Source organism: Phaethon aethereus (assembly GCF_964289735.1).
Source record: "Phaethon aethereus genome assembly, chromosome: 8".
NCBI classification, from domain to species: domain Eukaryota; kingdom Metazoa; phylum Chordata; class Aves; order Phaethontiformes; family Phaethontidae; genus Phaethon; species Phaethon aethereus.
In genome coordinates, this window is record NC_138584.1 from 11,892,579 (window position 1) to 12,014,462 (window position 121,884).

General features: G+C 40.4%; 3 protein-coding genes across 3 annotated transcripts; 2 read left to right on the plus strand and 1 right to left on the minus strand.

The window, feature by feature from the left end:
- Positions 1-6,654: 6,654 nt before the first annotated feature.
- Positions 6,655-15,748, plus strand: HENMT1 (HEN methyltransferase 1; the record flags this gene model as incomplete). Its single annotated transcript, XM_082003143.1, has 6 exons — positions 6,655-6,771; positions 8,335-8,447; positions 9,536-9,670; positions 10,061-10,243; positions 13,252-13,429; positions 15,347-15,748. The coding sequence occupies 6 exons, from the start codon at positions 6,655-6,657 to the stop codon at positions 15,746-15,748; spliced, it is 1,128 nt and encodes a 375-aa protein (XP_081859269.1).
- Positions 15,749-23,066: 7,318 nt separating this feature from the next.
- EEIG2 (EEIG family member 2) lies at positions 23,067-49,906 on the minus strand. Its single transcript, XM_082002778.1, has 11 exons — positions 49,755-49,906; positions 34,284-34,404; positions 33,648-33,677; positions 33,022-33,138; positions 31,809-31,855; positions 27,965-28,071; positions 26,909-27,004; positions 26,153-26,339; positions 25,471-25,598; positions 25,000-25,069; positions 23,067-23,404 (listed from the first exon to the last, which is right to left on the minus strand). The coding sequence occupies exons 1-11, from the start codon at positions 49,901-49,903 to the stop codon at positions 23,362-23,364; spliced, it is 1,095 nt and encodes a 364-aa protein (XP_081858904.1). The 5' UTR covers positions 49,904-49,906; the 3' UTR covers positions 23,067-23,361.
- An 8,104-nt stretch (positions 49,907-58,010) lies between these two features.
- Positions 58,011-79,805, plus strand: SLC25A24 (solute carrier family 25 member 24; the record flags this gene model as incomplete). The annotated part of the gene is made up of 10 exons (XM_082003053.1): positions 58,011-58,196; positions 68,836-68,962; positions 69,477-69,564; positions 70,068-70,179; positions 72,805-72,963; positions 73,287-73,439; positions 74,612-74,719; positions 77,023-77,190; positions 78,312-78,462; positions 79,128-79,805. 10 exons carry the CDS (start codon positions 58,011-58,013, stop codon positions 79,304-79,306), a joined length of 1,431 nt encoding a protein of 476 aa, XP_081859179.1. The 3' UTR covers positions 79,307-79,805.
- Between the last annotated feature and the right edge of the window lie 42,079 nt (positions 79,806-121,884).

A 121,884-nucleotide genomic window follows, 5' to 3' on the forward strand; every position in this document is an offset into this window, starting at 1 on the left:
GACAGAAAGGGAAGAGGAGGTGTCATCCCCTCCCTCCCGTTTCGGCGCTTTCCTGCGGCCCGGCTGCGCGGTTCTTCCTCTTTGCCAGCCGCCTCACGGCCACTCACCTCTCTCGCTTACTGAGACGCCGAACGTCACGTTGTCCCTCGCGCGAGGCTCACCTCAGCCGCGGTGTTGCCCCGAGCTGGGCGGCGCCTCACAGCCAGGCCGCGGCGAGGTACGGGCCGGGGAAAGCGCGGGGACGGGCGGCAGCTGCTGTCACCGTAACGCGAGGCGCTGCGCCAGCGTCTCGGCCAACTTAGAAGCTGGTCCCACCGGTCACCCGTGCTGTTGGTAACGAGGCCAGAGCACGGCAGGAGCAGGGTAGCGAGCACCGGCAGCCTGCTGCTGCCTCCGCACTACCGGACGAGCTAAGAAATAACAGCAGAGTTGCGCAGTGTGCAGGAGTCCCGGGCGAAGAAGCGTGCATCGATGGCTGCGGGGCCAACATCAAAGCCTGTCCACTTGAAACTAAGGCTGGTTATGAAGCCTGCTCCTCTGACCGGGGCCTGGCAACGGCCCAGCAGCTTCTGAGACTCTTGTCACACCGCAGAAAAACAACAGCTACTCCCTGCTGCTGAATTCAAGCTGAACGACTCTTTCTGAAATTAGTAATACTGCATATAGGCTCGGAACAATCAGAATTAGGTTAATGCATCTGCAAGCCAGGACAAAACAGCTTGGATTTAAGAAAGTAACTGTCTACACTTAAATGCTAACAGGAAACGGTGAAAAGATAAAATCTTCAAGTTTTGCCTGAAATACATCCGATGCATGAATTGAACTTGAATTTTCCAGGTTATATTTAGCTTGTTATTCAAAGCTTTACAGCAGGTTTTGAATTACATGCCTTTTTGCAAAAGCAAAAAAACCTAGTTATGTACTTCAGTGTCAAGCTTTAACCTGAAGCACAAAAGGGAGACTGAGTGCATGATTTAGAAGAATTGCCAAGAGATTCTAAACATCAAATGACTGTGCAAGCAAATAACTGAAAGTCCACCAAAATGACTGAAAAGTGGGCACAGTGGAACACAATACATTCAGTTGTATGTATGGAGAAGGGCTCTACATTACTCGGTGCGTCAGGAAGCAGGTGCAGGGAGAAGTTGGTATGGAAGCATCCATGGAAACAGCTTCTCTACATGTCTGCTATTTAAAGCTAATTTAGATTTTTAATTTAAAAACTAGGAGATAAATACTGCTGGAAGTAACTTTAGAATATCTTCACTACACATTGAAATCCTGAGAAACAGTAATTCATCTTCATTACTCTGGCCCTTTAACATACCTTAGAGCTTGTACTGTATTAGAAAAGCATTCTTATCAGGGCCCTCACAGTTAACAGTTTCTCTAAACTGCCTGTTCTGCTATCTAGGCTTTTCACTACCCCTTTCTAGGAATAACTTTACCAGCCTCCTCTTCCCATCTTGGCTTATTTCCAAAGATGTTCACAAAACCTTCATTACTTATCACAGGACTCTACTGTCTTCATGCAGTAAATATCCATTTAACAGTCATATGAAGTTAAAGAACTAATCACAAAATTAATTCTCAGGAAATGTCATTACCACAGTGAAGTAATCTTACTTTGGAGACAGTTAGCTAGAGCAGTAACTTTTCTTTGAAGATGGGGGGGGGATTGTTGTTGTTTAGGGTATCCTTGATTCTTTGAGCACCTTCTTAATATTTCTTGTATAATCACTTCAAGACAGCCTGTATTTCTGTTATATCACCCAAATTGTGTTTTCATGCATTTATCTTTTCCTGTTGGAATAGTTAGTCAATAGGTTCCAAACTTCAGTGTTTTTGCTCTGCATAAAATAACATTTTTGTACTTTTTATGCAGTCCCAATTTGTTGGTGATGCTGAAACGCTTGGTAGAGATGCAACCTATAAATCCATTTGGTCTAATGCCCTCAGGCTTCCCAGCTCATCTTTATATAGAATAGAGCCAGAGGGGGGAAAAAAAAAAAATCAACCAGGAGGTGATTTTCACTTGCAAAGTGCAAGGAACAATATGTAATTGTAAAAGAAGTAAGGTTGTGGTGACCTGTATGTACAAGCCTAGCTTCAACTCTCATTCACACAGATTAATTCTGAATTTTCTCAAACAGGCCTAATCTGTTAGTTGAAGCTGAGGAGAAAGATACTAGTGCTTAGTCACTAAACAACCGCTGAATCTGGTTTGAGAAGAATGGTTGTTAGCTCTTGAATTATAGATTAAGCAGTACTGCTGCATGTATTTTCTTGTCTAATATCAGTGTGGACTAGTGTCTTCTGGCAGTAATGCTGCATTAGATTTGTTTTGCTATCACATGTAATTATATGCGCTGCAATTTTGAAAGGAAAGTACAGGAATTGTATACAGTTGTCTTTCCTATCCCAATTACTGAAGCATAAAATAAGTTTGAGCAGTTTAGGATTTCTTGATTCATGACTATCTACTGTGAGATGCTTTTATTTCAGTACAGTCATAAAATTTGTTGCTTTTTGTATGGTACAAAAGTAACATGCTTCTCTAAAAATAACCTGCTTAATTTGTGGGCATATTGAACTGAATACAATTTGAATATTCAGTTTGAAATTACAGATTGTAATGTGAAAAATACCTTTGAAGTGAAGTTTCTGAGGAACCTCATTGACTTGGACCTTCTTTGGGCAGGGTGTTGCACTAGATAACCTCTAAAGGTTTCTTCCAACATAAATTATTCTATGATTCCTTGAGACAGTTAAGAAGATGTACTACTGCATAAGGGGAAAAAACACCCCAAAGCTTTAGACAGACTAAATCAAAGGAATTTTTTTTTTCAATGAGAGAATAATACAAAAACATTTATTTTATGTAATGAAAAATAATCAGAAGAATTTTTCCAAAAATTTTTCTAGCAAGAAAAAGATCAGACATCCTGGAGTCAAAGCCAACTATCCAGCTTTAAACTGATAATAGCGCTCTCCAACTCTTTCATGCTGACAATCTTCAAAAGATTGGATCTCCAATGCAATTTCACCACCTAATATGGAATAATCAAAAAAGATATTTCTGTGATTATATTGTTTGATAATGGAGAATTAAGCATCTGATAACACTGAAGGGTTCACAGTGGTACATTTTGGGGTGAAGTCTTACAAACTATTAGGAAATAGTGTGAATTCACAATGTGTTATGAATTTACTTTTACTGTAACTTTACTACTGTTCTTCCTTACACTTTTTTTCTCTTAAGAATATCATACTGAATTATGAGTAGAATTTTACAGGATACCAGAATCTATAGCATTTTAAGCCAGGAAGTGAAAGACTTCTATAAATAAAGTTTACAATTTCTCTCTGGGGTAAAAAAAATACTATGCACAGTTTATAGATTGTCTAATTAAGAGAGAGGTACTACATGATAGTTCAACGTTAAATAATGACTCAACAGCCAAAAAGAGCAACCGAGTAGTAAAACAAAGAGCCTCTAACCTCTTTTTTTTCCCCTCTTGGACAAGCTATTCATACCCTTATTTCAATTACTTCTCTTCCTTGCTTCTCATTGACATGTAGCATATTTCCTTTTATAAAAAGCAAAAACCTAATTAAAAAGTAAAAATTTACTAGACTAGTCAAAGGAATTTAATAGGAATTATTCCCTACACAAACATAGTTTCTGTGCATGGCCAAATTGGGTTATGCATGTCTTTAAATCTTGTTGGGGGAAAAAAATCCTACAAAAATAATTGACCAGGTGTTATATATACTTTAAAATAAATTTCCTATGTAAGTAAAGATTGGTAATATTACAACATTTATTTAAAACCTCTTCTCAATCCAAACTCCAATTGAAATAGCAACTCTCAGGCTGCCTTACTCACACTGTTGTTAGCACTTCAGCTGCTATAATGGGAGAAAACAATTGTGAAGTTGTACAGACAGCTCTGTATTTCTACTACTCATAAACCAAAATGAATGTAAGGACGAGCTAGTTGCTATTGTATTCCATAAACCTGAAAAACAAAGAAGCTCAAACAGAATGGAACTATCGCAATAATTTGAAATATCTGAAAAATGTCTGGGTTGCCAGTTTCTTAGCTGTTGAGTAAACAACATAGCTCATCAGCTGTTCACTACGTATGCCCGGTTTAGGCCACATCCTGCAAGGCTTAAAACGTTAGCCAAGACTCAAGTTTAAGCCATCACAGGCAGATAGCAACACATAAATTTCTAGTATTTTATGAAAACTAAAACAAAAAGCATTGAACTGTGGTCTGATTTAGATAACAAATCTCGTCTACCCTTACTGCCACCAGAATCCTCCTTCCTTCTTTTAGGTCCCAGGCGTACAACATACACTACCCTTTTTATATAGCAGCCCCACCCTGTGATTAGCGAAACAGTTCACCTACTTGTGAACAGAAAAAGTAACAGGAAATTCGGAGCCATGTTTTCCTTTCTACTTTCACCGTGCATCCAAACAGCTGCCTGCTCTTTGAGAGACAAGTCTTGCCCCAGTATGGAAAATTCTTAATGAAACCCTGCAAAAGACATCGATTTTCTTTGCCTGCAGTCTGTACCTCACTCAGTCTGGCAGAGCTCTTTCACTGCATGTCACGACCAGGGCAATACTGTAAGGTTCCCTTACGGAGGGTAACGAACACGCCTGCAGGCACAGGAGCTGTACTAAGTCACGCAGAAACTAAACGCAGCACAGGGAGTAGTGGGATTTCTGTTTTTTAATGTAAAAATTAGGAACCACCCCCCGCCAATCACCTTTTAATTACACAGAGAGCGGCTGGTGCAGGCAGAGAGAAATACAACAGGTGGAGTCTTGGGTGTTCATGTGATGCTAATTTATTCCCTTGCATTAAGGAGGATTAGAGGACATTCACCCCGCATTAAAAGATGTAAATAACCGTTTTGCCGCGAGGAGCCTCATCTCGGGGTGGAGCGGCCGTCAGCTGCTGCTGGGTGGCAGCTTCCCAGCGACGCCGAAGCGTCGAGGCTTCCCGCTCGACGGGGCAGAGTTAGCTCCGACATCCGTACGCAGGACTGGGAAAGGAGAGTGACAGGCGGCCCCTTTCCCTCAGGCGGAGGCGGGAAGCCTGCCGGGGGGCGCCCCGGGATGGGTCCGGGCTGGCGCGCGGCAACTTCCGCCTGAGGCGGTGGCGGCGGGGCCGCCGCGCGCGTTTCGCGCCGCTGCGGGCGCTCGCGGTGCTGCACGCCAGGGGAGGCGGTTGCTTGCGGCGAGGCGGGAGGTCAGCGTTAGGGAGAGAAGATGGAGGGGGGAGTCCGGGGGAAAGGGCAGGGGCGTGAGGAAGTGGCTGTTGAGGGGCCGCGGGCGGCCGCCGCTCCGCCATACCCCTCGCGGGCCCGGCGGAGAGCGAGGAGCAGTGCCTGGGAGAGAGCTGGTGCTGGTACAGGGCCGGGCCGACGCCGCGGGGCTGAGGAGGCGAGGGCAGCCGCAGGCTGCCTGGTACTGAGCCAGGGGACGGCTGGGGTGCAGCCTGCGGGCCGGGAGTGTGTGAGGATGAGGAGGAGCTGGGGGCTGGCTCCTCAGCCGGTGAGTGGTGAGGGGAGTTCAACAGGCTCACTTTGCTCCTGAGGAGGCGAATGACAGGCCTGAACACCGAGCCGAGCCTGTTCTCTGGTTTTGTACATCTCTATATATTAATATATGTTTATACTTATGTTTAAAAGACCCTATGGGGTGGTCAAGTCGCCAGCAGGCTCGGCCAAGCTGCTTAGGTTGTGTTGGACTTGCTAGTGAGCCCTGGGCTGCAGTTGCCGCCGGGGAGGATGGCTCTGGAAAGCCATGTGCCTGCGGGACCACCTTCCTTCACTTATGTGATTCCCATGGTGTTCATTCATCATTCATTAGGGCCTCAATTTAGGTTTAATGGGTCTATTTCTTGTTAAATATTTATGTGTGATAAAATGTAGTTTTTAATAAAAGGTGGGAGAGTTGGAAATACAGTAATGGTTATGACTAGTGCTATGTTGAATTATGTTAGATTACTTATAAAATGCAGGCACGAATAACAAGGTTTAGCTCTTAGTAAATCTAAAACTCGGGCACAGCAGAACCTTTCTTCTTCCACAACAGTAATTCTGATATTTGCTAGTTGCTACATTGTAGAAATTGTATTCAGCCATAAATACACAGATCTAGATATAAAATCATCTGAATTGTAAGAGAAAACGAATGATAGATGCAAGACAAGATGGCAGCTGCCTGAGTGAGAAATTATTTATTTTTCTGCATTTGCCAGAAGAGCTAAGGAAGATTAAATATGTTGCAGTCGTGTAAACACTATGTAGGTGTGCTGGATGGAGACTGACAAATTCTGAAACTTGCTTTTTAATGATTGTAGATGATTTATAATTGTTTATAAATTGTTTACATCTTTGTTTACATTGTTTATATTGTTTACATCATTATATGTGGAGGGAGCAGCTAGAGCCTAATTTTGCTAATTCCTATGTTTCTATCGTTCTGTGAATAGAACTGGGAGCAGGCCTACCTTGGCTTAATTGTGAATTGAACACCACTGAAAATGGCAGACTCTGTAATTTTATATGTTACAAAGTACTGCAGAAAATAAGAGTTAACTTTTTTTATTGTAGCATTAGCAAAATATTATGGATAAGAACTTCCAAGAAGAACAGTTTACAGGAATTATTAAATTTACACCTCCTTTGTATGAACAACGCTACCAGTTCATTAAAGATTTGGTGGGGAAGTACAAACCTAAGAAGGTTGGTATATTTTATCTTTTTATATCATAAATTTGAAAAAAACTATCATTGGGTGTCTCAGGAAGACATGAAAAGCATAGGTAACCTGCTGACCTAATTACGAAACAACAGTAGTTGAGGAGCTATTGTTAAAACTGAATTGCCTTAGCAGACACTTCATGATCATGTTTTGTTTTTCAGGGGTGCATATAGTTAATTTTAATTGGTGGGAAGAGGGGAAATTCTAAACAAGAAAAATGCCTTAGCCTGTGTTGGAGAGTGTGTGGCATTCTGGTTTTACATTCTGGTTTTAATTTAATGCTGAGGATTTTGGCTCAGGTGGCTTTCATCATAGTTAGGTTTTGCTTTCCAGAGCTATTAGTTCCTTATATGGTATCAGGTTTACCTCATCATTCACATGGATCTTCTCCGATGAGAAGTGGCATTAGAAGGGTGGGAGTAAGGCTTACTCCTCCACTTCCTTAAGGTCTTGTCACCTCCTCCTGTTTCCTCCTGCCCCACCCCCAATATACCAGGGTTCTTGTTTCCATAGTCGTCTTGAACAGTTCAATTATTTAAGTAATGGTGTGTAGTGTTTGCTCTTTTCTAATATGTCCTCCCCCCAGCACGTCCTTCCAACATGTAAAAAGTTGAGAAATACCTCTGTGTTTAACTCTGAAGCTGATGTTAATGTCTCATGAGCATGCAGTAAATTGTTGAGAAATGCAACTGCAGTGTGCTCAAGTAATCTTACTTCTAGTAGCTAATAAAAATCTAATCCAGCCTATGTTGTCATGGCACTATAATCTGCTGTTAAATAGAACGTATTCAGGAGTGTTGCATCTGTGTTTAAAGGTTTTAATTTTCTGATTTAAGATGTGAAGTGTGTGTGTGTGTAAACTTTCTGTTTACCCACAGGGTAAAGGTAAGTTGAATAGAAACAATTCAGGATTTTCACCCCGAGTACTGAGCAGTGTGCTTCAACCTTGACTTAGTCTGAGAAAGAATGGTGGGGTTTAGTTTGTGTACTGAACTACCTCTTAAGCTTGCAGGAAAGAGTATCTATTGTATATTTGTGGTCTGAATGTCCACAGCCTTCCCCACTTAAACATTACACTGAACCTGTAAACTTGTTTTATGCAGATCCTTTACTGCTAACCTGGCTGCTGATGGGCCTATTCTCAGAGTTTTGGATGGAGAGTAGGCCAGTGAAAAGCAGCGGTGAATGTGAAAATTGCTACAGCTTTAATACTTCAAAATCATACCTTACAGTTATTTGAGGGAATATGCCTTCATGTGGAAGACATTCTCCAGAGCCAGTGGGATGTTCTATGTGTACTTGTTTATAGCTGTAATAACAAAAGGTTAATCCATTTAAAACATCTTGTAGGATCTTTGTATGCATTTTTAAAAAAGGATTTTCAAATCCAAGTCTATCCTGCGTGCAACTGTAGGTTTTAGTTATGACTGTGAAATGTTTTATTTTATCATTAAAATGTTACTTTGACATAAATTGAATTTTTATTTTATGAAAAATTCTGAAATTATTTGGCATTTACACATTATTTAATATCTAATTTACAGGTGGCAGATTTAGGATGTGGTGACTGTACGCTTCTCTGGATGCTGAAATTCTGCAGTTGCATTGAAGTGTTAGCTGGACTAGATATCTGTGCAAGTGTAATGAAAGAGAAAATGTAAGCTCTGGCATTGTATTAATTTAAGGTTTGTGTTAGGCTTCACCTAGTGGCATGTTACATCTTGTCTTGTAAAAGATTTCAAAATGAAGGTAAATGCAGAAATACAAGCTTGGCAAATGAATATCTATCCATTGTTGTTAATGAGTTACGTTGCAGTTGTGTCTCGGGACTAATGAGCTATAGATGCCCCTAACATCACCTAATATAGCAAAGGTGCAAGTCATGGAATGGCCCTGAAGGTCTGTATGTCTGAGAAATACACTGTAAAGGTACTAATACATTGTATTAGTAGTATCTCTTTATGCTTGTACATGACATTACTGTGGTATGCAAATCTGATCTTTTTGAAATGTGCATGTAACTCTCTTTTAGTCACCATGGCGGGGACGTCATTCTTATTAATCTTATTAAAATGGGAAGGCTAGCTCAATATTTTATGTCTGTCTTAGAAGGCTCTAAAATGTGAAGTTTGTACGATCTTTGAAGCATGGGTCAGACTGGTGAGGAACACCAAAGTTTCTCTCTCGGAAACTGATTAATATGATTTCAATGAATATGTAGGATCTAGATGCTGATGTTATCACTTGCTTTTAAGAATGAAGAAAAGTAGCCTTATGTTATATTTGATGTTTTTTGTGTGTTTTGTCTGATGCAGTATTTTAGAATGAAACTTGCACATATATTTTAGTCTCAGTCTGTTTTAATTGCAAAAAATAGGTTAATATGTTTGCCTAATAACTTCCCCAAAAACCCTGTAAAGCATGTCTAAGCCAGACTTACTGCATGTCTAAAGTTGAGCTACTATCAGAATTTACAGGCAGCTTTCCAAGTGGCTTGAGCATATAGTGGAAACTTTTGTAAACATGAAGGACAACTTCTGGACTAACTCCTCTGCTCTTTCTGTCCTATTGTAGGTAGTCATAAAAAGTATTTGTATTAGAAATTATTTTTTATCCCTGTAAAACAGTTAACCTGTTTGAGATTTATGAGGTATCTTTGTAGGGTGTTAACTAGTTCAGTTACATGCACAATTTATCTTGTCCTAAGGTCCTTTCTATGACATCATGTTTTTAATACTTTTGTAGGCATAGATTGTCTCCTCTTCCTGGTGATTATTTGCAACCAGCTCAAAGATCCCTCACTGTCACCCTGCATCATGGCTCAGTTGCCCATAAAGATCCTTGCATGCTTGGTTTTGACTTGGTAACATGTATTGAACTGTGAGTATTAGGCCAACATACTACATTTTTCTAAGTTCATTAGGGTTCAGTTTGGAATTTTGGCTGTACTCTAAACAGACTTGATCAAACCTTTCAAGCAGAATAGTGTCTTCTAACTTGTGTTCGAATTAACCATACTAAGAAGTTTGAGTGGTGCTAGCTTATAGTGGAAAAAGGATATTGATGAAAATGCACGAGGAAATTCTCTCAGACAAAAATGTCGAAGCTGCCACTCGGCCACCAGTGCTGGTGCTACTATTGCACGACTAGGCTTAAAATTACAAGGTACAGATACAGGTGGGTTTGTTTTTGTTGTTTTTTTTTTACTGGTTGTTAAGAAGATTAAAATACAGTAGGGTGTTCTTAAAGACATAAACTTATTCTTTACAGAATAGAGCACTTGGAGGAATCGGAACTAAAGAAGTTTCCTGAAGTGGTGTTTGGTTTCATGGCTCCAAGCACAGTTGTGATCAGTACTCCAAATTCTGAATTTAACCCTTTGCTTCCAGGAGTGACATTATTCAGGCATCCAGATCACAAATTTGAATGGAACAGAGTGCAATTTCAAAGCTGGTAAGTTTACTGAGCATTGCATGCAGCTAGCTTTGAGGGCTCAGTAATGTGAGAAAAGAATAGCTATACATATTCAGAATTGTTTATGTATGTGGTTTGGTGTCAGTGGCATTTCACACCTGATTTGGTGAAATATTTCTTTGTCATTATGAATAGTTAGGCATGCTTTGTGGGTTTTGCATTTTATGATGGTTAAGTTGGCTTGCTTTTACTGTAACTGCTCTGCAAACAAGAAAGGCCGGAAGGAGGATCCTGGGAACTACAGGCCTGTCAGCCTGACCTCAGGGAAGATTATGGAGCGGTTGGTCTTGAGAGTGCTCACAGGGCATCTGCAGGACAACCAAGGGATCAGGCCCAGCCAGCATGGGTTCAATGAAAGGCAGGTCCTGCTTGACCAACCTGATCTCCTTCTATGACCAGGTGACCCGCCTAGTGGATGAAGGAAAGGCTGTGGACGTTGTCTACCTGGGCTTTAGTAAAGCCTTTGACAGCGTCTCCCACAGCATTCTCCTGGAGAAACTGGCGGCTTGTGGCTTGGACAGGTTTACTCTTCGCTGGGTGAGGAACTGGCTGGATGGCCGAGCCCAGAGAGTTGTGGTGAACGGTGTTAAATCCGGCTGGCGGCCGGTCACAAGCGATGTTCCCCAGGGCTTGGTTTTGGGGCCGGTCTTGTTCAATACCTTTATAGATGATCTGGATGAGGGGATCGAGTGCTCCCTCAGTAAGTCTGCAGATGACACCAAGTTGGGTGGGTGTGTTGATCTGCTGGAGGGTAGGAGGGTTCTGCAGAGGGATCTGGACAGGCTGGATCGATGGGCAGAGGTCAACTGTATGAGGTTTAATAAGGCCAAGTGCAGGGTCCTGCACTTGGGTCAGAACAACCCCATGCAACTCTACAGGCTTGGGGAGGAGTGGCTGGAGAGCTGCCCAGTGGAAAGGGACCTGGGGGTGCTGGTTAACAGCCGGCTGAATATGAGCCAGCAGTGTGCCCAGGTGGCCAAGAAGGCCTACAGCATCCCGGCCTGTATCAGGAATAGTGTGGCCAGCAGGAGTAGGGAAGTGATCGTGCCGCTGTACTCGGCACTGGTGAGGCCGCAGCTTGAATCCTGTGTTCAGTTTTGGGCACCCCACTACAAGAAGGATGTTGAGGTGCTGGAGTGTGTCCAGAGAAGGGCAACGAAGCTGGTGAGGGGGCTGGAGCTCAGAAGCGGCTGAGAGAACTGGGTTTTTTTAGTCTGGAGAAGAGGAGGCTGAGGGGAGACCTTATCGCTCTCTACAACTACCTGAAAGGGGGTTGTGGCGATGTGGGTGTTGGCCTCTTCTCCCAAGTAACTAGTGATAGGATGAGAGGAAATGGCCTCAGGTTGCGCCAGGGGAGGTTTAGATTGGATATTAGGAAAAATTTCTTCACCGAGAGGGTGGTCAGGCATTGGAACAGGCTGCCCAGGGAGGTGGTGGAGTTGCCATCTCTGGAAGTTTTTAAAAAACGTGTGGATGTGGCACTTCAGGACATGGTTTAGGGGACATGGTGGCGCTGGATTAATGGTTGGACTTGATGATCTTGAAGGTCCTTTCCAACCTAGTGATTCTGTGATTTAAAACTTTTCTTTTTATTATTATTACAGTTAATGCATTTGAAGTGTAAGGTGTTCATTAACCTTTTCGCATAATACTACTCTGCTATAGAAATGCTTCATAAAAACCCAAGACATGTGCTCACTATGTATGGTGTATAATCAAAGCACTCAATCCAGACATTTCTGTAAGAGTATGCAAGCAGACTTACGAAATAATCACAGTAGCAGAGCATGCTGAATAAAGTTAAGGACAGTGTAGTGGATCATGGCACAATGAAAGATTTCATGCAAAACGTATGTCCATGACAGAGTTGCGTGAGATGTATCTTACTCTAGTATCAGTAGATGTAGTAAAATCTACAAAATAAAGAGGGAGTGGGGTATATATCCTGTGATAACATTCAACTGTCAAGCAGTTGTGGAAGAAAATATATGGTACAGTAAAGGATGCCATACCTCTATAGCCAACTCTTGGTCAGAAATTGTATCTTGGAAAATTTGCCCCTCAAATTAGGTTGTTTCTGCCATAGACTCTAAAGTATGCAGTGATTTTTTTTTTTTTAGTATATGGTTTTGCAAAGCTTGAAGCACATATTTTCCCCTAAATAATGATACTAAACCTGCCTGCATTATTAGCAAAAGGTGAATACATTAGAGACCATTTATATGACTTAAAGTAAATTTAGGCTCTGCTCTTGGATATACGTGAATTAAAAATATTGATATGACTGAAGGAGTGCTTTCTTTTGAGCTGTAAACATGAGAAAGTCTTCATGTTTGTGTTGTGAAATGCAAGTATTGCAATATTCTCTAAAATACATTATATTAATTTAGTTTACTGCTTTTTCATGGAGAATGACGCAGGCAGGTAGTGCCATTTTAGTTCACTGCCCCATCACTTTTTTCACACTGGCTGATGTACTGCACTGCAAGATTGGTTTTCATTTAGATGTCATGTACATTGTTGTAACCTTGATTAGGTAGACTTTACTCTTTATATATCTACAAAAACCCCTCGCTTTTCTCTTTTTTTCTTCTATTAACTGGTCTCTTGTGGTTTTGCAATATGTATGGTTTTTATGGGTTCTTCTGAAATAATTTTGTCCTCTAAAATTGGTAGTTTTTAGCTCAACTTCAGTATATTTGAGACAGTAAGCAACTGTGAACATGCATATTCAATGCAGATATTTTAGAAATAACAGTAACATTTGGTTGCCTAAATTACTGATACTAAATGATTCAGACTAAGGTAGGCATATAATTACAGCTCTGATTTGGCAAATTTTGACAGTGCTTATCTTCAGGCATGTGGGTATTATTAGAAAAATTCAAGCATTCACAGGCTCAGGGTCTTGTTTCTGTTGCAGAATGCATCTTGATCACATTAAACAATGAATATTTAGTATGATTGGAATAATTTGTCTTTCTTAGGGCTCTAGAAACTGCTAGACGCTATGGTTACTCAGTGGAATTTACTGGCGTAGGGCACCCACCAACAGGAATGGAGAATGTTGGGTTTTGTACCCAAATAGGTGTGTTTGTTAGAAAATATCCTCAAACCAGTGAATCTGCTCAGTCTGAGAAACCCACTGAAGCAGTTTACAAAACAGTAAGTATTATGTTCTTCCATTAGGAGGATGAATAGAGTAAAATTTTCTATGACCTGCCTGTGACGGTGTTCTTGCTATGGTGTTCTACTACTATTGAATCTTAGCTCTGATTAACACACCATCAGATCAGAAGAGTCTAAGTCAGTGATTTGTGTTTCTAATTGTGTGAAGGCCTTTAACTTTTAGGTTATTTGCTAAATAGCAGTATAGATAACCATTGTTATTTTAACATCCTGTTATCCTTAGAGTGAAAATTCTCCTTTCCACCGGGTGTACTGTGACACTATTTTTAATTGTTCCTCTAATTGTTAATTTTTTCATCATGTGGTTGTTGGTACTGACACAGATTTTTTTTTTCCCCAGATACATAAAAAATAAAAAGCATTTCTAACAGTGTATGTTTTGAAGAACTGCATAGTCTTGTCATACATGTTATCACAAGGAAGGAATTTCACAGAAATCGGGTTGACAAGAACTGTTTTGTGTGGTTTGCCTTACTCATTAGGCTTTGATGTTACACCCTAATCTCAGTGTTTCCAGGTAGCCCGTTCTGGTTTTTGCAGAGGCATGGGATCTTGCCAAGCACCCCATTCTCTGGTGACGCACATCAAACCTTTTTTGGTTTTTAGCATTAAACGCCTTTCACTTCAGATAGCATCAGATAAGTTTTTTGTAAAATACTCTACTGTGTGTTGCTCATGTCACACCAACAAAGCCTAATGCATCTAAGTGCCATGTGGTATAAATCAAAGGACATTTTTTTTCAGAGATAACATGAATTAATAATGCAAAAAGAGAAATATATTGGGGGGGGTTATTTCCATCTCGTAACACCTTAAATTATTTGTTTCAGTAAGCATATTCTAGTATTTCACTTCTTTGTTGAAAGATATATATGTATCTTCAAGTGACTTGTGACCTGAAGTGAATTGTGAAGTGACATCATAGGAATGTCTTTTGTAGTTTCCAAGCTATAAAGACATTCTATACATTTGAAATTTCACCTGTCATCTACTGCCCTTAATAGAATTGTGAAGTGTTCTTTAATGCTCAACAAATTTGGAAATAGGTCCAGGTGACTGACATGTACTAGAAATTGCTTTCGTTATCTTCTGTTACAGGGTCAATATGGAGGGAGTTTTGACATCAGTATCCTTTGAGTTTAAACAAGAACGTTGTATCTCATGTATTTCGTACCAAACCTGGATTATCAAATTAATTTTTATTTTATTATGTAACTAATTTACATAAATAAACAAACACTTCAAGATCTAATCAGAAAGTAAGAAGAAATAGTTGTAGACTCTGGAAATTCAGTGGTAGTGTGTTGGGATAAAGCACTTCCTAGTAAACTAGTAGGAATGAAATTGCCTGCCTAGTTTTCTTAAGTGCCTTGGAGTATAGCTCAGCGTAGAATATATTACAAGTTCACAGATTTTGATGCCACAGTTTATTTTTTAGTATTCTCTGCATCTTGGGGAGCATATTTAATGCTTTACTCTGAAAACAGAATGAAAGACATAGCTGCAGTCCTGGTTTCCAGGTGACAGTTCAGAAGTAGTTTATGTAGCTGTGGAACTGTCATCAGAGCCTCATCATGAGTTATGTGGAAAGTAAGAAAATGATTAAAAAGAATTAAAGAATTGCAGGGCTTCACCTTGCCTGAACTACAAGTATAGCTTGCAGATATAAGCCTGATTTTTTTTAAGTTCTGTTAACTTTTCTAATTGCCATTGTAGTTGTAATACATAAAATCAAGTCTAGTTTTTCTGTTATCTGAATGTTTCAAGTAAAAAACGAAACAGGATTGAATAAAAAAAAAGTTGACATTTTAGAAGCTCTTTTTGACAAGTAAATGTTAAAATTTGAGCCTATGATAATGACAAACATTTTATGTGTTTTTATATGTTCTAAAGGTCTTCAAAGCAGTGTATCCAAGTCTTAAAGATGAGAAGTACCTGCAGAATGCAGTGGTCAGTGAAGTTATTTTCACAGCACAAATCATTAAGCAAAGTCTGCTGGACCGTTTAATGTCAGAACATAAGGAGTATAATGATGATCCTACTGAGAGAAAAACTACATTCCAACCTTTAATGAACTGTTTTTCAGAAGATCTTGGAAAACTGGTTGTTGAAAAAAGCATGGAAGCATTTGTCGATGGAGATGTGGTTTATATACCTCTTAAAACAATCTTTTCTTTTCCCAAAGTGAATCAACTTTGTGGTACTTTTGAGAAGTTATGCAAGCTTATTGCTGGCAAGGTCATACTGAGCAGTGATGGTTCTGCTGTGATGCTCAATACTGAACATGAAAATTAAGAGAATTGTATCACAGATTTCTCGTATAAAGCTCAGTTAAGGTAATGAAAGTACTTTTTTAGTAGCTGTCAGATGGTGTGTTCTGTATGCTAACTAGAATGACAAAATATTTTCTAAACTTTCCAGTATTTATCCATCAGCACCTCTCTCATTTAGTGAAGATGAGTGCTTCTGACAAATATTGCAGTAATCTGTAGGGTTTTGAAGTAGAGTGTCAAAGGCTAAAAGGAAATAATTAATTCCTGTGAAGAAAAATTTTAAGTATTTCTGTTTGTTTTCTATTACCATGTTGTAATGACTAGATTCTTATTGCTAATATTTTGTTAGCTCCAAGGACAGCTGATGAGAACACAGAACTATGTTGTTGTGCTGAATAATATGTCAGCCATGGGTTTAGGGCAAGTTTTTTCTTAATAGAATAAAATTCATAGCAGCTTTTTTCAAGATGAGCACATACCCAGCCTTCATGAAAACCAAATATTATTCCAGATAAATTGGAATACGCCACAAACTTTTATAGCTCGGTAAATTCAGTACTGGGGAAGAGTGCCATGATGTTGGACGTAAGGTAGGAAAAAAAAAAGTAGATTTAGCCCTATCATTTTATCCAGTTTCTTAATAACTGCTACTTGGGAAATAACTTGCATCCTGTAAGTTTTCAGAAGCTGAATTTAATTTGAAGCTGGTGTCTTTGACTATTCTGTTGTTGGGAAGAAAAAAAAAAATTAAAAAACCTGTCATTGTGCATGCTAACCTGGCCCTGGTGTACCTGAAAAAAATTTCCTGTGTTTTCACGTGCAGCTGTTGTCCAAGAAGTCTTGATGACACATTCAGCAGCAATGAAAAGCAGAAGTGTTATAGATAGTAGAGCTTACTTGCTTGGCCCAGATGACTTTTTCTTAAGTAGAGCTGAATTGTATGTATAAATGCACAGTAAGTAAGTGTTAAACAGTGGACTTGTGCATCCTTCAAAATTTCTGCTTTCATAACTGGCTTGTTCATACGGGATTAATGAAGCAACACACTGCAGTTCTCTAGGTTTCTTTGCATACCCAGATTTTTTTAACCAATAGTTTTAATATCGCAGATGAGCATTTCTTAAAAGTATGGAGGTGGTCAATTAAAAGGCTTCATTTTTTGTACGTTTCACAATGTCATTGGCAGGTTTGAATGAGCTGGTATTATCAGAACTGACTTCAAGTTTGTGAAACATGAAAGTTTCATAACTTTCAGAAAATAAAAACTGTGTGTAAGGGCTGACTGTTTCTTAAAGAAGATACTGCATTCTACTTTCTAAATTTTTTTAATTCACTTGATTTTATTAAGGTGAAGGATAAGACGTAAAGGGAGAAGGCAGCTGTAATTCTCTGAATTCAGAAATGGTACAGAATCTATAACAGGTTGAGATTCAGGGAAAGAAGAATGATCTGCAGTGCTGTGTCATACTGAATGATTAAAGAATGCTTACTTAATAAGCTTTTGTCTTGTGGGAGATATTTTTCCTATAACAAATAGACATGGATTATGAAAATTTAATGTAACACAGTATTTATAATTACTTTTAAGAATTAATTGAATTAAAATTCATCTTTAAGATATTCAGACTGGTTTCACTTTTCCTGACAATGTGATATGAATTTGCCAAAGTTGGTATGTTAAAATATATGTAAAATTCAAAATCAGTAAATATTCTTTGGACACTAATAAGCATCTCTGATAGCAGCATTGGTTTGTCATTAGAAAATATCTCTGCAGTTTACTCAGTTTACTATAGTTAGAAGATTTTTTGACCACAGAACTTCCTGTGTTATTTCTTCTTGAAACATTGTATCTTTAGTGCACTTTATAGTGTGATCACTTTAAATTGCGGAAAAGGGAGGAGAAGGAGGACTTGTCAGATTTGGAATGGTATTTGCCTTGAATTTTTTATTCAGGCAGCATCAATTACAGGAATGTTTTGTGAACAGGCAGGACTGCGTATGAATACGTGCTTGCTTTTCCTTAAAACATTATACCTCTAAGGCTTTGTAGCTATATTTGGAAAACTGCTTATATGAATATTTGGTGGACTGATGCAAAAGGGCCTAAACAGTAATCCAATTTTTAAGGGGTTCATGGATCTTCTCCACCTTCTTTGTAACAGGGTTTAGTTTTTAATGATAACTAGGGCAAATATAAATTCTTACTTTCTTGTTTATGCCATTCCTGGGGAAAATCTGAAGTCCAACTACAGATGTTTGGCCCTACCTGTTCACAGTGTTCCTTAGTATACATATGTGTACTGAAACTGAAGAAGCTTATTACCTATTATATACAAAAGTGCTGTTTATTTAGAATATATACATTGTAATTGAGACTGCTAGCTCTTAGTAAAATAAGCTACAGTATTTTGTGTGCCAACTTTCCAGGCTTCTACCGGCTTAATTAAAATTTATTTAAGATTTTCTTTAAAGTGCTGAAGTAACTGTCTTTTCAGGAGCAGTTAAACCCTCTCACAGGATTCACTGTGCACAGCTCTTCATTATCAGGTTGGTCTTTCGATTAAACTCTCATGCATATTTGTGAATAAACACAGTATTTATTGTGTCCCACTTGAACTTGCAGCTTGCAACTGACCAAGGTCAATTCTCATGTCTCAAACCAGGGTGCTGAAAGGAAGTTTATGAAGATGAAATGTGTTAGACTGCATGTGGCACTATCACTGACCAGGAGATGGCACACACATCTCAAATCAGCCTTAGGTTGTTCAAAACTGTAAAATCCAAATAAAGTAGATTTAAAAAACAACAACACAGCCCAACAAAAAAACCACCCCACCACAAAACGAAAAAACCAGTGCAGAATCCTGAATATAAGGGAAATAACTTGCTCAATAGCTATCAAGTTACTAGGGATTGATTATGATCAGAATAGTTGAACAGAACATTTTCTGATCAGTGTTTTAATTTAATAATAAAGTGAGGAAGTGGTATAAATAACTTCTAAAAATATCCCCTCACTTATTTTAATAAATAAAAACCAACTGCCTAATTGTGAGAGCTGGAGGAGTTGTCTGTCTTCCCAGAGATTTCTCAAACAAACAGGTCTCAGCTAATAAACTTTTGATGTGTTTCAGTCCTGTGGCCCATAGGTTTCCATGGTATTAGGCCCTATTCTATGCTTGTTATCATTATGTTGCTAAATGAGGTTTGGATCACTCAGTTACAGCTGGATTCTGTGTAATTCATAATGGTTAGTTGTTGGGACTTTTGTTTTTCTACTTAAACTGAGTAGAAGAAAACATAGGAAGGAGCTTCTGAAGTGACAGAAAAATTCTTCATTCACAAAACAAACACATTTTAATGCAGTCCTGTATGCAAGCAGTTCACTGGGAACGTCCCCAAAATAAAACACACTGACAGTAGCATATACTCAAATGAGGGTACTGGGGAAACATTAGTAACTCGTAAGCGAAGGCAATTCAAAAAAACCCCAAAAAACTAGTGCCCCCTTTACATGTTTATGAAAAATTTCAGTTGTGATCAGAAGGGCAGTACATACAACTCTGAACTTAGGCAAAGCTTTGCTAGCTTGTGATTAGAGATTTTCCCAAAGAAAAAAAAACAGTTACTTAATATTTTCTAGTTTTTAACAAGGAAGCACCAAAATGAAAATAAACCTGTCCCACAGAAATCAAATTTATTGAGATGTGTTTGCTTTTCCCCTTCTTGGCAGATGCTGCTGTGAGGCCAGACAGGGAATTGAATAAATGAACCTATTACAGAAACTTGTAGTGGTGCAACAGATGGGAAGAAGAGAGCAGGCAAGAATGAGCACCTGGGTGGGGAGAAGGTAGAACTACTTACTATGCCCCAAGAATTATAGAAAGTAATATTTTCCCCATGGTAGTCTTTGTGGTGTTTTCCCATGTCAGGAGGTCCATAAAATTCATTTAGGTGTTCAATGACAGCATTCAAAGTTCTAGTACTTTATATACTCTGCTTTCTTTTTTCCTGTAGCAGTACAGGAAAATCTTTTCCCATACTACAATAATGGTTTTGCCTTGGTATATTACATATGCGTATGCAACAGTGGTGCATAGCCTTATTTTCATTCATAAGATGTTTTCCTTCCAGATTAAAAAAAAAAGTGTCTAAATGACATGTTTTCCTTGTGATGTGTACATCATTAAATAGCGTGAAAACACAGAAGCAGAAAAAACAAAGCATTTAAAAAAAAAAATCCCCTAGTGATTATATTTGCACCTGCTGCTATTCAGTAAGGCAACTAATATCTATGAACGTTTTATGTATATATATGTATACCTCATATTTCTGAGAGAATTCTCCACTGTGAGGTCCTTAACTGGAGGATTTGTTTGCTGGTGAGATTGCCTCTTATTCTATAAGGAAACTGTTGATTCGTAAAACCAGAAGAGAGAAAACAACCCACAAAAGAAATTCTAGGATATTCTGCTGAAATTTTTGAAAAAGTTTCTTCCTTTTTGAATTGAAAGACAGCTGAGGCTAGAGTTGATTATACATGATACAGTTACTTCTCTTAATCCTTACTATACAATTAACTGATTACTGAACTGATTTGAGTGCCAAATAGTTTGTACTATGATTAGCTGCAATTCTCACCAATCTAGATTTTTTAACGTAAGAACAGATGTTTACTGCAGTATGAAAAAGTATGGTTATTTTGAATGCTTTGATGAGAAAAGAAATACATACCACAAATAGTTTTGTTAAAAAAATAAGAAGGTAATTTACAAAGTTACCCAAACTGTATGAAAAGCTTAAGCAGTAGTAAGTCGTTACATTCAACTAAGGAGGATTAATTTTGTCATTTGCAAAATTACATACACTGCCCTAACTTTCCCCATATACTGCTAGTTGTGGAGTCTGCTTAATAATTAACCTACCAATATACCTCACACTAAAACTGATCTTAATTTGTGTGAGACTGACACACTACTTTTTCTCTCCAGGAGGCAGATCAATAATTATGTACTAGTAATAGTGCCATTGAATACTTTGTGGACTGGAGATTAAGTTTAAAAAGCTGCAAAGGTAAAGTTTGAAAAGCAGTAGAGAAACTGAAATGGAAACAAACTTCCAGTTAAGTTTGTAATTTTTGCATTTAAAAAAAGACATAATTGTTAGAAACATTCCAAGCTGAAGACATGAGTTTATTGAATGTCTGAGACATTTGCGTTTAAATACAGTTAAAAAAAAAACCCAAACCAACACATCCTGAACAGTTTTTAGTATATGAGAGTCTCCAATATTCTTAAAACACAGTTTATAAAAAAGAAAATACTGCATCTAAATATGAAGGTTATGTTCCACTTAAAATATGCACACTTAGAGAATCACTTTATAAAGTGTTGTAACTCAAAGTGAGAACAATAAATTACTAGAATACAGTTTTATTAGAAGCTTGATTTCCATGTAAACTTCCCTCCTCTTTAAAAGATCTGCTCAGGCAAGAAACTAATTGGTTTCTCGTAAACAAAATATCTAATCTATAGCAGTTAGCTGTGTCTTTTAACATAGAATACAAATTTGGGCTATGGAAATTCCCTTAAGAATTACATAAGTAGCTGTACAATGTTTTTTAAAAGTCTGTTTTCCTCAAACTGTGCCTATTTTTTTTCTAGTAAACTTAAGTAAACTACCATCTAACTACTGATGGTTTTAATAGATTTGTCAACAAGTGTAGCAGTGTTAAGAGTACTGAAAGCAACTTAACTTATTCAAATTTCATGCAACTTTTGGCTTGCACTAGGATTTTTTTGGTACAAATTAGTTATATAACAGGAAAGGAAACTATCATGCTCTGAGAGATAGTTGTATACTAGCAGTTGTGTAGTTTTTGTTTAAAATTCCTGTGGAGGACAGAAATGGATAATACCACTCTTCTATTAACAGCAGCTAAAATCTTTGTATTAATTCTTTTACCCATTAAAAAACTTCAAAGAGATTATAATTAACAGTAGGAAATAAGTATTTAAGTACCATAACTGAGAAATAGCTCAAATTAATGATTTTCAATAACAGTACTCAAGCTTTAAAACACAGACAAAAATTACTTTAACTCTACTATGGATTTATGGAAAACAAAGCCTGCTTTTCCTAATTTAACCTATTAAATATGTCCTACTTATACTTTAATAAAAGGATGTCAGACATCACTGAGCAGAATGTGAAGCATTCAGAGCTTTGAAAAATGGCCACACTATTTGTATTTTCATTTAATCCAAACCTTACTGATAAACAATACAACTAATCATAACAAAATTAAGGTCATTTGCAGTTATCAATTAAATACAGCAGAGCCAAGGCTGAATTAGAACTGTGTCACTTAACACATCCCTTTAAAAATGGATTCTATGGATTCTTTCATAATTCTCAATGAAAATTTTAAGAGACCTTTCTTGCCTGTCAGGCAAATCACTATTTGTGCGACTTCAAATACAGTACATTGACCTTAATGTAACAGTGGATAGATAGTGAAGGAAGAAGTGTTCAGCAAATCAGCTGCACAGTAAGACTTTCAGTGTGCAGAGTACATGTACAATAAAGTGCTTAACGAGATAATAGTATAGATGTTTAGCTAGTTTTAAAGCTTAAATTGCTTAGTAAATAGTTTAATGTCCCTGTACCTCCCCAATCCCACAAGGCACATTCAAAACACAAGCAAAGCACTAACTAGCTGTGAAAGATTAAGCTACAATAAAAAATTCTAAGTGGTAGTAAACTACTGACTAGGTTTGTAAACAGTACCATCCCATTGAATCTCCAGGTTCATGCATTATTGAAGCAAGTGTCTGTGGAAGCAGCTTTTGAACTCCAGATTTAACAGTCAAGCCCACTTTCTTGATAATACACTACTCTGCCGTAGTATTTTGATGTGGAATCCCACTTCTTTTGTTACTTGCACAGAAACAGATGTCACATTTGATGCACTTAAGCCTCTAGACTTCATTTACCGTTAACACAATTGATTACTGACTGGTTTAGATCTATTTAGTATTTTTTTTTTATGTATGTGAAATTCACCTCTACTGTTCAAGCTTACAATGCAGTTATGCTAAGTACTCTTGAGAGAATGTTTTGGTTATGTTGAAACATAGCTGGGCTGTTTTGTGGAGGCCTTAATTTTGACTTGATAGAAGTAATTAGCTTCTGTAGGAATAAAATAGCAGGTAGGATCAAATTGAGTAATTAATTTCTTCAGGTTCATTTAAGACCAACTTTTAGAAGCTTCTTCAGGAAAGAAGCTACGAACAAAGTACAGCACCAGAAGTGATCTCCTGTATAAAATACTGAAATGGGACTCAATCACACTTCCAAAACTGTTTCTCTCAACTCAAAAAGCAAGTAATTCCACTAACATCAGGTAGAGCTTACAAAAACAGTCGAAGTGCTCACACAAGCTATACATAGCAGAACATTGCCTTCATACCACAGAAGATGAAGCTCTATGAGCAAGAGGCATTCCATTACTTTTCAAAAAAAAGATCACATTGAGTTCATTTTGGCTTTCACAACTCTTGCAACAGAGCAAACAAAACCAGAAGTATCAGCGCCAGAGCTCCAAGTTGTCTTCTTGTTTGGCATTCTAGTCTAACGTTTTATCACCACCTGCTCATATGCTCCAGATCCTACTCTGAAAGAATGTTTGAAACAAGTAAGTTCATTCAACTTAGCTGGAAGCTAAACAGCAAGTATCACAGATCAGTAAGTTTACTATTTAACCTGCCCAACCAATCCCACTCCTGGGGAGAGAAAAAAAAAACCAAAAACAACTGAACAGCTAGTACCAGAACAGCTAACTGTGAAGGGTAGAAAACATGCATGATTACCATGCCACCGAGTAACCTACAGTTTAATGCATTGAAGTGTTTTGTGTTATGCTACAGTCAAAATGAAGGATGATAAATAATGTTACTGAAAAATAAGTTACTGTTGGACTTCTCTATGTTTCCTTAAAGGGTATCTTTTGGGTTCCTCTCCTACCCCAGCTATATTGTATGCAGGTAATACTTTTTATATACATTTGTACATAAATAGATAAATGTCTCAAAAAAAAAAAAAACAGTAAGTGATACTATTCTTCTGTTAAGATAGAAGGAAAATGTCTTCCAGTCTTTTGTTCACACTGAATTGTAAATGCACAGTTACAAAACTCTCACCCCCAACGTGACAGAGCATAGTCTGGTATTTTACATGGCAAATGGCAGTACTCTGTCAAAAATTAGCTCTGCCTTAGTGTAGTATTCTGCCTGGACAGTTCTGGCAACTGAATTAGGACAGATCTCTATATACTACTGCAGTATGCTCTGTAACCATACACGTTATCCTAGATAGAAATTAGTGTGCCCAGTTTGCAAACAAATCAATTAATTATCTTTTAACCATAGTATTGCTTGCGTGTGTAAAATGAATTTTTTTTTTAACTTTCAGCATGTTATCAGCTGCGTTATACCTAATTCCAGAAGTACTTACTGAAATACTGAAACTATGCTAATTTCGTGAAATAAAAATCTTAAAAGAGTTACCCTAGACTGCAGAATCATGGTATTACAGCATACTCTTAGCTGGTTTTAATGTTTTCTCATCTGACAAGACTAATACATTCAGGTCAAGTCATACATGAGAGTATTTGAAGAGTGTTTAGAGAAGAAAATATCTCTCCCTGGTTTATAAAACAACTATAAGAAGATAATATGAAGCAGATTATCAAAGGAGAGAGTTTAGGGTTACAAATAGTTGAAAGATGAACAAGCCATTGAAACAGGAATAGTGTAGCTTATAGAAACAGAAGCAGCTGTGAGAAAAACTGAAGAAAATCAGGTTTGTTATCGAGAAGACATAGAAGTTTGATGCTGTAAAGGTGGATGTGTAAAACACTTAAGACTTCCTTTGAGCTCCATAGAGTAATGCAGTAATTCTGTAGAGCTGAGATTTCAAACTGGTGCCTGTTTCCTGTCCATACTGAAACACTGCTCATATCTGAAAACTTTGGAACTGAGGCTCGTCAGAACCTCCAAAAGTTCTAATTCTTACGCTTGACACATCAGTTTTATTTTGGAACTAACATACATGTTTTGTTTTAAAACCTGATGATTTACTACTTTTGATGCCTTTAAATGGTACAGAATAGAAAGATACAAAGATCAAGAATGTGTATACATAATAATTGCTGTATAAGATGCATTTTTGTTTAGTATTACCTATGGATTAGTTGTTCAGGCTACATACCTGTTAGGTAGATGATGGCTTCCAAAAGAAGTGCTTCCACCAGGGCCCACAAATAATCTTAAACCTTCTTCTAAAAAGCAAGGGAATTAACATGTTAGTTTCCTTTAATGTTGCCCTAGCTAAAGCTAAGCCATTTTAAATCACACCAGTTCTGTAACTGATACTTTCAGGTGCAGATGGTTTTAAGAAATCAAGAACCAAACTTCACATACTACAGGTTGGAGGAACTGCCTTCCTTGTAGATTTGCCCCTGCTCTTTTCTTTTCATGCTTAAAGTAATTCTCTGGGAAAGTTACTGAGTCATGCAAGGGTCTTTTCAACTTCTGAGAGACAGGATGAAGCAGAAAATTTAGTGATCCATATGCACAGACCTTATGATTACAAGCAAGAGGGACTATGAAGAGGGTGGGTTTTTCCTAAGGCCTGTAATGTGCATCAATTTTCCCTGAGCTTCCTTATTTATCTCCATACCTTCTGCACTTGAGTCTAAACTGAAGTCTTGACTCTGGAGTATTTTTTCAACTATATCATCAGCATCAACTCTGGTAGCATCAACCCTCTTCAGCTGTGACTCCACAGAGTCTTGCTTTACAGGATGTCTGCAAAAATAAATATATTCAGAATCATAGACTAGTGTAGGTTGGAAAGGACCTTTCAAGGTCATCTAGTCCAAACCCCCTGCAATAAGCAGGGACATCTTCAACTAGACCAGGTTGCTCAGAGCCCCGTCCAACCTGACCTGGAATGTTTCCAGGGATGGGGCATCTACCACCTCTCTGGGCAACCTGTGCCAAGGTTTCACCACCCTCAGTGTGACAAATTGCTTCCTTGTATCTAGTCGAAATCTACCCTCTTTTAGTTTAAAAACCGTTGCCCCTTGTCCTATCGCAATATGTCCTGCTAAGAAGTCTGTCCACATCTTTCATATAAGTCCCCTTTAAGTACTGGAAGGCTGCAATAAAGTTTCCCCAGAGCCTTCTCCAGGCTGAACAACCCCAACTCTCCCAGCCTGTCTTCACAGGAGAGGTGTTCCATCCCTCTGATCATTTTTGTGACCTGCTCCAACAGGTCCATGTCTTTCCTGTGCTCTTAGAAGTGATAAAGTGAATTATGGTTTACTTCTGCTAGATAACGCTTTCAAAGTTAAGTATACCTGCAGAGTTTTTCTGATGGTGCATCCTTAACAGATGTATCAATATTAGTTTCAGTTATTTTTGGCTCAGTCTCTTCACATGGCTCTAGAATGCTTCCAATTCCTGTTGAGGTACTACCCACTGAGGTGTTTCTTCTGTGGCAGAGTTCAGACAGACTGGATGATCTAGAGTGACATGTGCTATATCCTGTTCGGAAAGTGTAGGAGAGGTAGGTTAGGTATGTATGTTGTTGACAGCCAGGGTCATTACCTGTATTTTACCGTCCTGAAAGCAGATTTTGTGTTTTGTCATCTTTTAAAGAGACTTCAAAAGCCTTATGAATGTATGGGCATACACCAGCTAGGCAATTTACTTTGGGTTTTGTGTTCTAGCACATGCTGCTTTCTTTTTGTTCTAAATAACTCTCGCTTCCTAACAAATAGAATGACTTAGTGTCATTACTCCCCCTTCAGCTTTTAGAACTAAGTCTCCATTTGTAAGTTATTTGTTTTTACACATGGAAGAGGTAAAAATCTCATTCAGATATGTTAACTGGAAGGAGCTAAGGGAAAAAGCTGTCTCACATCTGAACAGATAATTCATTGTGCTTTAAAAAGGAAAAAAAAGTTACCCTCCCCACACCTGAAACTCCCAGGAAAAAGTTTTCAACTTCAAACCATTTTTTTAAAACATATTAAGTATACTCATTTTCTACAGTCTAAAACTGTGAAAGTAAATAAACCCCAACAATTCATAACAAAATTGTTAACAGCTACCTGACAGTTTTGACTGCTGACTTGCATAGCTTGATGTTCTGGAATGTCCACATGCACCAAGTTCATCTGGGACTGAAGCACTCTTTGACGAGGCATCTGCAACATGTGCAAGTCAGATACTGTTGCTAAAGCCATCTTTGTTATTTGTTATCTTGATTAGACTCAAATGTCAGATTTCCCAAAGGGATTAGGGATTTGACACTGGTTTTCTACAAACCCTTTGAAGATTCAAGTGCTGCAAAAATACCATGTATGTTGAAGAATATGCATTCCTTTAAAAAAAATACTAATAATATGTTTCTGTCTGAGTAAAAGAGAGAGTACCATTGGGTTAGAAAGATTTGTATGAAATGTAGTTTTAGATTTGTCTACACTGTAGACATTAGAGAGATCACCATGCTTTCCATATACTCTAGAGGAATGGTGTGCTAGATGTTTTCTGGCTGATAAAGTAACTGTGGCTAAGACAACTTAAGCTGTGTTTAGGGTGAAAATTAATAAGCTATGTAAGAGCCTGAAGCATGTAAAAAACCCAAACAAAACCAAAAAACAACCCATCAAAACCCCCTAAATTTCAACCTGTAACAATGTGTTTTAATAGTTGTTTGTTTTCTAATAGTCTAAATTTCAGAGTAACTACTTCAACTTTAAACAATACTTAGAACTTTTACCACTCAAAGTTTACTCAGTTATGCATATCCCTGTGATTCATAAGTTGAAAATCAAGGGCCACATTAAATGTCCAGTCAAAATACAAATCCAAAGGAAATCAAGAAATGTGTCACACTGAAAATGAAAGATTTTAAATGTTAAAAAGAAGGCAGGCTATCAATCCCATTTCTGTTCTTTCTCTCCATTAAATAAAGTGTTACAAAAGTGGAAAAAAGAGCGATTCCACTGATCTTCTCTACGGGAGTGTGTCTCACCAAATAACCAAAGGTCCCTTTGTGGGCCAATTGTCAGCATCCCTTTAAGATTTGAAACATTTTGTACAACTCCTTGAAGCTATGAAGTCAGTTATAAAAGAACTGAGAGATTAAAAGCATTATTTTATACCTGCTATACCCAGATGTACTACTTTAAAGTTTTCTCCACCTTTCCTGTCTTCATGCAAAGATTCTGATTCTCCAGCAATTGCTATAGACATTGCTGTGGAAGGAGGCCTGTAAGAAAAAGGGGGTTAAGATTTGCTGTACTTTTGCTGTAATCCCTCCAAACTGATCAGCACAGATTTTTATTTTCAAGTAAATGGGCATAATTCGTACTGTACTTCAAGTTAATAGGCTTGTAACTTTTCTCTGAAAACATGCTGCCTAGCCGTCTGTTAAAAACTAAGAAAAAAAAAAAGAAAGCTTTTGCTATTGAGCTTCAGATTATTTTACAGAATCCATCTGCTCAGCCCTCAGTCCTTCAGGCTTCTGGGGATGCTTGGAAAGGCATTTTCTTTTTTTAATGGTTGGTGGAGTGATACGTTTTTATTTTTAAGTTCTTGATTATTTTTACTTAAGTGTATGAATCACAGGATGATTTACGTGCTAAGAACGTATATAATGCAATACTTCATGGAATACATGACAATGGTAAGTTAAAGAACACAAAAACAAACCCTCACAACAACAGTTGGCCTACTTGGCTTGTGCACTGTGATGTACTCCTGGCTTTGTTTCATCTCTCTTACAGTACATGAGGAGATTCCGGGCTGATAACCCTCCCACTCCTAACAAAGGGGCCTATGTTACCACCTCCATGTATTCCCCTCTGAATTCTGCCTCCTACAAATTAAAAAAAGCATCATTTATGACATAATTTAAATTTGGTTCAATATTAAAACAGTTTTTAATAAAGCTTAAATGCTTATTTCAGTTTATACCAAGACTGAAAGAGATATTTTATTAAAATGAATAAACCTCTAAGTCTGTGTTTTGCTAGTGCAAAAGAAACTAATTAGAAAATGACAAAGTGAAAGTAATCTTTGCAAGCAAATACAACTAAAATACATGTCAGGATATTACCTACAGGTTTTTTAATGCTTTGTTATTTTTGATGTTGGGAACAGACTGTTGGTCTGCATACAAATGGGTATTTGTTGATATTTTTAGATTTGACATATTCAATAAATTAGTTACTGTCTTTATGTACGGTAACATATTCTCTCTTACGTTACATTTGAAAGTAAAGAGAGAAAGAGAAAAAGCCCTTCTGGAACTATAATGCTTCTGTGACTTAACTGCCTAACATACTTTTGAAAGCAAGAACTGAATGCTTTCAGGGATGTCACCCAGATCAAACATCAAGCCTTTTAGGCGTCTTTATAAAATATGTAGCTAATTCCAGATTGTGAAAATGTTTTAAGGTTTATTTTTCCTTGTATGAAGAACATCTGGATTAGAGAAATTTTTTGTTCTGTTTGTGTTGAAAGTTTATGTTCCAGGAAATGGTTATATCATCAGTTTGGAAGAAAATGCCAAGTCTGAATAATTTCAGATAGAGATTTTTCCCTAGGGAGCCAGAAGACTATTTAGGTACTAATTTCAACTACTGGGGTACCAGTGAGTAAAGAACAGAAATACATTATTTTATTAGTATACAAGACTAATGATTGGTTAGTTGCCTTTGAGAAACTGTTTATCAGTATCAGTGATGTATTTGTTAATAGGTCTGACTCAAAGTAAATCAAGAGGTGCTAAATAACTAGGGATACAGAAAAGCTTTGCCCAATCAAACAAATTCAGATAATACCCTCTTACTTATTTAGTAAGCATGAGATGAGATTTCACAGTGTTCTGTTGTTCTTATTGAAGGTTAGAAGAAGAGAGGAGAAAGGGCCTTTAGTGGTGCAAGGGGACATTGAAGAGTTCCTGCAGTGAATCATCTGAGCTACAATGGTGCAGGCAACATTCTCCGGTCTCCTCAGAAATAATGGTAAGGGTACAGCCACAGCAGTAGTGCACAAAGTCTCTAGTTGCTACAGAAAACACTTCTCGATTGTACTAATAAAACCTACAAATTATGAGTTACTGCATACTTGCACCTCAGACTGAGTTAGGAGATCATGCTACTTTTCTTGGAGCTACAGCCTTATTTCACTTTAAATACAATCTTTTTTACTTAAGGAAGACTTCAGTATATGTTTACTGCTACAGATTAAGCCTGTATGAAATTATTAACCCTCTTCATTGGATTATTCACAGGGACATTGATTGGTTACATTAATCTGATAAAAGATGAGTTTCTATTCAGTTTATGAGAGTATTTTGAATAAAAAAAAACTAATATGGACTGAAGTAGAAGTGTTTTACTGTAGCAGTTTGTAAGCAAGCACTATAGCTGTACAACGGAAGAGATCTTTGATTCAATATATGAAAATACAAATGAAAGTTGAGAACCTACAGAAGAAGTTGAGATTGACATAACAAGGGTGAAGCTCGCAATTTTTTCCAGATTGTTTTCCTTAAGCTCGTTTTTTCTTTTCCAGTTATATGTAATACTTGGAACTCTGCCTTAGATTGTTTTTTAAAAAGCGAACATGAGAACAAGCATGTTGTCTCAGACCAAAGGTCTGTCTAGCCTTGCAGCCTGTTCTGTCAGCAGCAAAGAACAGATGCTAAGAGAATGGGGTACACATAGTAATGTATCTCCTGAATATTCTTCCAGCATCTCCTCATCTGTAGCTTAGGTATTTCTTAAGCCTCATAAGACGTTTTATATTTAATAGCCCTCAACATCTTGTGACAAGTAAAATACAACTACATTGCTTTAAACCTGATCTGGACAAAATTGCCATCTACTGTCATGTAGAGTTAGAAAAGATTGACATTAAACTGAAAAGCACATACACTTTGAACAATACAGTCTACCAACATTCTAAATTACAGAAAAGCAGTGGCATTAAGAGTCTTGGCAAGTATTGAGGAATTTTCCACACTGCATTCATAGAAGCAGATTCTATACATATGTCTAAGCCTATCCTTAAAATGAATGGCATTTAGGTTATTATATAATACATTTTATAATATGAACGACATGTGAGAGTTCTTCACTTCCCACTGATCATGATAATTAAGTCATTGTTAGCAAGATCGTGATTTTCTCTGGAAGTAGGAAGCTTGCCAACTGCACTGTTTCAGTTTAGTTATCCACTAAGCTTCGGTGCCTCATAATAAAATGGCTTGTTAGTCTAGACAGAAGGCAGCAATTTCATATTACTCATGACTACATTTTTCCTTAGCGTGCATGATTTTCCTCTCCTGTGTTTAGTTATGGAAGCTAATGTACTCTAGCAAAACTATTGCATTTCCTCAACTACAGATTACGGACAATGAGGCCAAAGGATCCTGAATATAAAGCAGTGTGTTTTCCTAGCTGCTTCTCCCCTCAGATGTTACCTCTTGCATCTTTTACTAAGTTGCATAATGTCTTTGCTAACTAAATATCTCTAAGTGCTTTCTCTTGTACTAAGTCATATCACACTTCTGGTTTCTTTTTAAATAAATCCTTTAAAATCATCTGAGACTTGTGAATAACAGGTGTAACAGCACATTTTCCAAACACAAGTATTAGTCAGATCACCCCATACCAAGTATATTTATATAGGCTTGCTGCAGGAACAGCTTCCCTTAAGTGTTTCTTTTATTTTTATTTTTTAATTAGAGATTTACAGGCTAGTATTCTTTGCTTGAAACTATACTAACTATTTAACAGCAAGGAGAACTATGATACTTCTGCTGTTATTTTTACTATGTTAGCCATTATTCAGCCACCATGCCATTTTTTGGTGCCTTTTTTTTTTTAATATTGTTGCTAGATTGGAGAGATTTATAAACGCAAATTAGAAATGTAATTCTAAACACGGAATGTATGACCAAAACACTATCCCACACAGATTTTTTATAAAACTTACGTTTTAAAGCATGGGTCTCCAGACATTAGCTGCATGTTGATCAAAACCTACACGTTAAGAAAACAAAACCCACTATAAGAAAAAAACCTGAAGTTATACCTGCCACAAATTTAAATTTACATTTAAGTAAAATAAAATGGTGTCATCACATAGACAAATAAATATATTTATGCGAAAAGCTACATATTTGTTTGTGGTACACATGCAAAAAACAGAAAATAGCATTTAAAGCAACATAGTTGCCCATACAAGATTCTGCAAAAGATACCTAGATCAAAAAGAATCTGAGAAATAGTTATGATGGCTTCAAGGGTAAAATGAAGAGACAGGAAATCCAAAAGATTAATGAGCAAACAGAATATTGTTTAAAATAGTGGGTGCTGAAATATGTTCTTTGCTGAGAGTGTTTAGCAAACTGCTAACATCAGAGATAAAGTAAAACCACAAAAGGTAAATAATGCCATAGGATAACAATGCATTGAGAAGGCTTGTTAGCTGGGTCAAAGCCATCAATTAAAAGCTTTCTAGAAAAAGTTTATGACTGTCTTAAAGAAATCGGAAAGCGCATGTTTAAACTGTATACATGATAGTATGAGAAATTAGTCCTAGGGTCTTGGTAAGGAAAGAATTTTTTTTTAAATTTACTTGTAACATTCTGTATGTAATTATTTTCAGGCTAATGCAGCTTATTCAATGTTTTAAACTCTCTGGACTAATGGGAGAGAACAGCAGGGTGGGTTTCTTCCAGCAATGCTCACCAATTGTTACATTGATTACTATCAAATAGAAAAGGGAAAGTTCCAGGACTCATGGAGGTGTTGAAGCTGGCTTATACATAAATAAGCCAATTAAGAGATTCACTCTTAGAAAAGCTGCACAGGAAGTTGCCCAGTCTTAATGATATAATTGGTACATTTATATGAACGTATTAACTTTTTCATCATGCTTCCCTATTCCATTTTTCAATTCTTGTTAGAATACCTTTTGAAAGCTTTTCTTTTACAGCTATCCAGCTCCATTTCAAAGAGTAGGACAAATTCTATTTTTGACTACATGGATTTTAATGATTCTGTCTAAACAATGCTGATGGTTTTACTTTAGTTTTCGTTCTAGAAAGAGGTTCAGCAAATATGTTTTAAATTGCATTAAGTGCTTAATAATACCACTTATTCTCTGCTTTCTTAGTTTAAGTGTGATAAAGGAAACAAATTACTTTGAGAATGGAGTTATCCTGTCTTGTATTTTTGGTATCATAACCTTCCAGTAAACAGCGACGAGTGGTATTTCCCGATCCAGCAAACTCTGCTAGATTTAGATCTGCAAATCCCAGCTGTTAAGAGAAAATGACAAAGTTGGTAGTAAGCATATTACTAAATGAAAGTACTTGCTACATGCACAGTATTGAGTGCCACTCTACAGCAGTTTCTCTCAAATATAAATAAGAGGATGGCCATTAAAGGGAGCGGCGCTGGCAAAAAGCAGAAAACAAACTTGGAGTGCCAAATTCTGCATAGCTCTATTTTCAGTTAATTTAAGTCTCAAGAGAAAAAAGAACAAGGAGACTTTTCTTTATTTTTAAAAGTAAACACATGCAGAAGAGTTTGCTTTTATCAACCCTTTCAACATACTAAATTGAAAGAAAAAACCATCCTGGTGGTATAATATTATTATATACTTATTAAACACACTGATTGAGAGTTCCAACACTACTGTGTCACTATACTGCACATAATGAAATCATGGATATTAGAGTACTATTCTGCAATTACTTTAAAAGGGCATAAAATGACAAGAGAGAAAAGCTAATCTGTAGGTAAAGTTAGATACATCTCAATTTACCTTTGCATATGCCCTTCCTCCTTTTAACTCCTAGAAAAAAAGAAGAAAAGACATGCCATTAAGCCATTAAAGATATTGACTGGGGTTTTTTTGTTTGGTTTGTTTTTCTAGAAAAGCAAGTACTTATCTTCGCTTTAAAATACCACAACACACATTTGCTAGGCTGTACGGTTGTCATTTAGAACTTCGTATTAGTAATGTCCTCGTTGCAGGCCAGCTGGAGACTGTCATCTTGCGGAGGTGGGGAAGGGTGAGTGCCTGATGCCGACCAGCATTTGGCTCGTGCAAAGTCTAGCCCCAAAGGTAGGAAGTGCTGCATGCAAAATTCTGGTACTTAGCACAGTTCAATGCTTCTAAGTTCACTGCTGCTTGCTAGAAGTATCTATCAAGGGCTAGCTTTATAAAGACTAATGAGCGATTCCTTTTATGTGCTGCTGGCATAAGTGTTCTTTTCAATGAGAATGTAAAAAAACATGAATTAGTCAAACTAAAGTAATTAATAAGATTAATATGAAATTTTGGCTAGAATACCTAACATGGTTGCAGCTAAAATTTGCTTTATAAAGTTTATCAGACATTTAAAAATTAAACCAAACAAGTGAAGAAAGAGCAGAGGAGGGAAAAAGAGCTACTTACCTTCCGTACAGACACCCTGCAAATGCAAGCATCCAGAATCCCTGTTGTGGCACTGGCACTGATTTTACACATAAATAAGAACTTTTTCTTCCAGCGGACACAGTTTGCCTGTACTACCTCCCTGCAAATAGAGGACATATGCTTAGTACCAGTTGCATACACATTCAGGACCATAAAATGCAGTAGGACAGCTCCAGAACAAACACTGGTTCCACTGATTGTAGAGTGGTCACTTCATGCAAAATCTGATCCATGGGGTGAATAATCATCCTTCATTCTTCCCTTTGTACGTGAAGACTAGTAACAGTTTCAAACCTTGAACACAATATTAGACCTACAGAAAAATGCAACAGCCATGTGTTGCATTTGCATCTCATGCACTTGCAACAGCAAGTGAATGAGACCGTGATTTCTCCAGGTTGCCTCAGGAGAGTGAAGTCTTCCTGAACATTAGCTCCCAGGCATTGTCTTCCAAGCTGCTGAGCTTTCGAATGTGCTCAAGGTACTGTCTTTGACAAGTATTTTTTCAATACAGAGAAAGGGAGTATCATACAAGCAGAACTAGATGAATTTGAGGCCTGGAAAAGTACAACGGAGATGAAGTACAATAACCAGATACAAAGTAATGCACTTGAGGCAATCAAGAATTTCAGCTATATACTGGGAGCTTGCCATTTAAGAGCAAAATAAGACGACTAATATCTGAACAGATTTGTTCACTGCAGGAGGATTACAACCTGAAAATGCTGCAGCTGAAAAAAAGGCAAAATGTAGGATGCTTTCAGCTATATTAATGTTATTATATAACCAAATAACTTTAAGTCAAATGAAAAGTGGTTAGGACCAAAATAAGGCATAATCAAACACCCATTTAAAACTGAAAATTACGAGGTCTCAAACCACTGAGCAAATTTCTACAACAGCCTTCAAAAAAGAGAAGTAGGAGAAAAAAAATCTTACTGTATCTAAAGACAAGGCTGGCCAATTTGTGAATAACAGGGGACGTAAGGACTGGTGATTCTGAGGGATCTGCCTCGATGATAAAAAGCTCTTTTCTAGTCCCATGTTTCTAAACTCAGAACTTGGAACCATGGAGAAACTGTGCTAATTTCTTCTACCGCTCTAATCATTCAAGTACAGTCTTCACATATTAAAGCAGTATTTTTCCTTTTCTTTCTCTTCCATTTTTCTAATACATACATTTCTATGTTTTATATTAAATTCTTACAGCAGCTTATTATTGAAGATCCAGTCTGACATCTTTAACAGAGATAGAATTCTACGGTTCCATGTAAGCCGGAGTCAGAGTTTATTACCTGTGGAGAAATGATGAATCACAAGGCTGACGCAAAAGCTCCGATTTGCTGTGCCGGTGAGATTGCCAGCTACAACGCTCACTGGCACCATGATTTCCTAAGGTAGGAGTACACTAGCGTGCCTAAAATGAGTCAGTTCAATGACCACAACAGACTAACGGATTCTGATGATACAACACTGAGTCATATTCAAGCATGTGACCCAAAAGGAACAGGCTCTGTACACCACGAGCTACCTACCTTTTATCCATTATGTTTTATATTGTAATCTTTCCTGTGCTTTGTGGGGAAAAAAAAAAAATCCCACACTGCCAGTATGAGTTATTTAAATCCAAAATAGAACCTGAATTCGAAAAAGGAAAATCACTAATAGTTACATTCTAAGGGAAACAGACTCAGGCAAGGAGTCATCAAGTAAAATACAACCTCAAAGGGATATTTGATAACTGCTAACATTTGTTACACTTAGAAGGCCTAGGAATAACTTGTAGCACTTACGTGATAGTTGCTCAACTCTCAGGTAAAGCAAATAGTCAACTAGATGCACACTATGCAAGTGCATGAGTATCTGGGCCTGCATATTTGCAGGTTTCATACACCATGCTTAAAGATAATGCAACTTCTGAGAACACACTTTTTCTGCAGATCACAGCGGTCCAGTAACTTAGAAATTAAATCTCCATAATTGTTTTAAGTTGTTTTTTTTTTCTAAGTAATATTTTGAGCTTACCCAAAAAGCAAAAAAATAAAAGACCCACTTCTCTTAAAAACATCACCACATCAAAATCAGTTTCACCTTTTTCATGAGCTGTCTAGCTACAAATTTTTGCTTCAAAAAAAGAAGGGATATTTATGTCGCTATCTTAAGTCATTAAATTCACTGATACTTCTGTCAACAGTTTTATCAGGATAGATGGAGAATGCTAGATGCTGTTATGAAACGATACTGATGTCCTCTTGTGAGCACCAGAAGCAACAGGCCTGCCTTGATACCGAAAGACAATAGACTTGCTCACACCCTCAACCCTGCTGGTAGTTACCCTAATTTGCAGGAGCTTGATAGACGAAAAAGGCTGAGTGGGAAGGTGAACTTGAATGCAGATTAACTAAGTGATATGGTTGGTCAAGATTTTCTTTTACTAAAAACATCACATTTTGGCACACTGGTAGTATTCCTCCCCAAAAAATCCAGAGACGCACAAAAAATCCCAGAATCAAATTTATGTATAGTTTCAGCACAGCGTAAGGATCTCAGTTTTAATACACCACTATAACTAAAAAACCGCTGCATGAAGAGGATAATTAAAAATGCTGTCAGCTAAACAAAGCAATTGTTGTAGCTGGCTGTCTGTTTTACTGGAATTTAAAGAGTTACTGAAATTAAATCTTACCAGAAATATCTAATCAATACTAAAATGCATGCAATTATATAAACCTTTATTAAGTTTCAAAAAGCAAGAACTCTTAACAATCCTTTGAGTTAAGCTCTATCTTTAGTCTCAGATCAAGGCATATCAGCTATGGCCATGAATCCACAGGGAGCCTGCATTTGCACACTACTATGCATCCAATAATATCTGCAAAACAATCCATTCTCAACTGTCCTTTTGGAAACTAGAAGCAATGTAGATTTTCTGCTATTCATTATCAAGTTATAAAACAATGCTTCAAGACTGAAAGTGTTCTCTTGACATCCATAAAGGTCAGAAAATCCCTTCTCATAGCATCTGCTCATCATACAAGTAGGACAATTGCCATCAGCCTTACCACCCTTCCCTTATCACCCCAGATATCATTGGGACTACCAGTAACAGAATCACTTCTCCTCCTATTCATTGTTTCACTAAGTTCTTGTGGTGTTTTTACATTTACATGTGGTGTTTTTTAGCATTTCCAGTTATTAACAATACTTTTTCCTACAAATAATGCCTTTGATTTTCTGGATGTTTCTGTAAACTCATAAGGTCAAAATAATGTACCGAAATCTTTGTACAGCTCAGTAGTATGGTTCAGGTTATGTTTCTGCTTTTCAGAACAGCTTTCCACCTCTACAGCAAACTACAGTCAAAGCAGCTTTATATTGTACAGTTATATAGTGTTCCAGATATCACTAACATTATAGTAAAAGATAATTTAGTGAACATTAACTGTAATATTTTTGCTTGTAAATACAAGATATATGTAAGTAACATCTGCTTGAGAAATGTAAGTGTCCTTAAAACTTTTAAGGATTTTGAATTTATTTCAACATGCCAATACTACTATATGTATATCATTGTTCAAGTAAGGAAGATCGCACAAACACACTGCTTTTGGAAGACTCAATCCACTCATATCACAGGCCAGGATTTATTCAGGCAAATAATTTAATTAACATTAAATAGGATAAGCAGGTTTTTAAGTTCTCTTACAAACAAGAAAGTAAAAGTTAACAGTGAAAATGCCTCAGTTATAGATACCAATGCTCTAATTATTGTAAAAATAAAATCAAGTAAAACCAGGAATACCCCTCCCTCCTCATAAGGACATCAAAAAAGTATCATTAGTTTCTTTCACTGACGCATTGTTTTAAAAAACAAGATATTGGAAACATTTGTACACAGTCTACAAAAACAGCCCAACCAAGTGCCCCCACCCCTCACCAAACAGTTCTTCTCATTCCATTATATAAAGAAAAAATTGACATATTTTATTGAAGGTATTTTTTGTGTGAAGAAAAGCACCAGCAAGTTATTCCCCTTGTGCTGAAAAAAACAAGGCAAATCAGAACATTTCACTTTAAAGAATAATATCTACGTTTCTGAGATTTTTCGTTCAAGTGCAAGGCCTTTAGAAAATACACAGTTATATTGATTGGTTACTATGGAAATGAACCCAGATAACTTCTTGGCAGCTGTGCCTGTGCTGCAGCGCAAGCTGGAGAAAGCTTTCCGTTATGAGTCAGTTTCCTATGAGCCTCACAGTCACTTTACCACATGCAAAGCAAAAACAGTTGTTTTATGAATCAAAATATATGCTAGTACTAAGATGCATTCAAATCTGTACTAGGTTGTAGTGCTTTGGTATAACTTAACGAATGCTGTCAGTAAGACCTAGCCAAGAATGAATTGAATAGACAGATATTTTAAAATAAATTCATTCCAAAGTATAGTTTAAGTTTCCATCATTTTAACAAATTAAGTGTTTTTTCTTTAGAGGGACATTTTCACATTGACTAAATTTCAAATGCCAGATTTCAGCTGTATGTCTTTTTCTATATGTATTTTATGTACTGTACACAATTGCAGCTTAGAATGATGAATAAAAATCTTCTCTTCTGATCCACAAAAGAGAAAATCAACAAGAAAACCAACACAAAAGAAACAACAAATTCTAATCTAATCAACTCCTCATCATTTTTTAAGAAGCGATGGACTCTTTTTTTTTAATGAAGGTAATTATGACCAGCAGATTGTTTGTTCATTTCCACATGGATAAAGGATATGAATACTGGCTTGTTTCAGCAAATAGCCACAATTGCAAAAATAAGTCACTCTTAAGGACCTTAAGTGTCATGAGAAAAATTCCTACTTGCCAAGTGGAAAAGCTTTGGCAGGAGAGGCTTAGAAATAAAGAAGCCAGAACTCCTTGTGGGCATTTACCAAAATACTGTGTTCCATTAATTAGAAAATTGCTTATTCAAGTTTTTATCTGAATTATACTAGACAGCCAATTATAACATTTAGCCATATGTGGATGATTATGTTGAATGTATTGTTTTTCTAGTACAATTATTTTAGAATCATTGGTCACTGAGGAAACAAAAAATTGGGAGCATTTGTTTTCAGTTTTAAGATGCCATTCAGTCTTTATATTAGACTACTTTCCAACTACTTCTAGAAATACTTTTGGAATCAATTGGGTGAGTATAGAATCATAGAATTGTTTAGGTTGCAAAAGACCTTTAAGATCAAGTCCAACCGTTAATCTAGCACTGCCAAATCCACCACTAAACCATGCCCCTAAGCACCACATCTACACGTCTTTTAAATACCTCCAGGGATGGTGACTCAGCCACTTCCCTGGATGGCCTGTTCCAATGCTTGACAACCCTTTCGGTGAAGAAATTGTTCCTAATATCCAGTCTAAAATTCCCCTGGTGCAACTTGAGGCCATTCTCTCTTGTCCTATTGCTTGTTACTTGGGAGAAGAGACTGACGCCCACTCGCTACAACCTCCTTTCAGGTAGTTGTGGAGAGCAATAAGGTCTCCCTGCAGCCTCCTTTTCTCCAGGCTAAACAACCCCAGTTCCCTCAGCTGCTCCTCATAAGACTTTCTCTAGACCCTTCACCAGCTTCATTGCCCTTCTCTGGACACGCTCCAGCAACTCAGCATCTTTCTTGTAGTGAGGGGCCCAAAACTGAACACAGTATTCAAGGTGGGGCCTCACCAGTGCTGAGTACAGGGGGACGATCACTTCCCTACTCCTGCTGGCCACACTATTTCCGATACCGGCCAGGAAGCTGTAGGCCTTCTTGGCCACCTGGGCTCACTGCTGGCTCATATTCAGCCAGCTGTCAGCCAGCACCCCCAGGTCCTTTTCCGCCGGGCAGCTTTCCAGCCACTCTTTGCCAAGCCTGTAGTATGCTGCTTTATGTCAAGGAAAGGGGTGTTTGCTTAGGAAACTTAGAGCTTTTGTACAGAACATGAATTACCTAAAACCTCACTATAAATACCTTGAAAAGTAGCTTTTTCACTCCATGAGGTAGATGGGAATATTAAAAAATAATAATTATAACAATAAAGCTGGTAGATCCACTTTTGCTTTGGACTTCTAAGAATTGTTCAGGCTGGGTTCTTAGAGTCCAAAGTACAGTGAATAAAATACCTTTAGAAGAGTTATCTCTGAGTGACTGCAACTTTTCCAATATTGCCTAAGTTTTGCTTGCTTCTTTTAAGGGAAAATATATCATGTTGATCAGAGAGCCAGAGAGAAGTGAGGCTGCTGCAGCTCCACTTCCCAGATCCAACCAGTAGCAAGGCTGAAGATGTATTCCCGGTAAGCACCCATGCACAGATCACAGACACACAGAGCACTCGGAGAGACAGCCAGCACTAACAGCCTCATCCCACTCCCCTCTCTGGCTGAACAGGACACAGGTCTGCTAGCATGACCCACATATATATATATGGCGCTCAGGCTACACCACCTACCTGACAGCTAGTCCAGGTTGATTCCTGATAACATTTACACAGTCACACACCTGCATTTGGTCCAGATGCTGGCACCACAGGCACACGGGTCTCCAACTCCTGGTCTCACCCCAGTAGCAGGCACTTGATTTCACTCATCTGGTCTCTCTGGTTGCTGGCACACAGGAACACAAGTGCTCTAGCACACAATCCCAGGCCAGTTGCTAGCACCAAGACTCTCTCTCACTCCAGTTGCTAGCACAACGGACACGCAGTCCCTGTGACCCACAGTCCCACTCCTGTGGCTAGTACTTAAGTCCACTCACTCGGGTCTCTCCTGTTGCTAGAACCACAGACACTCGGGCCCTCTGATGCAGACTCTTGACTCCAGTTACTGGCACTCAGACACACCCCCCCTCACTGAACAGAGAGCCCTTCGCCCAAGAAGGAGTTAGAGAGTAGTTTAATATGAATATATAATAGACTGCACTGATTAGAAACAGGGCATGCATGCCCAGACAAATGTACCAAACAGCAAGCTATTTATACCTAATTGGCCCTTTTATCTCCTTACCTCTCCATTTTTCCCACACTTGTTCTTCCCCAAGTCACCTAAATTCATCCCTTCCTCCACCTTTAGTTCCTCCTGTAAACATCCAATAATAAGCTTCTTCCCCTGCATCCCATAATGTGTCTCACAGTGCTATGCAGCAACTCAAGCACCTTTTGGACTTAGTGTTAGCTCAACATGATGGCTTTCCTGCCTGGACAATGGGGCTGAGGCTCTCCTGGGACAGCCCTGGGAGGGGCCCAGACAGGGTGTCCCCTTGTCCAAGTCCATAATTTCTGTTCCGCACCTGCCTCTGTGTCCCTGGGCTTGTGTAGATGGGCCTTTGATGGGCTGATGGCTCCTGTGACAAGCCTGAGCAAGGTATTATTTTAGCTCCCCCACCCTCCCCTGCCTTCATTTCCTGCACTCGTTTATGGGTGCACGTATGGACTTTCATCATGTACCCTAATAGCTTCCTGTGATCAGCCCTTGGCTGAATAAACTCCATACAGTTCTGTCCTTCTGATACAAATACAGTGTTTAGTAAATTGGAGTAACACAGTTATTTTTAGTGTAGGAAATAGTCTTTTCAAATGGGAACAACATCCCATTTGCATATATATTTTATATATATGTGTGTGGGTATGTATATATGTAAAAAAACAATCATCTGTCTTCTGCAGAATGCCAGAGCACCTAACAAAGAATGCAATGTCACGATCCCACCTCACAGAGTCAGGAATTAAGGCATTAGCCTGTAATCTACTAGTTTATCAGCCAGACTTTCAGTGCCCTCGGTGTTTCATGTATTTTTCAGTAAGATTTGACCTTTCCTAGGCTATTTTTAGCATTAGGAAGGTATTGTTGGATATGGAATTCTCATTTATACTACGGAACACATAATGGTTTGGCATGCAAGAAAAGAATACCCTCTTGCACCAATACCTACTTCCATTTCAAATTTGTGCAGTCTCACAGTTGAGGGGAAGATATAGGTACCCATGCAACAGGCTCCCAGAGCAACTGAGTGGCTGTCTTACCAGTCCACTTTCAAGCAAAACATTGTGGACTACTATTCAGTCTCCCAAGAGCTGCCAAGTGGCTTGGTATTTATAAAGCGTTAAGATCCTCAGAAGAAAATTACTCTTGCTACACAGAAGTGTAGTCTTCTTGTTTGGTTTCGATCCACACAACTGAAGTGTCAAACAATATGGTTTACTCACATCTTTTAATATCTCTACTGTACACACAAACAAATATAAACTAGATCACCCAACAAAGAGATCCTTCACTTCCAAATTAAACTAAAATCCTTACTGCTAAGTTGACCATGGAAGTAAAACCAAACACAAATAGAGAAATATGACATTAACACAGGTATTTTAAAGCAAATAAAAAGAGATCTAGCACCAACACCAGTACCAGTTTTATTCAAATGTATTCTATGCATTTAATATACATAACTTAATACATGTAACATACATTGCTGCCCATCCATGTACCAGTTCCAACCTCATCATCTTTAAAGAACGTTGAGCTACAAAGGAGAAAAAAAAAATTCAATATAACTTTTCAAATACAAAGCTATACTTTAAATTAAGTTGTTTGATAACCAGAATGCTAAATTTAGTCCTCTTATAGAAAGATGCATCTCTTGAAGTTAGAGCTCTAGAGTGTGATCTCCAAAGTATACACTATAGTAATAAACTTATGCAAAGCCTCAATTTATTTCTTATATTCAGGAAGAAACACAGTTTACTTTTCCTTTAATAATCTGTGTTTCCTCCATGCCTGAGTTATGACTCAGAAGATACATTCTCTCCAACAAAAACTTTTTTTTTCCTAAGCATTGCTAAAAAACCTAAACAAAACCAGTCATTTACAAACAGAGCTTCAACATTTCACAAATTTCAGCACTAAGCAAACCAGCAAACAGCTGTGTCTGCAGGAAGAGCTCCACTTGTTTACAGTGCACAACTCCCCAGTTAATTTGCTGTTAGTACATGCAAAACTTCCACAGAGCAATCATTTTCTATTCCACATGTTTTTACTCATAATAAACAGCTTAAATCTTTAACTAGCAACATTTCATGTCAAGTATTTCTTATAAAAATCATCACATGGAAATAGAGCTGCTTTGAAATACCTTCACTTACGAAAAACTGCTGGTTACAGGCAAATGCAGACACCTAAAAGGGAATTAGCATTGTGAAGGGCAAACTGCATTAGGAAGACTGTAGCCAGCAGTGCAAAGGAAGTCATCGTTCCCCTCTGTTGAACATTTGTGAGGCTGTATCTGCAGCAATGCATCTGGTTTTGGGGCCCTGTCGGTAGAAGTGAGACGCTGATAAACTGAAGGAAGTCCAGGGGCTGTGAGATGAGGGTCTGGAGTCAGGGATGGAGGAGAGTGAAGCACCTGGTGCAGGAGAAGTTGGGAACATGGGATTTTTACAGTCTGAAGGAGGTGAAGGAAGCTTTAATTGCTATCTTCAGCCATCTCTATTGAGTTAGAGGGAAGATGGTGGCAGACATTCCTTAGTGGGGGGCAGAGAAAGGAAAAGAGTCAGTAATAAGGGAAATTGCAATAAAATAAGGGACTAAGTGGTGAAGCAGAGGGGCAGGTTGTCTACAAAGACTGGAATCCCCCTTCTTACACATTTTCTAAAGTTGACAGGACAAAGCTCTGAGCTTCCTGATCTAATTGAAGTTGGTCTTGCTTTGAGCAAGAAGTTGGACTACATGATCTCTAGCACTCCCCTCCACCCTCAATTATTCCATGAACAGAAATAATCCTTAAAATATGAAAGCAATCAGGTGCTACAGTGTTTGCAAATGACAGGTTTATGACAGCAAAATACTGTGCTCCATGCACTGTGCTGGGGTCAGGGTGGGAGGAAAAAAACCCAACAGCATCACCAGCTCTTTTAAACCACGGTGCCTATTCTCCTGCACAAGCCAGACACATTAAGCACAAAAGCTTTTCCCCTCACCCCCTCCTCTTTAACAGATGCCTGTCATGCATCTCTTCTCAGGAACTTTTTCCTGAAAAGCTAGCTGTTGCTGTATCTCTTACCAGTAGTTACAGTAACAAAAATCCCACAAGAATGAGCTCTTTTCCTGTCTGCAATAACCAGTTACATCCCATGCAAAATACAGTCTGTACAAACATTTTCTTATCTCCTGCTGTAGCCAAAAAATGACTCTCTTCAGATCTGATTTCCTTTACTATTTTGATTAAATCTTTGACTTTCCTCCAGTCTACTTCAGAGATTTGATTTCTTCATCCCTCTTACTTCCACACCGTTACTCTTCCATCTTTATACATGTACTCTCCCATTAATATATTAGCCTTAGTTTCTTCCCCTTCAGCCCTGTCCAGAATATCCATACCAATCCTTGTACATCGTATTACCTTTCTCAAGCATATTCTCTACATCTGTTGACTAAACCCATTTTATTGTAACTATTAATGAAAGGCCAAAGAAGTACAAAGAAACTACATTTAAAAAAATAAAAAAGGTTATAATTCTGAAGTGTAGAGAACTTCCCCTTCTTACCTCTTCCTCTCTGCAGAGAAGGACAGGGACTGGAAGCCGCTCAACCAACAGTCTCTTCACAACTGACAAAACACTAAGTGGACATTTTGGAATCTGAAAAGAGGAGCTACAAAATTGCAAGCCACGATTTTTATCCCACTGCCAATTTGCCTCACAGCACTTGAAAAATCAGGTTACAGCTGAAAAGCTATTAGAAGTAGCATTATCCATTACCAACTCTGAAGACTGTCAACAGGATTCATACATCATGTAGGAAGATTAGAGTGATAGGGTCAGTAATTCCACGTGGCGGGTATGTTTTTCTAAAAAATACTTTTGTTTAAATACAGAAAGCTAGTTAAGCTCTGTTACTGTCAGGAGAAGTTTTCCCTTTCAAGTGCAATAGCGGTGACAGGGAAAACAATGGTTAAAAAGCAAGAGTCCAGTGAGGCAGAAAATGTACTTGCTGGAGTCACAAAAACCAGATGTAGTTTTAGGCAGTCAAGAAGGAGGTAGCCAAGCATAACTAGAAGTACTTCTTATCTGGAAGATAAGAAATCAGTTTCTACAGAAGACAATTACATACTCTAGCCTGTATCTATTAGGAATAAGAACAAGTAATGCAAGATCTCTGAGACTGCCTGTCAGGGCTCAGGAGTGTGCTGTACATAAAAAAACTTCCCTGGAATCTCTTGGAGAATAAAATGTTTTGGTGAAAAAGTTATATTTCTCAGCTGCCCCTAAGCTCTATCTGTCACACAGATACCAATCATAATCAGCTGCTTAGTTTGAATGTTGTTTTGTAAAAGAATGAATTAGCAATCTAAAGTGTGAGAAATCAGATCTCAAAGGCGGGGAGGAATACAACCAAACTGTCGTAAGAACGCATCAACCAAGAAGCCCTTTCCTTGAGTGGGGTACGGGTGGAAATCAAGCTAAAAATGTAACTACTAGGCTTACAGCTACTGCAGCCTAAGTGTATACAATACAGTGTTGAAAATACACCCTCAAGAAATAAGATCCTTTACTTTCCAAAACTTCTTTGATTTCCTCATATCTCATCTGTTGCTGCTGGTTGAGCAACAACTCACCCTATGAGCAGTTATCTATTCTAGGGGCCCATCAATTATTTCTGCAGCCTATTAAAATAAGGGCAGTTGCACACAGCCTATACTTTCAACATATTTATATCTGCATTACACACAATCGCAGTATCATTAAGGTTGGAAAAGACCTTTAAGATCGTCAAGTCCAACCATCAACCCAACACCACCGTGCCCACTAAACCATGTCCTGAAGTGCCATGTCTAACTAGCCTTGAATCAATATGCTTATTGTAAAGATCCAGAAGTCATATTAGAAAGCAATTTCAAAAAGAGGAGGGCAGGAATTAACACTGTATGGCTGATTGGCAGTTTACTAAACCAAAACCAAACAAAACCTTTCTCCCCGCAACTTCTTTCAAGGTTTTCCATATTGTAGAGTCAAAGCTTATAACCCATTCATTCTCCCTAGAATTCCAGAGTCCTGTTCTTGCACACACACTCAAACATTCCACCCCCACAGGTTCAAGCACTGCTACTACTTGGCTGTTCAATGTCCTTTGATCAAAATATTATTTGATAGTACCAGATTACTTTAAAAAGTTGAATATTTTGTCAGGTAATTAAGCATTTAGCATTATAATACAGAATTTTCTTTTCCTACAGTAAATATTCACAAACACACATAGGCAAGTTTCGAACAGAAATTTTCAAATTGGAGTTCTAAAAGACTACATACAGACACAAAAAACCACAGTGACATGTAAACAATTAATATGGCTGCCATTTATACACAAACCAGATCTCTATGTACTGCACTATAGTACACACTGTGTACTGCACTACACAAGCTGGTTTTATCTGGTCACAGAATTTCTGTATGCTTCAGGCACATATCTGTGTCAGACAGAAAAGTAGTTGGACTCTGACAAATCTCCAGTAACATAGACCATGTCTTTATAACATATTTCTTACATATCTCTTTCTCAGTGAAGATCTGAGAAGTGAAAAAAATATGTTTTTCAGCAGCTTGAACTTCTATCTGTCTTCTTTTCATCCCGCTTCAGCGTTCAGAGCGATGATGTAGGTGTATCACATTGCTTGCAGGATCAGGCCTTTAATCATTCATACAGCATGATCCACCCAGGGCTTTAGAGACCACCACTTCACAACTCGCTACACATAGGCCTTTATTCAAATGCTGCCAGCCTGTGTTTTTATGACATTTCTTTCTCAATGAGTAAACGTCAGAAAGAAAATGCCAATAATGTTAGGCTGGCTTGAAGCCTGTTGATATGGCTGCCTTTTTTTTTTTTTCTTTTTTCTCAAGGTGAGAGGCAGCAGGTATTGGTTTGTATCAGTACCAACTTGAGAACTTAATTCTCAGTGACCTCACCTCAAAAAATTATACTTTACTAGACCTCAGTCTAGTTTAGTAATAAAAATAGAGGCTATTAAGAAGACATGGTCAGTTTTTTCCATGTATTATACAATATTTGAAATGAGTTTGTATATTACTTTCTGAAACACAATGGAGTTTTTTTAATTTCTTTTATAACACTACAAAGATCACTACTTTTCAGGATACAACTGCCAGCTCACACTGAAACTCATAAATGCATGCAACTAGAAGAAGATGGCCGTTAAAAAAAAGTTTGCAACTGACAAGTTTTGAAATGCTGCCATTCTTATGTTAACTTAATTTCTTCCTTATTTATTCAGACCTTTGCTGAATCACCACCGTGAAAAACTGTCTGTTAATTCTTAAGTCAAGAGCAAAGGCACTCCCTAAATTGGTGTTGAAGGATTACTGCAGAGGAATTCTTTACCTTCCTACCAGCATACCTCAGTCCAGCAGGAATGGACCAGTTACGTTATCACAGGGGCTTTGATATACCAGCCTGTATTTCACTGCTGTTCTTATTTTTTAAGCCATTCCCCCAGAAAAAGAAGATGGAAGAATTTCAAAGCTTCTTTGACTCCAACACAATACTTTGACACAATTTTCTACATCGTCACACTTCCTACGTACACATACTACTGCACAAGCATATTTCACACTAATACACTATTCATATTCATAAAGATATGCATGTATGCTTTCAAGATTTTAACTTCAGCATCGTAAACAGGCAAGGCAAAAAAGGCTAAGATCACAATAATGTATCAAAAACATCAGTTCAGCTGAAATCAACTCCTTTAAAATAGAGATGCTGTCCAGCAGGTGTATGTCAGCCTGTGAAAATGACTTCAAGGCAGTAAGGGATCCATTAGGACAGCAATGGCACATTAGTGCCTAAAATCATGATTATCGTCATCATCTATTACTCATGAAGAAGCCACTCACAAGAAAAACATTGAAGAAAAAAGAGAGACATGAAATGAGAACAGAACACTGATGTGTTGAAGACCCTCCAACCATACAGAAGAAAAATTCATCGTCGATTATACATGCTAGTATAATGGCATGGTTAGAGAAGGAGGTTTTAGGCCAAAGTTCCATTTTATGCTCTGTATTCTTGATTAATTCTAGTTACAGAATCAAAAGCAGATAATTTAGCATGCACTGTAAGAGCAGTATTTTAATAAGAAAATAACTGAGTAATCATAGATTTGTTACTGATTTCTGTCTGCTCCCAGAATGCTACGAGACATTTTTCAGTAAATCTTTTTCGTAATAACACTAAAGTAATACAATAATGCACACAACATGAACGAGTGTAATGAGAGGGTAGTCTCCTCCTCCCCAGACCTGAAGCCACGGCACACCCTTACTATTGACAAGGTTCTGCCTCTGCCTGGTACGTGGAAAAAATTAACTCATTTGCACTGTTTACCCATTGCCACCATCACAGCAGGTGGCAGCTCTATCGCTGAGGCACAAAAGACGAAAGGAAAAAGAAAAAAAAAAAAAAAGAAAAAGAAGAAAGGCCCCTGTCCACTGCTGCACTTGCACTGCAGCATTCAGCGTGAGCACAGTCAGTAACGCACACGACCTGAATACCTGCAGGAGAGGAGAGAAGGCTTCTCCACGAAACTGTTCAGGTTAACTCTCTGTGTAGATACTCACGGAACGAAACGCAGCGAGCCGGTGTCCAACAGGAGAAAACCCGAAGGTCGCACAACTCACATTCGCAGGGAACAGCTCTGACTCCAGACTTGGTGCCAAGAAATGCCTTCCCTCCCGTTACCCATACGATCAACACGCTTTATAGCGCGAGGCGTTACGGCACAAGCGAATGGTTTCTCTAGGACAGCCCTCGCCCACCCTTGGATTCACCTCCCCTGCCACTCGGCGCTGAAGAGCCTCAGTATTCATTCTGAAGTGTGGCGACTTCAAGCAGCGAGCAGCCACGCGGACGAGGCGCCTAGGAGCGCTCCCGCATCTCTCGGGCCGCCGATGAAGCGGGGGGCGCAGGCGGGACGGCAGGACCGCCAGCCCGCCCGGCGGCGAGCCGCGCCACGGGCGCCTTGGACCTCCGTGCCCGCTCCCCTTCCCTTCCCGAGGGGAAAGACGAGCTGCACGCCCGTCGGCGCCGGTCCCGGCTGGGGACTGGAGCTGCCCGCAGCCTCGGGGCGCCCGCTCGCTCGCTCGTTCCCTCCCTCTCCCGGGCCCCGACCCCCGCCCGCCCGGCCGCCGCTGCGCCGCGGGAGCCGTCTGAGCGCCAGCCCGGCGCCGCCGAGGGGGCCTGAGCAGTGGGCGGAGGGGCTGCGGAGGCGGCCGGCCGCCCTGGCCCTCGGCGGGGCCGCGAACACGAGCGGAGCCCGTCGGAAGGCGGCGGCGGCGCCGGGGCTGCCCCCAGGGGAGCGGGCGCCCGACAGCCGCTCGGCTCTCCAGCCCCGGAGGCACCTACCGGGAGGACTCCCCGCTGAAGCTGCCCCCGTCCAGCAGCCGCACCTTGCAGAAGAGGATGCCGTTGACGAAGGGCACGGAGGAGAGCTCGTCCAGCTCCAGCTCCACGCGGAACTTGAACTTCTTCTTCTTCATCATGATGAAAGCCATGGGCCGAGGGCTCCCCGGCGGCCGCCCCCAAGGCAGCTCCCCTCCGCGTCGCCCGCTACGCTCCGCTCCCATGCCCGGAGCAGGGGCGGCACGGCCGGGCCGGAGCGCTGGCCGCTTCCAGCTCAGCCCCCGGCGGCCAGCGCTTACATGGCAGCCGGCGCCTCCCTTTCAAACCCGCCCGCCTCCGCCCCGCCCGCGGCCGGCGGCGGCTGCCAGCCCCGGCCGTGCACAGGCGTGGGCGCCGGCGTGTCATCTCACGAAGGAGTTGGCCGGTGCCGTTGCCGGGTCGTCCGATAACGGGAGCTTGGGGCGGCGCTGCCCCGCGCCGCGGGTGTCCGGAGGAGGGCGGCGGCCCCGGTGGAGCGGAGCCGGTCCGTCCCCGCGGCAGCTCCCCCGCGTCCCAGGGCCCCCTGTCCGGCTGACATCACACCTGCCAAAGGCGTCGTTGTAAAGAGCGTTAACAGAACAAAACATCGCTTAGACGTCGAAATTGCAATTCTGCACTTATGTTCCTTCTCCTGTAATTCAAACCAGATGCTCATAGTCTTGTAGAGCGGGAGGAATGTACACATTTGTGTTTACATTTAAGAACAGTTGTGTGGCACAGATGATCATGGCAGCATGCGCTCAACACTCTTTTGTAAAAAGTATAGTTCAACGCCAGGTCGTGCTCTCCAGGGAACAGCTTCACCTCGAAAACCCATTCCAGGAGACTAAAAGATAAAGCAAGCTCCGAGCAACCTCCATCAGCAGACCAGGTTCCTCTCGGCAGAGCGTTGCATAAGAAAACCCTGCCACATAGTGTGTCTTCCCACAGCTGAGCATTTATGCACATGATAATAAAAAGAATTTGTAAGATTATGCCATATGATGCTGAGCCCCTGAAATCCTGTGGCAGCTTCTGAAAGTACTGCTGCCCCACATTCAGGATAATTAGGTAAAAAAATATTTTTAATGGAATACATACCTGATGAATATGGACATCACAAATGATGTGTGTGGCTAAGTACACCAAAATGTCAACAACTGTCCCGTAGGATAATCCTAGGAAAAAAGAAAAAGCAGTAAAGAGTGAAAAAGCATAAATACAGAGCGCCTAGAAGAGAAATGCTCTTGCTTTTTCTGTCCTACAACATCCAGGGTATAAAAAAGTATTTATATACAGAGTTTTCCAGTAAAAAGAACTATGAGGGTAGTTCTGACTCCATTACCAGCTTTATGTCCCTAACAAAAACTTCCCTCCAAAACTCCCAAATGTCAAGTAATCACTGGCTCTGAAAAGCCTGCTTAACTAGAGTAAAAATGGTATGAAGACATCTTCGGGAGGAGGTGGCATTTGGCCTTGACCTAGGAATTCCCCCCTTGAGAACACTTCTTCAGTCTTCTCTCTCTAGTAGACTGCAACAGCCTACTATAATGTCATACAAAGCCATTCTTTGGGTACTGTATTCATCAGCTGTCTGTTAAAAGAAATGGAAGGTGAAAGATTTTCAGTGCCCAGAGAGGGTGAGTTAGTATTTGGTTGGTATCAAGTTGTACCAAGATGTCCCTTTCTTTCAAGGCTAAAAAAAACATTGCAGAGTTTTGTTAAAAAGAGGTATTTCAGCTTGTTGGAAGAGATTACTTTACATAGCTAGTATATTAAGAGCTAGGAAGAAAAATTAGGTTGCATACCCAATGAATTATATGATTATATGTTAGAAGCTTGATAAATATAATTGGTCCAACTACTATACAATACCTTAAAGAAAATCTGAACTAATTTACTCCTGATTAGAGAAGCAGATCAACAACCTTTATAGATTATTGAAGTCTATAGATTAGTACATGCTTATTGATTAGCCCTCAACACAAACAGGGCCCCCATATTATTGAACTTCTCAGGAAGTTGTAAGCGTTTATATGCTGAGTGCAGCAACAGGCTGTGACAGCCCTGACCAGCCTCACCTGTGTCCTCACCCACACCCTGCCCAGGAGACCCATTTAAGCTCAGCTCTGAGCTGTTGGTTTGTGTTGAGCCCTATACAGCTCTGTCTGTTTGGGTGGTGTTATGGTGTGGTCCTATCTGTGCTTTGTTGCAGACCCTAACCTGCAGGCTGGCTTTTTGGCTTGGTTTCAGACCTATCTTTCCATTGTAGGTGTGTCTGTCTGTAGCTGCTGAACTGGACTGGCCCTGAGCTGTGCTGCCTGCATGGCCTTGGGCCTGGCTGCTGTGGATGCCCACTCTCCTTCCCCAGGTACTGCAGGGTGGGCCTTGCCCGGTGAGGTCCCTGCCCTCTGCTCTGTCTTACTGTGCTGGGCTTCCTCTCTGGGGGAGGGAACTGGCCCTTGCTGTGCCCTGCCATCCTGAGGTGATAACTGCTGAAACAAAGGAAGGGGGGGATTGCACAATGACTTTAGGAGCTTTGAGTCAAAGGCACTCCTTATCTGAAAAAGCCCAACTCTAGTTAGGGGCTATATTTACATTCTGAAACTGGTGACTTGAAAAAGTCTTCTGTATTGGTATAACCTTCATGATCAGAAAGAGTCAAAGTCAAAAGTGTCAGAAGTATAGACTTCTAAGTATATTTAGAATCTTTAATCAAAAGATTTTCAAAATAGCAGAGGAGTCTTTCAAAAAAGGATAAATACTGTGGATAATGCAACAATCCTGTGTTGTCATTGATTTAAAGCTTCTGCAAGTTTAAAGCACTGGTGTTTTATTTTAGGACAAATTCATAAATATTTAAAGAAATTGGATGTTACTCAAGCAGGTACAAAACCCCAAAGATTCAAGAAAAATCATTGTTTTTCAAAATACCACAGTTATACTGGGATAAAACAAATAACTCAAAAGCTGTTTGCTCTCCTGAAAAAATAAGATTTCAGTCACGAAGTTGCAGGAGCAATAGGGAACTTTATCGGCAGGTGATTCCATGGACAGGTGAAGCCCAGGCCTCTGGGATTTTTAAATCCTCCAGAGCACCAGTGTATGTATCATCATTGGAGATGATACTAATGTGACCTGTGTTCATTCACTCAGCCTATTTGTTTTCTGCAGCACCATTTTCCTGCTAGGCACTTCTGTTTCTGACCTGCAGCTCTTTTTCAAAGTTTTTCTAATGCTACAACTCTTGGGAAATGTTCCCTGGGTTTGGCTTTAGATGGATTACTGCTCTCGATCTGACAAGCTCTGGGCTACAATCTGTACCCAGATCAGTACTTCCAGCAGCAGTCAGTTCTAAGCACTTCATCTTGGTCACAAAAGATTCGTTTGGATGCCTGAAACTAAATTAAACTAAAAAGTGAGCTCAGTGGGAGCTAAATGCAATGTGGGTAAGTAAACTCTATAATCATGACACTTCTCATGCTGCTTTAAGAAACACATGGTGACGTCTCAGACCTCCAAATATGTTTGTACGTGTTTAGTACAAGTCCGCATGAGCAGTCTCTCTGATCACTGCCTTCATGTGGCACGGTTATTTAAAGCTGTGCTGTAGGTAAAGCTCAGGTAACAGCCCCCATCCTATGAGGTTCTCTGTGTCCTCCAAAATGGTGATGTGTGACAAAAAACCTCAGAATACAGCTGAAGCATACCCAGCTTAACCTCCGTTGCCAATACTACATCATGATTTCTTAATTTGTAAATAATATTTATCTGTATTTACAGCACCAATCTTTCTGAATTAAGACATAATACCTTTTTCACACTAAACTAGTCCAATGCTGTGTGATAGAAAAGACAAGCACCAGTAAAGAAAAATATGTGAAAAATAATAAAATAATCTGAAGTTACCATAGCTTGTTATTATATGATAGTAAGATTCCAAAATATGTTTGTTTTGAAGAATTATTTTATAATGATAGTTTAAAACTGAGATAATTACAATGGATAATTGGATGGAGATTAAATGGATTACAATGGATGGAGATAATACAATGGAGCAAGGATTTATTTTACACTAAAACTAAAGCAACTTGAAGTTTGCCTGTTGCCTTTTAAATATTTATGGCTTTTGTGCTGTTTAATTATATCTTTCTGTGTGTGTCCTGAATATTGCTCCTTCAGGTGACAAAATTTCTGGCCGTACTTGACAGACAATTTTTTAACTCTGTAGCAGAACTGGATTTGATCTCATCATTTAAAAATCACTCAACTTCATTGCAGTCCCTGGAGTTAAGCCAGAAATTACTTTTGTTTCATGCAGTGGACTATTTTCATAAATTTAAAATTATTATGAAGTGTTTCCTTGCTCACATAAAAAGAGCTACAGTATTCAGAGCAGACACTGAATCATGCAATTCAGCTGAGTTATCTTTTAGTCTATTAATAAAATATATCAAGATGTCTTCTAGCCTCTGAGGTTTTGTGATATTTATAGCACTTCCTCTTACTGAGTAGTATTGATGTAATTTAAACATTTGTTGTACATCTATTGATATAGATACTAATTAAAAGCTGTTGTTTTAGTAAGTTAAATGGATGTATTTTTCTATGTTCTTGATGTTCTGATACTAATTGTGTTGATATCAGAAAGCCTTATAATACTAAAAACAAATAATAGAAATGTTACAGAATACAAAAATAATCTCATTTTAGATGCGTATCTTGGGCAAAGATATTTCTTGACTCAAATGTCCTTTGTGGTTATGCATTTCCTTCAAGCAAGGTAAAAATTGAAGTGTGAAATTATGGACTGCTCAAAACTCCTTTTAACAAACAATACTCTATAAATGATACCACTGCAAAACCTCTCATAAAGACCATCTGTAGAAGAAATTATCGTTTTGGTAGTGGTAGCTTCCAAATAATAGGAAAGCCTTATTTTCTTGTTAGAGATGTAAATGAGGAAGAGCTCTGGAATTGTGTTTGTGGTTGCTGTCTCCCATGTCACTGCAGTAGGTCACTGACTAGTATCTATATCCTTCAACACGGGCAATGGCTTCCTCACAGACATGTATCTAATAGCTTATCTACCAACACTTGTACAATGTCTGAGACTCTTACCTAGTTTTCTTACAGGTATCAGCCAGCCATACTAAAGTCAAAGCATTTAAACCTTCCATATAGCTCTGTGCTCCTTACTCTGTTTTCAGGGAGACCAGTGCAAAATCTGGAATCACTCGATGAAAAATTAGTTTTGCTGTTGCGTCACATCATGGAGGAACAGTTGGAGCAATGAAATACAACCCGTACTTCCAACCTTCTGTCATGCACGTGAGTCAAAGCAGAATCTATTTGCAAATATGAATTGTCTAACCATCAAGCTCTATTATCTGTTTTCTGTTGCCTACTTCTCCTACACAGCTCCTAACATGCAGGATGCACTTATGAAATCCAAACCTGCCAAAACTAGCTCTTCCTTGTTGCTTCAGGAAGAATAAGTGCATCTTTTCCTCTTCTACCTTGAATTTCAGACTATTGATGCTAACTTTTCACAAATGTTAATGACAACTACCAAGTCTTTAGTAAAAAAGTCGGTATTCCACTGAAGTTCTCTTCTCGTCTCAATCTTTTATTTATGCCACTTACGTCAATCATCCCCCATCACAGACTACTTTCAACCCACATTGCAGGTAAATTATAGCAGATACTCAATCCGTCCACAAACTTACATGTATTGCCACTAAAGTAATACTTATATTTAATTGATAAAAAATATTTTAAGTGTGTGTATGTATAATATATACATATTCACTCTGAAGTGGTTACCACAATGTGGTGTCTGTCATGCTGCTAGGAAAAATATTAACACTTAATGCCTGCAGGTTCCTGCTTGCATATAGCTTTATTGATGATGTGGAAATGGTTAGCTGATGTCGAACGTCTAAATGCCATTAGCGCAGAATATAGGGTAAAATTGCCTGAGATCAGCTTAAGTGTATGCTTCAGGTATTTGGTGTTAATTTTTAAATAGTTTTAGTTTATACATGGTATTAATATGAAAGTACAGTGTTTACTATGATACTAATCGTATAAGAAAATAACTGTACTTCATCAAGACCTCATATAATGACAATGCTGGGTATTAGAAACCCAGGGATGTGCAATGGGAATTTAAGGTAGCACTGTTTCATTCCCACCTCTGTCATATTTCTATGTATTCTATTCAATAACTAGTACAGATAGTTATTACTTGCATGCTCTGATTAGTGATAAAAAGGAATGTTGCCCTTACATCTTTCTCTAATAAAGCACAGTAAGGATGATGGTATGAGTAGAAAACCAGAATTAAAGGCCATACTACTTAGCAGTATTACATCACTGGGATACAGTGACCTCAGCAACGTTCACTTTCCATATTCCGGAAAGGAGAAAAATGTATTCCGACTGCCTATTGCAATAAACAATGTTAGGTGTACTCCCAAAGTAAGATGTTTACTTTTGGACCTGTCTTATTTAACATACTTACCAGTTAGTTGGAGTACAGTCTCATCAAGTTCCCAGAGGATCTCAAACTGTGGGGGACCACCTGGTGTGCTCAAGTTCAGGGCTGCCATTCAGAGAGGCTGGAGGAGTGGGGTAACAGGCACCTTATGAAATATAACAAGGGCAAGTGTAAAGTACCACACATAGGAAGGACCAGCCCCTTGCAAGGATACAGGCCAGGGAGCAGTTCTGTTGAGAAGGACCTGGGGGTCTTGGCAAAGAGCAAACAGCATGGGCCAGCAGCATCCTGGGCTGTATTAACAGGAGCATGGTGAACAGATGGAGAGAAGTGATTATCCTCTTCTACTCTGTACAAGCTGGACTGTATTTAGATATTCCACTCCAGTTCTGGACTCCCCAATACCTCAAAGACATGGACAAACTGGAGAGTTCAGCAGAGGACCACCAAGATGTCTTGGGGGCTGGAGCTCTTGCTCTGTAGGGAAGGGCTGAGGAAATGGAACCTGCTTAGCTGGGAGAAGAGAAGGCTTTGTGGGGACCTAGAAGGAGGCCTCCACCCTCCTGGTACCTACAGAAAGTTTATAAAGAAAATGGGGTCAGGCTTCTTGTGGAACATGGTGAGGGGATAAGAGACACCAGGTACAAACTGAAATGAGAAAGGCTCAGAGTGAATCAAAAGGGAAAAGATTTCTCGTTGTAAGGACAGTCAGGCTGTAGAGCCAGCTGCCTGGGGAAGATTGTCCAGTCTCCATCCTTGGAGGATGTAAAGATTGAATAAAGACTTGAGTAACCTGGTCTGAATTCATGGCTGAGCTTGCTTTGGGCAGGAGGTTGGACTACAGACTCCCTGAGGTCCCTTCCTACCCCACTTACTCTGTGATTCAATGAATCTGTAACACAATCAGACAGTCTTTACACATGCAAGTCGTAGTGTCTAGCCCTTTTTCAAACATCAATTAGTCTACACAAAGTAGCACATTAGTTTTATTAATTACCCTCTGAGCAAAGCTACTAAGTTCCTGCTATAAGGCCGAAATGCACTTTCTGTGGTTGTATATTGACTGAATATGCACCAGGAAAGCAACTCAGTTCAATGGCTCTTGTTTTCACTGCAGCGCTCTCAGAGAGCGCCCACTTGCTGACATTTTCCATTCATTTGTTCTTATACCAGCTGTGTCCTTTTGCATTTACTCCACTGATTTATTTATGAAGCAATTATAAAGCAAAAAAACCCTAGAAGTTTCCTCTCCTAGTCCCTGTTCTGTTAGGCCAAGCAAGCCAAGTTTTTTCAAGGACTTCCCTTTGACTTGGGGCTCTTCATACAGAAGATGGAGGTCAAACCCACACCTCAACCGTTGGTGATTAGAATGAGCCAAATTAAGTCTTTTGTATTAATATTTTATTAATATTTCTCCACTCGTACTAGAAACGTTTAGCTGGATGCAACCGTGTCAGTACGGGCGGGAGAGCTGAGGCGAGCCCGACGGGCTGCGGCTGCCGCCCGCCTTCTCCCCTCAGCGGCTCCTTTCCCGCCTCAGCGGCGAGGGGGAGGAGGGCGCCCTTAGGCGCTCCGCGCCCTCCCTCCTCCCCCTCGGCACTGAGGCGGGCCCGGGCCGGCTCCTCCTCTGGCAGCTGCGGGCGTCGGCAGCCAGCGCAGGCGGTTACTCCCGTCCGCGCCTCAGCCCGCTCGGAACCGAGGGGCGAGCGTCCCTCTGCCTGTCCCGCACCGCCCCCGCCATGTTGCAGCTCCTGCGAGGCTTCGCGTTGCCGGCGGTCGCCTGCGACGGGAGTAGGGATGGTGACTCCCGGTACGCCAACCTTTTCAGGAAGCTGGACCTCAACGAAGATGGGAGGGTGGATATTGCCGAGCTCCAGATCGGCCTCCGGGCTATGGGCATCCCCCTGGGAAAAGAGGCGGAGGAGGTAAGGGTGGGCCGGGGGCGCGGCGGCCCTTCCCCGGTCTTCAGCCGCTCCACCCGGGCGCTGCCCCCCGGAGTAGCAGCCGCTCGCGAGCGGCCTCTCTCCGGCAGCCCGCGGCCGTGGGGAGGGCGAGGCGCGGCCTGGCCGCCCCGCCCCGTGAGGGATGGGGCGCTGCCCGGCTGCGGCTCAGCCCCGATGGCCGCGGGGCTGCGGCGGCGGGGGCTGCTCCAGAGCCGGGAGCCGCATCCGGGGCTTTGGGCCGCCCCTGGATGGAGTCGGCCCCGGGCCTGTCTTTTTGATTCCCGAGGCCGCCGTGCCTGCTCCAGCGCCGGATGGTGCAGGCACGTCTCAGGGTTATGAACGAAGGATCCCGCGTGCGAACGCCATTATCAGCAGGGCTGTTGGCGCTTCTGTTGCCAAGTGGGCACGGCCGGGTTTATTCGTCATGTGCCGACTTTTGACTTCCTTTGACTCTTTGTTTGTGTGATATTTGATAGCATATTCCTCCTCCAGCACGAGGAAGGATGGCAATGTACAGCTTTTGGCTGTCACGCCACCTTTGCATAATATAGGTCAGAATAAATGAAGGCTTGCTTTGGGCAGCAGGTAAGTAAATCTGTATAACAATGTTGTGACCTCACAAGTCAGTAAAACTTGCGTCATCAAGTGTTCCAGCGCAATGCTGAGTTATGCTAGCAAATCTGAGAAACTTCTCTTTCCTAGTTGTTTTTTCAGTAATCCTCAGGGATCAGAATATAAAATCGTTTAATATGCAATTCTGTAGGCCTAAGTATTTGCGCGGTACGGCAAGTCTGTGCTGAAAAGGCATGCATAGGTTCAGTTAGGCTGAACAGGTACAGCTGAGATCTCAGCTGGAGCTATTACTGTTAACAGTCCTGTTCATTTCTGTATAAAGAATGCTTGGATGGCATTCCATAGCATAGTTTCTGAAGGAGGTTCAGGAAAGTGAATTTAAATTTTGACTGCAGTGATAAGAGATACGTTGGGTCAATAATTCAGTTTCAGTGACCTTCTACTAATCGTGGGACACTCTGCCAATTCTTTCCCACGGTCTCGTTTGGTCTCTATTTTACCTCTTTTTGGTATACCTAATTTTCCATCTCATATACTTAAGGGAAAAGTATCCAGCAGGCCTCTTGAGTTGAATGACGCTTATGTGAGAGTATAAATGAAAGCACGCTTTCACTTCAATATTGCTTCTGGTCAAAATCATCTTTACAATAAGCGTATTTTGTGTTCTCAGCTTTTGGTGTATAAAAGGAGGGACAGTTTGGCTTGTTTGCCTGTCCATGAGAGTTGTCCGTGTTAAGAACATGCTAGTTGTGAACTTCATTCGCACATTATATACACATTGTTGAAAACCTGTTGTACCAGTTTCACTGTAACAATTTGGGGTTTTTACTTACATTGAACAACAGGGAAGCAGTTGACCAGTTGATTTTCTGGCATTTGACGAGGTGGTCCTCCCGTGTAATCAACTGAAAGCCTTGAGACACAAGTGGCATGCTGCTTAAGTTTTGAGGAACTTAGAATTGAAGTTCCAAGTTCTTTCTCAAGATCAGTGTGATGCCTTTCATTAATAGTGCACATCTGAGTATCTGTCAAATTCTTCTCAGTTGCTACAGGATAAACTGGAAGTGAAACCCATGAAATCAATAGAGATAAGCTTGACTTACCTGGGTGTAATGGAGAGCAGGAACTGGCTGCCGTAGTTGCTTAAGAAACACAGAGTAAACAAGATAAGCCATGAGTCATGTTGCACATTTGAGTGGGGTGAAAGAATTGGAGTGTGCTGAAACTTCTATACGCTCACCATTTTAAACTTAATGGTGGGCACAGTTTGGACTAGAAACTAGTTATATACTGTTAATAACTAGACGTGTTATAATAAGAGACTCTCAGTAAGACTCGCCTCCAGCTTCTTTCCTGTCTTTACGTAGCTAATCTGCTTCCTGTACCTTTTTGCAGCTCAAAGCTGCCTTCTCCCACTTACTTCACATTAAGCTCTAAAGTGATGCTGAATTCAGTAAGATGTCCTTTTACTACTTGCTGAAAAGGCATTTTATTAATGAAGTCAGATATTAAAACATATTTGTGTTGGGAGAGGCAGAAGTAGTCTTATAATTACCAATAACTAATGAGTAAGGAAATGAGGTGTGGAAATATTACACAATGTAGCAAAGTGTTAGCTGCTGAACTGCTCAACCCTGCCAACATAGTGGCAGTATGGGGTGGGCAGACCCTGAGGTATCCTAAAGCAGAGTAGGCTTCAGTGCCTCATGGCTGGGTTTGGGTCTTAGACGTTGCACTATTGGTGTGTTCTAGATGCAGGTTTGGGTTAGGTTTCCAAAAATACTCTTGCAGGGCTGGCTTCTGTTGCATGGGATGTAATCCATGTACACGGGAGTGTTGGTCACTGTACTTCTGGGGGCACAGCTGCTTCCTGGTTAATGCCTGGTAAGGGACCATGTGAGTGTTACTGTGTTTCACTGCAAAGTCAGTTGGCTCATCCTAAGTTGTCATCTTCAGGGTATAAATTAGTGTTTGTGCTATTAGTGTTACTTTCCTCTCTCCTCTTGAAATGAATTCTTTAGAAGGAATATGCATGTCTTTAAAAGATACAAAGCTGCTATCCATTTGAGTAATAGACTACTGGTAAGCTCTTTTTATTTCACCTTTCATCAGTTGTCTTGGCGGTTTTATTAATGTTTAATGTATGATGAGACACGCTTTTAGATGAAGTAACATTGTAGAAATGAGAATCGATGTGAAACCATGTGGTAAGCTTTGGAGGTAGGTTGCATGTCCCTCTAAGGAAGAATAATTTTTTCTCCATAGCAACACATCGTAGCTTGACAGAAGCTCGTGACTTGGTGTTCTACTTGACCTGCCTCCTGTCAGTATCTGACAGACAAAAGTAAACCAGTGGAAAATCTGATATGTGTGCTGCTTAGAGGCTGCCAGGATGACTCCTGTTTTAAATTGTAGTGTATTACCCACCAGGAATGGGTAATTTTGTAAAGCTTTACAAAAGGTTCCTGACATATGTCAAGACCTGTGAAGAAGGAATTCAAGTGTGGTGACAGTTTCAAATGGTGCTCTGTAAGCAACATTAACAGCTATTGTACAGTTACATTGATTAGTGGACTTGTCCTGTAGAGACACAAAATAGATGCTGGGATCAGATCTCAAATGATCTCATCCTGTGTCTTCAGAATGCCATGGGTCTCTTAGGCGGGAGTACCATAAATGGTGTGAGTGGTTATATGAAGTACTATTTTTGTTCACCCTTTCCTTCTGTTGCAATCAATCCTTACAGTAAACCTGTAGGAGGCGAACCCTGTGTTTGAATCTTCGGTTTGCAGTAGGAACAGCCAAGCATTCAAATTCAGGTACTATTTATACATTGAGTCCTGGAGCTAGGAGTAGAAGGATGTTATTGAAATGAACTACTACATTGTGGAAACAATATAATGATCTTATTTAGACTGACTCTCTGTAAGGTTTTGACATAAGTTTTTGGCTACTTTAAAGTTCCTTTAGATGAAGACACAGTGCGATGAGACACCTTTGTTTGGTGGAAACAGGGCCCGATGAGACTAAATTCTCAGCAATCAGAATATGGTCTGTTTAGAGTAATTGACTGTGTTTATGAAAATTTTAGTCCAACGAAGCCTATAAATACTCAGAACACTTGAAGCGTGTTGCTGTGTTTAAGCCAAAGAAAATTCAGAATTCCGTCAAGCAAGGCAGGCCCCTGTGCTGTGTTACAGTGCCACATCTCAGTGTGGGAGGTCGGGTGAGAACAGGGCCAGGTGTGTATTGTTTCCTTCTGTGCTTTTCTCAGGCCTTTAAAAACTACAGCTAGATAGTGCCTCAGAGCTTGAAACTTATCGTAGCTGTTCCTAGTCCAGAAAGCACATATTTGTTTAGTGACTGAGCTAAATATGTCCTTGAATATTTCTGCACCGTGTATTAAGATTTTTGTGCTTTTCTTTATTTTGTAACTTCCCTTACATGGCAAAACTAGAGGGCTAGTAGACAACCTTCACTGAAGCCTCTTCATTATATTGTAGCTTGACTAGAAACATACAAAAAGCTCTAGTTACTTTGGCAACTTCTTAGAAGAAACATGGGCATTTTCGATCACACAATATCTACTCTTAGAAATTATTATATGTGATATGCAGATTCACAGTCTCATAAGCTTCAGCGCTTTGATGTCTGTGTGTCATTCTTATGTGAAATGAAGCTGTCTCTCACCTTAACAGTATACCAAAAACTGGTACTGTAGGTAAAGAGTAGACTGACATCTTCAACTCTTTACCAAAACAGATGTCACACCATGTGATTGTGGAAAACTGGAACTACTTAGTTCTTTTAAACTTTGCTTTTCAGACCACAATAGGTGTTATGATTATGTCTGATTATGGGGACTTAATTGTGAAATACCACAAACATCTTCAGTAATATATCTGACTTCAGCTCTAAGTAAACATGTAAGTCATTTTCATTTCAATGTGTACAACTTCAAAAGCTTTTAACTGATACGTGCTGTAGTCTCCAAGTTTCCATATAAAAGAGCAAGATGAATATAAGTGTGTTTTCATAACACTTTAAGCATCCAGGGAGATAAAATGAATTTTTTTAATACGAACTTGATAGGTTTTTTCCTGAACAGTGACAGGATACAATGAATGATTAATTCTTCCTCTTGTTGCTGCAAAGTGCAAGAATGCCAGGCACCAAATATGGGAACCCCCATGCCTGGAAGATCTCTCAACTGCATGTTGAAATGCTTTGCTAAATCCCTGTCTTGAGACAGCAGTGTGTCCCAGGTAGACAAACAAGGTAAACTGGTAAATCTTTTAAGATGACTCTAAGGTGGGGATGCCTCTGTAGCAGAGTAGTCTTATTTAATGGAAAAAGTCTACCAAGTATGTTCAAAGTCAAAAATACCAGTGTAACTTGCAAGGAATGATGAATGAAGGTGCAAGGGATAGTTTGCATCTCCCATTTATGCTGTTTCAGATTCTTGGAATCTAATTCATAGCTATGACTTGAGAGAGTTTATCCAGGTCCTGAGGGAGCAGCTTCTGCAAGGCATGTTGGAGAGCATACTCGCGACTTGCATCTCTTCCTTTTTAGGCTCATTTTATAGAGATTCTGTTGCCTGAAATGGACCAGTGAGAAGACCACTGCTAGTGCTTTGCTGTTGCAGGGGAGAGTGGTGCTCAGGACAAAGAACGGGAAGGGGAAGCTCGGCAGCTGATAGCAACATCTCTGCTACTGCCAAGGGTGCAAGTCTGCTGTACAGGAGTGGGGGGCTCTGTTAATGTCTGTCTGTGGAAGGTGTAAAAAGTCTGCTGGGGTACTCTTTATGTATTGTTAGTATCTTTTGTGAGGGAAGCGGATAAATATGAATGCAGCATTTGAACAAGTGGGGAGGTCTTTGGAAGCAGTGCAAATTACTGTTTTGCTCAAGATACAGTGTTGTGTTGGATTTCTGGAGGTTAAGTGGCAGTCTACTTTGTTAGTGTGTTACATGGACTCACTGGTTGGGGTATAATGTTTTGTGAACACATCCTCAGGCCCTTCCCTTTTATGTTGGACTTATCTCCCAACTGATGCAGTTTGACAAGACTGATTTTAATAATCTTTAGTACTGATTTTTGAGTTATCATTGTGTGTCATAAATTTATGTAGTCTTGGCAGATGTAGGTAGAAAAAGGACAACATTTGTTTTTAGTATTGTAGGATTACGTACCCAGTAAAGAGAGAGGAGTTGCGTATACTTGAGCTGTGACTGAATTTGGCTTCCTGTAAGATTACAGTCTAATAACTTAAAGTTGTAGAATGCAGAGCTATGTGAATGACTGGCACTAATTATTTCGGAGGTGAAGGGAGAAAGAATAGAAAGAGGGGAGAAGAGGAGAAGGGAATATCATGATTGGTTTTATATATAGTACCTCTGGTTTACAAAGAAAATGTGAAATTTGTGAATGCCCGAAGACATGATGCTGTTCTTACTGTGGTGCTGGTGTTTTTTCTATCCAGTATTTGTAACTGTGCCCTTTGGAACTCTAGTCATAGATTACAGAGCAATGAATTACTAATTGCACCAATTACATGTCTTTAAGTGTTGGTTTTTTACCTGCGTCTTGTAGGTAGCACGATAGGAAGCCAGAAACACCCATTAACTTCTTGATGGATCACTTCCTTTTAAATATTCTTTACGTTCTCTAAATTAGCTGAAATAACAAGCTAATGAATAGATGATTGGTAATCATTTGTACCAAGCAGCCCTGCCTTTCACACACAATTCAGTTTTGTAACCAGAATGTGAAGGCTTATGCACTATATACAAATCATGATACTAAGTAATATAAAAATTAAACTGTGAATTTAAAATAAAGTTCTACATAAAAGCATTAAGATTTCTAGTGTATTGCATTCCCTGTCTTTACGTTGTAGCTGTGAATGTGTTAAAGCTCATAACTTTGGCACAGAGTAATCTTAAGAATTCATCAGACCACTTACTTGCAGGGCGTCAGGATTTTTAGGTATATATAAAGCCTGTCTGTAAGTTTTCTGATTTGTTTTTTTTCAACAGACCTGCTGGCTTAGGTTTCCACACCAAATACAGGGGACTTCTGGAGGAGTAGGTATTCAACACTGCAATGTGCTTTACATAAGTCAGAAATGTAAAAATAAGATTCTTCAGTGTTTCAGTCTACTTGTGGCCTTTCACATGGGTGTTTCCTTGCTGTGCAGGTCTTTGAAAGCAGCTGTATTAACAAAATATACAGTAGAGAAAGAACAAAAGTAGCAGAAATTAAAAAAAAAAAAAGGGGTGGGGGAGAAAAGAAAAAGGCAGCAGTGTCATGACCAAATAGGTCAGCACAGGAGCATTGTAGTTATGTGTGAAGGGCCATTAATAAGAAAGGTCATCTAAACAGCCTTCCTATATCTATCAGTAATTAGTAATTCTTTACGTGGTCACCATTTCTTTTAATCGAGTGAATTTTCTTTATTGCTTGGGGTTAAAGTTTTTAAACAATGAGAAAAGAAATGGCACACCTTGAAAAATAAACATTTTCCTCTTGGGGCTGGGCCTACATAAAGGTGAGGTGATCCCACAGTAAATCTGTAACAAGAAATGGCAGGTTTTACGAGTCAGGCACACTGAACATTGTTTCCCAGGACTTCCAAGCAAGGACTGGCATCTAGTTGGTTCCTGCTCTATTGTTGTCAGCATGCCTGTTTTAAAATGCGTCCAGTTCTCCATCAGAGAAGTTGGTGAACCAGGAAGTGGCACAGAGACAAGTAGTTGCAACTATGCAAAATCTGACAGCATATTAAATGCAGAACAGCAGAGTTAGATTCCCTGTTGAACTGAAGTGAGGGTGATTGAATGTTGGAACAGGTTGCCTGGGGAGGCTGTGGAATTTCCATCCTTGGAGATGGCCAAGACTCAATTGGTTGTGGTCTCGTGCAACCTGATCTAATACGACATGCTTTGAGCCAGGGTTGTGCTCGATGGCCTCCAGAGGTTCCTTCCAACCTGAATTACTATTTGATGCTGTGAATGGGCAGTTTGTACCTGGGAGTTAGTGTGCCAGGCTCCCCACAGAATCAAGTACGTGTTTTCCTGCTGGCTATGCCCATGGCGTATACCCTTCCCGGGCCTGAGGGAGTTTCTGCCCTCCAAGTGGAAGGCAAGCTCCTTTCAGCATTTCTGTTTGTTCCACTAACTTGAAAATTACTGGTTTTAATCTGAAACTTTTAACACCCGCATAACTATTACATTTCTATATTACATTGCTATCTAGCAAGGGGCTTTTGTTTGTATGAACTTCTTGTAATGTGAGAAAAATGCATGTGCCTGCTGAGGAAAAGCATACTTTTTTTCCCGGTCGCTTCTGTTCTGCTGCGCTGATAGTGGCCGAGACTGGCTTGAAGTCTGGAAAATAACTGTAAGAACAAAAGTAGGGAATGAAGAGTATGTTTGTGCTTATCCTTTTAGTTGTTGCAATATAAAATCCGCTCATTTGGCAGATGAAATGAAAAGTGCCCCCCTTCACACACGCTAATTGCCAGTTCTCTAAACCTCCTAGGAATTTCCGTTTGGCTCATGTCATTCTCAGCAGTGGAGGTTTTGTAATTAGAATTTAGTTAAAGTTTTGTCATATTTCTGAGCCAGAACAGCACTTCCCTTGTTCTGCATTTTCGTTTGTGTAGTTCAGATAGCAGTAAGGAATAGCAACAATTTGTGTTGATTAGAATTCACTCAGAGTGTGTGTATGACTGTTCTCAGTAGTTTGTGGGAGTCCAGCACTCAGATCCTGCAGTACAAGGAGCCATGCGTGGAGTACTAGATGGGTTGAGGTTGAAGTGTCTTTGAGGGGGAGACTCTTTTCTGGCCAGAGTAGTTTTTAATTGTGGTATTTGTTTTGTTTTTTTAAAAATTATTTTAAAAATTATTAATCTATTAGCCTTTCTTAATTTCTTGTTAGAAGGTCATGGTTGGGAACGCCTCCATAAACTTCAATAAATGTAAACTATTTTTTTTCGTAATGGGAAATTCTGAACAGCCCTAACCATATTGGCAAGGGCATGAAACTGAATTGATGAGTATATTTTTGTTGACAGATTATTACTAGAAATTCCAATCAAGCTGAATTTAGGAGTATACTAAGAACACTATTTTTCTAAGCTGATACCAAACACCTTTATCTGAGTGTGCGCTAATTTGAGTTGACACTATTGTGCATAACTTGCTGTATTACGGGAGGTAAATAATTTGCTGCTTATTTCACTGTGTAGTATCACATCGTCATCTTCCCTTCCATTGAGAAATCTATGATAATCTTATGAATTTTGGTTTTTTTGAGATTAAACATGAAAGTACATCTCTTTTAGTACAGGGATAGGAAAGATAAAGGAGGCAACACGAATGTATTCAGATGTCTTCAATTTTTTTCAGACACCTGCAACAAATATACCAGCATTTTCAACTTCCTTTATGTTTAGTTTCTGTAGGCTAGAACTTGTTGGACTTTGGTCTTTTGAGGACTTCTACTAATTACAGTGGAGCAAACAAAACGATTAAAACCAGATTTTGCAGATTAGAACAGCCGTGCAAATCTTGTCGAGAGTTACTTTATTCAGAAACTACAGTTGCTCAAGGCAGCCTGCAAAGTAGAAGATATTTGGAACAATTTTTGGCATGTGCTTTATGTGTACCCTGAAGTGCTCTGAAACTTACTGCAAAGTAACGAAGAGATTGTGCTGTCAGGTTGGTCTCCTGTCTGTCTTGCACGGAGTGCTGCTCCTGTAGGATTTCACACATTGAGGGAAACCACAGGGACTGATGCCCAAAGGAAGAGATGAGACGTAATTTCCCCTTAAACCTTGTGTTCTAGAGCAGGGTTTTGGGGTAGGTTTCCCTGCCCACTTCCTGCGCGTCCTGCCAGAGGCAATGGCAGCGCCGTGGAAGTGTGGGAGCAGATGGAAAGCGGCTGTGGCGGTGTGCTGTGGGCCTTGCGTCTCCTCTGCCCCGTTGCTCTCTCTGCAGCCCTCCGTGTGTGGAGCAGCCCTTGCTGTGGGGCCCTTGAGAAAAGCCCAAGCCTGTAACCCCTGCAGAGCTCCAGGGCTAGCCTGGGCTTTGCTTTTTGCGGGGCTTTGCCTTTGAAGACAGGCCTCAGCAGTTACTGGCTGATGGTTGGAGGGGGGGCTGCTGCAGTTTGCTTTTTGAAAAAAGTATGTTTTCACACACAAAAATGGTAAAGTATTCTGGCCCTTTGTTGAGAAGCTGTATTTTGTATAGCTGTATATGCCTAGGCTGTATTTCAGGCTTGTTTCCTGCAGTGCTCCAACTGTATGCCATGCATTCAACTTGTAGTTAATTTTACATGTAATGTTTCTTATCTGCAGGACAGTTACTAGGAAATACATGCAAAAATGGAAGATAACTGTGGTTCTATTTGTTACAAGTCTGTTGTTTGTTTTAAATTTTTGTCAGGGCTTCAGTTTGAAGCCTCCTCAAACCCTAAGGGGGTAGAAGTGCTAGTCAGGAAAGACCTTTGTATTTTTTTTTGTCAACAGTTAAATAGTTAATTGCTATTTGTATTTTTATCTTTATAATTCATAATTAATAGACCACTGGATTAAAGAGGACAGTTAAGACAGTATTTGTTCAATTTTACTGACATATTGACAAATTTCATGTATAACCAGGAAAGTCACAGGCTTTTAAAGTTGTTCTCTTTCATGATTTCATCCTGTCCCCCATCTCCTCCACCACAAATTGATACCTGTAGGTGTAACTTTTGAGTGCTGGTAAGAAACCTTAAAATGTTTGAATGGGAAAATTTTATGCAAATAATAAATAATGCTTTCTTAAATCTAACTTTGCCGAGTGTTTTATCTCTTTATGCTGAGTGTGTGTTAAATTCTGAAAACAAAATATAGCTCTGAAGTATACACTTAGGTGTTTTCCTGTTTTGACTCCCAAAGTGACCAATATGATGCTTTTCTTAGTCAGGGCTGTGCCATGCTGCTGTTGCTTTATGGCCTGCTGTAATTTGGAAAAGTCAAATGCTGAATTTTCTCTCAACAGAAAATTTTTAAAGCTGGAGATACTAACCAGGACGGACAGCTAGATTTTGAAGAGTTTATGCAGTATCTTAAAGATCATGAGAAAAAGATGAAACTGGCATTTAAGAGCCTGGACAAAAACAATGATGGTATGCCTCCATTTATTTTATTTGTTAAAACATTGTTTGAAGAAACTGCATTAAAAGTTATCTTCATATATATTCTTTGTCTAAACTGCAGACAAAAATTTGTGACTATGGAACCCCTGCTTCTTTTCCTTAGTAGGATCATAATTATAGTTTACTATAGGTTGAAATAATAAATGATTATAGTCTCTTTTCTTTTTATTATCTTCCAGGTCCATTGATCTGGGTCTTTTTGTTCCCCAGATGGAGAAACTATAAGGAAGTTTCTAAGTATCTATTAAAGATAAAATAGTTTTTAACTCACTGAATGTTTGCATCTCGTTTGGTTGCATGATTTTAATGTACTTCGCTCAGTCCTCGTAGTAGGCAATCAAAATACATAATCTGTGTTTAAATTGATTTTAAATTATGTTTGCTCTTTTGTAGGTGTTACAATGGAACTTAGTGAGCTCCAAGGTACTGAGTGTACTAAGCTCTGTGTTTTAAACAAGTATCGTCTTTCTTTTCATGTTTCAAGGGAAAATTGAAGCATCAGAAGTTGTCCAGTCCCTCAAGATATTGGGTATAAGCATTTCAGAAAAACAGGCAGAAAAGATCCTGCAAAGGTCAGGAATTATTATTTCTTAAAGTGTTTTATGCTTCTTTGTATTGTTAATTATTATATATTTATAATTCAGAAAATAGGATAAATGGGATTACAGCTTTGAAAGGTGTTGGTACCTTCAGTGGTGCCTTTATAGAAATTCTCACATACGCCACCTGTTCTTGTGCAATAGTAAGTCTAGTCACCATTTGAGTATCTGGTTCTGGGAGGAGATTGGTATGTCATTTCCCTGTAAATGTTGTTGATAGAATGAAGCATTATATTATATTTTTAAATGGAATATACCAGATGCACTTGGATAAAGAAAGCATAGTATTGAAAGGCCGTGACAGATTCAGCCTTGAAGTCTTCATATGGACTTTACAGTCAGTTGTCACTGATATGATGGCCAATATTTTAAAAAAAAAAAAAAAGGGGGGGGGGGGTGTGTGGAATCAACAAAACAGAACAAAACCCCATCCCTGCTACAATGTCCTTATGTAGTTTTGTTCAATTGCTTTTCAGTATTGATGCTGACGGGACAATGACAGTAGACTGGAATGAGTGGAGAGATCATTTTATGTTTAACCCAGCTACAGACATTGAGGAAATAATTCGATATTGGAAACATTCCACTGTAAGTTCAACTTCTCTTTTAACTTAGTGCAGCTCTTAAGTTCATCTCTGCTGGGTTCATTTGCAATATTGAGTATAACAGCTTCACAGCTGTTATATTTCAAGCATACTTGTATTTAAGATTGTTTGATTTTCCTTTTCACTTTGTGTTCTCCCATTTACAAGCAGGGTAGCGTCATGTAACTTTCTTCTGAACAAAGAACTTCATCTAAATTTTGCCAATAATTATCAGTAATTCTTAGGGAGGAATCCTTTTCTTCCTTTGGAGATATTCCACAGAAAGATAACCACCACAGTATTAAACCTTTTTCTTTTCACATTATGGTACATTCTTATGTTCAGTGCTTTTGATGTGTTGAAACAAGTTATAGAAACATTTTAACTGTTTCTTATGCTGAAATTAGTTCACTATTTGCATTTATGTAGTAACATTGTCATTATAAAATCACTCGTGTCATTAGTGATGATTTTCTGTGCACACTCTTTTGTGCTATAGAATTTCATTTAAGAATGACAGACTATACAGCAATGGGCTATCCACTGTGCAGATAAATTTTTCTAAGTTACTATTGAATGGAGTTCTTGCCACCTCAGTGACTGACTTTTAAGAACAAATTAATAAGGTAAGTAACCCAATAGCAGTCCGGTTTGATAAATATTCTTCCTATAGATTATTGGAGTACTCTATAAAGTTAGGTAAAGACAGATTTCTTTGAATATAGTGAGACCATTTATGTCTTCAGGGATTAGTCAGCATTTCCATAATAAACAATTTATGAGATCTGAAAGCTTTGAGTATTTCACACTGCACAACCTCAGTTCAGAAATGCTTGCCAAAAGGGAGTTAGCTCCTTGTTTGCTGAAGAAAACACTTGAAGCACTGCTATGAGATCAAACAGTCCCGGTCCCAGCTAGCTTAGTGGGAAAAAACCCCCATTGCTTTAATAAAATGCTTTGTATTGCTGTTATTAACACAAGATCTATTTTTTTATTATTATGGAATGTCATTATTTACCCCCAAGAAACAATTTTAGAAGTCTCTTGTGATCTTCCAGTCTTGCAGTCAACTGATGACCCAGTTATCACAGCAAGCAAAATCCAGTTATACAGCAACACAGCTGGTGTTTCAGATAAGAGCAGATGTGAGACCTCACATGCCTGGTTGGCATCAACAGCTCTTCCAATTTTGTTTTTATTGTAAAATTGTAATTGCCGTCAGGCTCTTCCAAGCAGATAGCTGCATTAGTGTAGAATTATTCTGAGTTGGTAGCTGTGGCCTTTCTATTACGAACACCCTCAAATTTAGCTTTTTTTCTTAGTTGTGTTTAGGGCTCAGTAGACCCAAGGTTTAAACACTAGTAGATATGCATAATATCTCTGACAACATTGAATTTATATTTTGAGAGTTCTGACTGATCTTTTGATGACGCCCTGTAGTTGAGCTGCTCATGGAAACCATGAATGTCAGAAGGATGAAAGGATTTTCCAATTAATCTGTTCTGTGTTCAATATCCAGAATAGTTGGTGCTTAACCTGTTTGTCTTGTGGCTATATCTATAATCTGCATCCTGCAATTGTTGTGTTCCAAATGACAGTATTCTGCCTACTTAACAGGTAGGGAACACAGCATAAATTAGGGATGGAGTGTCTACAATTAAAATCAACAGTAATTTAAAAAAGTTGATCTGTTAACATGCTTTCTGGTCAGTATTTATCAGTTATTAAAACATTTTTGCTTCTTTTTTGGTTTCATTTATGCATAATATTGGCTTTGCATTATCTACAGTGTATTTTTTTCCTCATATATCCTGGTTATAAATTACATGAAGAGCAGAGACTGTGTAAGTGATATGTGAGATTCCATAGTCTTGTATCTTGGACGGCATTATTGCTAAAGCCTATGTTCTTTGAATTTGTATAGTATTGAATAGTAATAGAAACATGCACCTCTTAATGAAATTTCAAACTTTTATAGCTGAAAAGAGTCATTAATATGTCTTTCAATGTAACTGATAAGAATATGTAAAGCATTAGTCAAACTTCCCATTTTGTAAGACAATACACAGCAGTTACCAGAAATAGAATGTTCCAATATATCAGCTATAAAAATGCTACTTGAAAATATTGGGGGGCAGAGGGGAAATCCCACATATGTGTGAATAAATTACCATGAGAGAGAAATCTCTTGTTAGCATCCTTAGGAGATTACCAAACTAATCTCAGAAGGTTGTCCGGTGAAAGGTTAGCTGCAACATATAAGCATTTGAGCTTTAGTGCTGACTGTAAAGGTCTACCGATCATGACAGAATGTCTTTGTTTGGGCCATACTCAAGGCAGAAATTTGTCATAATTTTTAATGATGATGGTGCAGTCTTTGAAATGGTGGGTCTGTGGTGTTACTGCTCAATATCTATGCAGAAGTCATTAGAAGTTGCTATTCATTGAATAGCAATAGCAATCCATAACAAGTTAATTACAGAATGTAAATTAAAGATTTTTTATTTTTAGCTAGCATTTTATTTACATATTCTCAGGTGGTAGGCTAATTCGGAATTAGTACTGTTGATAAAATTGAGGTGATGGAATGAGATAGTTATTTGCATGTCTTTGCTTTGGATTCTAATAGGTGTTGGATATAGGAGATAGTTTGACTGTTCCAGATGAGTTCACAGAGGAAGAGAAAAAGACTGGACAGTGGTGGAAACAGCTGTTGGCAGGAGGAGTGGCTGGTGCTGTCTCTCGAACAGGTACAGCACCGTTAGATCGCCTTAAAGTAATGATGCAGGTGGGTGCAATGCTCAGGAACTTCTTAGTTTCTAGTGTATCACTTCAATTTTTAGGAAGTTGTTATGGAAAACTGATGGCCAAATAAAATATCTAAATTCTGGAAGTCTAGTTATATTTTATGCTCATAAAATTTTTCTTTTCCATAGTCATATTGGCAAAAATGTAAACAAATTATTACAGTACTTGTGCCACTAAAGTTGTTTTTTCAATAGTGGATGTTTTTTTGCTAGTTGATATATTTAAGCAATTTAATACTTGGGTGATGAGTTTTACAATCTAATCAGAGCAGTGTTCTTTACTGTGACTTTGGGTTTTTTTTAGGTTCATGGTTCAAAATCAAACAAAATGAATATAGCCAGTGGTTTTAAGCAAATGTTGAAAGAAGGTGGTGTCCGATCCCTCTGGAGAGGAAATGGTGTAAATGTTGTGAAAATAGCTCCTGAAACAGCTATTAAGTTCTGGGCTTATGAACAGGTAGGGTGATAAATCAGAAATGAAAATAATGGTAAATAAAATACTGTATCACTCCACTGTTCGTTATTTGCACTGTTGTATTACAGAGGAGTTCTTATCATGGTTGAGGATTTTGTCACAGTAATTTAGAGTGATTTTCAGATTTAAAATGGTCTGTTTATTCTGTTAATAGTATACTTGGTATTAGGCAGATTTTGCTATTGTATTATAAGCACTGTAAATAAACTAAATCTATAATACATTTTAAACTGTCTTCCAGTCTGCATAGCTTTATAGAGAGTACTGCATTAATATCCAGTTTATTACTTCGAAGTGACAACAAGCAAAAACTTAGCACATTATGCTAGCTGAACTTAAAAAGAATCCCGTTTAAGTCAAATATCATGGTGCTATGTAAGTTGCCGTCATCCTGGATTTCAGAGTTATATTTACCTCTGAATCAGCTTTAAGCATCATGTTAAGGCCTAATCCTCCTTTGGAAAATGAACTCCTGTTCTGGTGTAGTTAAATGATCTTTATTTGTCCTTTGTGGGGCTTGCTAGTGCCTCAAGCAAGACTAAGTGAACGTATTGCACATCTCTGTACAACTATGAAATAAGAGCAACAAAAAGTCAAGTGAACTTTGGGATATTGCAAGACTGATCAGCAGCTTTTGATGCCATAGAGTAACTTTGAGCACATTATTCCTTACTCTTGCTCTGCCTTTCGAGAGCTGATGGCACGTTCTTGCGTGATGGTGTCCCTGTCTTGAATGAGCGTATGTATAGCTCTAAGTGTCTCTGTGAACATGCTAGCTGATCTTTCATTCTCTGATAGAAGAACTGGATCTGCAAGGGAGTCAGGTTCCTCTTCTGTTATACGGGGGCAGTAGTGTGGGTACCCTTGTGTTGGTTGTTTGCAGGATACCTGACAGTACCATGGGTGGATGAGGTGTTTAATGTAAAGGATTCTTGCAGGCTGGGATATTTATTGCATTCTTGGGAATCTTTGTCCACAGAGTTGCAGTGAGTATAGTGCTAAATTTGTTGGCTCAGTAAACGTAACTATAAATAAATGAAAAAAGTACGTACAGCTTGAAAAGACATTTTGTACTGTCCTCCTGTCTCTCGTAGTAACACTTGCCACTCTGAAAAAAGCATGTGATGTTTATTTTATGTTTTTTAACTATACAGTATAAGAAGATACTCACTAAGGATGATGGAAAGTTGGGCACTGTTGAAAGATTTGTATCTGGTTCTTTGGCTGGAGCAACAGCACAAACGTCTATTTATCCCATGGAGGTAAGTAACAGAGAATCTGCTTCCGTTGGAGACTCTGCCAAATGTCTGGTTCATTTCCAAAGTAAACCCCATTTTGCTCTTGAAGGTATTGTAGGAGTTCCTCTGTATTCTTATATCCTAATTTATTTTTACCTTGGACTTACTTTCAGAATTCCAGTCCCAGGCATTTTAGAATATACTGTGTTCCTTATAATTTTTCTATATATTTGGCTGTATAATATTGTCTAAAGCAATGTTTAAATAAAGCCTAGTTCAGGGAAAAAATAATCCAAGAAAGCATTTAAAATTAAGTACATATTCAAGTATTTTCTAAATTGGGTATAAATCTTTTTCCCACTGTATGTAAGCAAGGAATGGTCTTGTCTGCAGCAGAACTGATGTTGCATGATGATTGATAGCTGGGTCCGATTAGGAAATCAGTATGGAGGGAGAATGTAACAGCTGCAGCTGAGGCTGGGTGGGTTAGCTGCTCTTTCCTCTGTGGGACATATTTGTATGGGGTACTACACACGTTGCAATTTAACTAGCATTAATGTATTAACTGCTCTAGGGTAGCTATTTCACATCCTGCTTTCTTTTTTTAAATAGCAGTAGGATGTACTTCCTTTACTGCTGGTTCCTCAGAAAGTTTATCTTGTGCAATAACTGGAATATATGTTGGGTCTGGGATTAAACCAATACCAGCATCAAGACTTGGAAGTAATGGAAAATTAAACTTAAATACCTTTTTCGTAGGAGGGGTATCAGTAGGAATAGAATTTAGTTGTTTTCATTGCTGACAGTGATAATGATCCCTTTTTTAAAGAGCATCCTTGCTCTTAGAGCCGCTAGTCTGAGTACAGAGGTGGGTTAAGTTAGAGTAACAGAAGTGTTATGTAGATCATCTGCATTACACTCATCAGTGGAGACAGGTGAACTATTCTACAATAAGATGCTCTGATCTTTCCAACAAAGATATAATACTGTCCTAGAAGTGTTTTTTAGGGTGTTTTGAAGTAAAAGGAAAGCAAAGTGCCAGGAAACTCCTGAGGAAGCTGCAGTCTTAGGAGGCTTTAAAGTAGGCCAAATTCTTGCTCGGGAAATCTCCCTCTGTGGTTTCTTTTGGAAACTGTTACTAATTTCTTTGTCCTAAGGTGCTGGAGAGATGACTTTGCATTATTAATCATATGCTAGGTTACAGTAGTGAGACTAAATCTTTATATCCCTTAACTACCTCTGTGTTGTGCTTTTTGAGAGATTATTTTCTTAATAAAGCTTTGCTCTTCCCAGATCAGAAGTGTGATCTGCTAGTATGTTAATGCTCTTACTTGTTCTGTAGCTAATGCTTCGCTTAAATATTGCTCACACTGCTGCCTTCAAGTTGATGAAAAATCTGCCTGTTTTAGTCAAAAAAAGAAAGTTAAAATGCAATTTAAAAAGGCTAATAATTTGTAAGCTAGCATGTGGTAGTATGAGTGTGTACAAGGAAACAAATTTACCAGACGTGGGTATCTCTAGGTTTGCTTAATTAACAACTCAGAGTTGGGCCACCACTGCAGTGAATGGCAAATAATCAAAGCATCTATACGGGTTATATACCTTTCCTAGCCCATTACCTAAAGTCCAAAGTCTTTGTAAATTGGAGAACTGAAAGGTTGAGTGCAAAACTACATAATTTATTATAGTCCACCACAATCCCCTGTCTCAGCTGAATTCTTCTCCTCTAGTTCCTATTCTTATTTCAGTTTCACAGTCATCCTCGGGTCATTGTTGTCTTTATTGCTTCTTGCACTAATCTTCGCCTTGGATAATTCTGAGAAAGACCTTAAGATGTTCTATTAAAAACTTAGTTAAAACAAACAGTTTCCATTCCTACAATCTCTTTATCTAATTAAGCACCTGCATTTTATTAATTAATCATCTTTTGTTTAAACTGTCTCTACTTGATTAGCTTAACTGCGTTTTAAACCAGCCCTGGCTTGGGGCTGTACAAGGAGCAGGCTGAGAGCGTACTCCAGGCCTGTTGAAGCAGCTCTGATAGTATTTGGTCAGGATAACTAAAATCTAATATCAATCTAATATCAATCTAATATCTCTTAAACCGTAATCTAATCTATAGTCCTAAAGTTATAGGTTTCTTACACAGGGTGCTACTTTGCACTAATGATAAAACCTGAAGAAGTCTACTGCTAACAAAGCCTTAACAGTAGTTATCACAAGGAGATTTGAAGTACCAAAATGCAAAGCAGTTCCATCTGATTGAATAAGCAGAGAGATTTAATAAATAGGTATGTAATTAAGGCTACTATTTTTTTCCCCTTTAGGTTTTAAAGACCAGATTGGCTGTGGGTAAAACAGGGCAATATTCTGGGATGTTTGACTGTGCTAAGAAGATCTTAAAAAGAGAAGGTGTAAAGGCCTTCTACAAAGGCTATATTCCTAATATTCTGGGTATAATTCCTTATGCTGGCATTGACCTTGCTGTTTATGAGGTGAGTTTAGATCACTGAATGCATGTAGTTTTCATTAGTTAATTTATGAAAAAGGTAAATATTCTTCCGAATACCTGTATCATTAATTAGATTTCTAGTACACTTGTAGTATTACAGTTGCCTTCAGTTTAAAATAGACAAATGAGAATTTCCACTAATTTTACTAGATTTAATGTTTTTCTTTGTTTGCCCCTATTGGAGCAGTGCCTGTGCCGATGGGCCCTTACAGTACCAAACAAGAAACCTACTCATCAGGCAGGATTATACAGACCTTGGCAATACAACATGCTTGCATACGTAACTAACCCTGTTGGACTGGAACAGACCTGTTCTATAGCAAATATGGGCCTTAAACACCTGATATGATATTCATATTGTATTGCCTATCCTGCACTTATACATTGTTTTGCCCTTTTCTCTGATTTATAATTGGATTATAGTAACCTGAATTCCTTGTGTGTCTGTGCATGTCACCAGAATTCTCTGTGGCTGACATATAGCTGTTGTAAGGAGTTTGAAACATCACTCTCCTTTCAAGAGGAACTGGCACCTCTTACACACATCAGCATCAATTAAAATGTTTTCTCTACCTTAGATGCTAGGTGTTACTTCAAACTGTGTTAAGTAATTCAGATGCACAGACTAGTTTTTTTTTTTCTAGTCTAGGCAAATTTTTATGTGACACTGCAGTAGTAATCAGCAGAATTGCTTGAACAAACGTTTTCAAAGCACTATGGAAGTTCTTTTCTACAGTTTGCATCCTTGCTTCTGCATGGGGTGATGTGCACAGCTGTGTGAGCTTTTGTTGCACCCCATGGGGTGCTGAGTCGTGTTCCCCTCCTCCTTCCCTCAAAGTCTTAACAGGTCTAGAACATGGGCAGTGTTCCTGCTGCTTCATTTTTTAAGGATTTCTCTTCTAGGCACTAACTACTGTAGTCTGGTTAAAGTCCTTAACCATACGCTAAGGTGTTTACCTGTGCATTTTAAAAGTAAGCACGTAGGACTGGCATAGTGAGATTGGTGCTTTTCAGGACTGAGCCCGTAAGATTTGTTTATGAATAAAGATATATTTGTTTACCTTCTTGAATGCAGATCACTTACTTAATTTTCTATCTTGGCAGCTCTTAAAGAGTACGTGGCTGGAACACTATGCATCAAGCTCTGCTAACCCAGGTGTTTTTGTATTGTTGGGATGTGGTACTGTTTCCAGCACATGTGGGCAATTAGCCAGTTACCCTCTTGCTCTTATCAGAACACGCATGCAGGCTCAAGGTGAGTCCTGTTGTACTGAAAACGTTTCTGTGTGGTCACATAAAGATTGTATCATTTGGGATAGCTCTAGCAGAAACATGAGAAGAAAAAAATCCTGCTTGGAAAAACAAGGACTTATCCAGAAAATTCTTCTTAATGTTGCTTTGTTCTCCCTATTACCCCCAACACTGTTCCTCATACTCAATTCAAATGTAACATTTCAGACGCTGGTGCTCTGTGAGCTGAGCGCGCCACATTCCATACAAGACTACCAGCCACAGAGCTCTTGTCATAGTCTGGGAGCACTTTTCTAAGAGTTAGAATGTTTCCTAAATTTTAGACACAAAATGAAAAGGACTCTCATCATCCTGTGAAGGTAGACCGCAATGTTTGCTTTGGAGGATATTTCATAAAGTCAGTTAAATAGCTGAGGTTTTTGCTTGAGAGCTTTGTGCTCAGACTTAAAGATAGGAGCCTAGATTTCCAAAGGAATTTGTCGATAATGCTTTTCAGTGGGATTTAGACACATGGATATCTCTCAAATGTCTGGGATTAAAGAGATCTTGCTGTGAGGACTCAAGTTTTAATCAATGGCCCTAGAGGCTCACCACCCAGGTGTTTAATACTTGCTTAAGAATTTTAATATTACTAGAACTGTTGTATAACACATTATCTTTTTGTTCTAGCCTCAGTGGAAGGAGCTCCACAGCTAAACATGGTCAGTCTCTTTCAAAGAATTATTGCTACAGAGGGGATCCGAGGACTTTATAGGGGCATAGCCCCTAATTTTATGAAAGTGCTTCCAGCTGTCAGCATCAGCTATGTTGTATATGAAAAAATGAAGCAGAATTTGGGAATAGCATGAAATGAAGGAAAAAGGTGAGATGCTTCTAATGTTGTTGGAAACACCAGAACAAAAATGATTTTTCAAGTAATCTGCTCTCACAGAGAGAGAGCTTTGTGGAGAGATGCTGCAACTTCTGCTTTTGCCCTCAAGTGGGAAGAAACTTTTTAAAATATTAATTCACCATTTCTAAACAGATACCTATATTGCACTTTAAAATGTCACTGAGTTTTTAAAAAAAAAAAAATCAAGAAACTATCTTTAATTCAACAATATGCTTGTATTTTCAGGAAATCATGTATATTTTACTTATTGGCTTCTTCTTTTAACTTGTCTTCTCTAAATGTATATTTGGCTTGGATCAAACCAAAGGTAGGAGAAGTTTATACTGCCTTGAAACTGAATATTTGAAAGTGACTTTTTGTTTGGTCATGCTGCCTATACTCAATTCACAGGCAACATTTTGCATGCCTAGAAGTAAGCACTTTTGTTATTTTTGAAGGCTTAATGTTAAGTTTGTGGGGGGAAAAAAAAAAGCATCGTAGATACCGACAAGGATGGAGTAACACATTAAAACATAGCCCATCACCTTTATCTTCAGGCTAACTTTTTTTTAAATTTTATTTAAAGAATACGAGCCTGAGAAACTGCTGTTCCATGGTATCAGAATACCTCAGATGGATTTACGCGGTATTTTTGTAGTACAATCAGTGATTTTCATAATTTGCTTCACTGGACCCGCTTTTCATTGCACTTGCAAATGCTAACACTTTGCTAACAATTTTCTAACACAAATGCTAAACCAATGACAAGCTTTGGTTTACAGCTGCACATTTTATAGGATCATAATATGAAGGAACAGAAAAGACTTGGTTACTAGATCCATTCCATCCAGGTGCAAGTTACTGTTTAAAAATGAGATGGAGGATCCAGTATTAAGCTGATAGTGACTGTAATACAGCCAGTAGTGGAGGTCATCATAGCTGCCTTGGGGAGAGAAATGCTTCTCTTTTTGGACTCCCCCTTCTTTCCCTTACTCAGAGGGCTACAGTCCACTATGTGCTTTTAGGCAATAAAGAATTGCATTATTATGTAAAGGTTTTACAGGTTTGTCACATGAAATAAATCCTCTTTCCCTCACAGTCTTCTGTGCATGCTGGCAGTGTGTGTGAAATTCAGAGGGTAAAATACTGAAGCCATTTGTCCAACCGACCAAATGGGACTGCTGGTCTGAGGTGCCCATCAGAACTTGTTAGTGCTTGAGAAACAGCTCCCCCTCAAAAAACAAAGCAGCACTTCCTCAATGTACAAAGTAGTTATTTCCATGTACAAGTACTTCCCAGAGCGACTTCCTTTTTTTTGGGGGGGGTGGTGGTGGTGCTGCAGTTCAGGTGCCTTCGGGCCTGAACACAGAAATAGAGTAACAATTATGGCCAAACTCATTTTTTTATGCTTTTTCTGCTTTCTGCAACATGTGGTGTCTTAATCTTTGTAAATTTGGGATTATCTTTATACTTACCTTGACATTCTAAAAGCAACTCTTCTTAGACCACTTCTTGAAATTGGATTACTGAAGGAAGAACTTTGTTCCTGTAAAGTCATTAAGAGTGTCTCTTTTTACTTTATTTTTAAACAAACAAATAAGCAAGCAAACACGAATAACTGCCTGAACCTCCCTTGTTCCACATACAGAAGACTATTTGGACCATATTTTCCAAGCAGCAATCAGATGTAAATCAGTGTTCAGTGCTTCCATGGCTGGTGTTTATTCTCCATAAACTGATATATAACAGCTCCATAACGTTTGGATTATAAAATGTTGTTTTATCAGATTTGAGAAAATGGCAGCTTTAGCTGTGTCTTTTGGCCTTCCCTTTAGGGAAACCTTGGACTTTGCACTTCTTAAAAAAACAACAAAAAGTCATTCTATCCAAATCATCCATATGTACAATGCCTTTCTGATCTGAATGTTTCTTGGTTTTGCCAACATTCTTATATCTTTGTGGGATTTGTGAGAATGGTTCCCAATCATTTTGTTTGACTGTGACCAATGAGCAAATGTATTGCGTGTTTCTGGTGTGGAGATGACTTGAGCATTGACTGACACATGAGCAGTGTCTGTCTTCTAGATTTGCTCCATTTTGTTTATAGTGTGCAAGTGCCATTAGGAGTATTGAAAATTGTGGTAATGATGTTTTCAAATGTTGAAAGGATGTGGTCTTTCAAATCTAATTTTTCATTATGTGCCTTCATGATGACTGTGTTCTATTGTGTATTCTTTGTCTCTTAAACATACGTTTACCTTTTTAGCTCTAAAACTACCAGTTTGTAATAAATGTTTGTTCCTTATCTGGCTGGAGTGTGCTGATGTTTTTTTCCTGGCCTGATAGGCAGATGACACTTCTTTATTGCACTACATGCGTAACACTCAAGGTAAAAAATGAAGGTAACTTATCTAAAAATAAGTTTGAGGCTAGCCTATGCTTTGCTATTACATTGATATTTGAAAACCTAGTTTGAGATTAGTCGATTGTCATCCATTTTAAAACACTAGCTGTCTCTTCACTTAGTGGAAGATCATGTAATGTTTAATATTACTGCTTGTTCATTGAACAGTATTACACCATGATTTGCTTCTGTGTATGCTGTGTGACAGAACTCTTCATAATCAGGACAAACATACTTGCATGTATTCTTAATGTTTATTTTGCTTTGACATTAATCTTACTTGTTAGTCAAAAGATCAGTAGAAAACGTTTTCAAGGTAATTGACTTAAATTACTCTGCATGTGTAGTATGGCTGTCCTACTAAAAGCATGCTTGATAGCCAGCTTTGACAACTGCTTATGAGTTTTTCACACCAACCCTTCAAATGTTAAAGATAATTGTAACTTTTCTTGCCTCTGATTCCTGCAAATACCATTCTTGTAACATAAGATTTAGAAGTTTCCTTTTAACTAATGGAAGACTAGATGCTTGGTGTGCGATTCCTGACTAAATGAACAATCTGATCTTCAATTCTACTCAAGGCAAGGATGCTTTTGACTGGAAATTCTCAGCAATTGGAAAAGCTGGGCTGTGAACGATCTCTCTCACGGTGATGAAGTAGTAAGGTGTGCTCTCAAAGATGTCAGTTAGATGGTCCCCCCATCCCCTCCAAAAAGAAAGTCTAAACTGCTACAAAATGTAGCACAGATATTTAAAATACTGCTTTCAAGTTAGCCTGTTGGGAAACTGAATTCTGCAGTCTTTGATAAGACTAGTCCTGATAAGATGCTTTTTTGATGTATAGGAGTTAGTACACATGCAGCATGTATGAAGTTTGGCTTTTGAAACAGCTCAGATCTGCAGTGCATGTAGTACCATCATTTTTAGCTGCTTGCAACTATGTGCAGTTTGTGTTAAAATAACACTGAGGCAGCAAAAACACATGAACAGGTAGTCTGTTTAGGACAGCATACTTCTGTCCCTTATAAAAATATTTTTACTATAATTTTGAAGTTTGTTTTGTGTTGGCCAAAGGAAATAGAATGCTAAGCAATTATCTCAACTGTTTCTTCAAGCTTGTTCATTTAGTTTTTAAGTCTATTCCACCAATGTTTTTTCATAATCTGTTGAAATAGTGTGTTTCCATAATGCATTCTGAGTCCTTAAATGAGTGGTGACAGGTCTGTAGGTTGCTGACTACTTTTGTCCCTTGTCTTAAAAAGTTTAGTCTGAAACTTGCTAAATTCCTACAGTCCAGAAAAATCTTTCACATTTCCTCTGTATCTTATCTTTTGCTAGGTGTTTAATATTTTTCAAAACGTTTGCAAAGATCGTGCCTGTAGATCATGTGAAAAATATTGCCGTACAACTTGCTACTCCTTCTTTGGTTAAAGAAACTGAGGCACGAAGAAGATGTAAATCAGATAGCATCATGAATAAGTTAATAGGAGGTTCAGGAATTGTGCATCCAAATCCAAACTGATCCCTAACAACTCTTAGCGTTTCTGGGGTGTTCCTTTGAGCAAATGATTCTTCCTATGCATAGGCCTATACATAAAAGGCCCAGAAGGGAAAGGAAAAGCTTTATTTTTTTTCCTTTCAAGATATATATAGGGCATGACTGCTATTCAGTAGCATTAACGTTAGAAAACACTGCAGAAATGGCTTGGAATTTAACACAGGGCTGCCAGAGTGTGTTGTCCCCTCTTGACTGTGGTGGGCTTCCTGGCAGGGTGTGCCTGCTCCGGCGGCTGCAGCAGTGGCATTCCTCACAGAGGCACCAGTCCAGGCCCAAGCCGTCTTGCACGCTTGCTAGTGGAAATGCCACGGTGCACGCTGTGTACTGAAACCCACTTGGCAGCTTTCCTTTCTGCAGAGGTGCTGCTCTACTACCCAGGTGAGGCTAGGTGTGGACCTGCCTGATGCCCAAATTAGCCTTCAGAGGCCCAGGTGGAGATGACTTTTGTTCTTTACTCTCGTTTCAAACCCCTGAGCTAACTGCACTTGTTGGTATGCAGCAGAACATGTTGGCATCTTTTCATTCCCTTCTAATACTTGAAGGTTAGAGAAGGTATGGCAGGAAGTGTGTTGCAGTATGTGATGCTGCTACGCATAAACTACTAAAATATGGAGGATGCCTTAACCTGCAGGCTACTTGCGATGTAAGGAAGTGTGTTTTTTAAATGCTTCCCCTTCTATGTCTGAGTGGTCTTGGGGATGGCTTTTAAGGCTTACATTAAGACGAGATACTGATCTAAACTCTATGTTGTGGAGAATGTAATTAGTGAGAGCTGGATATTCAACACAAGGAATGATTTTGGAATATTGGCAGTCTTGCTGTGTGAATTATGCCCAGCTTCTAAGCCCTCCAGGTGTCTGAAAATGTGTAGAAAAATTACTTTGGTCAATATTTGTGCAATTCAGGATAAAAATTATTTGTGTTCTGTCAAGTAACTAAATGCGTAAGCATTGTGCACCTAAGCTCTTCATCTTTGAGTCTGCTTTGCTAAAGGGTTAGCAAAGGAGTCTAGTATGTACTATATAGGTGTATTTAAAAAAACAGAGCATCTATACACATATGTATATATCTATATACGTATAAAACCTTTTCTTCTCTGCACCAAGTTTGTGCATCTCCTTTGTGCAGTAGCTGGTGTAGCTTCCAGAACAGCCGTTAACTGATTGAAGCAGTGAAACTGCTGTCCCTACAGACCTTTCTTCTGCAAGCTGAAAGTACGAGATCAAGGAGTAACTGCCAATAGGTTCTCTTAAATAATGTCAGTAGTACTCAAACTAAAATCCAGAATGCTTTTGTCCCCTTTAATCTCATGTAAAGCAGACTATCTAGTGTCCATCCTGTTGAAGTAGGTGTAGGCAAAAAACATTAAGTTGAAAGGTGGGAGTATGGTAGATGAACTTTTGAATGGGGTACTCCTGCCATCTTAAACTAAGCATTTTGCTGATGTATTTGACCTGTAGTTTAGCTCTTGTTAAGGCACTGATACGGAAGCGTGCTCGCGCGCGCTCTCTCAAGCAAATGCCATGTTTTTTTGTTATTAGCTTGTGTTGTGCATGAACCATTCTCTCCCTGGTGAGCCGTAACAGCCCCTCTGGCTTGGCCATCTTTGGAGGACATTTGCAGCTTCAGATTGAATTCGAGCAGTGCCATCTACTGTCATGTGGTAATACTGATTTGTAAGGGGGAATGGCTTTTCTAGACTGACCATTTGAGTTCATTCCTTAGAGTTCCTTTACAGCAAAGGAAAGACATTTTATAACAGTGCAGGGTAAACCCACCTGAGCCATATTTTTAGTGGTGATGGTGGCAGTGTGACCTAACCCAGTGTGTGGGAGCAATGCACTCAGGTGTGAATTACAAAAAGCAAGAATTGTCACCTCCTCTTTTGGGTGAGGTATTGAAAGAATCTATACCACTTATCAGTTGACATGGCTATTTTTACTTTCAGTGAAAATCATTTGAAATAGAAGATAGAGTCTCTATAATGTTATTTTCTTGTTGCTTTCTTAAGATGGTATTTGTGTATCAACATCCTTTAGTTTCTCATTAAGATATGCTAGTATGGAGGATAAAGGTTCTTTAACCATTCTTACTTGCATCTTACTGAAAAATGGTTGGTATGAAACTTAACTGATTCTTTTTGAGGACTAAAAATGCTATTCTGTATTTCAGTATTTCCTAATTGTGCTGGCATCAAGGTCTGCACTGAGGGCACCATATTTGCATTTCATAATGTTAAAACACCATCTGAGTGCCGGTAGAACATTTCTCATGGTTGCTCACTAAATGTTACAGATTTCCCCACTACATCATGGTGCAGCCACTGATTTGGTTTGTGGACACAGTTGCTCTGCACTTCCAAGTTAAGCCAGTCTGGACATAGTCCAGCTAGCTCCAGCACTGCCCCATTCATTTCTACCTTTGGACTCCTTAACAAATGCCCTTCTGTTTACCCTACAACCTAACAGTGTGTTTGACACACCTCCAGGCTCCTTATCGTCTACTCCCAACCCAATCTAATATCCTAAATCTATTTTGTTGTAGGAACTAGGTTTGTGGAACCAAATACACCTCATCAGTATCTTGGAGGATTATTGGACAAGTTAGTGATCATCATGGGTTTCATCTCCCCCTGGAACAGGCTGTGACCTGGAGGCCAAATTGCAGATCAGGGTGAGCCTTGTCAGGTCCCTTGGGAGATCTGGAAGTTCAGTAGGTTGTTCATGTATGTTCATGGTACTCCATGGAAGAACTGTTTTGCATGTACCATTAATGGCAACTGGCTAGTTTGCACAGGCCCAGCTTTTCCCTGAACACCACAAATTTCGTATACATTTGTTCTTAGCACCTTGACTTCCATGTTCAATCCTTGGATGATTTCTTTGTTCTTTTTCAGTATCTTTCTTCAGTTATTTTGGGAAAGTAGGCATATGCTTGAGCAGGGTTTAAATAATGCTTTGCTATGGGAACTATTGAATTGCTGTTACCGCTAGCAAAGGGTCTCTGCTGGTTCCTGCAGCCTTCCCTGTGCTTCAATACTGGGTGTGATGCAGGCTGGTTAATGGGGCCATTTTGTTTTCCCTACTTAAACAAATTCCTTACCTTTAGCGGCCGCTGCCTCTTTCAGCTTCCATTCATTCTGTTGACACTTCTTTTATTGTGGATTTGTGTATGTTTGTATGGCTCTAGCTGGGCATCTACTAGGTTAATGTAGCTAATAGCTTCATGGATTTTAAAGTCAGCACTCAGCTCATCTTTTGACCTCCTTTGGTAATTGCAGGCCAAGTAGTTTCATCAGGTTACTGCGGTGTGTGTCTGTCTCTGTCACATTTCTTCCAGTGTAAAAATGCTAAGCAAATCTTTCAAATAGTTTGGGCATGACAATAATTGACTAAGGAGAAGTTCAGAGGCTGGGGATGGTTTAGTAGGACTTGGGTTACAAAGAGCATTTCTTGGTAATCTCGGTGGTACAGATTACCGTCTCAATCCTGGCAGCGTCTCTGAAGCCATCCTTCTCAAAATAGATGCATATAAAAAGTGTTACCTTTGTCCCGTAAGTACTAAATCTAGCAATTCACATTTCGAATGGATGTCAGATGTAAAGGCCAGCTCAAAGGTTGCCTGTAGTATATAGGGAAGAGCTACATTCTAGAATTCCTTTCCCAAGTTTGTAGCTTCTTATTTCTCACTAGCTGGACAGATTTTGCAAAGCTTCACTAGGGAAGAAAGAATGAGATATAATTGCAAGTTTTGATGGTGTTGAGGAAGGATATAAAATTCTGACTCATACATCACCACAGTTAGCTACTTCTGTTAAAAGCGAGATGACGTTATTCATTATGGGTTATGAAAAGGCTGGGCTATGTGGGTGGAGAACTGCTGGGTTCCCCAAAACTCCTTGACTTGCTCACACAAAGCCTTCTGCCTCTGGGATGGCAGCAATAATGGGCCCCTTGATTGGAACCCATCCTCGTTAGTGTCCCTACTAATGAATGACTGACAGCACACACATCTGATCCATCTGATGCATAAATGTTTAATTTTGCTTTTGCCAGCCAGCCAGCCAGAGTTTGGAAGAAGATTGGTTTCTGTGTGGCAGAGGAAAAGATGCTAGTGCAGTGTTGCATTTCTCCCCAGGGAATTGGAGCTGGAGTAGGAGCACTTCTGAATCAGTCACGACACTGCCATCCCCTTGAAGTTATTTTGGCTTAGACATCAAATATTGCTCACTAGTCCCTTAAGGAGTATCTGGTTTTGGTTTGCTTCTCCAGTTGTCTGTGCTTTTTTTTAAAGAGAAAAAAGGGAAAAAGGAGATTTATTCAGTGTTCTCACTTGTTCCTGCAGACTCGTACTTAATGTCCATACCTTGCTGTGAGGCATTTGCTGGGCTGTAATCTAATGGCACTCATCATGTCCACTGGCTGACATTTTGATAGGAAACAGTGTGATCCTGGAGATAGGAGAGTCTAGCAGATGGCAATTTTCATCTCAGTTCTGCTACTGATCTATGTCCTTTCTCAGCATCTCCAGTCCTTGTACTTTCTTGTCTGGGAGGCATTAAGCTTTCTGGGGCTGCCATCATGCTGTGGCAGTTCTGTGTGTAACCTGGGGTTGTGCTGTGATACAAATAACATTCTGATTAAAAATGAAGACCTCGGCCTGCGATAGCACTTGTTAAAGTAACACAAACTTTATCTGCAGAGATTTTCTGTTAGCTCAGTGTTTAAGGTAAATAATACTACAGTATGGAAAAAACCCAAACCAACCCAACCCTGATGTTAAGCAGGAAAGCAATCACATTCTAAAAAAAGTTGATTGCCAAGCTTGCCTGCTGGGATAAATTCATATTAGTCTTAAAGATAGTCTTTCACCTCTGAAAAGCAGTTTGGCTTCCTGCTTGATTATTGTTTTTAGCCGTTTCTCCTAGTTTATTTTTAATTGGCAGCAGTGTTTCTCACCCTTCTATAGCAGTCCCTGACACTGCAAGGTAAGAGCATGTACATCTCTGGTGGAGAACACTGGGAACCCACTGAGCTGCAGTAGTAAATTTGTCTTTTAAAGGGAAAGAGAAGGACAAACTACAGAGCCTAATGATTTAAAATATTTTGGTTACTCTGACTTTGTCTTCTCTCAGCACGTGTGCTCTCTGTCCTTGGAGAGCCCGCGTGGATCGAGAGGTCTTGTTGCGCTCTGTCAATTACACATAATACTATTCTGTTTTGACACGGGGCTTTCCACGCGGGAGCCTCCCAGTGCCCAGGCGCCGTGGCAGTGCCGTCAGCGGCCACACTTGGCGTGTCGCTGTGCGTGTCGCTGTGCTGGTTGCAGTTTTGCCCGCGGCGGCGCAGAGGCGCACAGGGCAGCAGGTACTGCGCGGCCCAGCAGAGGGCGCCCCCGCTCGCGTCATCCCGCCTCCGTCAGGCGGGCGCGCGCGCGCGCGGTAGCTGTGCTTCTGGAGGCGCTCCTGCGTCATGCGGGATGCTCTGCCTCAGCTCTGGGAGCACTGTGCCCCTTGTCCTACGGGCAGAGGCAGCTTCCCGAAACAAAAAAAAAAAAATCAGGAGGATGCGAATTGTAAACGATTTGGAGAAAAGCCCTGAGTCGCAAAATGTCTGGCTTTGCAACAGCCGATGCGGCAGTCTGTAATCAGTAAGCTCTGAGCCTACAAAGGGTTGTGCTGCCGAGGTGGGAAGTGGGCAAGAGGTGGGGAGGTGAGTGAGGGGAAGATGGAGTGGAAGTGAGCAAATGAAATCTGAGGCTGAAGGTCAGCAATTTTTTTCCTGACGGTGCAGAAATCTCCCCAAGGGACTCCTATTGCTTGAGACACTATTTAAAAATAGAATAAATCAAATCTATTGCAACATGTATCACAGACAGTCCTTTACTGCTGTAGGTCACTTAGGACTGAAATAACCACAAAGACAAAAAATTTTTAATTGTCCTTTAGCAGTCAGCACATTTCATCACCAGAATCTTGATTCTATTTCAATTTTCTGCTGGAGGTTGAGCAGAAGGGATGCCTAAGCTGCACAGGATAGAGCCTAAATGAAATACATAGGCAAATGTAAAGGCTCAAATCATCATTCCAGGCTGAAATCTTAGGTTCATGGCCAATCACAGTAACTTCTCATCAGAAAGTTTCAGCAAATAATTTGATATTTCATTGTTGCTAGTTAAGTGTGAATATTTTAAAAAAAAAAAACCCAAAACCAGCCATCTAGGTAAGTTATTTTTTTACCAATTCTATGTGTTCATCTCCTTTAATATCCCATTGTGCTCTAAGAAATAAGTCAAATAGCATCTACGATCCCAAAAGTTCTGGAAGTTTCCCAGATGTTAGAAGTTGACTTTCATGTGGTTTGTTCCATGTAAAGATACTAGGGCTGGAGTTTGCCATGAAAGCTGGGTGGTAAGAAGCCAGTGCTCTAGGCATCTCTATCCCCAGAAGCTGTTGCTCTGTGGAACTATTTGAAACTTGTAATTACAGGCTTTTTGTTTAACTTTCAAGTATATCTTATTAATACTTGAAATATAAACGCTCCAGGAATTTATAATGCAACTGTTGAGTATGAGCCTTACTTAAAAAATGACCAAAACTCAACAAAAGCCTTTCAGTGGTGCTCATGGGCTCATGCAGTTGAGGGCTCTACCCCAGTGCTTCTGTCTGGAAGTTGCTTTCCAGAAGGCAGAAAGTTGCCTCTCAGTGTATTGTCCTCTCAATTACTTAGAGCTTCAGTTTTGAAATTCTTAGTGTCTTAATGGCTTTCAACTGCTTGTATGAAATCCATTCAAGTGGTTCCTTAGGGAGAGCATGTCACGTGAAAAGCATTCCTCCACACATGATCCACAGGAGTGCTGTCGCAGAGCCTCCTCAGGAGGCTAAGGCTGGAGCAAGCGTGAGCCACTTCCTCACCCTTATCACTGTTTTCTCTAGGCTGAAGTTCAAGAACCTGCTTAGAAGGTTCAGGAAGCCTTTTACAGCATGAGTAGCTGGCAGGGGAATAGGGTTATTGACCCGTATTCTTGAGGCAGTTCATCCCCCATTGCAGGCTGCCACACCAGACAGCTGCCCGCTCTCCCAAGTTGCTCATACGGGATTGAAGTGTTCTGCTTGTATTTGGTACTTAACGGCAGGGGCCAGTGCATATTGTACATATATAGTGATCAATCCAGTAGAAAATGAGAGAAACAGCTTGTAAGGGGATTTTACTTTTTGTCAGGTATACTTTTAAAGCTATAGATATGCCAGAGAGTGGTTTGGTTGTTTTGTTTAGGGGCTGCATATTTTGATGCTCACCATCTGATTATAGAATTAAGACATAAACATAGTTTAGCTTCAAAGAGATTTCACAAGTTTAAATCAGTAGTAAATATTTCATTAAATTGTCTTAAACTGACAAAGTGTGGAAATTTATGGTGTTCAAGGTTAAACTTGTAGCTCATGTTCCTGAATCTCAGTTTGCAGTTCTGTATCAGTACCTAAATATAAATAATAAAGGTCTCAAAACCTGCAATGGAGACATAAAGAGGGAATGTAAAAATTTGGGCCATTTTGAATAATATCTTATGCTTATTTTCTATACGGTTCTATAGGCAATCTCCTTTTAAAAGTGCTTATTTTAAGAGATAGAAAATGAACATCTGCCAGCAAATGTCAAAGCTGAGACACTGAAGCAGCCTTTCTCTTGTATCTCTGTATATGCAGACATTTTACTATTTGTGGTTAGACTGATTATCACCTGTTAATTTCTAATAGCTTATTTCCTAAGAACACATCAGATGTTTTCCCTTTCTAGTGAAAAAGGCAATTGTAATTTACTGTGTTTTAAAATTTAGTAGGGACCTTTGGAAAAGATTTCAAGCAGTAAAGCGGCACATGTTCAGCACCTTACTTGTCCTTCAGTAGGCATTGGCCTTATGAAACAACTTATCGTAAGCTGACTGAAACTCCTTTTCTCCCATGCCTATGGTGTGCTCTCTCTGAGGACGAGTTCATAGACTGAAAAGTCCTTTCTTTACAGACTAGCTCTACTCAAATTGAGTCACTTTGGGAGAGTCTGGATGGCGTCTGCATGCAAATTGTTTTTGTGTATGAAAAATGCATGAATATTCCCTCAGGTGTTAATGCAATTCTTAGTTATTGAGAACTTCAAGCAAAAAATGAGAAGGTTCTCAGACGGTATTCAGATGTACTCCTTACATCTAATCATTCAGTCACACTTGTTATAGGTGTCTGGCCAAACCCCCTTTCTCCTTCCTTGCTATATGCCCATGACCATACTGAACCTTGGTAACAGGGGGAACTTTTTGCTTTTACTTTTGCTCAGCTGCAGGTAAAGTAGAGGAAATTTTTGTCCATTTCTGTTCACAATAATTGAGTTTCTGGTTTCTAATTTGTAGGGGTTTACTAGCTGTAGTGCTGAGGTGAAGAGGAGGAGCTTGAACTCCCATTTGATCACACTTTAAATACTTTCTCTGATACTGCCTTTAATCAGTAAAGAGCAGGATTCTGGCATTCACTGGGAAGCTTCTCAAATCATAAAACCAGAGAATGAGGAATCAGAACAAAGCATTTCCCTTGGGACAGTACTAATGAACCTACTGATTGGGTGGGATAAATATACAGACAGCAGCTTTGTGTGTTCATGCTCTACATGGAATATGTGATGTTCTGGAATGAGGATCTGAAAAAAATAAGTGTCAATGAAGAGGAATTTAATGCATGTGGGGGAAAAAGTGGATTACTTGCTTCTGGTTCTGATTTTTCTGGTTGACCTCTACAAAAGGAAGGCCACCATAACATCTGAAATCATGTAATGAAAACAGCTCTTCTCCTTCATTAGTAACAATAACTCATAGTATTGCCCTGAAATAATTTCTGAAAGCTAATTTTCTCTTTTAGTCTCCATGTTTGCTTTTGGAGCTTCTGGGAGCTCAGACAGTGGAAATCAACAGACTGATCCTGTTAACATTTTCCATAATTTGTCTGCACAGAGATGACTCTTTTGACATAGATGATGCAGGAAATGATCAAATGTTGAACAAAACAGTTTTCACTGGAAGGATGTGACTAGCTCGAAAGCAGTGCTCTTAGTACCAGTTTGGGTAAGGAAGAACTTAGTTTTTACATAGCCCATATTTTCAGTCAAACAACACGACAGCTCTACTTCCCTTTCCTGTCTTAGTATGAAAGGAAAATACAAAACTCTGTGCACGTCTGCTATTACTTAGGAAATACTAGGTAACTAAATAATCTTGTAACACAGCTACAACTTCAGAGAAGCAGACCTGAGTAGCTTGTTCATATTTGGAGATGAGCACCAACACTAAGGTCCTGCACATCGGCTGGCTTTCCGTCAAAGTCCACCTTATCACTGGGAATTAGGAGTAAAGGTGTGCGTACTGACATAGCTGCTGCTTCATTTGGGCCGTGTCATTCATGGCACTTAGTCGGACACCTGCTACACTGCACAGTGCTGGTGGTATCTTGAGATATGTCTATTAGAACTAAATGATCAAGACATTGAAAACTTTCAGTAATTGTTTGATGTGGACTGTTTATCTGATAGCAGTTGCCTGGAGAGGGATTTACAAGAAGCACGTATGAATGACATTGCTGTCTTTCTTCTTGAAAATTACCTTAACTATGAAGGTGAAGCAGGAGTGAGTTTGAGATGTGCTTCCTTTGGTTGTGTTTGCCACATCCCTCCCTCAGGCGATGTAAAATAGGTATATTTAAATAGTTATCTCTCTGTGTCTTGTCACTGTAGATGATATTCAGAGATAAAGGCACTATGCATCTGGTGAAAATTTTGCTTGGTGAGGAGAACTAAAATGCCATTAAATAATAACGCTATTAAGATAGTAACATTATGAACTCTTACACTGCTTCCCATCTCTCCCAAGCCATTAAGTTTTCTGATGGTATTTACGTTCAAGGGCAAAATTGAATTATGTTATGTTATATAGCAGACAGACATTTTGATGGATGGAGAAGTTAGGTAACTCTCCCAAAGTCACAAGAGAAGTCGGTGACCACCAGGAATAGAAGCCACACATGCTGACAGCCAAGTCTATGTGAGCCACAAGACCATCCTTCCTCCTGTACGCGGAGAAGCGTTGGCACGAAAGGGAAGTACTGTCTGTGGTTTTGGAGAGGCTCTTCCGATAATTCTGACGTTATCAGCAGAAGGACACAAGATACTCTACTTCTACATAGAGGGCTGGCTGCATGGCTCCTGCTGTAGTTATTTTGTAATTTTGGCTGCTCTCAAACTGGATTCTTTTTCCAAAGGTTGGCCAAATATTCCTCATGCAGGAGGATGGAAAAAGGCCAAAGATGAATCTACCATTTTTGGAGAGAGTGTAATTGATGAAGGGGCTGGTGAGTAAAAACGAAAATATTAAAAAAACAACCAAAAAATCCATATAATTCCTATTCATCCTGAGGCGTGAAGCCCTTTGGTCTGTGTTGTCCCAGGCACTCTTGAGCAGAGTATGGGGGCAAAGAGCGAGCTTTATATGACTGATTAGAAGAAATGTTCTTTAGTGCCAGCTTTTAAATCTAGCTCTGGCGTAAGTCATGGAAAGTATCACTGTGTTCAGCTATCTGTTATATTAGCAATTCTCAAATACACTTTTTTTTTCCATGGTTAACACCACTTCCCAATTTTCAGTAGTCATCTGGCAAGCCGTCTTGTATCCCCCTGTTCTCCCTTCAGTCTGCACTAATAGCAACTGCAGCAGCAACCGACAGCGTGAGCAACAACACCGTGTAAGCAAGACTGGAGAAACAGCGACTAACGCTCAACAGCAGTCGTTCGGGAGAGTCAGCTGTTCACCAGCCTGGGTAATACTGGGTGGATGCAGCTGAACTATTTGGGACGGGCAGGGAAAAGGCAGAGAATACAGCCCCTCCTGCCCCACAACATGGAGTGGGTGCTGCCCTGGCAGGGGGGTGATTGTGGAGAAACAGCTTCTCTTTCCGCTGATAACTTCTCCAGAACTGGGGGCTAGATTGTAGAAGCATCGAGGTGGCTTCAGCAGAGCCAGGTCACAGCCATACACTAAGTTTTATCAATATTAAAAAGTGCCTAGTCCATATTTCTGTAAGTAATGGAAAGACAATAGTCAAATGGCTTTCTCTAGAAGTCATTTTTTATCTGCAGAAATGTTTTGAGAGGTGAAGGAGGTTATTGGCCATTTTATAGTATATTAAATAAACAGTGTGGTTCTGCAATTATTCTATATTGTCATCTTGGAATAAGATGGGAATGATAAAAAGAAGTGGCATTTAGTCATTTGTTAATTAACATGAACACGCTTTTATTGCATATGCAACAGAAAGCAAAAAAATTATAAATTTAAAATCACTATGTAACATTAATACTGCAATACTGACCAAAGGCCTTAGCTAGGTTGGAGGTCCCATAGCTCTAGGTGTTGTGCAAAGACTAAATAACTATTTCTGCCTTAAAAAGCTTACAAACACTGTCAGCCTTTTTTTAGGTAAGACTTTCTGAGAATGCAGAGAGGGTCCTTGCTCAGCTATGACTTACAGTAGTCATTTTGAAATTGGGAAGGAAGCAAAAGGTAGAGTAAGTGCAAATGAAAGTTGAAGAAACTGAAAGAGAAAATGCATTTGTGGAATAAAAAGCTGATGAGTATGAAAAAGTGCTGAGCACAACTTATTTCAGTGGAACTTTAGCTTATGTAGCAGCCGATAAGAGCCAGAGACATTTGGGTTCCCAAATGTACGTCATGCTCTAGTTGGCACTGCGACTTCTGATGTGGGAGTCTAGGAAGTCTTCTCCTAAACAACTTGAGCACTGAGATACATAACTCCCCCTGAGCTCCACCGTGACTTTATTGCAATGAGAAAAAAGAGGCGCTCCTAAGTACTTAGGCCCAGATTTTTTATGAACATTACATCCCTGAGTCTGAATTCTTGGGCTGAATTAATTTCTCAATTCTCTCAATTCTTCAGTCTTTTAATACTGAGTTTTCAATGTCTTACTACATTAAAAAAAAAAAAAAATCTGTGCCTTACTGCAGCATCAAATGGGATTCATATTCACATATAGCTCCTTCTGGCAGCTTTTCTTCCGTTAACGTTGCTCTGATTAGCTGTGAAAGATTGAGCAGATATTCTTGAAATAGGTTGTTCCTAAGGGCCACTCTGATGTTTATCCTTTTATAGTACGGCACAGCTGGGAATGGCAATTTAGTCTTGTAACAGGTTGACCAAGGATCAGCTGCAATATTAAAAGATTAGTACCCAGTTAATTTCCAGTGAGCTGTTCTGTAATAAACTCAGCATGTTGATGTGGATTTTTGACATTTGAATGTCTTTCTCATTTACATAACATTTTATCTGAAGTCTGGCTAAAAAAAAAATCCCTATATTCTATTAATTTATACTATGCCATTAAGAAACACTTTGATTTTAAACTTATATTTTATATAATGATACATGTATTTGGACATCTGGACAATAGCCCTAACAAAGCAAACAAGCCACTCTCAACTAATAGGTTGCAGTGCTGCCAACCAGAACAAATGAGAAATATGTGGGCTCAGTAATAAAAAAATCAACCAGTTAATTTTTTTTCAAGGATTATTAACATGATTCAATCTTACTTATTAATGACCTCTGTACCTACAGAATTAAATACAGCTGTTATAACAACATTTGTATTTATCTAGTGAGCCTGCTATAAACAGCTATTACTGTAGCACTGCAGATCCACTTCTAGCTCATTTTTGAAGTGCTTAGCAACAACACTATCAAACTGATTTCTTACCAAACCAAGAGTGTATTCCGTGGCGGTAGAGTTGGCAAAGCTCAGAAAATGTTAAGAAAGCTTCATATAGTCTAAGCACAGTGTCCCAAGGAATCTGAGAGAAAACGAACTTGAGTGAGGATTTCCTGACTAAACTTTCAGTACCTTTTTTCTAGCAGCTTTCAATACTGCATTTTTCACAATATCACATAGACTTAATGCAACGCAGCAATTAGGTTCAAGGTTTATGGGACAACAACAGTAACACTACAATTCTTAGCCTTTAAAACATTAGGTGTATCAGCACCCTCATTCCTCACTGCCCTCTCCATTCTTCAGAGTTTTGGAGACGAGGGCTTGCGTGGGGCTTAGGCACCAAACAAGCAAATTTCTGTATAGGAATTGGTAGGCAGGAGGCTCGGCAGTCTGCGGTGGAAGTTCTTGTCTGGTGTCTTGAATTCTGCCGAATCTTTTTCTGCTGCCCAGGATACACTAGCGCTTTGATGTTACTTTTGGATTGTAGCCATGGTGGATGCTATAACTCTGTTTTTCTCCTGAGGAAAGATGGTGTTTTCTGATTAGTTCTGGTCAGTTGTTTAATGTTAACTTTTATATGTACAATCAGTTATGTAAGAAAATTGAAAAAATGCCTTTGCCTTCAGAGTGAGACTTTCTTTAGACTATGAGCAACACAAATAGGAATCGCGGTGTTTGCCTTTTGGCCTTGGGAGCTGTTATAATGTCAGCAAGAGTTATGAGACGCTTGCATTGACTTTGTACTGTGTCCACAGCCTCTCTGTGCCCAGTACACTGCGAATGATTACAGACCTATGGATGTTGCCGCAGCTTCTTTCGAACTGCAAAAAGTTGTGCCAGATCTGCTCAAAATAATTTGACGTGTGCTGGATTTGCTCACTTGTCCTGTGTTTGAACAACAGGTTGAGCTGAGCATGTACCTTTCCTGCAAAATCTAGAAGATGCATTGGTAATTTAGCAGGTTTTGAAACACTGGATATTACACTCACAAGAGCCTATGGTTTTACATCCTTTAAACAGCAGCATCTCTGGTTTGTATATGATAAGGAGCGATACTGTTTGTAACCATGTGTATTTGCTTGCTTTTCTATGGGTTGTTTAAAAAATGTGTTACTGAAGGGTTGTCTTCCGTGTTTGCCTGGCTGGCTTGTGAGGGCTTTAGTCGCTTGGTTCAGGTTTGCTGATGTCCCACTTTGCATCTAAAACGCCTTGGTAAAGAGCATGAAGTGTTTTTCCTCTTCTTCCCCAGAGGCTCTGCAGAAGCTTCTGCACTGGCTAAGCCTGCCCTTCACCGTATGTTTAAAAAATAAAAAGCAATTACCCCTGTTGTCAGGCAGCTGGCAAGTAATGTGCATCCTCGCCTCCTAGAAGGTTCCCAGCCCCTGTGATGCTCCTTGTGTACAGAAGCTGGGCTCGTAATATTGCAAAATAGAATCCAGGGTGGTGCCATCAGCCTGTGATTGGCTTTGGAGGTTGAAAAAGCAGGAAATTTAATGGACTAAGCTCTAAAGTCAATAAAAGACTGTGTTTTGCCCTTGCTAGTCTTGGCTTGAGATAAAAGTAACTGTGGATGATGTATTCGATTGGTAGGAATCACACGCAGGGGAAAGCACATTAGCATTTCAGATTTATAGTATTTCTAGTCCAACACCGTGTGTCAAATAATAGCCAGTAATTTCAGCAGAAGTAAAACCCATGTGAAAAATGATGAAGCAACAATGTGTCCAGGGGGCAAGATATTTTGAGTAAGTAGTTGGCCTTTGTCCTTGCTTAAATGCTTTTAACCTTTCCATTGTTATAAGTGGATATTTATAATGTGCATTGGTATTTGCAGTCAAACAGAAATCTTGAGCTAATGTTAGATCAAGAAAATACAATCCATCACAATGGATGTATTTTAACATGAAAATTTAATTTTGTTCATTGAATTTTAGAAGAAAAAAATACACCTGTTGAGGTAAATAGATCAGTCTAAACTCTGTGTTCAGTTACATAAAACATAACCTCAAATCATTCCTGTTTAGGTGTGTTATAACTACCTGAAAACAGAGCTCAATAATCAGAAGACTCTTAAAATGTCAGGCACCCTTATCAGTAGCTGCTACTCCGAGACTTACACTGCTGTGTGAAATTCAACCTCTCGTTTGCTGTGTTGAGATGCAGTTGTTGAAGGTATTTACTGTATTTGAATTTTACAACAATAACTTCGTGTACCTAATTATTAATTACATTTTGCACCCTGCTGTAACAGTGTACGAGGCCTTGTAACTGATCATCAGGCTTGAGGATCTCAGCAGGAACTCTTCTCCCAACCTGTTTTAATTGCAGCAGCTGCCTCTCTCCTGGCAAAAGTGTTGCTGAGGAGTTGGCTCTACAAAGGAGTTTCTCCCAGCCTCTCCAGGAGGAGAGTACCTGGGAGACTCGGAGCACAGGGTAGGGATCCCCAAAGGGCTAAGCACATGGTAAGGCTGAGAAAAATGAGACTTCTGTGCTGGTGACAAACCTGTACCTCTGAGAATTGTGTTGTGCCTCTGAGCTTTGTAATCTGGAAGTGAGAGTACAGGAGTTGCCTCCTTCCTTGCAACTGGGTCAAATGAGCATGGCAGAGGCTGGCTGCATTGCTTCCTTTATCATCTACCTGCCTAAGAGCCTGCACCTTCAGCCTAAAGGAGTCTGTGCCGTAGCTTAACTCATCCTTGCCTCGCAGTAAGTCCTATGTCTGCCAACAGACATTCACAGCATCAGGGCTTAAGGTGTTTATGTATTGCTCAAAAGAAAAAAAGAGTTTTGCAAATTTTTGGAGGTAACTGGAATCCTTCTCTCTCCTCAGCTTTTTCCACTTCTGTGTTTCTCTGTCCCATAAGGCCTATGTTAATCTTTATTTTGCACAATGATGTTGTGAGATGATAGCAGTTAAAAATTTTGGCCAGGACCAGAGCAGCTGTATGAAGAGTTACTAAAATAGAGACCCTATGGAGTGTTATCTTCTTTCCCTCCTAAAATCATTGTGTGCTTACCCACCTCTGCACTGCTCAAGTAATTAAGAAAAGAACGCACCAAAACTAAGTTGGCCAGCTCAGGTGGACAAGTGAAAAAGGGAGTTGAGAAAATGTTGCCTTGTGCACCTGGAGCTACAGTACTGACACCCAGATACCAAGACAGAAGTATATATTGTTATATACATGAATTGCAAATTATTTGCAAGTGTCAACAAAAGACTTGATTGCAATTGAAACTGGGGAATTCCTGGTCTTTTTGCATAAGCAACAAGTGATTTAGGTCCACAGGTGTAAGTTGCTGATGGCTCTTAGGGGCTGCACCTGGCTTCCTCAGCAGAGCTATGTGGACAGCTGCTCTAAGGAAGCATCTTCCAAAGTTATTTTAGTTGCTGTCTCAACTTTCCAGCCCGTGTCTCTGCCATCTATCTTTGCTAGAATTATAATAGCAGCATAAGGCAGAGGTGTGTGCTGTTCCCGTGCAGCTGGCCTTCACAAACCTCAGGCTGGCCACCTGTATTGTACCTTCCTTTGTATCAGGAGAGCTCCCTGAATGCAAAACCAGCCTTCTCGTAAAGCTGTACCCTAACTGTCCGTATTTCTCGCAGAAGTTTTACGGAAGTTAAAGAACACCAAGCAGGTGCGCCACAAAACTGCAGTACGTAACGTAGGCATGCTGTGCTTGAGCCTCGCTTGCCTTAGACTGCACGCCACCATCCTCACAGGTGCAGCACCAGTCGTAGGAGTGGAAATTGCCACCAACTCAAAACCGTAACACGTTGCACATTGGTGGAAAAGACTAATCCAGGTGCAAAGCAACAGCTTTCAGAATGTGGTCTTGAGTTATTAATAGAGCTCTGGTTTTGCTAGGTCAGGAATGGCACAGCTGTTTATTTTTGTTGTGTTCCAGTGGACCAGTGGAAATAAGTTTACTGTATTCTTTTAATCTTTCTCATAACCTTGTTAATTTTTCACTAGCTAGCATACAGCTGGGGGCTGAATCCTGGGCTCTGCTTTGATACAGCTAATGAAAATTGCCACTCCTATCTGCATCATTAGCCTAATGTTAGTTAATAGCACTTAGTATTTTGCACAGTCACTTGTATCTTCAAAGCACTTAACAGTTATTAAGTAATTAATTCTCACAACATGCCTGTGAGTTGGAAGATAAATAAATATTAACATTCCCCATTTAGCAAAGGGGGAACCAAATAGGAAGATTAAGTGATTTGCATGGACTTAGTGGTAGAGCTGGCAAGAGAATTCCTGTGCTTTAGTGCTTGTGCTTATCCTTCCAGCCCCACTGGCTCAGTGAGAATTAAAGCCTTCGCAACTATCCTGTGTAGCCTTTCCAATTACTTTAGTACCTTTTCAGATATAAAGTTTATGTCACATTGGTGATCGCAACTATCTTGCTGAAGGATGGCTGTTACCCAGTGGTGCAGACCTTCCCGTGTCCCACTGCACAAAACATGGGGGCAATACCAGGAGGGAGGCTACAACTCCCCTGTACTTCCCCCAGTAAATCCGTGCCAGGCCTATAATTAGAATGGGAATGTTCAGAAGTAAAATCCTGAGCCTTCTCACCAGACCTGATTAAAATATGTGTAATACCTGGCCATTCCTTTTACAGAGCAATATTAATTACTTGTACCGTTTTTTCACTCTGTGCTGAATCAAACCTGGAGCACCTGAAAACAGTAAGTCTTGCTGTGGGACAATTCGGTCATGTTCACAATCTGCAGGGAACATTTGTGAAACTATGGGAATTCTGTCTGATATGCTTATATGTACGGAATCTTTTAAAGTGCTGTAAACTATTTTAAGCAGTGTAAATGATTTTTCCTTTAACCGAGGCCCTATACTTTCCTCAAAGCTTCTGTGTTCTGCAAGATCACATCTTAAGTGACTCCAGGAGGCTCTGGGTAAGTTTTTACATTGGCAAAGCCTACAAACAAAAATGTGGTCTAAATACTAAAAAATATTTATGTCAGTGAACATGAAGAATGCCATTTTTAATGGATATGTAGTTCAGAGCTCAGCTTCCACCTTGTCAGTCTCATCTGCTGGAAGAACCATTTCCATCCTTTTCCCAGAGAGGAGTGTCACAGTAAGGATGAAATGGAGTCCCACCAGTGTGTTGGCAATAGCTTTTGGCCATTCAGTGTCAGGTGGAGCATGAGGATGTGCTCCGGGATCCGCTCCAGCAGCTGCAAAGACCTCACGTGGCTCCATCGTAGCCCTTCCTACCCTGAGACATCCTTCTCGGTGTTCCCTAGACTCTGGAGGTGGTCAAGGCTCAGTGGTGGCAGCTGTCTGCCACCCCGGGACACTGTGCTGGGGATAAAGTTGGAGTGTGATCCTCTGTGCTGGCAGTGAACATAACATGGGTACAGTGAATGAGGGAACATGGCCCTGGTGACCTTTGTACCTGTCACCGTGACAGCATCTGACCTCTTCTTTCTGTCTACTCTGAGACTCAGTCACATCTTTGGGGCTCCTTCACAGCTGAGAGAACTAACGCCTTAATTCTGCTGAGCTTTTAAACCTGAAGGCAGAGGTATTTGTGCCTTTTATTCCCCGCGGCCTCACTGTTCGTACTGCTCTGTAGTGTACGTGCTGAAATGTTAATAGCTGCCGTGACGTAGGAAGGGGCCAAGCTGTGGGATGAGGAGGTGCCAGGTGGAGGATTCTGGTGTCCTCCTGTGTGGGCTTATCCTGCCCACCCCAGCCTGCCTTTATCCAAACTGCTCCTGCATGTCATTTTGACATCTGTGAGATAAATGGTCCAGAACTAAGCTCAACATTTTGTTGAGATATTGTCCTATTTTGCACTTGTCCATTGCCCTTTAGAGCTGGGTGATCTGTCATAAAATAGGTTACAGGCACTGGAAGCATAAGTGATTTTATCTTGGATTCAGCAAAAGCTTTCAGCCAGAGACACAAGGCAGAGATAGGGCACTTGGAAGATGTTTTAGTGTTTTCTAAACAGAACATTCAGTTTCAAAAACACTGAAAATTCAACCCCCCAAAATAATGGTTTTGTTTTGAAAGTGACTACTTTGTTGTAAAAAACAACATACGAGGTGGTTTTTATGAAATCCAAAACTTAAAACATATTTGCTTTAACTCAAAACGGCACTTTGGATATTTTTTCCTGTTCTTCTGATAGTAAGAACACTTTGCATCAAATGAGAATGCTTTGGATCTTTGCAATGATCTCAGCTTTTTGGTAGTTTGGCCACTAGCCCAAAAACTATAGTTTGTACATCTTGGCTCTTAGTCCAGTTCCAAGGTCATTTATCGTATGTGTCTAGGTGGGATTATTCTCATCTCTTTCCCCTAATGGTTGCCTTGCTGATGAGCTTTTTTTGCTCAGAGCAGGAAAATACCCATCTATTGTTTGTGCCAAATTGTTTCTATACGGTGGCTGGCAAGCGTGCTTTAGGCTCTTTCCCCTGCTTGTGTTGTAGGAGCTTGGAGATACCTGCCAAGAGCTGGGTGAGCGGGAGAAGGGCTATGTGGTTCCCTCCTGCCATCCACAGGAGGATGGGGACATACAGTAACTTAACTCCCTCTGTAGCATGATGTACCCACCGTCTTCTCCATGGGCAGCCAGTCACACTCGGAGCTGGCTGTAGTCGGATATCGCTCACACAGGCACTGGGAAAGCTTAACAAAGCCTAGAAAAGCTCACGTGGAAATGGTACCTGTACTCCCCCGTACGACCCAGGGGAGTTTAAGAGGCTATCACCTCTCACTGTTTAGATTGTAGTGTGCGTTTAAAAATTGCGCTTCAGATCACCGTTCCCATGACTCCTGCTCGCATCCTGATAGCAAGTGAAGTGGTCTGTGCTGCCAGAGGCAGAAGAACCGGGTGTAGAGAAAACACAATGGCTTTTTACAAAACACCCTCCTGATTTCCCACCCACCAAGCATCAGTAAATGCTTTTCTGATTCAGATACATATTTAATATTCTATGCTTTAAAATTCTCCTTGCTCTGTTAAGCCAGTGTCAAACCGCAATGGAAGCAGGCTTTATGCTGCTTTTAAGAGTCCACACAGCTGCACTTAGAAATGACATCACTTTTCGTGAGAGTAGGTGCTGTCAGCAGGATCCTCAGAAATTCTGGGCTGAACAGACCACTTTATTTGCAGCTTAATAAAACACTTGCTATAACTTATAAACTGGTTTTTGTGGATTTTCAGAGGAGCAAAGTGATCCCAGTTATCTTTCTCAGCAAGCTGTTCCTCTGCCTTAGCGAAGTAGGACAAATATTTGGCAGGGGCAGCTACGGAGCTGCCGGGGGGCTCCAGACCAGCGCTTGAGCTGGCGAGCTGCGGACTGTTGCAGCAGTGCCTGAGGCAAGAGTTAAAATTTGATTAAACACAGGCTTTTGTCCCGCAGATTTCTAGGTATGAGACAGAGGGTGGGAGGGAAGTGAGCCTCACGATAGATGGCAAGGCTGTGGTGTTCAGTTACCCCCGCGCTTTCCGCGACAAAGACTTTTTCTTGTGTGTTTTTCAATCTCGTGTGAAGGTAAAGTCCCGCTTTGGCTGCCTCGGCACCAGTCATAGGTAATACATAATAATAGCAATTTTAGCAAGTGTGCAATCTGTAATCAGTATGACACAGCAAGTCTTGCATCCTATTTGCCACTGGCAGGTGCCAAACTGTATTTAAAATGGCAACTGGAAAGCGCAGAATTCCCAAAACATTTTTACACTTTTTCTGCTTTGATCCCTGACTGCCTCCAAAAAAGGGAACGTGTAAAGGTGCCCTTGATGTGTTTTGTCTTTGTTTCCCAGCTGTAGCACCTGAAAGTTTGAGCACGGCAAATGCTGCCTTGCTGGTTTCCTCACGGGAGCAAGGGCTGGGGCAATCTTTCTTTCACGCTGTCCAAACCCAACTGCTCTCCTCTCGCAGGCACGCGCTATTCGGCCGATTACCCACGGCCAGTCATCCAGCTTTCCCCGGTTACTGGTATGTTTTGAACAAACACAGATGAGAGGAAGTATGAGACACCACGTTAAAACGCTTCCTGCCCAGTCCCTCAAAGAAAGGTCCTTGTGCAAATGCTTGACATACAGATCATATTCGACCTTTGATCATCTGTCATTTTGTTGTAAGAGAGCATGCCATCATTTGCCACCGTTTAAAATAGACCCAGAGGAAGTCAGGGCTTAATCTTAACCTCAAACACATTGAGCCCTGTATTTCCTATCCAGCCATACACCGTGCTATCTGGTTTCCTACACCTCAGGCCAGCTAAGTTTAGTTCCTCCCAGCCAACTGCTAAGAAGGAAGGGAAACCGTGCTCACTGCGGATAAAGCATTCGCTGTCCGCAGCTCTCCCAGCCTTTATGTACTAAGTGGTAGGCAACAATACAGTTTTGAGGTTTCTCAGTTGCTTAAAAAAAAACTATTTTGAATTCTTTTCCCTCTTACTCTGCATTTGTCCTGTGGGTTCATACATTTAAATCTTTGATGCCATGCTTTCTTAGGTTTCACTAGGAAGAATGTTATTACTTGCGTGCTTAGGCATAATCATTTAGTGCTTATGAATATCGTGTGGTTAGACCGTTGCTAAATTCAACATTGAAGTGTTATGCATTAATTAATATTATATGAGATCCAGTGCAGTCACTCAGGTCTTTCATCTTAGAAAATAAATGAATGAGTAGGAATATATAATGTACCATACATGAATTGAGATTGGCTCACCAGAAATCTTTATTTATCATAGGAAGTAGCTGCATAAAATAGCTGTGATAAAACTGACCCATTTTCCCTTTATAACTTGATTCTTTGTCCATTTACTTCAGGCAAACAGATTTTTGTCACAGAGGAACTGGCTGATTCCTTTTTGGGAGGTAGTCTTGGGCCCTGTTATGAAAGCCACAGACCTCTTTCAGTAGCGTGTCTTCTGGAGACCTTAAATATTTATTAACTCAGTTACTTTCCCCCCTTAAATGTTAGTAGAGTTACGATAATTTTGACAGAGCTGTACCCGCTGGGTTATTGGGCCATGTCTGGCAGCCACGTGCCACAACGCGCAGGCGGTTCAGCATCCGCGAGCTGGAGCTGGCAGTTCGGGGAGGGTTTGGCGAGTCTGTACCCCTGCCGCACGGCGATCTATTTTCCCCAGTGATAGCAGGGCGCTTTCTGTGCAATTTTGATTTTGGATGATTTACAAAGCAAAAATCTTAGCGATGTTAATATCTCCATGAAACCTACAGGACTGGGAAAACTCACTCTTTGTCCCACCTGATTCAACTAAACATGGAGTAAATTTGTCCCTTCTGTTGTGTTCACACATCTCCAGCATTTCAAATCGGGGAAGGAAAAAATCCTTCTGATGGAAAGGATTTACAACAGCATTACAAGAGGTAGAAGAGCCTGAAACACCATTACAACAGGCAGGAGGGGCTGAAGATCCTCTTTCGGTGTTTGTATAGAAGTGCTGTTTTTATGCGACATAAAACTCTTTCCTAGAGTTGCATACAGTTTTATCTGAGTTGTTCTGATATTTCCATAACATTATATCCTTCCTGCTTGGTCCTTGTTTTTGAATGGCAGCACTAGCAAATTCCGTTTTGAATTTAGTATCAGGATCCACTTTTCTTCTTGTAGTAGCAGGGTGGATAAAAACATCCAGTCAAACCTAAAATGCAATAGACTTCTGTAGAATATTGATGTATGACAAGAAAAGAAAGGTTAACTTCATCAAACTTTGTCCTGCATTTTATTTTGATACATGGATGTATCTCATTCCTCCCCACTGTCCCCCCATGTAATTACTCATTTCTCCTCTCATTTTACCCATTTTAAAATGAGATCATTCATAAGCTTCAACATTCTCATTTTCAATTAGAGGTAAATTGGGCCTGGTGTTTGCATACATTTTTAAAATGAAGCAATTAAATGTGTGAAGGAAAAAGCAAAACATGAAGTTAGTACAGAGTGTTGTCCTACAGCTAAGGACAGAAAATGCACATGGTGAGGATGTAAAGCAAATGCTTAAGAAAAAATTGTCTGGAGTGTGTAATTGAATCCATGTAACCCAGCCATGCAGACAGAGGACCCTGACAGTGCTGCTGTATTAGTCTGCTCAGAGATGGCTGAAAATAGAAGATGAAAATACCTGGATGCTAATGTCTCCAAAAAACTAAGATACTATAACGTATCTTTGGCCAGTCAGGACTGGTTAATACCAAATTCAAAGCTGAAGGTCCTTTTGAGCCAAAGAAGACTTCTGTGATGAGGAAGCTCCTAATACACTCAATAATCCTGGCAAGTAGTCGCCAAACTTGGACTCATAATCTGCCATTTTGCCTTCAGCTGGTGTGTACATAGCTCATCTCACTGGTTTTAACGCAAAGTACACTAATCCTCAGCCTAGTTAAGGATGGCTAAGTATTCCAGATTAAGAAGCTTTAATAAATGTTTGGTCCAGGCCCAGCTGTGTTGGTAGCAGCATCTCAGTGACACTTCCCGATTACTGTAGAGTCAGAGAACCATTTATTATCCTTGTGCAATTCCAAAGGTAACGTGCTGTTGGTTTGCAATAACACCTTTAGTTTTTATTGGTAATCTTAACACTTTATCTGTATTTCACTCTATAGATTCAGGATCAGACGCCTCCATTCTCTGGAAAAAATAATCAGCAGGAAAGCCCAGATCCATCCCTTTGTCTGTCATGTGTTGAGCAAATGGTGCTGACACCAGGAAATGTGCAGCACTTGACGCGTGCGTTTTGTAAGTGCGTGGATGCAGCTAGCAGGCATCGCGTGCAGTCAGCACTTTGGAGCGCTGACAGCATCCTGACAGATAGTGGACAGAAAAGAGGATAAGCGACTATAAAAAGTGTATAATTACATTGTTATGTGCATAAATATGGACATTAGTGAAGACTTCAAATAATTACCATCTACCACAGACTAATGTATTATTTAAGCAACTTTTTGAGGTATAAACAAATTTTAAACTATTTTAAGAATACAGTATTTTTTAGGATGATAGTTCAGACTTTGAAGGTACCCGTGGTGGGGCAGAGGACCTGTGCAGGCTGACTGGCAAGTTATTGCTTTTGCAACTGCTATCCCTTCTGTAAGAGGAGCCCAGCATGGTATCCTCTGCCCACAAATGGAGGGGCAGTTTGGCAAACTGGAGCAGAAAGAGACACCTGGACATGGCCAGGAGTTATGTGACTCCCTGGAGAGGTGGGGTGGGGTGGGGTGGGGTGAGAGAGTAAAGGAGGAAAGGCGCTGGTGATTCACGGCCATCTAAGGAGGCAGACTGATGGCCGACAAAGTCTTGGAGGGACATGCTGGGAATAGTCACGTAACATGGCAAGCTTAGCCTATCCAGCTTGTGTGGGGATGCTTAGACAGAATGTGCAGACCCTTTACTGTCAGAACCAGGCTGCATTTGCACAAATGCTGTGCTGCTTGGGTACTGCTGTAGTGAAAATACAGGTAGAGGCTGTAGGTCCCCAGCACAGCATGTCCTGCAGGCACCGGTGAGGCAGAGCAGCCTGGCCAGCCAGTGACTCGGCTGGTGGCAAAGCACCTGGTCTGGTTCTGAAGCTTGCTGCTTTACACCGGCTTGCTGCTGCGAGCTCTGGCTGAGAGGACAGATTTCCAGAGTTTTAGAAAAACCTCTGTGTAAATCAGTCCCTTCAGGAGCTTTAGGAGGACGCTGAACAGTGGGTTTACAGACATCAGCTCCTGCCTCTGCTGTTCTGCTCACGGCTCGACTCTCACTCTTCTTCCTAGGTCGTTCACTCGTTCTCCACATTGTTCCACTATAAGAGGAGGAGAAAATCACATGTCAAGATGTCTTAACCATCATTCCACTGTCTACACCCTCCTTGGAAACTTCTCCCATTTGTCTAACGCAGCCCCAGGCAGGCCAGAGCAAGCTGGGCCCTCTGCCCCTCTGAGCTCTCTTCCAGTTTTGCTTCCTCCTGCGACATTTGTGTTTTGGTCGGCGTTTGCGTCTTGCCTGCGGGCGGGAGCAAGCCAGGGCAGGAGCCAGCTCACTGCCATGGGCGGCATGAGGATTTGCTTCCGGGACTCTGGCACTCGAAGGAGTCCTCACAGAGATTGCAAAGAGTAATCCTCAGAGCTGAAAAGGGCATAGTTTTTGGGGCCTCCATAGGGAGTGATGCGGAACATTTATGTGTGTACAGCATCTAGCTATCCATGATGGAAAAAACATGAATGTACTTTGATGGCGGGGCAGTATTCCCGACATTACACTGATGTGCACATTGCATGACATCCGTGCAGAGCCTTGAGCAATGGATGATTAAGTATCATCTGATTCTCTGTTATTAAAAAGTAGGTGAATGTGTGTGTTTCACTAAGGAAGGAAATGATGAAATTGGGGCTACATACTTGGAAAGAACTCCATTTCAAACCCCCTTTTTCCTTTCCAGGACAAAGGAGTTACTGCTAACAACTTCAGGCAGAGTTGGAATAAGCCAAAATGCTAAGAAAGCAGCCTTTTGCTTTTAAGTCTTTTGGAGTTAGGATAGTGAGATAGTGATACAACTTTTATTGTGCATCTTTCCAGTGTAATGCTATGGAGCAGGCAGAAGATTTCCTGCTGCCTTTAATAAGAATCGGGTAACTCTTTGAACTCGGATGCATGCCCAGTTGTGCTCTGAATTTAGAAATCAAACATTGCTCCCAGCAATGATTTTTTTTTAAAATTGATTATCTTAATGTAAATCGTCTTCTAACGTGACCTCGGGTGAGGCAAATCAATACGGCACTGCTGAAAGCAGCGCTCGCTCTCAGCAGAAATACCGACGCCAGAGCCGGGCAGCCCCCGCCAGCCCTGTGGCAGCCCTGCCGCACCCAGCCCTGGCTGCTCAGCCTGGCCTGGGGGAGCAACTAGGTAACGTGGAGGGTGATTTGAACCCGTGGAGGTCCTTCAGTTGTACCAAAGCAGCAGGATCTCAGGGAGACGCTGCAGATCTTCAGCTTGCCAGGCTGTTTTGTGAGACGGGATCACTGGGACCCCCTGAGCAGGAATAATGGTCTTCGATTAGTCTGTAGCATCGCTGGGATCCATGGGATTGCGGGCTGAGCAATCTGGTTTGGATGGTGTGGCAAGCACGATGCATGGCCATCACTCCTTAAAGGCTATTGCTCTCTGTTATTTTAAATATGCACAGGGAGAAGAGAAGCTTTTACTACTTTAATGCTGTTGTGATCATGTGTGCAGGCTTAACTTCTTTATGACTTTAAGTATTCCTGTGAAAAGCACAGGAAATAACAGAAAGGCAAAATAAACTCAAGAAACTTGATAGCCTGTGCATCACTGTAATTTCCATTATTTCCTGGGTTTGACTAGCTCAGAAATACTGCAGGAAGTGCTTTTTCTTGTGGTATTTTTGCTTCCTCCCCCAGCAGAGTGGAAGCATTACACAACGGCATGTGAAAATGAGAAGGACTTGCACCGCTGGTGGGCCAGGTCATGGGAGCGCTGGATTTCTGCTTTCCGTGGCCGCTCCTGGCTCGGCAGCGGAGGGGCGAGGGCCGAGGGCCGATATGGCGGCGCTTGCCAGCTCCCAGCAGCCAGGAGTGCCTCGGTTCCCCTTGGGGAGGGTGGCAGGGCGGCAGGAGGGTGGGCCGTGGGCAGGCATGGGGCTGGCAGGAGGGCTCTGGTGTCACTACTTCTCTCTCCTCATTACTCGACGCCTGCAGAGAAGCTGATCACCCTGAGGAGTCCCTTCGTGGCTTTAGGCCAATTTTTACTGTATCTGAATGAAGACCTGCATGCGGCTTAATAAACCCCCAGGAGGTTTAGTTGATTCCTTGTGTGTACTTTATCATTTCGAGGCGGTTTGAAATCTCATGTAGAGCTGCGAAGTGCCTGCAACTGTCTTCCATCTAGCCTGCACGCTGACCAGTCAACATTCAGGCTGGTGAGCCAGAGCGTGTGCATTTAAATCCTGCATTATAGCTCTGCTGATAACATTATGCTTATTAAATAATACAAACATTTTTCCTGTTTGCCAAACAGTGGGGATCCCTAGTGCACACTGGGGAGGCATGAACTATAAAAGCCTCTATTCTTTTTTAATTAGGCCATATCTAATTAAAATGATTGCCTGCCATTACTAGCATTTATAAAGTGTTTTCCAGCTCAGCATGACTCATGGGGCTGTATGGAGGCAGATTACGCTGCAATCTATTTGGGATGTGCTTGCCTGTGCCATGCAATTGTCCTTTATCATCATAGTCAGGCAGTGTCTGTCTGAATTATTATTTAGCGTGTACTGCCAGCTGTCCAGGCCTCTACAGTTCCTCTTATAAATTGATTGATTAGCCTATTTTGCATACATATGAAATCTGTGTTTGAGATCCAGTTTGGGGCTCTGAATGAGCAAATTAATTTGAAGGTAGAAGCAGGACTGTCTCTAGAAGTCACTGACGGGGATTTCGCAGCTCGAGACGCCAGGCTAGTTCGGTAGTCAGCTGTTGCAATCGGTGTGGAAGCACTTGCAGTTTTTCCATTAATCTGGGGGGGAACAGGAACCATTGCCTGCACTTCAAGCAGCCACAAGGAGTGACTGTTTTGGAGGGCAGCGAAGACCCGGGCCGTTGATGGAGTAGGATGCCATAGGCAATCCCTTTAAAGCCAAGGTTAGCCAACGAAACCCGCCGGAGAGGAGCCAAGCGTTCCCTCTGAGGAGAGAGCGACCAAAAGCCAGCCTGGACTGATGGGAAGAGGTGATGGGCTGTGGCGGGTGGAGGTCTTGCCTACATTTGCCTGAAGAATAAATGGTTCCTGAAGAGAGCGCGGGGTGTGGCAGACTGTACCCCGGGGGAGAAGCGGCCCGGGAGGGGAACCGGGCCTGGGAGGGGAACAGGGCCCGGGCGGGGAATGGAGCTGGGGAACGGGGCCCGGCTGGCGTGCGCGGGGCAGGGGTGGTCGGCAGGCAGCGGCTGCGCGGGAGCAGGGAGGCCCGCTCAGCGCTCGGGCGAGTGCACGGGGCGGCCTGTGGAGCGTGGCTGCTGCAAGCCGGGCAGCGGGGCCTAGGAGAGACCGTGCTGGTTTGAAGGGCCCTTGGCTTGACACACGCACGGTAACGCGCGGGTGCGTGGAAACCCCAGATTTTTAGGCTGCCAGGCATGGACGACTGAGGTTGTGTAGACTAAGGGGTTTAAGGCAGCAGTTCAAAGGGTCAGACATCCTCCTCTCGGGAGGCATGTCACACTGGAAGGACAGCGTGGAGCGGAGCAGAGTAAGCCCCCAAGAGAGCCCGCGCCCCTGAGGGGAGGCAGGCAGCAAAGCAGTGCTGCTGCCGGGGGATGTGCAGGGCTCCCCTTCCCTCACAGGCCCCTGCTTCATTCCCTCCCGTGTAACCTCCGGCTTTCGGCTCCCTCAGTGGAGATGTGAGGGGTGAGAAAAAACGGGCGAGGACGCGACAGCAGGGTGCTGAGCAGGGAGATACAATGGCAGCGGCAACCGCTGATGGAGCAACTTAAAGTCAAAGGCTCAGCTCTGCAAATCACAGCTTGTTCGGGTGAGCTGAAGCTGTTGCTGGTGTCAGTGCAAGGTTTACAATCGTATTTCAGGTCTTGTTCTCTTTCACTTTCACAGCTGGTATTTTTGGTAAGTTTTTCTTCCAAGGGTTATTACAGTGTGTGAAACATAGGTACGATGCTATTATTGTCTTTCCTTTGAGACAGGACATCCGAAGTAAGACATGACAAGACATGGGATTAGGTTAAAATTAAAGTCTTACCATATAAATTTAAGGTTTTAGTATAGGCTTGCCCATCTGAGATTGTAGCGCCTTTATTCTGAAGGCTGTACCTAATACAAAGTAAGATGTAATACCTGCTCTGTGAGCTGATAATATAAAAGGCAGTGCCTTTAAAAAAAAGGTAGTATTTTCAGCTTTATTTTATAGGTGAGGAACTGGGACACAGAATCAAATTACTCCCATGTCATGCAGACTAGGAATTAACATGTGCCTTGAATTTCCAGTTTCATCTTAACCACAAAAACAATTTGTCTCTCTGAGTAGGGATGGTTTGTTCTGGATTTTAAAACATTCAGTAAATGGAGCGCTAAAATGATTTAAAACTCTTGCTGTGTTATGGTTGCTCTCTAGATGCTCAGACAACTAGCTTTATGGCTGCAGCCTTTTCTTCTCCTGCTGTGGATCAAAATACAAATTTTCTTACCTCATGCAAGACAGTCTTTTCTACGAGTACTTCTTTTCTTCACTGTACCTTGAAGGACAGTTGCATGCATCATCCAAATATGAGCTTTGCACTATTTCTGGTGGTAAAACAACAATAATAAAACTGCCTGGTTCTTTCTCCTGCAGACAAACACCATGGTACTTAATGTGAATGCAATTATTTGTCAGTTGCCACTCCATTGGCTTTTATGGTTCATTCTTATGCTCTTTTTGTTTCTCTTTAATTACACGGTAGGGAAAGAAGAAGCTGAGGTTGTGCATGGGACAGGGCTGGCAGTTGCCAGCTAACAGGGACGAGCTTTGGAGTCATCTTTTCCTGTTGCAGAACACAGAACAAGTTGATGATCTAATGGCCAGGTTAGGTCCTGCTGCTGTGACTGGAAGCTTGGTTTTCACCTCTGAGTTGCTGCTGGAGCTGAGGTTTTTCTGAAACGCTGCCATGCTGAAGCAGCTGCTGAGCCATCTGGATTGCCATTCACTTGTCCTGCTCGAAGCCTGATCTACCTTCATATTTAGGAATGCACTAATTACACCTCGAGAGCTGAAGGCAGCATCTCAGGCAGATTTTGGTAGGGGCAGCTATTTTTACCAGCTATTACAGCAGAAGACATCGGGTTAGGTTGTCTGGATGCCGGTGCCTTTTCAGCAATTTGTTTCTCATTTCTTAATACAACAGTATTATTCTGGATACCTAAGCTTCTTACAGGAAAAGTATTGGGAGGAGGGTGTTAAAATGAAATTAGAGGATAACAAGTTTATACCTGTTTCTTCTGCTCTTTCCCCCGCACAGATGTAAGAGACAGGATATTGAGCGAGTCAGACCTTTGGGCTGGGCTAAAAAGGTCACTCACCTCTTCGCATCTCACAAAACCAAGTTCCCTCACACCCGGAGCAGGGTAGCACCACTTGCCCTCCCTTGCTCGCCCGCGCGGTGTCTGGGTTTGCTTTCCTTCCTGAGCTGAACACGTGAGTTCAGTGAGAGCTCACACACCAAAGCACAACAGAGAATGGTAAACCTGCCTGTTTGGTTTCATCTGGTTTCACCGGTTTGCAGACAGGCTGAAAAGAGTTTTCAGCCTGAAACGGTGCCTTATAGCAGAGGAGTTACTTTTCAGCATCCTTGTACACAAAATGGTTGCAGCTCTTCTGAAGCAAGAAACCCAGCTCACCTCTCCCCCAGCTCTAGTCCAACCTGGCAGCACTGGAAATATGGACCCGCTTTAGATCGCCTGGGCTTTGGCCAACACGATCTGCATCTGAAAGGGAAATGCTGCCAGAGCAGTTAAATTTAGCCTTATTAATTATTCCTGGCAGCTCACACAGTGTCAATTAAACAAGGATTTACATTCCCTAATGATTTTAGGGAATTTTCACTTTCAATCTGTTTAAGTCCTAAATATGCAATCTGTCTATTAGAAGATGGTCGCTTCCCCAAATAATTTAAATTCATGTTATTTCAGGAGTGAAAAGAAGGGATTTTTTTACTGTAAGAAATCATTAGTATATGTGCTTTTATCTAGTCTTTTTTATTAGATTTCCACATGCTACCTTTTTTTGGTTGCTTTTTTTTACTTGCTGTCAAACTCTACAGAGTCTTTAACCCTCGCTCTCTCTTTGTCAGAGTGTTGTGCTTTTTTGTGTTTATTTTTGTTTTCCAAGGTGAGAAGTACAGCTAGACCGCAGGCAGGTATTGCTGTGTAACCACTCGTTAGAATTGCACCAGGAGCAGGACAGCAATTGGTGTGCCTGTAAGGGAACAGGGGCTTATGCAGAGGTGTGGTGCTGCCCTTGCTTGCTGTTAACCCGCTGGGAGATGGGCGCTGCGTGCGCAAGAAACGGCATAGCCATGCAGAACCGTTCAGCAGCAGAGCTGTGCTGTTGCTTTGTCCTTCGGTACGCTGTGCCGACCGGCGTGGCGTGCCAGCCGCATGCCCTGGGCAAGGGCAGGAGTTGCACCAGCCTTACACTCAAGCAGTGGCTTTTTCTGTGCGTGAAGGATGCGTAGGTGGCATTTCTGTGATGGACATTTCTATTATATCTAATATCAGGACTGAAGGAATTTCTGTACTGGCACCCATGGTGGCAGTGAGCGTTGGGAATCAAAGAAGGTATTGAAAACAAAATTGTTGCTCTGTTATAGCATCATGACATTCTATCGTTGCTGTGGAAAGTAATGTGATGATTAATAAAAATAATTCAGGTTGCTTATTCGCCGTCCTTCCATGCTCTGCCTTGTATTGAACTGGTATTGATAATATTAAGTTTCCATTCTTGTCAGTGATAAAGGCAAATCTCTGTAATCCTGTTCAGCCATAAAAAGGGTAAACATCTGTGTGCAGGAACTGAGCAGATGAGCAAAAGAAGCCCTCAGAGCTGAATGGCTAATAGTAATGTTTAAGAGAGTTTTGTTAAAGTCACTGCACAGAGCAGGATTGCTGCTTCCCTTGAAATTAAGCACTCATATACGCTCCTTGCATTTGCCAGCATGTCAGTACAGGGGCAGTACCAAGTTCTTGTGAAAAGCACCACATCCTATATAGCATTTTGTAAATAATCAGAATTTCCAGGCATAGAAGGACTAACAATGTTTTAGTAACAGTAGAATTTATTTGAAGTAGAAAGAAAATTGCTCTCCAGGGATCTGCTGGCTGAGGCAGCGAGGCATGCAAACACACTCCAGAGACATTGAACATTTGGGGTTTTCCTGGCACCAGATACCTTGGTGGTTAAGGAAACTGCTCCATCCTGGCACTACAGTTTATATCATAATTGCATTAACAGTTGTAATAGCTCAGTGGGTGTAACTGTGTAGTAAATATAAATTTGTGTCTGCTGTGAATAGGTAAAGCGTGTGTTGAAAGACAGAAGCAGATGTTTCACACTGCTTAATGAACATGTTCCCAAGTTGCCACTTCTTCATCAGCTACATCCACCCCAAGAGATTCGAACCGTAATGTCTGTAAACATGATCAGGTGTGAGTCAGTAAAACAGTGCAGTATGAAATGGTAAATTGCACATTTATATGCTCATCTACTATAATATACTGGGTCTGGGAAGAATTTTAGCTAGAAAAATCACAATATCTTACGAAGGAGCATCATGCATCTCTCCTCTGTTCACTGCATGCTCCTAGGTTATTTTGCTGTGGAAAATACACAAATGTAACACTCATTTCCTTTGTAGTCATACCCGCCACCCCTTGTTCTTACACATTTGCTGATGATAACTAACATAAAGTAAGAGCTGGTATCTCCCAAGAAACACTTCCTTCATCTTCATCTTCATCTATAGATTCATTTAAATATCCAAAAAATGCTCATGATGACAGTAAAAATAATTATCTCCCTAAATTCAGAACAAGAACCTTTCATTCTTAACATTTTGAGCACCCTTTTATCAAAGAAGCTGATTCTCTGCCGATGTGCGTTTTGTGTAGCTGCCCGGGCTCATGCAGAGGCTGTGTGCACCCGTGTGCAGCCTGTGAGGTGTCCAGTGGTACCCAGAGGGATGAGCTTTTAGGGTCAGAAAGGTCAGGAGTTAAATTATTTTGAGAATTTGGAGCTCTTGCTTTGAAACATTAACTAACTTTGGCAAATAAGAGCAGACAAAAAATCCCCTACTTGTCTTTTTGAACAGCACTTTAAAGCTACGCATGGTCAACATGGAGAAAAGGCAGCTTTTAGCTGTTTTAATGGCTCCTCGAGCAATCCCTAGCACTGTGGCTGAAAATTTCATGTGAAGCTTGTTGTTGTCTGCAACATTTGCTTATTACCTGAGTTTATTATTATTGTTCCTACTGAATTAATGGGCTTTTAGAGCTGAAGATAGCTCCAAGAAAAGGGGGAGTGATCCCTGTTTCATACCTAACATTATACTCGGCAGGGCTGAGCAATGCCAGGAACGTACTAAATACACGTGATGAAGAAGAGTTGGAAATAGGTCGTCACTCATGCTTCAGGCAGATCTTGTATTAAAGATGCAGTCAGATTGCATGCAAAAGGACAAAAGCGTACCTGGCTCCCCTGCAAATTCACCTGAGGAAGGATGCTGTCATGCACCATAAAAACTGCCTGTGCCCTAACAGGTAACGGACAAACCCTTACCTCTGAGCTCATTGCCTGACCTTGCATTTAAATATTTTAAATTTTAATTTATTTACTTTTTGCTAGAATAGTTATTTTAGTTTTTGACTATCCAACTGGCATTTTACTTGAATGGAGTACACTTGCATGGCACTTTAAAGATTTCCTCCTGCACAGCAATTCCCAGAGGTTTCTGTGCCTTTTGATTTTTGAGAAATCCTCGGCTGGTCTTTGCTCTTTCATGTTTGAACAAGTGCCTGGTGGTTGTCATCCATTGTGTTTAGGACTCAAGTTCACACAGTTGAAGCAAGATCATTGATCACTGAACATTGACTTCAAGACAGCACACACTTCGCTAATGTGAGTTAGGTAGCACTTCATGCTAGTCGTCTTCTTAGACATAAAATGTGATAGCTGCAAGGATTCAAAATAGTCTTTTCTTTATTTTCAACATGAATTTTGTTTCATAAGTGAAACTCTTTCCGGTGACAATCCTGTAGAGCCAAAGAAGCCTTGCTGCTAGCTCATGTGATGAAAGGCATTATTGTCTCAGACTCACACCCAAAGTGCAGTTCATAGGGACCAGGTTAGTTCCTGGTGTAGTTTCTGCCTCTGCATCTTGGTCCTGAGCAACACTTGTCTTGACCTTGTATCCAGCAAGTTTATTTATCCCTGGGATGTAGGGCCTGGCTGGCCATGCCCATCCCAGGAATGGTGCGAGAGCATCCAGGCAAAGTGCAGCAGACATCCTGCCAAGGAAAACCTTACACGTAGAAACATTGTCTTTAAATAATATATCTTACTTCTCTAAACTTGCGGCAGTGTTACATCAGATGCTTTTCCTTCTTAGAAAGTTGAAGGCAGTCAACATAAAAGAAATACCCCGGTATTTCCCTGAGACTGGTACAGCTCTGTGCTTTGCGCTGGCATTGTTCAGTCACCTGTGTCAGATGTCTTTTGTTCGCCTGGCTGTGCCTTGCAAGGGGATGCGGATTGTCAGCTTCGGGATTTCTCTGGAAAGAATTTGTTGTGATTGTAGGGCATCAGGAAACCTCTTTTCTTTTTTTTTTTTTTTTTCCTGTAGAAAGATGAGGGAATTTGGCAAATGCTGAATAGCATGATCAAATCATTTACAAGTGTGACTGAGTTTGTTTCCTTTCCCTGAGCTATTTATGCAGCACATGTTCGAAGGCAAGCTGTGAATATTATGTAAAGAAACCTGCTAGCATGCAATCTTCAAGAGAAGATTTAAGATCTAATTTCAGGCAGGATCAGGCTCGCAGCAGCTAATAGGAAGAACTGTTACAGCACTATGACAGCCGTAATAAAAATTTAGTGTGTTTAATGATTATATTTCCATGTCACATTTCTGCCATGGTGAAAGGCATTTGCGTGCATGGAACTGAGTTGAAATGCCCACTGATGTGAAATCGGTTTTTGACATTAGTTGCGGAAACTGAGGGGAATATAACAGGGAACACGGAAGCTTTATCTCACCCCGAGTGTTTATTGCCATAAAGCAGTGATCTGTGCGGTTCTGCTGGTGAGCTCCAGCGACGAGGCTGGTCTCCTGTGGCTGCAGCGTCCCAGGACTTGGGGGTTTCGCCCTGGAGCTGAGAGGCAGCAGAGAGGAGAGAGACGGCTGGTTCCCGTCTGCCCACTTCCTCTGAACACCTAACTTCTCTTTCTCTAGTTACAAACTTTGCATGTAGCAACAGCATGAGTTAATGTAGCACCCTGGGCTACGCTGCTAAGGTCATACAGTCCGGCAAAGTCACAGGAAGTGAATGGTAACGGCTGTCGCCTTCTTTTCCGTTTTTGCATTGATCAGACACTGTAAACGATGTATTCATTCCCTCCAGCTACCACAGCCCTCCCTCCCTGGTGATGAAAAGCAGTAGTGCCCTGTCTTAAAAAAACCCAACAATTTTGCAATAAAACCCCCGTAGTTGTGTCCTCACAAGGTGTCCCCTCTTCGCCCATTGTCAGTATTATCAGGAAACAGCTAGATTCCCAGTGATCCCGAGGGCTGCAGCTGACGGGGGTGCAAGCCCTGGCAGCGATGGAGACCGAGAAACACAAGCTAAAAGTATTAGAGAGGCTCTGCTGAGCTGGCAGCTCTCCACCCTGCTTGCAGAGTGCGGCTGTGCGGGTTTGCCTTCCCTGCATGTGGAGACGGACGTGACTTTTGGGTCTTAAATCTCTGAATACGCAGAGAATTTGACAACTGCTCTGAGTTTCTATTAGCACTGGGGTTGGACAAAACTCAGTATTTTGTTACAAACGCCGTAGCTAAGCGCATTCGCTAGGAGAAAGTATGAACTACCATCCTTCCCCTCAGAGGTAATGCAGTGGTCCTTTCCGATTGCCCTCCGGTACTCTGCTCGCCACCTGCACTGCAGCCAGGCATTGCCCTGCGGCTTTCAGATGTCCTCTCATGACCTGCCCCATCACTTTGTCCACATCAGTGTCTTTCAGCTTGCGATAAGTTAGGGCATAATCTCTTGTGCCTGTCTCTGACCACCTCCTTTTCCTTTTCCTTCTTGCTTTTTGGAAAGCCCTTTTTTATCTCACTTTCTTCTTTTTTTTCTCGCTTCTTAGGCTCCCAGATCCTCCTTCTCAAGAACATAATGGCAGTAGTTCATGGCAGTTAGTATGACAAGAAAATCTAAATGTTAGAATAATATCCCTGAAATGAGATCTGGTTGCATGATTTATTTTTTTAGTTCAGGTATATTTGAACATTTCCAAGTCATGTATTCCAATACCTAAAAATAAAATTATTTCTGAGAAAACTCCCATTTGTCTTGGTGTAAACCAACGGAAGGATTCAATCCAATTAAAAGGGAGAACTCAGGATACGGTATGTCTGCATGGCTGAAGCAATGTCAAGGCTCCCACTGACGTCAAGGGGGTCAGGATTTCTCTAATAAAGGCTGCACTACTAAATCAAAGTGCCTTGATTGCTTTCCCTGGAAGCTCTGCTTGATTAGGCACGACAGAATTTGTCCTGTGGAACGGGATCAGGAGAGGGAGGGAGAACAACAGAAATCATCCCTGGAAAAAAAAAATAAAGATTGTAAGAGGTGACTTGAGCTCATCTACACGGGGCCTTATTACATGGAGACTAAACAGTCACACAGATACAGTGGCTGTAATGGGGAAGGAGTTTTTCATTAATTATTCAACAGCAGGGAGATCTATATTTTGCCTCAGACTGACACTTTTTACCATCTGCTTAAAACCTACTGTCTCATAACAACTATTATCAACAAGTTTGCGTTTTTTTTCCCTTTTAGAGCAATCATTATGCTGAGCTTCTAGATTGTTTAAGGTATCTGAGGTCCGAGTATGAGCATGCTGTTACAAATAGCTAATATTTATTAGTGAATTGCTATTCATTCTCGTATGTTTGATTGGCAGCTGGTTAGTACATTTGTTTTTCTCAGCTGTAATTGTGATCCAGCAGTGGCCTTGATCTTGCTAAGTTATATCTGAGCTTAACTGCATTCCTGTAACTAATCCCAGTAGGCTCATTTTAAAAGGACATAGTGACTCAAATTCATGCCCAGTATAACTCTATAGAAATTAGCACTTTTCACCAGGGATGAATTTATCTCGGTATCTAGAAGTGCCCTTAACGCATAGAGAGGGATCGTTAGCAGTGGGCCCTGAACAGAACGCAATTACACGGCTGAGCAGCCAGCCACCTAACTGTCTGGCTTTGAAGGTGTCACTTAAATGAGTTTTTCTGGGTGTTCCCCCAAGGCTTTCCACCCCCCTCCTAGGAAAATAAAACCCCAAACCAAATCCCTACAAACCCACACTTGCTGGGTAAGGTTGTTGAGGGAGAACTGAGATTTATGCTAAACACAATGAGCAGTTTATCCTGAAAATGGGAAGAAAATTCAGACACTTGCTTTCACGGGCACTGAAATTCCAACAAAAATTTCAACAGACACCTCGTGTATGCCAAGAAATATTTTAAAAGTCAAGTTAATTATAAATGAAACAGAAATTTGTGTCTCTTGTATGGTGACTGTTGCAGCAGAGCACTACTAACCTCTCCAGTCCTGCATTTTTTGGGTGTTCGCTGTTGAGAAATGTGACACCCAAATGGCCAATATGGCTCTGCAGTCAGCAAATTCTTCATCACTCTGAATACCATCCCGCAGCATGCAGCCAAGACAAGGACAAGACCATCTTCAAAATATAATCTTGCACAACTGGAGGCTGACATCTGCTAAATTCCCCCTAAAGGCTTGTGCTGGCTGGCTGGTGACCTGGAGCTGGCAGAGAGCGGGTGGCGAGAAGCTATGGCCCTGCGTGGCTGCGGCCCCAGCCGGCTGCAGGCACACGGGCGGGTGGCTGAGGGCCGTGCTGCAGGGCTTTGACCCAGGAGTGGCAAAGGAGATGTTTTAAAGAAGGAAGGAAAGACCATGCCAAACATTTCCAATGTTGTTTCTATTCAGAAAGGGAGATTTTTCTCCTAGATCTATACAACTCAACATTTTCCACACTCTAATTTTGGACAAAATGGTGGTAGACTGGTCATACTATTGGAAATATTTATTTAATATATTCATTGCAGAGGAAAACGACAGTGTGAACATACCGTTGTACATGTCCATTTATTTTGTACCCTTTGCTGTCAGATTAGTGAATTTGTCAGCTCTCCCTCTGATCCTTGCACGCTTGGCTGGGTTTCTGAGCTACAGGTTGGGATCTCATCATCAAGGCAGCATTTAGCCAGCTTCACAGCAGCTAAACAGCACCTTATCAGCTGTGCTAAAACACAGCACATTTCACCACCCAGGTGGCTGAAACGTGCTTCTGTCTTTTCAGATTCATGGCAGACTCTTTGCATATGCACCACCTGCAACCAGCAGCTCCTGAGTGATTGCTGTCCTTATTTCTGCTGTCTCCTGCTGCGGTGAATGCCACAGCTGGTAAAGTTAAAGGCATTGATTACCAGTGTACTACCCACCATTCTGAAGAGTACTGGATCAGGACAAATCTTTGTATGGTTGCATTTATAACACAAAAAGTATTTGAAAGAAAAAACCAATTATTTCCATATGAAGATGGTGGGCAGACAAATCTGTAGTAGTCTTGCCCGTCACCTTGATTAATGCAACTGATAACTTCACGCGAGATCGGTGAAATCTCCCTCTCTCTATATATATGCCTTGCTTTTGTTTACAGTATTTTAATGTCTTACGCAGCCCAAATCACTCCAAGAATAGCCTTCAGACATGTTTAACCTAACTTGTATTCACTCAGACACCCAACAGGGACCTCCATAAGCCCGCGGGAATCCTGTTTGAGGAGGTTGGCTTAGCATAACTGGCTGTTAGGGCTTCTTGAGCAGTTAAGCTCTGGCTGAGCCACCTGGCCACCATTAGTTTCCCAGGAGATGAAAGCCTGGCTTTTGGGGCTGGCTGATGGGTTGTCTTGTATCAC

What these genes read in the sequence shown, in the direction of transcription:
- EEIG2 (XM_082002778.1), bottom strand. Translation starts at nt 49,903, where the DNA reads ATGGCTTTCATCATGATGAAGAAGAAGAAGTTCAAGTTCCGCGTGGAG. An exon ending in AGGATAACTCCATTCTCAAA is followed by an intron (nt 31,856 to 33,021) that starts GTAATTTGTTTC and finishes CTTAACGTGTAG; the next exon opens with GTTTTGATCAACATGCAGCT. An exon ending in CCATCAGAAAAACTCTGCAG is followed by an intron (nt 25,599 to 26,152) that starts GTATACTTAACT and finishes TTATTTTTGCAG; the next exon opens with ACATCCTGTAAAGCAAGACT.